At 37.6% G+C, this 144,179-nt stretch overlaps 1 protein-coding gene across 1 annotated transcript; it reads right to left on the bottom strand.

The window, feature by feature from the left end:
• Nucleotides 1–24,293: 24,293 nt before the first annotated feature.
• On the bottom strand, nt 24,294–67,997 carry KLHL4 (kelch like family member 4). The gene is made up of 11 exons (XM_051630489.1): nt 67,570–67,997; nt 45,203–45,376; nt 44,610–44,746; nt 40,794–40,990; nt 37,513–37,725; nt 36,282–36,468; nt 33,054–33,278; nt 31,025–31,187; nt 28,290–28,502; nt 26,610–26,781; nt 24,294–25,924 (listed from the first exon to the last, which is right to left on the bottom strand). The coding sequence occupies exons 1-11, from the start codon at nt 67,989–67,991 to the stop codon at nt 25,865–25,867; spliced, it is 2,163 nt and encodes a 720-aa protein (XP_051486449.1). The 5' UTR covers nt 67,992–67,997; the 3' UTR covers nt 24,294–25,864.
• Nucleotides 67,998–144,179: the final 76,182 nt, after the last annotated feature.

The raw sequence follows: 144,179 nt of genomic DNA on the forward strand, positions 1-144,179 counted from the left end.
TTGCAAACCTATTATAGGAAAAAAACCTTGCAGTTTTGATCTCTTGTAAGAATGACCTAAACTAACCCATCTACATTTTAAAAAATTATTTTAGAATAAACAGAAATTAAATCCCTTAATTATGCCATTATTCAGTAACTTGCTTTGAGGAAAACTCATTTCCTAAAGTTACAGAGTGAATAGCTGTGCTTTTTATTAGAGTCAAAAAAGTAATCAAACTTCAGGGACAACAAAAGATGATTACTGATAATAAGTGTCTAGTTCCCTGTCAACACTCAAGTATTTCATCAGAAACTTGCTAGAGTTTTGTTAGGTCTAACTTTAAATAACTCTATGCATTGTTCTCCCTTGTGGACTTTTGAGGAAGAAATCCACACTGTAGAAGTCTAACATACCCTTTTTGTCTAATGTCATTCAATACATGAACTATGGGCTATAAACATCTCCCAGCTTGAAAAGACTTTGAAACACTTGTGCTTTCTATTCCACTGTTTATTCATTGTTAGCTGAGCTTTTAAAATGAGGTCAGTACGATCTTTCCTGCTCTCTCACAATGTTTTTTTGCAGTTCTTCCCAGTGAATGTTTTTTTGCAAGTATGAGACTTAGTTATTTAAATACATAATACAGATTCCCTTAAAACTATTGAAAAAATAATTCCACCATCATAATTCTCTATAATATCAACATTATAATTATTTATTTCAGTGTTGTTAACCAGAACAGAAATGCAGACTTGCACTCAGTTACTGGTAAATATATACTAGTAAATACAGGTGTTTGAAAGAAATTTTAAATATTAATTCAATATCATTATTTGGTCCCTTGTAAATGGCCATTACCTTTCCTTTCATGCTTTTATTACATATATATATGTATAAACAATGCTTAGAACTCAGCCCTGAAAATAGATGCAATTTGGTGTAAGGATTTCTGTTACTAGTTTTACAAATAAAAATGAATAGACCTGTTTCTACTTGGTTGTCAGTTGTCTGTCAGATTAGCTCAGTGGTTTAGTACTGGTAGCACTGATGTTCTGTACCATTGAGATTCAGGGGACTTTGATTCTTCCCCTAGCCCATGTCTTGCTAATTTGTCTGTACCTTCTTTACCTGTTGTATTCATTAAAGGGGAATAACTTATTTTTACATGTGTTTGCTTAGATGAATTGTTACCCATATGGGATCTTAGTTTCCTCATTTCTGTTAACCCTTCTTGACTTAAATGCATTGTAGATGCTTGTTTGCTGCCTGTTGGATCCAGATGATGGAGGCTGTGAAATTTAACTTCTTAATCTAGACCATAAATCAGATTCTCTAATGGTGCAAGTAGCTGTTTAGAGACTATGAAAATGGGACTGCACCACAAGGGCAAACTTGAAATGTGGGTGCATCAGCTTCATAGCATGAACCATCTGAGAACAATCCCAGTGATAGTTTGTCTTCAGATTTTATAGCCTGAAAGTCATTATAAACTCTCCTGTGAGATTATTTTGTGGCATTTGAAAACAACCTTGCCTTCAGGGGTACTTCTTTATGTTTGTGAGCATGTGTCATATCTTAATTTGGGTATATAAACATAATTGAGTAAAGACTTTTGAATCAGAGTTTGAATAATTCTGCAGTCATCACCTTTATTGTGGAAGAGAATTCTGTACTCTAAGTCTGACTCTGGGAGTCTTCTTTCTTTGATGGTTTTAACTAATTTTTGTAGGTAAGTCTGTGAAAAGAGGAAGTGAACTACTTGAAACTTCAGAGATACTGGGTATTAAGAAATCTTGGACTAAATACTTTTAGAGTAAGCACCTCTTGTGCAGTTGCAGAGTGCCTTGCTGAAAGGACAAAGTTTTTCAGTACTTGTTCATTTTAGCTTTTTGCTGCAATGCTCTATATAGTTAAGCTTTCATGCAATCTTTGCTCTGAGAGAGAAAATGGATGCGTTTTGTTACTGTTCCTATTTGGCCACCAAGTAATAGGAGAGAGCACAAAAGGGCCCTCCAGTTATTAGATCATTCTGTTGCTTTCTGTTAGATACTCTGAGTGATGGTGGTAAGTTCTGAAAGCTCGTTTTATCTCTACTTTCATCTTGCCTTGATCCACCCAGGCAGCAGTTATTTAATTCAAAAGCCAATTTTGGCTTAATATTGGGGGAAACTTAAAGGATTATATGTGCTTTTTACCTAATAGAGAGCTGCTGGGCTGGGTGTTGAATGAGCATCGCTGTTGCTCCTGTCTCCCCAGATCTATCCGTTGCTTCCCCATTGCTAATAGTCTGAAAAGAAGAACAGGAAATTGCTTTTGTTTCTCTCACCATTTCTTGGTATTAGAACAGGAATGATTTATGAACTGCAGTGTATAACACTATGGAGCAAATACCTGCAGCCAAGTCCTTTTTTTGGTGTTGTTTCTGTGGTTTGTGCCAGGTCAATGGCCATGCTACTATAGGCAAAGGGTCTATCAGACCCTGTCCTGCTAATGCAGAGCTCTGAGTGAATCTAGCTGACAGTGGTTTTGCTCTTTTAAAAAATTATTGTTTCTGCATGAAATACTTTAATAAGAAACGGAATGATCAGGAGTGATAAAAGTGAAGGCCTTTTGATTTAGTCGAATTAAAAGATAATATCAAAGAGTATGAAAATTAAGCTTTGAATTAAGACTAAATACACCTTTTTCTCCAACCTTTTTAAAAAAACAAACGAAGATAACAATTGGAATAAGGAGAGCAAAGTAGAAAGAATCCTGTACCAGATTAAAAAAGTCTTAAGTCTTGTTAAAAACAAAAGCTGTCATTTTATCACTGTTGCTGTCGTTTTACTAAATATTTTAGTATTTTAGCTTATACCACCATCTACTGGACACCACATGGAAGTGTTCAGCTCGCTCTACTGCAGATTCACTACTAGAACTTAAAATCTTTTAAGAAATGCTGCAATGCCCATAAGATTTTTCACATCTGTTTTTGACCTTTGCTTTAGGAATAGATTTTTTTATATGTCTTACTGCATTTGCTTACAAGTGAAAATTCGATATCGTGGTAAAAATTCTTCCTTGGTCAAGGATATGCTTTTGAAAACTTCAGCTGCTACTGTTTCTGTATGTGCTCTGGAAACTGGCAATTGTTGCTAGAAACTTTGGAAATGTTGAAAGTTTTAATTAACGTCCCGAGTGTGTGGTGCAGGTTCCCTGTGGCACTCGCTCGGTTGAGAATTCATAGAATTATTATTCCTTGGCATGGATTCACATACTGCACATGCCACATCTGAAGAACAGTGTTCAAGTGTTAACAATCTATTTTGCCCTTACCTTCTGTTTTTTCAATACATTGAAATAGGGATGTGCCAAAATGTATATCTTAAAATGCCAATTGTTTAGACAAATTTCTGCAGAATTTACAACAGCTTACTACAAATTTGTGCTCTTGGCAAGCATGTTCACTCACTGCCTATGAGAAGCTGGATGATACAGTACTGAGTTCTGCATGATTGGAGAGGGAATTGGGTAATTCGGCTGATGTATGGGTGTACTTCTTGTGAGCTCTGAAGCTTACACACATAAACACACACACTCCCCTCCCCACAAAGCAAATATAAGTGCATGTCATGTGATGTCACTTCATTCTTTTGATCGGTTACTTAGAGAGACTTCCCCAGCTCCGGCTGTTACTGCTTTTCCTTTTCCTCCCCCTTCAGAGACCTTCCTTTCCAGAAGGAGAAGCAGAATGAAACCAGTAATCAGCCCTATGGAAAATCTCCACCACCAAAGCAGTTTGTCACTTTAAAATGTTGGCCAGAATAAGGGAGGAATTGTGGCAGGAATTGATCTGTAAAAACTGCCGTCCTGCCCTACCTCTTCATGGGTTCAGCATGATCAGAGGATGTTCATTCTCTAGGCACCAGTCCCGGGAACCATTTCTCTCTGTGCACAGCCTGGGACATTTTTCCTGTAGGCTCAGATATTCCTGAAGGCTCAGAGTTTAAGCACGAAGCTTGAGTTTGAAACAAATCCTTCCTTTCGCACGGGAGGATGTGAGCCACTTTGCAGTATTCATTTGAGTTCAAGAGTGGGTTAAATAGTCACCACAGACAGAACCACTCTGACTTCAGAAGACCGCCTTGAACTGAAGTCAGTAATTCATTAAGGGAAATGGAAGCCTTTATTACCAACTCTAGTATCCATATTGCTAAACCCACAAACGAGTATGTGAGAGTCCATTCACTACTATGCATGAGTAGCTCATTCACCTCTCTCGGCTTCATCCCTTGGCCTGTGCCCTGGCAATTCATAAAGCAATGGCAATGCACAAGCCTGTTAGCACTGTGGCAGACTCCCCATAATAGTTTCTATAGTGATAACTTCAGGGCTCCATGGTAATGGACACAGCCAATTAATTTCCTGTCTATCTTTTCTCCTTGCATAGCTTTACTAATGCCAAAACTAAATGTCAAGTAGGAAAATCTTCTCTTTTGTCCCTCTAGCCTAGAAACAGTAGATAAGCATAAAATCTAAGCCAAACATTATGTCTCTGGAGATTTCGTGTATCACTAATTACAGTTTAGAAACACATACGCTTTTAATTAAGCAACATTTTTTGACAGGCAGAAAATACCAAAGGCTGCAGTAGTGAGTACCCTTCAGATGTCAGGCTGTGAATTTGACTCCAGAAGTTGCTCTGATAAGAAAAGAAGGAGTATTTCCTGCATGCTGTCTTTTGCAGGCTTTGCTGGGCGAGAAAGTAATCTGCTGTCAGGTGTTTAAAGGACTGGAGGATATTCCTGCAGTCACACACCTCGCTAGCAATTTGTCCTATGGTGAATCACAAAGATTTGGCATGATAATGTCCTTTCCAGTGGCAATTTTGCGATTTTGCAGTGGGAAATCAAACCAGCCTGATGCTGAGTCGGTTTTGTAGCTAAATTGTTATTCCTTGTGATAACTGCTATTGCTTCCTATTTGTCATTGCACCCAGCTTGCACATGCATCACTCTGACAGGTGCTCTTTACGGCAGCGTTTCTGGAACTAGGTCAAGGAGGTTGATGGGTAATTTGTGCTTGGAAGACCAGAAAGCATGATAATGGGAAGGGAGGTGATTTTGAGTGGTTCTGTCCAACAGTTCAGTGATCTACTGGTGTGGATTATAATGCAGCATTTTCATAGGCATAAAGCTGCCAGCCCACATGCAGCATCTTTGTAAGAAAAAGGAAATAATAAAATTCCCTGATTCATGTCATTAAAATAATGTGGAGTTTTGGGGTCTTTTTTGTTTGGTTGGTTATTTTTTTTTTTAACTTTATTTCTAAAAAAACTGACATATAGAAGGTTGTGGGGTTTTTTCAAATACCAGCTTAAGTCCAAGGGTATTTTCTGGAAAAGTCATCAAGATATACTGAAAAAAAGTCTTGCTTCATTGCAATAAATGTAGGCATTCATTATGACTACAATAAAAATAGAGGTATCATGGAGTACATGGAAATAGCATTAATGACCCTTGACAGAAAACTGCACTGTAAAGTTGATCAGGATGTGTGGGTGATTTCTATATAAGTGATAGTCAATAATAAGATAATTGTTCACTAGCAATTTTGGAATTAAATCAGTAACATTCACACAAATCAAGCTGTATGTGTTCAGTTGATTAAGAAGGATCACTCTGCAAAGCCCACCTGTTTAAAAGGATCATGTTTGAAGAATGAGGGTTTTAATCAAGTGGTTAGTTGGCTCATTTGCCACGGCAGCACAGTTGACTGAAATTTGCAGTTAGAAGCAACAAAAGGTTTGAGAGGTGTGACAGCTGATGGGTACTCTTCAGACATTGCCTTGCCTGTAGGACTGCCCAGTGACCAGCTGTGCTGCCTTTGTTCACTTATTACCTTTGTTTGCTATCATCTTGGCCTTAAGGCCAATGAAGTCTTAAGTAAATACACACAGCTCTCCTAAAACTTCAGGAACTGATCTGCAGCCTTTAGGGAAGACAGTCAGGGCATCCTGTAGTTAAATGACACAGACCTAAAAGAAGCAAGTATTTACCTCCTATGCAGAAGCATAATCTGATCATGGTTATTCACAGAAGAGGCAATGAAACAGCAATTCAGGGCTGGGCGTCAACACAAACAGCAAGTTTAAGCGCTTTCAAAAAACTCCTGTCCTTTTCTATTTCTTTTTCCCTTTTCAGACCATAGAATAGGCTGTGAGTTAAAAATGTTAGAGGTCAGAAAATGGTCTTACATGTGGACAGCTATCTTGGAACGACTGTGATTAAAATTCAGAATGATTCTTGAAGATGAAAGTAGCAAATACTAATTTTGTGTCAACAGCTGGCTTTTTTATTTTGCTTTCTTTCATTGGCAGTTGCTGACATGAAGTGATTTACCAAGCAAGTTAGGCAAACAAACTTGAAATGTTGCTAACGAATTTCTAAATACATAAAGAGTGTCATCAAAGCTATGCTATAAATATAAAGAAACGTTCCATTGAGATTGTGTTTTGGTTTTTATACTGCATTTTTGCTCTTGGGGAAGCTCTAGACAGAAGAAAAGCACAAAATCCTCAGAATCCTCTGGGAGGCTCACAGCATGCAGCAGTAGATTGCTTAGCAGAGCAGAACCAGTATTTGTTTAGTTGTTGTCATGTGTCACCCCTCTGCTGGGAGCCTCAGAGTTCAGGCATGCTCCCCAACTCCATTGCAATGTGCCAAAAGGTGACAGCGTGCTTGCTAAAGAGGTTTATTCCTCTTTGGAGCCTTCTGATACATGTTGCCCAAATGGCCTTTGCAAACCTTCTGGAAGCATGTCTTGTTTTACCCAATATATGGCTTTTGAAAGTGTAAGCCTAGAAACCTGTTCGGCAATCCTATAGCCAAGTTCTAAGGATGCCCCCCTCTGTAGGACTCAGGGACCTTGGTGCATGCCAGAACCATTTGTGCTCATCTCTATCACCTGATAAGTTTTAAGATTGAAGGTATAGGTTTAAAATGGGAGTTTGTAATAATGAGACCGTCACAGAAGACAAAATGTGCTAACAGGCTGTACTTAACGAGACTCTGTGGCTGCTTTCACATCTGAGTTTATTTGCACTCACTGCAGGTTAAACTTAAATGTCCTTTCAGATTTCTGGTGTTCAAAGTAGCTGCTGCTTCTTTCTTCCACAGAAAAGCAAAGAGAGGTGTATGGAGCAAAAGTAATGACCCTTCTTTTAAGCTGCTCTGACCTGAAATGCACCAGTCTCTCTCACTTCCCAACTATAAAAGCTTCCTCTTGCCTCCAGATTTCCATCTCAGGAAGGAGTCATGTCCTTCCCCTGTCGTCTAGATCTTTGGTAACCAATCTCATGGCTTGCTTAGCATACCCAGCTTCTACAGAGGTTGGGGGTGTGTGCATGTGAATGTTTGGGTTTTTTTCTTCTCTTTAATGAGTTTTCAGAAATACATTAGAAGAACGTCATAGTTAGAAATAGTCAAGTGTTTAATTCTAAATATTAATATAAACTTTTCCCATTAATCAGCAGGAGCTCAAGATTCATGGCTGTCTGACCAACAGAGTCACCATTCCCCAGAAGGAAAGCTTCAGAAATTATTTTGAAGGAGATGAAGGACTTTTTCTGGGTAAGTGCAATGAATGGATCTCTCTCAAACTTTTGTGAACAGAAACCATTTTATTATATTTAAGACATTTAGTATAATGTGTGCCAGAATAGAACATAAATTCCTTTGACATAAAATTGAACTATTTAATGAAAACAAGCTACAGATGGATGGAAACCTCTACTGAATGCTCTGTCAATCCGTTGCCATTCTGAGAATAGTTGACAACAATAAATATGGAGAAACAGTGAAGATCTTTCTACTCAATTTTACACATCATTTACTGTACCTGTACTGATTTCCTTTTAAAAACGGACATTTTCCAATGTCACATACAGTATTTTGGAGGAAAACTTGCTTGTAAGCTGTTCAAAGTGAGCCACTTGGTCAATCTTGGTCCCATGGAATCAGTGGGCTACCTTCTCCGATAGTGTTTTATGCTTTTTTAATACTTTAATGATATTATTGATATCATCAACTATAATTTAGTTTCAACCACACATAGGAACTTTCTGTTTCATAAATAGCTACAACAGCAGAGTTTTATTTGTTCCCTGGAGAATGGTTCAGCAGCGAGGGAGAGCTTGTGCCTGATGTGGCTTATGTTGTGCTGTAAGAGGGAACCAGGAGGGCAAAATCAGTTTGCTGTGCTGAAATGCCAGGCAGCTTTTAAGTACATAAAGTACATTTTGTGTGTGTGTTAAATCCTGCGTTAATAGGCAAAATCTTAAGACACTCTCACTCTCTCTTATAGCTACTAGTATGGTAGCCACCTACTAGTTCTGAGAGTACGTGAGGTATATTCCTAAATAGAATTCCCTATTTATAGTATAGCTGATTCAATACTGTTATGTGGGAAGGAAAGACAAAAGTCTGACTTTATATGTCTGCATATTTTCAGAGCCATAAAACTGCATGTACAATATATTCTATTTTTCACAGAAGTGGGGTAGGCTAAGGACTCATAAAATCAATTTTATAAAGCAATTAAATACATTTCCTTACTTGTAAATGTGGACATTTTGATTATTTTAATATTAGAATCTTCACAATCTTTAACTGCTTTTATTTCTTACAGTCAAAATGTCAGAAAAAAATGAAGGTGTGTTTTAATCTGGACCCATGCAAGTCATGCTTATTGTCTATCTGTGCATGTTAGTTTTCATGAACCTGCTTGAAGCTTTTATGAAATGATGATTTTTGTCTTTCAAATCAATATAATTTTATACTTTTAACAATTCCAGCAATGGCAACTTTATATGCATGTCATGACATACTTTTTGAAACTATTGAGCCACCTTGTGATTCCAAACTTGAGAATCCTCTGCCTTGCCTGTCTTTGTGTAGAGACATGTGGGTCAATAATTAATGAAAACAAAATGAAACTACTTCTGACAGGTGGTGGTCTTTGAAAAGCAATCTTTGAGATAAATATAAACTTCAGTAGATATCTCACAATTGATTCCCAAGTCTTTGTTAACATCAAAAGAACATTTACTTGAAGCCCTAGAGAATTTCTTACACCTTGGCTTTGTCAGGTTGGAAAATATATTTACATATAACATTTACTTGAAGCTTTAGGAAGCTGAGAAAGATAAAACATTGTTGGATTTAGTTTACTTTGCCATTAGATTTCCATTTCTGTAGCATGTGTCTGGGGAGCAGGGAGAGAAAAGATGAAGGTTGTTTTAATAATTACTCATTTCTTCACATTTTCCTGTTAAAAATGATAGTCCAACTACAATTTATGCTTCTCAAAATAAATTATTATTGAATTATCTTTTAACGAGTAGAGTATGTTAATAGATCACAATCTAGGATTTCAGTCATGACAAAAGAAACTGAGCATTTTGAGAGGAGAACTGACTTTAGGTCCATTCTCTGTCCATCTCACTTGCTTTAGTAACCAATCCACTTGCTACAGACACAAATCTACTGTGGAAGTTTCTTGCATCTTATTCACTCTTAACATTCAGTTATTTCACCACTCAGCATTTTCTTATATTTTCTCCATCCGCTCTTTTTTGTCTTCTTTCTTCTGTGTAATTTGCAAGTAAATAACATTGAAAGCCAAGAAATATTTGTTTTCTTGCTTCAATAAGATTAATTTAGCATCACTGGGTTATTTCTGAAAAATCACAAGAATACATATGAAGATTCATTTCTATGAATGTTTGCAACATACTGAATGAATTAATGACAGATTTTAAGTCACATGTTACAGTTACATGTCATATTTACAGCACAAGACTCTTTAGTAGAAAATATTGCATGGGATTCATCTGGTTTTGTTCATGAATCTGTGTTTGTAATGCCTGTCAAAATCAAGATTTTTGCTAGATTTATATTCCTACGAAAGGACCAGTGTAGCTGGATCATGGGTTTGCCTTTCATGGCAACATCTACATGGATATTTAAAGCAGCTTATTCATTTTAACTAAAACAGCTTGTTCAGTTTCATTAAAGCAGGATTCTCCATGTGCAGTTCAACAGGGGACTGAAACAGAAATTTCAAAGCATGTTCATTTCTGTGACTTTACAAAAATCTGCCATGAACTAGGAAAGCATTAGCCAAGCACTCAAAATCTGACTGCATTGTAATTTATGCCAATAGAAGGTCTGCATTAGCATCAGTGAGCTACTGCTAAGTGCTAAGGTCAGTTGTGCATTTCATACTTCAGCTGCAGAGGAAGAATTTTATTGCTTTGCATAGTCATGGTGCAATGAAAAAGGTGCTTTATGATGCCACAGACAATTAATTGAGGTACATTACCTAGAAACTAAAAAGGTCACACGTGGAACATAATTGACACCTCATAACCCCTATTAATGATTACAGATATGCAAATTAGTGCTTTTCAGTTTTCAATGAGTAGCATAACTCACCTCCAGGTTTGTATTATAATGCCATTTGCTTACAATCTTTACTTTACAATGTTTATTTTACTTTTTTTAAAAAGTAACCTCAGTCTGCATTAAAAACTGTGCACTTTATAAATGGTACTATTCATAAAAAGTCTATTAAGCTGCAATTATATTTCTCTATAAGAGAACTGATATCACTATACGGATAACAATTAATGCTTCAGTAACCCCCCCTGCCTGTGCTAATACATTTTGTGCTTCTTGAGATTTCAGAACCTTATTTGCCCATCCTTGTAAAGTCAAACTTGAAAATATAAAAAAATTTCATGTACTGAAGAAAGCTGCTGTGATTTTGTTATTGTTAGGTACAAAAGGAGCAACCCCAATACAGAAGGATAGGGAGGCATTAATTAAGAGGTAGCTTCTGATCTTGTTCCAATCTTTCTGTACCCTTATATATGGCCACTTATAAGGTTAGCACATCAGAGGTCAGATCTTACTGATTTTACTATAACTGATGTCACAGCTTATTGGTACTTTCTGGTGCATGTATTAAAATACATAACATCACAACATGACATCATGATATGACATCACTGAACTGTGAGAGTGCCTTTCCTTTTAGACTGTAGCATTTTAATGCTGATCAAGACCAAAGAAACATTCGGTGGAATGTGAAGAATCTTTACAATATGTTGCTGGGTGTTTTTTAGTGTCTTGATATTGTTCCATCTGAATCTTCAGTCCTCTGCTCTTTTCTGAAGTCAAGACTCTGAAAGAGTGAGATTAGAGCACTTTGCTCTTACCTTTGTGCCACAAGCTCCTTGCCAGCCCCATGAAATTTCCAAGTATGGACAGAGACCACAAGTTTTGTAACACAAAACAAAACAAAAAAGCAACCAGTCAAGCAAACAAAAAAGCTTTCATGTCCAATGTAAGAATAATTCTAAAAAAACATTAATGCAATAACAGAACAGTTCTTGTCATAGACTCTCAAAGTAGATCTAACTTTGAAATTAGATTGAGTTGCTGAGGGACAACAGAGAAGTTTTTACATCTGTATTTCAGAGAGAATGGTCAAGCACTGCAGTGGGTTGCCCAGGGTGGCTGTGTCACCTCCATCCTTGCAAGCATTGAAAACCTGACTGGACACAGCAACCTGCTCTGGTTGCTTGTAGCAGGACAGCAAATGCCAACTCTTCCAGCCTCAGTGGCTCTGTGATTATCCACTATCTCTGTTCTTGCACAGCCTGCATAAGACACAACTATCACTTTTCTTAATGTTTGTTTCATTGATTATACAGACCTTTACCCATCACTCATTGGTGCTAGGTAATAAATTAAGGTTTCAGTGTACCTTTGGCCAGCTTTTGCTATCTTGGGTCTTAGTGTCTTCCACGAAGAGCACAGGTTTGGCTCCTTTTCTCCCACATTCCCACTGATGTCACTGGCTTGCAGCAGACCTCAGTGTAGTCCCCAGCCACCTCCACTATGGGCCTGTTGGTGCTGCAGAAATAGTAAAACAAATGTAAAGACCTATGTGGCCTTTCTTGAACTTTCTCAATTTTTCCCAAGAGCTCCTAAGAACTGACCATCCACATCCAGCTCTCCAACCTGATCTGCACTATCAGGAATTAAATGCTGTGTGTTACACGCTCCCCAAATTATTCACAACATTTAAAAAGACAAGCTAAAGTCTCTATATGGAAGCACATTTCAGAGCAGTGGTTTTCTGAACTCGCACATCATGTAGTCGTTGTTCTTCAGAGACTCATTGCACCCAGGCTTCAGCTGCTGTGAGCTGATATAGCTACACTCAGCCTGAATAACCAGCCATGCTGAGAAACTCCCTAATTGTGACTGTAAAGATAATCTTTAGCAGTATCTGACCTTTTCAAATTTTTACCTTGCAGAAGCATTTTAGAATGAGCCCATTGATTTATTTGCTTTTTCCCAGATGACTGGTATGTTGATATATAAAGTCATTTCATGGAAGAATTTTTTCTAGGGATGTCTAAAACACAGGGTTGTGCTACAAACTGTTGTTGTGAGCTTTAAAAACTGCATGTATATTTAACAATTTAAAGCAGGTAGCCTTCTTATAATAGAGCTTTTAGCTTTCCTGGGTAGCTATCTATCTTATGATGCAGGCTGAATGTGGAAGATGAATGGTGCAGAATCCTCACCTCGATTGTTGGTAAATAGTGCAGAACATCACCATGGCTCATTTCCCAATTGATTCATTGTGTTGTTTTTTACCCTCTTATTTAGAAGTTACAAAAAGATCTCCTTTTGTCCCTTCATTCTGTTTAAGACCCTAAGGACTGTAGGCTTGTACTGCACAACGTAAGAGCATGGTTGTGATGAAGACTAGGAAAGAATTTCCCTAAAAGAATTGGAGCTTTTTGAAGTCCTGAAGTTTCTAATATCTTGTGGCACTAATTTGTATTCTTTTTGCTTTTCAAAAAGTCTACTGAAGTCTGGTGGCCAATTCAGCTCTTAACAAGTAAATATATATATATATATAAATAAATAGCATGCTTAGAATCATAGTCCTGTGTCATAGTGACACTTTTCCTGATCAACAGGTAACTGAAAAGTAATTTCAGTTAATAAAAACATGACAAAGATTTCATGGCAGTTTGAATTTAGTCAATTCTATCATCTTTATCCAGTTACTGGAAGTCAGCTCAAATAAATTAATATGCAATAGAAAGAACCCTTTTTCTTAATATTGTTATGCGTTTCAGTATCCTAATTAGCATGTCAAGTTTTAATATGAGTTATCTTTCCAACCAAATCCCTTTCCTTGTTAGCATTTTGAGTAAATGGTCACCCCTTGCCTTCTCCAAAGAAATGAGTCCACTGTAAGATTACCATAGACATAGAATACTGCCCTTTTGTAAGCACTGCATGTATCTGGTTTTTTTTCCAGCAATATAATTTCCTGCTGTTAAAGCTGTTACTATTGAGACACATAATAAGCTTTTAAACTTTTAAAAAGCATAAAAGTAATGCATATGCAGTCAGGGATATGCTCTATCTATTGTTTCCTGAATTTAAAATGCTGCTCCAGGCCTATTTTGAATTTTCTGTATAATCCAAACCTCAGTTTCTCTTGTATTCAAATACAGTTCTTTTCTTCTCTCTTCCTCTGTGCTATCAGCCAAACAGTCTGTTGTTTGTGATGGGTTGTTTTTTTTTTCAAATCAAAATGAAATTACTGATACTGTAATTCAATACCATATTTTAAAATTGATTAGTTTTGTAAAAATAGCTTGGAGTGCCCTTCTAGATACACTGGCTAGACTGTGTGACTTTCTGAGGTCTCACCTGTAGGAAACTAAAAATAACATTTGTCTGTAGTGGATTACAAGACTATTGGGGATGCCACTAGACAGAGATGAAATGTCAGGAGTTTCACATTGTAGGGAGCATTAAAGATACCATGTTGAATGCAATACAAACTTTTCCTAAGCCTGAAATTCAGGCAGATCCCAAGGTCATTTGTTCAGAAGGATTACAGTGTATATTGAGTGTTTTCTTGCTCTTATTGAATGGCTTAGTCATAGAGTCATAGAGTTTGTCATCTCAGCTTGAATGATTGATTATTCTAGTATTGGTTAATAAAAGATTAGAAGTCAAAAGGCATATCTTTTTTCTGTGTTTGCTGATCTTTCTCAAATAATTTGTCATCTTATTTGTTCTTGTTTGATCCTTGTTAGTTCTCCACAGTGAACAAATCATTTTCACTTTTCTGTTCCTTTGGCAGTCAAAATTTCAGAGGCCTATAATCTTAATTTAGGAATTTACAGGTTTTTTTAAAGAAGTTTTATTCTCCCCACTTTTTTGGCTCTTGATATTGGTAAAAAAGCCAATGACTGATTGTGAGAAGTAATATACTTCTTTTAACCTCTAGTGATGTCTACTCATTTCCTATGACAACTTCAAAAGAGGAGAAATTGCTGCAATCAAACAGAATGTCTTAATCAGAAAACAAAGAAACTAACTTAAAATCAGGACACTGAACTACAGGATCTAATTATCAGTTTTTCAAGATGCAAAATATGTTTATATTTCTCTTCCATATCCATATGGAAACTATGACACTGTGTTTATCTCAAAAGAGTGTTTAAATTCCAATAGAGGAGGAGGAAATTATAGCAGAGCCGTGGACTCACTGATACATGCTGTAATATGTATAGGTATGCATATGCACATCATGCAGGGAATTTATCACCTCAAGAGCATTTGTTTCAGTTCATTAATTTTGTTTTATTGGTTCCTCCCTTTTTCTTCAACCTCATCTGACATACAGATCATTATTTCAATAATATCATTGCTGTTATGGGCTCTAAAGAGTAGGTCCTTTAATACTGTGTTGACTTAGTTTACCCTGTTGGAGAAGAGAGGCTGGCTAGGGGCAGAAAAGCTCATGTTGTTAACAGACACTCAGTTTCCATGGGGCAAACTCTAGGAAGTGCCCCCAGATATGTGCTGTTTGAGTGTGTACTTGGAATGTGACCATTTTAAAGAAAGATACTAAATTTGCATGTTTTCATTGGGTGGTAACAGAAATGAGACTAAAGAATTAGCCTGCACCCCACAGAGGACAGCAAAAGACCTCAGTCATCAGGACCTGGGGTCACAACCACGGAAACCAACCAATCTGCTTCTATTCTTATTAGCTAATCTATACAGAACAAGTTAGATAACTTTTTTTTTTTTTTTTTTACACAAACAAAGGTGACACATTCAGTAACACCTACAACCTACCCAAATCTCAAACCTGGAAACATGAGCCACGTATCTGCTTAGATATGGGAGCAGAGTTTTGGTCTGTAATTCCAGTCACAGTAATAACATGTTTCTCTTTTTAGTGGCTTAGGTTTTGAAAACCTGAAAAATAAACTAATTAAAGAAACAAATTCTTTATTTTCCTACTGCAGTGTCCAGAGATGCACTGGCAGTAGGCTGCACAAAATACAGAAATGTCACCTCATTAGAATACATGTCTGCCAGGTACTTCATTTTATAAGTACATTATTGCTTTTTGAAGTGCATCTGTACTTTTCATAGGTCAAGAAACTTAGAAAATAAAATCTGCTTACAACAAAAGGTAGGGCATGGTATGATTTATATAATATTTATTTCACCATTAATTGTAGAGCTTGAGTTTGTTTCACTTAACAGCGGTTCATAGTAAAGAGCAAATTAAGAAGTGGAAAAAGAGAAAAATTTAATTCACTGCACAGAGGGTGTATTTTAAGTTACAGACTCCTTAAGTCCTGATTTTAACAATTTGTAAGTTATAAAAAAGTGCTTTTAACTGTTACTTTTAAGGAGCTGTTTTCTATTTCCACTTGGAGGCAGTTCGTGTACAGCATTGCTCTGTAGCTCAGACATGGTGCTCACATGCAGTGTTTCATGTAGCTGATGTTGCACCAGGTGGCAGGAGGTTCTTTGGGGTTTGATTTTTGTTTGTTTGTTAACTTTTATTCTGATATACTCAAAAGTTTCCTTTGGAAGCCTGTAACTCCCCAGTCAGTCAGAAAAACAAGTTAGTTTCACACTCAAATCGACAGCTTGTTACTTGTAATTAGCAATCAATATCCAAGCACAATTCTGCAAAGTCCTGTGTTTATACTCTTACAAGTCTGTTCTCCAGCGAGGACTGGAGAATAAAGTGTGTAACTCTGCAGTACATTTAAAAGCAAATAGCCAATGGATTGATTCCTGGTTAACTTTTTAATCTTTCTTTAAAGCATGCTCCATTGGCTGAGGCTGGATGTGAGCTACTGTGAGGCTCCTAACAAGTTCTTTTGTGCGTCTGTTTAATGCCATTTTGCCAACCCTTCTGAGATGATATGAACGTGTACTAGGTGGAAAAAGTGGGGGAAAGTAAGTGTTGAGGCTGCAGAAAGACATTTCAAGGTTGTTTCCCAGGGAAGATATTTTTTAAAACAATAATTTTAAAAAGTTGTAGAAATAATTTATGAAACTATAAACCTTTCAAGATGGTGACAATTACTTAATCAGTTTCCACACAACATTCGTGAAAAAAAACTAGCAAAAGTTTGCTTTCGTCTCTACGAGACAACATACGTAGCAGATCTTGCATTGTCTCTGCCTCTTGTGGGCTGAACAAACTTGTCAGTCTTGAGAGAATTTTAAGGGCTTTGTGATGACAGCCTAATGAAGGGAAAAAAAGTAAAATAAAAAAAAATTGCTTGACTGGGAACAGAAGAGAACAACTACAAGGAGCTAATGGGCAAAGTATACGTAAAGTAAAACTCATAGAGGCTGAAGCTGATGTTTAAAACTGAAGAAAAGTCTATTACATTTTGGATTTTGATGTTTTTTAACCAAGAATCAGTTAATGCCCTGAAGTCCTCTTTTGCTAAACTAAATACTTACTGGCCTTTAATCCCTATGAATTTTAACTCCACAATGTCAGCAGGCCAGGTAACTGAAATAGGAAAAAAAAAATAATAATAATAAAAAAAATATATATATAATCATAGAATCATTAAGGTTGGAAGGAACCTTGAAGATCACCAAGTTCCTACCCCCCTGCCATGAGCAGAGAACCCTCCCACTAGACCAGATTGCACAAAACCTTGTCCAACCTGTTCTGATCTCACAAAATCATTTAGTTGGCAGGAAGAAAGCAGTAAAAAAGTCTGCAACAAATATTTTTTATACTCTTGTAGCTTCATTTATGGTTTATGGTCGTTTTACTTCAGTATAGTATATAATCAAATGATTTTTTTACTGTATTGGATTGTATTTAAAAGATGGAATGGAGTTTCAGAGGTTCTTCAGAGTTTTTCCAATCTATTCCCTCTAGTTTCATCTTTGGGTTTTTTCCTACTCTTTAGTGTCTGTTTTGGCTCCTGACCTATTCTCTCCAGTCTTTCTCATTTTAATAGAATATTGTTAATGAAGTGTGTACAATGTTGCTTGGGAAAAACATACCACAGTGATTTTTCTGCATTTTTGAAGTGTGTTTAATTCCATCTAGCAGCTGCTGGCCCCTTTTTTTCACAAAAGAATCTGATTACTGCATGTGATTACAATGAATTTCTCTTTATATGGCAAACTGTTTTTCCCAGTTGTGAATCTGACAAGCACATTTTTTTTTTAAATCAGTGTAATGCTTAAAGTTGTAAAGACACAATCATCACAAGACTTTTTATTTACTATTGTTCAATACAAACAGTGTAGAGTGAAAGAAACTAATGAGGTCTTTGATAATCCATTCTTATCAGAAATGTCTTGGGCAGAATGTGGTTTTTCAATTATCATCAGTTGTTCAGTAGCTGTACACATAGGCTGTATTTTTCATCTAGAAGTGATGATTTTATCTTTATTTTCAGAAAGATTAACTTACATTTGAATGCTTGAAATTAAAACTGTTCCTACTTGGACTGCTTTCTTGACAACTGGCATTATTTTAGCTTGCATGATTGCACATGTGAGCACTGCCACATAACTACTGAGCTAATCTTTAGAAGGAAAAACTGAAGGTAGGAAGGGTGGGTAATTGGCCTGTGGAGGTCTGGGGGATTTAAGGGCAGGATATTTCTTGTTAAGGAGTTTGTGAGAACAGAAGAGCAGGTAATGGGTAGAATAGCCTAGCCAGTCTCTGGGGAAATGATGCGTCAGAACTGGGGAAGAAATTGGAAGAAAACTCCTGGTTGGTGATGAGAAGGAGGAGGGGAAGGAGGTAAGGACAGTGACAGAGGCTGCTAATGTAAACAGCTGCATCCAGGTATTAGCCCTGGCTTTTAAAAGGGACCAGTTGGAGGCTGAGCAGTTTGGGGAGCTGAGACATTGAATCCAGGTGGACTTTTGGATCTTTTGCCATCTCTGCTACTGGTATCCCGGAAATAAAGACCTTTTGGTGTTTCTTTTCCCCTGCAGTTGTAATTTTTGAGGCATTCTTGCGGGGTGGGGGGTGTTCTAAAAAAGAAAAAGATAACTTTGCCATATAATACTGGGGGTTCATGATGGAGTATTAAGACATTCCTGGTGTTTTCACTTAGAGCACAGTCAAAAATCTCTGAGCTCAGACTTAACTTGAGTTAACCAGGCAAGTCAGTCCGTGATGAATAGTTATCCCTTTGACCAAAGTATGCCAGAGTAAAGGGTGGTTTTAATGTGGTTTTGTACTTCACTTTCCCCAAAATAATTTTTTTAAAATGCTTTTTTAGAACTCTCTTATAAACCCTATAAAGCTGATTGCAAACTGGTCTCTGTTTTCTGAAAGAAATAATGTATAAGCTGTAATTCATTTATTTTTTAACATTATCCTTTAGTATTCCAGAAAGAACCCTGACTCTCTAGGTGATAGGGAGAAATAATTTGTACATATAAAATCAAGTTGCAGCTCAGCAGTTTTCCAAAGAGGTGAGATGAGATAAGATGAGACTTTTGGAGAATCCCTCTCAGGGACTGCATCTTAAGTGTGTCTTGGTTAAGTCAGGGAAAGGTGTTGTGGTCCAGCTGGCTGGTTGATGTGGACTAGTGGGACAAGTGGAAAATACAGACTTCTTTGTGTCAGTCTATCCATATGTCATTGGCTTTTCATGTTGGGCAACTCTAGAAAAGATTTTAATGATTTGTGCTCTACGAAATGAAAAGCAACTTTTTCAATGTGCCAAAACCAAGGGACAGGCCCAGGGCCAGCAATACCAACTGTTGCACTGGGAATGTTTTTGAAAGCTGCTTTGCTGTAACTTTGATTCCAAAATTGGCATATTACCAGGGCATGTCTTTGTGCACATGGTGAAAGTGGAAGAATGGAAGACTGTTTCACTAAAAAACATGTAGTAGGTTTTTTGCGTGATGAAATAGGGAACAATTATTTATGTTTAAAGGATAAATATTACAGTGAGGTAGCTTCATATTCTTTCAGTGAAGAGCCAGGATTCTCTTAAAAGTTGTCACACAGCACCATCTTCTGCGTAAACTCTGTACTGCCAACTGTTAAGCCCAGGCTGAATCCATGAGCTGCAATGATCTCACTCACTGGACACTCAGTATTCAATACCTGACTTTTCAAGCACTAGATTATAAACAAACTTGTATCCAATTTGCTGAGGAAGAGGACTCAGATTATTAAGAACTGGGTCTGTGTTTAACAGGTTCATGTCTTCCCTGGCTGAGAAATCACTGACAAACATCAAGTGACCCTAAGGAAATTCTCAATGACAAAATCCTATGTAGGAAATGAAGTATTTGTGACCCTGTGGATAAAATATCTCACATTACTGCACAGTTTGACAAAATGCTGACAAAATTCCTATAGACTTTGAGTGTAGGCTAGTCAGTTGTTTGTTTCTGCAGTTGAAGACATCTAGCATTGATAAGTTGAGATCATGGTTTAGCCAACCTGTTTTATGCAATAAATGAAAATTTAGACTCTTTTTGCGTATTTTATTTTTCCTTCTATTTTCTGCATTAATTAATAATTCTGCTCTTAATACTTCAAACTGTTTGCTGGGCTAGGTAATTGGTGATAAATTACAGAGATATTGCAATATTTTGATAATAACATACTTTACAATAGAACATAGAAATGCTTATGGTGCTTTAAAGGTTGAAAATTGTGACCAAAGGGTAGCAGTTTTTTAAGTGCACAGAAACTGAAGGGTTGTAGAAAACCAAGAGCAAAAGAAGCTGAAAACTCATACAAGCAAATCAGCCTGAGTGGCCTCATAGATGTAAAAAACTGAAAACAATATGCATACAAAATTTGAAAGTTCAGAAGAAAGGTGTATTTCCAGAGGAAAAGATTCAACCTGGTTAGAGACAAAAGCCACATCAGTGTGTTGTGATAACAGATGCATGAATCAGTCATGCACTTCTTTAGAAGGATGCTTCCCTCTCAAAGGAAGGAGAACATAGGACATTTCAGTTTCAGATGACTGCAGTTAAAGTTGATTGTTGTGACTTTTACTGATTGTTGTATTTTATTAGAATGTATTCTTCTGTTGTGAAATTTATTCAGGGAAAGGGACAGTCTCCTTTTACCAGGCTTATCTATGGAACAGAAGATAAAGCAGTAATTTGGTAACAGAATGTCAGTGTGTCATCTGAAAGATTTATTTTGTCTGTGTACCAAGGTTGGTTTGTTTGATTTTTATTTTTTACCTGCTGGAGTAACATACAAACACTATAGTTTCACATAAAGGTTTTTTATTGTTAAGAAAAAATATTAATCTGTATTTAAAATGCCATAGTAAAAGTTCATTCCTGGACAGTCTTCCCCAAGGAGTTGTCCAAGCAATAAGTGGAGGATATGTTTTCTTCTTAGTCATTTATGGTTGGTGTGTGAAAAATGCTCATGATGTGAAGTTAGTGTCATCCTCTTCTGTGAGGTCTATAAATATGATTATTCATATACAAGAGAACTGAGTTCTTAATTCTTTTTGTGTATGTAGGATTGTGATGGAAAAATAATTACTCAGGGATGTGGGCATGAGGAAGGAAAGGTGTGTAACCTTAAATGACTCTATGTGCTCAGGGTGTAGTGGACCTTTATTGAAAAGCAGGAATGGTTGGATGTTGCATTTTGTTGTTGCGTTCCCTTAGCAAAAGACGAGGTCATCAGAGATCTCAAAGATAAGAGGAATGTAGTTTTACTGGGAGGGGGAAGCAGACTTTCATATTTCTGAGGGGAAGTGGCAGTGAAAGAATTTCTCTTCCAATAAAATCCCTCCCCTTCCCTTGTAGAAGAAAGGGAATAAGAGGTAGGCTCCAGTATCAAGTGTAGGTACTCTTAGCCTACAGCCTTTTAGAAATACTGTGTCAGTGGTGACTGTTACAGAAATTCAGTTTGATCTCTCCAGGAATTAATTCTAATCGATAGAATGAAGTTTCCCATGGGAAGGACCCAGACTGCAATGAAATATACATGTAGAAAGAGATAGGATTAACCTCAGATGATGTCTTCATTCATTCTTTTTGAGGAAATCACTCTGCCTCTTCCTTGCAAGCATGTGCAACCAATTGTCTCCTTTCACAGTAAAAGATTAATTTTCACTCTGAAACCAACTCAGCACATACGTAGAAAAGCTGTTGCAAGTTCCTCAACGAAAAAGGCAGAAAAAAGTGGTAGCATAAGCTAGTTGACTAGATAGCTTGAACAAGCTTCAGATTCCTAAGAATCTTGTTGGCTTAGTGGAGATACTGTTCCAAACAGACTAGCCTATGACCTAGCCTGGGCATTGAAATAATAGGACCTCAATCCTTTGCTTAATGCATTTTCCTACCATGGCATCAGGGAATTTTTTTTTTTTTTTTTCCTGTGGCAGCTGTAAGTAGTTCCAGCACTGCTTTCCTTCCTTGGCAGTGTGTTAGGGTGAGTCCTCCAGTAATGCAGCTACATTCCTGAAAGTAGCATGGCTGAAGCAACGGAGGGGATTTTTCTGGGCTAGTTAGTTCTTAAGTTCTCTGCCTGAGTGTGTCCCACTGGTAGACAGAGACATCATAATGGTTAAACTGAACCTTCAGTCTTTCCCAGGATTGATTTCATGGGGTAAGTGGCATCCCTGCTTCCCATACATTGCTGATCCAGTTAATGTAGACATTATAAGCCAGTCTGAAGAGGAAAAAGGTGATTCAAGGGCCAGTGCTTAGAAGGAAAATGCAATTGTTTGTACAAAAAAGAAATAGCACAAATAATAATCATTCAGCCAGTGAGAGTCAGGATAAGAAGCAGAGAGCAGTGGAAGGTCAGAGGTAAGGGATGGCTCCCTCTCACCCTGCAAGCCAGATCTGCGTGCAGCTGTCAGGGGACCTCAGAAGCAAAAATGCTACATAACTATTGCACCTACTCATGTTTGGAGATACAGAGGAAATGTGAAGGGATGGCACCTCATCAGAGAATATCTCTAGCATTTCCTCTCACCTAATAATGTCGAAATGTCTCCAAATTCTCTCCTGTTTGCTTTTCTTCTGTCTTCCTGTTAGGTGTCCAGTTTCCCTCTGCGAATAGCTGGTGTCTTTTCACATGATTTTTCACTGCTCTATAACTACTATGGAAGAAAAACACTTAGACTTTCAGTACTGAAAACATGGAGGAACTGCAACTAGAAAATTTGGTTGTGCCATTTTACTGCTTAAATTCAACTATCTGTTCACCTTTTATTTTGATGTTTTCTAGCACTTAAGCATTTAATATCATAATTTTTGTCAGAATTTCATCCTAAAATAGATTATTTTGAAATTAACTCACGATGTCAATGTTTAATACTGCTTTTGTTCTTAACAAATTGAAATTAACTTTCCATCAGCAGTTCCAAACAGGGTTGCCAGCCTATGCACAACCTGATTCCCAGCTGCACAGTTGCACATAAAAGTACTTGGTGCAAAGAAATGAGTGTTTCATCTCTCCTTCTCTCCATGGAACCTTAATAGCAGATCTCTCAGTACCACCTCTCTAGCTATAAAGGTTGAAGCTTTAGTTTTCACTCAAGGACAGGGAGATGCAGATGCAGAATTAGTTCCCTACATATGCTTTTAAATCTATTATTTCCCAAGCTGATATAATTTTAATAGAATTTGCAAGCTAGAGTAGGAACAAAGGAATTCTGTGTTGTCTCTGCAGTTGTAACATTTACAAGCCACGGGGTTCTTAAAGGCTGGTCCTTGTGTTGGTGTTAAGGTACTTACCCACAGTTTGTTCTTCCAAACTGACCTTTTCTAGGCACAAGTCTTCATTTCCTTGCCTTGCTGTAGACTTGATTAGGTTTTTGGATATGGTTTTATACTTTGTGAACCACTTTACTCGCTAAGGACCCATTCCTGCTTTCTCTGACTTAACTTCAACTGCAAGCAAAGTTCAAATTCCGTGCAAAGGCTCTGCAAGGGGGACCCATTGGTACTGCCAGCTTATCAGGGTCTGTTCTGATGTGCCTCTTGTCCATATCATGACACAAGTACACATCGTTTGTATAACTTGTATTTTAGAGTTTTAAAAATGGACATTTAATATCATTGCTTTCCAAACAAGGGTAGGATAAATGTGGTTATACTGGTTACTGGACACAGTGATGTCCTGGTAGAGAAGACCATGAGAAGAGCATGATTTAGAGTCTGAATGATGAGCACTAGTGACTCTCTCCCTCTGATCCACCCAAGCCTGAACTGATAGAGCACACGTGGCTGTTGCATGAGCAAAGCAGGGATGGCAATGAATAGGCCAAAACTGTTACTGGTTTTATTAGTAATGTTTTAAAGTTAATACTTGCTGCATGAAGATGTTCCAGGTAGGTGGTCAGACAGGTTCCCTAGGACAGGAGAGAGATATAAAATTACAACATTCAGAAATGGCTTAGTCTGCAGATTCACTTGGTGTCTAGCCCTCTTAGGGATTTGGTGGAAAATAAAAATACGTTCCTCGCCTAATATAACCCCTCTAACCCATGACCTACTAGCTAGTTTAGGGTTTGCTCCCCGTTTGCTTGTGTCTTTGAGTTGTTTTGGGTTGGTAGGAGTTTTTGTGATTGTTGTGGTTTTGTTTGTATTTTTTTTTTCCTCCACAAAAACAGACTGGGAGCTGTGAGCCCCTTTGCTAGTAGGGCATCCTGACATAACACTCCTGGTAACCATTTTTGACTCAGAGAGAGAAAAAAGCTGAATTCTATCTAAAAAGAAGTGCTAGAAGGAAGGAAAAGTTTAGCTTGTGTGGACTAGATGCAGTAAGGACACTAAGACAGGGTCTTTTGTTCTTTAAAATATGTGATTGATGCTTCTGTCTTTTCTATTATTGAAAAGATGAAAAAAAAAAAACAACAACCCACAAAGTTGTTAAAACACAGGCTGAATTTTCTTAGCAGAGAAAGTAAATTTTATTTGAATGTAACATGCTATATATAAACATAATTGATTTTTAAAGTTAAAAATGTTTACCTTTTATAAATATGCTTACGAGATTTCATCTTTAGAAGCACTCAATAGGATTAATACTACTTTTTTTTTTTTTTAAATAGCATATTGCTGAATTCTGAAAATACAGTATTCTATCAGGAATGTTCTTCTGCACATTCAGAATTTTCATCTCTGTCCTGAAGTTTTCTGATCTTGACAAAACAACAACATAACAAACACTAAAGAAGATACTGTCCAAATATTGTGCTTTACAGCATAGAATATCTTACATACATTCTTCTTTGTTTTCCTAAAATACATTTTCAGCATTTTAAATTATATTTTTTTAAAAAAGAAAAAAAATAATGCAAATCAAATCAAAACCTTCATTAGAAATTGGCACACAAAAAATATCATGCATGTGGAATATTATGTGCTGTTTTCAGGTGATTCTTTTCCTGTTTGCTCTTGATTCCTTAGCATTCCCTTAATTTCAAATAAACATTAACATGCTTATATAAATGGTATATAAAGTTACACAGTGGATGTGGGTTTTTCTTACCATATTTCTACTGCACATGAGAGAAAGCTGGTAATCTTCAGCTGAGGTCAAAGACTGTCATATCAATATGATATAAAAATGTCATTTTGTGAGTTATATTAAAGGAATGTTATTATATGATTGTTTCAAAATTTAATACAGGGTGATTATCCCAAGAATAGTCAAATTAGTTTAACATGTACTGACAGATGGTTAGTGGGCAAAGACATGAATAACCTGACACACAAATCAGCATTAAAATACATCTATGCACTGTGAAAATGATTGCAAATGATATTAGCATCGTGTTTTGACAAACGAGATTTCTTTCTCTTGACTTACTAACACAAAGTTACCTTAGTCCCACGACTTCTTCACTTGCACCATTCAATTGAATACACTGCTGAAAATGGGTAATCTGTCACAGTGTGCTGGAGGCTGAATAGCAATCAAATTCCATGCTTCTCTGATTTGATTTTAAAGTTAATTTAGTGATTTAATTTCTGGATGTAGGAATGAAGCTACTTCTGCAGATAATATTTAGTTGCCAACTATATTTATGGGCAAATACTTCCTTCTGTGCAGCTCTGTTGAAGGTGTTTCTCTCTTACTCATTTTCATTTACTTAAAAAAGCTCTTTTTTATAAACATTAGCATTACTGCCAAATAGAAAAGTTTATGAAATCTTATACACCCATTATCACTTTACTACTGCATTTTATAAATAACAGATAGACTTTGTAACAAACCTGATCCATTTAAACATATTATTGAGTTTTTATGTATTAGGCATAATAAAATAATTCACTTAGGCAAAGTTCTCTGATTTTTGTAATGATAAGATACTTTGTGCTCTAATAACATCATGACTCAGAGATAAGTGTTCTCTATATGGGGGGCTACTGAGATGTGTGTAGTCTGTGCTGCTTCCTGGAAATGTTTCTTATCTTCCTGACTCAGTCTTCATGGAACTCCACTCAGTTTAGTTTCACAGTATTTGTAGTCATCAGGGCAGCTTCACGACAACAACACAAGCTCCAGCCCTTCCAATATTGACTGGAACTTCCTAAAAAGAGAGAAAAAAAAGAGGGGGGGGAGTAGGGGGGTGTGTAGAATAAAAAGGAAAAATCATTTTTAGGAGACTACTCTGGATATGACTAGAAGAAATTACTTGCCGATTAAAGGGAAAGCAATTTGTTCCTTGAAACTAATGTTCTGCTAAAAAAATTATATTTAACTAGGGCTCTGAAAACACAGTTTTGGCTTCTTGGGAAAATACTTTAGCAGCTGCTGAGAGTTACAGGAGTGTAGGCTGGTGTTGTTGCTCTTAACTTTTGGAAGTCCAAGAATGTGGACTGTGTAACTGCAAATGGATTTTAAATATTTCCTCGTGATCTCAGGGATGGTGAGAACTATGGGAACTGGGTAGTTCCCAGCAGAAGACACTGCTGACCAAGGCACACCAGCCCCAACCCCAGCCCTTTCAAGTGCTTCAAGCCCAAACTGATTTGTGCAACCTGGTTTGCTTGCCACGTACTGCCTCTACCCTTTAGTCTGAAAAATGTTCCAGTTATTTCACAGGAGAGGCAAACAGCATTTTATACAAGCCCAACTGTAGTATTACTGCATTCTTCACAAAACCAGGGATAATTTTGCAATGTGCTCATTCTTAGTTTGTCCATTATTCAGGCAGAAATCCCCTTATGCACAGGAAGAATTCCTATTATTTATTAAATGGTTCTTCCTATTACCTCTGTCCACTCATTATTTTGAGCATCATAGGACTCCACGGTGTCCAGGTACGTGTGGCCATCATAGCCCCCAACAGCATATAGTCTGTCCCCCAAAGGACAAATTCCAACAGCATCCCGAGGCACACTCAAGGGGGCCACTGTTGTCCAGGCATCTGTTTTAGGATCATACCTAGGATATTTTATGATTAGAATTAGAAAATACATTGTAGAAACACAGTTGAAATTTAAATTATTGGTATTTGCTTCTTTTCTCCTGTATTTTAATTCCATTTATGCCATGAACCAGTATAGAGAATTGTGAGTAACACGACTGAATATTTAATTTAGCCACTAGAGGGGTCTTCAAGCACATGGAAGAATGCTTTTTGATTACAGTCTCTCCATTTTTTTCAGATTAAACAATCAATACATTTTGAGCATAAATGAGGCCTAAGGGAATAATACCACAGACATCAATTGACTCAGCAAAGTTCATTTCAATATATTATTTTCTCTTTCTTGTCAGAACTAATGTTTTCAGAAAATGTCACTGTAAAAGAAGATAAATATTGCATATAGTTGATAAAATCTGTAACACAAAATACATGGCAGCATTTTACATTTTACATCAGTGTTGGTTTTATTTCTGATATGTACTCAATTTCCAATATAAACTCAAGTGAATTCCAAGATAGTCCCAGCTTTACACCACATAACTGAGAACAAAACTTAATCAGGGAGCTGAATCCTTGCACAGTTTTCCTTTCTTGTCCCCAAATGACACTAGAGGGTCAATGAATACCCACGGCCCATCAGACAGCCAGAGGGGTTGTCCCCACTCGTTATGTTCCCTTCTAACCCAGGGCTCAGGTGTTCTCTTGTCCTCTTACATTGTGCCACATGCCACCACAGTGGCAAAGCAGCATTTGACACACAAGAGCTCTGTTTCTGAAAAAGAAATGTCCAGAATTTGCATTTTTCTTAAGAACTGTGCTCATCAATGGAGAACACAAAAATGGGATTAAATTAGAATCAGATGAACAGTGTTTTCCTTTCAAAAAAAGTACAATTTCACTGCCAACAGTTGTGTGCTACCAAAAGTAGGTTGCTTTGGTGCATGCTTGGTGGTTGGGGTTTTTGTGCTTGCAAAATCAGACCCTTAGCATGTGTTGTGGCCTGATCTCCTATAGCAACAGTTTCTTACAGAAACAAGGCTCTTTCCATCAGTCTCCTCCATCAGAAAATACCTGTGTAGTAACTACTGCCTGTGGGAGTATGTGAGATTTATTATCTTTTTAATCTTTTGGTCAATATCAGCCATATTATTGGAGGAAGATAACTGAAAAGTATTTAGTTCCTACAATATATGACCTAAGTAGCCCAAATCTGGGTTTTGGCACTTGGGAACTGAAACAGTCACATGTTAAATTTATCTAACTTAAGTTGCCTTTACCTGGCGCCTGGGCAGCTCAAATAGAAGGGGTGCTGGGGGCAGCTTGCTCTGAGGCTTAATTCTTTTGTTACCACAGGAGCATTGGAAATCAGTTATTCTGCTCAAATTATTATTTGAAAAAAAACACAATATGAATTACAAGAATAACATTCCAATTGTGAAGAGACTTCCCTTGCTGCTATAAATTATTTTATATTTCCTTCCTGGAATGTAAAATAAAACAAAGAGAAAAACAAATTCCTTACCTTTCTACACAGTCAGAAAGTCGAGAGCAGTGGTTGGAAGCAGGTGCATCGTGACCTCCCACAGCATATAAAAACCCATTGTAGGTTGCAACACCAACTCCACCTCTTCTCTTGGACATGGAAGCACATATACTCCACTTGTTCGTGTGTGGATCAAAGCATTCCATTGATTTTAAGCAGGAGCTGCCATCTCGTCCACCAACAGCATAGAGTCTGGGATAATTACCCACAAGAAGGCAAACCATTTCAGTCTTTACTTTCTCATTTTAAAAGGAACCTCCTTTGGTTAATTTAATTCAGATCACTTTAAACTTCTCATTATGCCCAGTATTTGCTATCTGACAGCTCTGCTCTAGAACTTTCTTTGCACAGAAGTTTTTGCATGCTATATGAAGTTCTATTCTTCACACGCAGTGTAAATGGTCAAGCAGTCGTGTTTCAGCTTTAGGCTTGAAAATGCATATGAACTTCTTTAAATAAGAACTATGCATGGAATTTAATTGAAAGATGCTACATATGTTTGAAACATATGGGTAGTGTTCCCTATGACAAGTTTCTGGAGTATTTGACATCTTTGTAGCACACTAAGCATTTTCCTAAACTGTTAATCACAGAATCACAGAAGGGTTTGGTTTGGAAGGGACCCTGAAGATCATCTAATTCCACCCTCTACATATGCAGGAACATCTTCCGCTAGACCAGGTTTCGTCAAGCGCCATCCAACCTGGCCTTGAACACTTTTAAGAATGGGGCAGCCACAGCTTCCCTGGACAAAACTGTTCCAGTGTCTCACCACCTTCACAAGGAAGAATTTCTTCCTAATGTCTAATCTAAACCTTCCCTCTTCCAGTTTAAAGCCATTACCCCTTGTCCTATTGCTACATGCCCTTATTCAAAGTCCCTCCTAGAAAATTAACTAGAAAATTCAGTTAGAATAATACAAAACTCCTGTTTTGCTCTTCTAGTGTTTGTGTATGGAAGACCCTTAGAAAACTTGATTATTTGATTTGTTTTCTTTTCACATCATGCCATTAGATACAGACTACTTGTTTACACAGCTTTCACAGAGAGAGGAAGTAACTGCATAGACAGATTGGTTGGGATTTTTTGCTTTCTGTAATGTCTAGAAACATGGTAGTGTTCCCCACGCTCTAAGGAAAAAAAAAAATGCCATTACTGACTGATGTTTTCAATAGACCATTGGTCAGAGAAATTTGAAGTCTTTTCTGGTGGTTGAGTAGAAAAAAAATATTGCGTGACTTAGGGAAACAGGAGAAGGAGAAGCTTTCTGCTTGGTTAGACAGCAGCAGTAGCACTGAATGGTGGATGTTTGATCCCAGCTTCTTCTGGTATGCCAGAAATTACATCACTAGGCTAACAGACATGATTTAAGCCAGGCCACAGACAGTTTGTGTCAGTGACTGAGAACAGAGGCAGGATCAGGCTGGATTTCCTCTTTGACAAAGTGGTTTCCTGCATGTCGCTGTGGAAGGTACCAACAAGAGTTTGTAGTTAAGTTTATGCTGAGAACATTTCCTCTGAGATACAACAGGGACCTAAGTAGGCTGTCCTGCCTCTCTTGGACTTTTGAGTTAAAGATTAAAATTATGTCATGTTTGAATGCAAAACACTGATTTGAATATGAAGTTTTGCATTTGCAAATATCTGTTTGCTGATATCCTTATTTGTGCTCTTTATCCTTCTCTTTTACTGGAATTTAAGAAGTGAACAGGGAAGCCAGTGATAAGTTTCAGGCTAAATGCAGATGTCTGCCTGCAAACTGTCATTGCTGACAGCTTTCCACAGATTTCAATAAGAAGGAAAGTTGGTTCAAGCCACGGGTCTTCAACATAATGTGGGGGCCTTTAGAAGGCTTTTGTGTTTGCAGCACCAGGCTATCTTGCTGAAGAAGGATAAAATAATTATCTTAATTGTTGATTTATGAGTAGTTCTTCCTGGTGCTGAAAAACACCTACTTTCAAACAGGAACATACAATAAGGTGTAACACGTTGTTCACTACAGGTTATAGAGTGGATTCATACAAGGGCTTGTTCCCATGTAAAAGTACATGAGTGGCTTTAGTGTCTTAGAGGATGTTTACCTAAGTTTTTGAAAATCTTGATGGGAAAACCAACGTGCAGTGAACAAGTTGTCTCTGTGTATTTGAGCAACAGGTGAAGGGCAGAATAATTCTGGGTAGGATAATACTTATGAAAGGCTGTTTATTCCATCCATAATCATTAAACTCATCTTCCTTTCATTGAACACCCCATATGCCTTTAACCTTTTAAAAAGTATTCTTGACTGTAAACTTGTATGTTAAAGTTATACAAGCAAGGTGTAAAATAACAGAGGAATGACTTTGTTTCTCCATGTTCTTTCAAATAGTGCTTCCTTAGACACAGTGCTTTTAGAATGTAAACATGATCTTGGGAGTATTTTTTTTTAAGTAGCTGATGTTATATACCCATAAGTTATATTCTAGGTAAACTTTTTATATGTTAGTAACATTTTCAAATTGCTTTAACTCGAAGTATGTTTAAAACTGCAAGTTTGAGAACAATTTACCACACAACAAAGGAAGTTTTCCTTTCTTATTGTTGTGCTTTATATTCTCTCTTTGTTTTCTTGAGGTGATTAATTACTATCACATTGAAAAGAAAATTTAAGGAGCTGTATTTTCAAGGAAGGAAGAAAATGAAAAACCAAAAGAGAGCTTTTCCTGTTGACATACTTGCTGTTCAGTGCTGCAACCCCCACGGTGCTCCGAGGGGTTGACATGCTCGCAACATAGTTCCACTGCCGGGCTTGTGGGTCCCATCTCTCTACAGTATTAAGGTAACTCCATCCATCATGGCCACCAACAGCATACATTGGTCCTTCAAGCATTGCTACCCCTTAGGAGACAGAATGAGGGACAAAATGCAGTATCTAGTAATTTCAGTGACCAATAATGTATTAACTTCATACTTTAATTCCCTGTATGCAGATAAACAATTTCAGCTGGTATGAAACTATCTAAAAGCTGCCATGTCATTTGGCAGAATAAACAGAGATAAGCAAAATACTTCATACACAGTGTTTTCCTGAACAAGTATTATCTTTTGCCAAAAGGTTAGAGGAAAGCTGCTTTAGTTCTGATGTGTCACTTCGTGGACATTTATCTCTTCCAATTCAGTTGACTGTATGCAGAACAAATCTAGCTCCTAAATGAGAAACAATGCAGTTCTTGTAAAGAAAGGCAAAGGTTGAGCTTTGCAATGAAAAATATACCCAAGCCAACCACCCATCCTTATTCTGAGCCAGCTGAAGTTCTGTAGACCTGCCAGTGTGAAGCCTGAGTGGGTGGGTAGCTGACTGCCCTTAACATTTTATTGCCTGTAAGGGGAACACACTTTTGGATAAGAGCAGGTTTGTATCTGTTGTTTTTGAGGCACAGGAGAGTGAACTTGGCTGTCTCTGTATGGATGTACCCTGTGTCATTGTCCTTCTCCAGAAAGAAGGGCTTTTCTGCTTCCGCTTTGGGCAGCTGCTGCTGTTTGATTCCTTTGTTAGGTAAGGTAAAAGGTTTGAATCTGTCTGCTTAGAAGTTTTCTAAATCTGTCTTTTCAGGCCTAAATATACATGGCCTGATTTTTTCAAAAGTGCTAACCCTCCACAAAATCACACAGAAGCTAATAGGAGCTGGAAGTGTAAGACAGCTCTGCCAGCCAGGCTGATGCACATGTAAAAACCTAACTTTGGGCAGTCAGATTTCCTGCTGACCTACTTGTTGGCTAGAATTATGTCCCTGCAGTTGATAATTATAAAGACTTCAATGATAATTATTTCATCTGTTTGGTTTTCTTTCCCTTTTCTACCTGCCAGTATTTTCTTTTATAAATTTGACAGACCAACTGGTAAGAACCCTACAATATACTTTGTCCACCAAGGGGTGGGGAAGGGGATAGAGGCCACAAAGGGTTATCAAATACTTCTGTTATAAATATTTTTCTATTATTCAGTAAAATACTCTAGGTCATTAGAACTTCCTGCTGATTTCAAGCAATACCTGTTTCTTTAACCTGAAGAGAATCCAGCTTTTTCGTTAGAACTGTGTTATATAAATCATTCAGAAATCATCATATTTGCTCCCTTCCAGTCTCCTTAACTGTAAACCTTTTTTTTTATAGCTCCAGAAATAAATTCTAGATTTCATATTCATATTATTCACTGTGAATAATATGAAGGATTATTGTGCAATAAAGACCCATAGATACTAAGCCATGGCAGAGCTCTGTAAATCTTCTTGTAATTACAACATTAAAATCAGTGAGGTTTTACTTATTTCTTTGCAATGTTTTCTTCAGTGTGAGTGATCACTGATCAGTGTGATCTGATTTTTAGAGGTGTTTGGTACCTCTGGGCTTAAGTCATAATTTAAAATAACCTGAAAATCAGATTGTTACTGTATTGCAAACATATCTCTTGACCAATTACAGTAGATGAAGATTGATTATTTGATTGATTATTTTAACTGTTGCTTATATTTTAGAATTTTCTAAAAGCATCAGGAACTCTGGAAGACCAGTATAAATTAGGTGAATACTAAGAAATATCACTGTCAAAATTATGGCAATAGGCAACTCTCTTTGAAAGATATCTTGTGCAAATATTGCTGCATGTTATTAAATGCTTTAAAAAGTTAGGTCAGCAGTGTTTGTGTCAATCGCAATTCATTTCTATGTGATCCAAGGTATTTACAAAGACAGAGCACCTCTTACCTAGGCCATGTCTGTGTGTTGACATAGGAGGCATTGTAGTCCAGACTTTTGTGATAGGGTTGAAACATTCAACAATGTTAGAAGTTTTCAGACCATCTCGTCCTCCCACAATGTAGAGCTTGTTGTCAATTACTGCAACTCCAAATTGTAATCTTCGACCATTCATGGTACCAATTTGTACCCAACTGTTAGTCCTGAGGTCATATTTTTCAATTGTAGTGGTACCTGTTAAAAATGTAAGTATTATGAGATAGTCAGGAAGTGATCAGTACCCAGCAGAAAATAGTCAGTACAAACCAAATCATTATTAAATTGTAACACACTGAAATTCTGTGTGTGAACTTTTACTGTGGCTCCCTGGGAGCTTCAGTTATGAAATGGGAACCTGGTAAGAAAGCTGCATTAAGTGCATGTGCGTATGTTTGTCATATTTATTAGACTAAACCAGGGACAAAAAGATCAGAACTAAACATCAGCACATTTTTTAATACTGAAAATTTTGGAGATAAGTTAAGTCTGTTACTCATTTGCATAAGGTAAGGTAGGGGTTTTGTGATTGTTGTTGTCATTGTTGGTGGTTGTTATTTTTAAATTCCTTATTAATATGGTATCTCATAACTTTGTACTCTTTAACCATGCTTGTGCTTAAACCACGAGTGGTATCAAAACCTGAAAACGTATCCATGTGTCTGCCTGGCTTAGGACTTGGGCATTCATCTTCATTAATAGTTTGGATATTTTTCTTTTTATGATGGAGACAGACAGAAGGCCAAGTGTTTTCTGAGTCCACAGGTATCTTTTCTGAGGTTCACCTTTGCAGCTGCCTTGCAATAACTGCTCATCTGCTGTAATAGATAAGCTGTATTTTCAATTTTTTCAGGTCGCTGAACTTCTAGTAATGTTTTTACTGTAACAAGTGGCTAGCTCTCTGCCATTGCAAGCTGACACTTGGCCGTGTGCTGGCTCCTGTCAGTCACTCAGCAGCTGTAATTGCTCCTTTGAGAGTTATTTAGTACAGTGAGGAGATGGCTGAGAAACAACCAAGGTAGAATAGGGGATTGGCAGTTGCACATGCATTGCACCCTGGAGCTCAGCTCTAGCTCAACTGAAAGGCAACCAGATAAGAAAAACAGCACTCATTTCCTGCCTCTGCCTTGACTGGGATTTTAGACCAGAGAAGTAGTATTTTGAGAATGACAACAGGCAGTCAGTGGCTGAGGAATTATTTACATCAGCAAAATGACCATGCAGTAAAGCAGAGGAGAAAGGTAGCATTTGGTTTAGAGATGTTTCACAAGTAGAATCTGCTAGAGATCATCTGCTATACTCAATAAATTTAGTGAAATAAGAGCTTCTCTCATGATACCTTTTCTCTCCTCTATGTGCTTTTCCAAATGCATAGACTGGAAAAGAAACTAGGAGATCCATCTGAAATAAAAGAAAGAAATTCTACTTTTTCCCCTTTCCTGTCTTCTTTTATTCTGAGTGACTGGCTTTCTTTGACTGTGCTTTCCATTTTGTTAAGTCTGTCTGCTCTGCTTTGATTCCTTCCTATTTGTTCTATGCTAATATGTGAATGCCCCAAAGTTCTCAGCTTCAAAAGAAGTATCTCGCATAGTAACTAAAAGCAGGAAAAACACATTAAAGTATCCAGTTTGTTCAGACACACCCTGTAGGCTGTGATTTTTACAGGGGCTTGAAGGCAGGTTTTCAAAGATAATGAATGGGGTTTAGGCACATTCAAATTTGTCAAAATACCAGCCCAAAAAATGGCTCTTTGATCTTCTTTTGATCATTTGTAGTTGAGATTTGAATTCATATACTACCTGAGATAAGCACAAAGCCCAACCTGGTGTTCCCTGAGTGTTTGTTTTATCACAGAAAGTGTATGATTGCCAGAGGCAGTAGCTACTCCTTTCTCAGAGCTTTCTTCCAGTGCATCATAGCCTCTTAGGTGCTGTTTCCTTTATCTTCCAGTCCAGCACAGGCTCAATTCATGCGTCAGAGGACAGCAGGGAGGAGAGGAAGTGCTGTTCTTCTTAACCATCAAAAGGCAAAAGTTCAAACAATTGGCTTTATTCCAAGGTAACAAGTAAAAGAGGCAGCAACAGGAAGTGCAGTTGTTGACTGAAATAGCCCTTGCTTTGCATAACCTTTACTGAGAAAAACCATTTAGAAAATTTTATTCTCATTTTAATTTAAAGATTAGCTTTAATTCTTGGTTGTTGTATATAATTGATAAATAATCGGTATCACTGACTATACTAATTGCTACAGTTTAACTTCATTTTGCTAAACTGCCCTATTTTCATGTGGTGATGGCGACAAATGTGTATTTTGTATTGGATTGCACAGAGACAGTAAGGGGGCCCTGCAAGATCTCTCATACAGGAAAAATCAGTCATCAGCAACTTTTTGCAAACCATGAAATGGATTAGCTTGTGCTATTCTGTTAACAGTGAACTCACACAGCTAAAAGTTACAATGTTCAGCAAGTTGCTGGACTTTAAACTAATTATAGTTCTTTGGCTCCAAGCTGTGAGTTTGAAGTTAAGGTTCCTGTAGAAAATGATTTAATATTCTGCCTACTAAATAGAATAGTGTAATGTGCAAAGCTGTGAGCTGATGGCAGTTGTAAAAACTCAAAAAATAGAATCTGGAATATAATTGTAAGATTTAACTTTCAACTACAAACCTGAAAAAAAAACCCTGTGTATGAAGTCCTGAAAAAAAGCTGCACATACCGTTGCATTAATGAATTTATAATGAATTGATAAGCTTTAGCTAAGAGATATCAATAGTTCTGTAATGCTTTTTTTGGTTTTATTTTCCTCCTCTAACCTTCTAGCTTGTCAAAACATGGAGCACAGGGTTCTAAAACAACATTAAAAGAATCTTGACGTATTTTGAAAATTAATTTTTTCTTCTGATTTGTAAAGTCAAACTCTATACATAAATTCTTGTAAAACTTAACCTTAAAATCACCACCTGAATCAATTTTTTCCAGTCTGTCCTTCAGGTAGGACAGTGTATCAGTGTATCTTTTACAAGCATATGATTCTTGCAAGAAGAAAGAACATCTGACAAGTAGGATTGTGTTCATTATTTTTTTCCCTCTTTTTCATCCCTAAATTGCTGTTTTTCCTAGCAGAAGTCTTTAAATCATTGCCATATATTTTCTGGATGTCTGTAATACAAATAATGAATACAGTTAATTTCTGAACTTACCTTTAGTGGCATCCATACCTCCTACAGCATAGAGTGCACCCACGGTAGATTTTCTAGGCTTAGTTCGAGGACTCTGCATCATGGACCGTCTTTCTGGTAGCAGATGGTACTTCATAGCCTCCATGAGAAGCTTCTGACACTCTAGGTCGTCTGCAAACATTGGGCTGTTTTCTAGGTCAGCTAGTAACTAAGAAATAGTAAATGAGGATCTTATGTACATCTAAATAAGGAAATTGTATATACTTTAATGATTAAATTGTTTGTAGCTACAAATACTCATTTTCCATTCACCTCTCTGTTGAGTTTTCTGAGAGTCTCTGCTTTAATGCCAGCAAAATGATATAAAGGTAGGAAAAAAGTCTTTATGTATGATGTCTTTGCTTTATTTTTTCCAAAAACTTCCTTCTACCCTGTAGAAAAGGTTAAATTGCAAATGTAGCACTGCACCTTCTGAATGCAACATTCCTTTTAATGTGAATTTAAGCAAATCTAACATACAGTACTGGACGTCTCTGTGAATATTAGAATATATTAAATGAGGCATATATTTAAAACAAAATGCCTATAGGATTTTCATACTTAATCCAGAGTTGAATATTTGCAGCTTCACTCATGGAGATCCGTAAAGTATCTGTAGTCCTGACATTCCTATAGGTTTTTCTGTTGAGATACATAGATTCTTCTATGACACAGATACAGCGGTGTCAGCTTGCTGTAAACTAGTCTGTCCATCTCTGGAACTTGTTCAATCAAGTGTCTCTTACAGTCTTAAAGGATAAATTCTGTCAATGCTCAGAATAGTCAGCAACAATCTAGACCCTTTTGGTTTTGTCTCCTTTCAGTGGCAATAAAGAATTAAGTATTGTGCCTTAATCTGTCCTGCAGTTCAGTAAATCTATATAAATATCTTTGCTTGGTATCTAAGGAAAACCACTACTTTTGGTACCCAACAAAGAAACACTGTACTTTTGTAATACTGTTAGACTGACATTTTTATAGTGGTAATTCTGAGCCTAGTAGTTATGCTGGCAGTGTGGGTTGTTGCTATTTTTTATCTGTGTTTACAAATAATGCATCTATCTACAATAGGGGAAAAAAAAAAGAAAAAAAAAGACCAAAACACCCCAGTCAAGACCAGAACCTTTCCACAGAATTATTTTCTGTGTCTAAATGGTGCTTGAGGCAAGCACTGCTGGTGGTCAAGCTCCCTGCTGGCCCTTCCCTTCCATACCTGGGGAGGAAGCAGGGGCAGCCTGATGTAGGAAAGCAGCATTCCTAGGTCTCGTTGCCGGTTTTGCAGATCATGCCTCACCCACATCATCAAGGCCTGGAATATGGCTTCTTCATCTGGAACGTTGATGTCATCGCTAGACAAGAGCTTTGCAATTTCATTAGCAGGGAGCAAAAGAAATTCCTGGTTTTTTATTACTTCTATGAAGTGTTCCTAGAAAGAAAAAAAGGTGTCAATGCACTGATGATTTTCACACCTTGAAATGATGTTTTCTTAGATAATGTAGGCATTGCATTTATTTCATTCCTGTCCTGCTCTATGGTGTAGGGAGCCACAATATATCTTCTAAAGATCACTGAATCTGCTGCTGCCACATTTGGGAGATTTTGTTTGCTCTTTGCTGCCTCACTCTTGCAGGACTGAAGGACAGTGCTCATCTTCACACTGCCATGCTTACAGATGGGTTTGGCAGGCTTCTTGTCAGGATGGGCCTGTCCTAGGGATTGGCCACTGGCAGGTTAGTCCATCAATGTGATCTTAACACTGAAAATAGAAAAGCTCTTTGAAGACATAATGTGTAGTTAAGAATGCCAAGAGAACATTCAAATAAAGTCGGTAACTTCTGTTGCAATCAGATTGAAGTTTTAAGCAAATTACATTGAAATCTTCAAGTCCTTTTGCAACAGCCTGCACCAGATGTTGACTCTATGTCTGTGCTCTTAGTAGCAGAAAATATAGCAAGGGAAATTAAACACACTTTTCTAGCAGTACCTTTTGGGCAATGGAAAATTGTAGAAGTTCCAACAAAGGGGTCTCAGTATTGAAGTTATTGCTGTGATAAAAAGCAGCAGCTCCAGAAATGGCCACAAATATTAAATCCCTAGAATCTTTCCAAGAATTATTTTTGATAAAAATAATATATTGTAGAGTCAAGTTAACAGAGTATTGGAATTGATATTAAAATATCAGTGCACTTGCTTACGCTAATTCCAAAGCAAAAAAATAAATTATGTTAAGAGAGATGAGGTTTTTGTGTTACTTGCAAAAGAGTGCATGTAGGAATTCCTGTCTGTATTTGAAACCTTAATTTCCACCTATGTACCTGGAAGTAATGTATCTTATTTGGGAACCAGTTTGAAATTGGGTTGATGAAGACATGTTAGTAACTGGTACTTGCATTATTTGTTTTCAGTAGTTTCTCAGCTTTCTGTAACTCTTTTCAAGAGTACCAAGGATGTAAATATAGAAGTATCATTAGTTACAGGAGATGTTAACTTTGCTCTGCTATGCATATCCTGCTTTAAAATTTGTGACATTCAGAGAATAGGAACAGGAAGGCCAGTCCACACTTCATTACAAATTTAGCACAAGATGTTTATCTGAACAAGCTCTATCTGCACAAAAAGATACTGGGCAGGAAACTGTTAATACTTTGCATCAATGGCTAAAATATTTGAAGGGGAAGGTCTCCATTGTGTCTGGTTTTATTGAATGGATGTGGTGTTTATAGCTGATTATCTTATGAAAATATTTAAGTACTACTAGGTCATTTGAATAGTTTCTCTATCTACAGTACCAATTTATAGACTTCCCTCTAAGGTGTGCAATTTCAAGTGTCTGAGGTTGGCATGAGACAAGAGAATGTTTTATTTATTCTCTTCCACAACACTTTTGTGTGTGTGTGCATTGTCTTTTTCTCCAAAGGTTTTTAAAAATCAGTTCAAGGGATTAAATTTTTTTTTTTTTAAGGTTATTTCAAATTGGTGCAGATTTCCTCTTCTGCCTTAAGTTTGTTAATAGCTGCAAACTTGATAGTTGTTTTATGACATGCAAGCTGCTCTTTCATGGCAGCATTCTCAATTTACGTCACACAGAAGATACGGGAGGTGCTTCTAGAGCTGGAAATGCTCCCAGTTATTTTCAGGAAGATAAAGAGCACATGTAAGAGAGAGTGTGCAGTACTGCTAAGTCTCAGAGATACACTGTGATCCTTCCCATTAGACAGTGCTCTTAAACTGTTATTTCTATGACATATTTTTAAAATACAGTAAAAGTCTAACTCCTGCGGAAGACTGGAGGATAGAAATGGTTAAAAAATTCTATTCAAAAAAGGCTCTGATTGTCTGACAATTTCAATTTTTGCAGAAACCTGCACCATGAATTTTAAATGGTTGAAGTTGTTGCCCATGTGCTAGGGGTGGTGGGAGAAAAGAGGAACAGCAGAGTGGGGAAGCTCCGAGTATAAATGGTGTGGAGCCATTTATAATAGCATTGGCCTAATGCTATTATATAGAGGTTGAGAGAACCTCTGTCTTAAATGCCCTTTCTCGAATGTGAAAATATAAAAGGAATCTAGATTGCTGCTAAACAAACCATTCATTAGTATGACACGAGGGAGCACAACCAGTGCTCTCAATCTGCACATGCCACACTCATTTATCTCAGGATGTGGAAGTGTACAATCTCTTGCTGGAATGCTCTCAGCATTAAGAAGCCTCTAAACTGGTTTTGACAAACTACGCCAATTTTTCAAGCATAAAGCTGCCATGTGTCTCCTAACAAGAAAATCTTTTTATATCTATTTAGCTGTAGCAGTTGCTATTCTTTTTGTGTGTAGAGTTGCTATAGCAGATTTTGTTGCTCTCAGTATTTTTTCCCTTGATTTGGTTTCACAGCAAGCTCTCTGGCTTCTCTGTTTGCCACACTCTGAATATTCATTTCTTGCTTTGAGCCAGAGGAGGATTATGCTCTAGTCAGGGATGTGCTGCTTTTTAGCATTCCAAATCTTTCCCATATGTTATTTTGGTTCTTTTTCTGTGTATCTAACCTTAAAATCAGCTCTAGCCTTTTCTTTGTATTGAATCAAAGCATAGAAACGGGCTGTTTCTGTTGCCTCTTGATGTTGGTCACGTTAAGGCCCTGTTACATATTTTGGAAGAAAATAATACAAACCATACTGCAAATTTAACCTCATTGAGTTTGTCCTACAAGGCAAAACAGAACTCAATTTTTTCTAAGTATGCTTTTGTCTCCCTTCAGTACTTCTGTAACAGTCACATTTCTTAAATTTCCCCTTGGAGTCTGAGCTAGGCAGAGATGGAGACTTAACAGAACTGGCCCTGCCAGCTTAGGAGGAGCAGAGCCACTGCAGCAGCCATGGAGGGAGCAGCAGCCCTGAGCCCACTCAGCTGGCTTTGCTTCACCACAGCCCATATGTTTTGCAGCTGAGTGTTCCCACTCACTGTTAAAATTATAATTACAAAGCAGTTTGTTCTCCTTACCATAGTGTATGTGTGGGCCACCTTCAGGAGCTCTGTGCAGCCCTGAGCATCTCCGAAAGAGCGAATCCCCAGGCAGTTGGAAGGATGGAGCTGCTTCATGAGGAAGTTGCAGCATACCTCAATAACCTGGGAGAGCTGGAGAAGACAAGCTGCAGCTAGCAAACTTTCTATAGTGTCTTCCTTTAACTCTAGAATACCTGTGCAGTTTGCATAGAGGGGGGAAAAAAAGTTGTCAGTCATCATCTTTTCCATTTTTATTTACTTGAAAGCTTCCCACTCCCATTTTTCTCCTCTTCTGAAAAGTTTTGAAGTGTCCTATGATGCACAAATCATCTTGAAGGATTCTTTAAACACATGTTTAAACAGTCATAAAGAAATTAGTGGATTTTTAATACGATTGGAACATTTTTATTGTAGCTTTCAGAGTATTAGATCTGATTTTGAATATTAAAAAAGCAAAATTTAAAAAAAAGAGGTGTGATTAGAGAAAAACTGTTCTTAAAATTAATATATTATAATATATAGAATCATAGAACTATTCAGGTTGGAGAAGCCCCTTGGGATCACCCAGTCCAACCATCATCCTTGCTCTACAAAGTTCTCCCCTAAACCAGATCCACCAACACCACATCCAAACGACCCTTCGGCACATCCAGGAATGGTGACTCCAGCACCTCCCTGGGCAGCCTGTTCCAGTGTCTGACCACTCTTGCTATGAAAAAATGTTTCCTAATGTCCAGTCTAAACCTGCCCTGTTGCAGCTTGAATCTATTCCCTCTTGTTCTGTTGCTAATTACCTGTGAGAAGAGACCAGAACCAACCTCTCTACAAGAGGTAGTTGTAGAGACTGACAAGGTCTCCCCTCAGCCTCCTCTTCCTCAAACTAAACATTCCCAGCTCCTTCAAGCCTTCTTCATCAGATTGATTCTCTAGGCCCTTCACCAGCTCTGTTGCCCTCCTCTGTCCTCGCTCCAGCACCTCGAGATCTCTCATGAATTGAGGTGCCCAAAACTGGACACAACACTCCAGGTGTGGCCTCACCAGTGCTGAGTACAGGGGGACAATCACCTCTCTGCTGCTGCTGGTCGCACTATTCCTAACACAAGCCAGGATGCCTTTGGCTTTCTTGGCCACCTGGGCACACTGCTGGCTCATATTCAGCCACTTGTCAATTAGAACCCCCAGGTCCTTTTCTGCCAGACACTTTCCAGCCACACTTCCCCAGGCCTGGAGGGTTGCCTGAGGTTGTTGTGGCCCAAGTGCAGGACCTGGCACTTGGCCTTGTTGAAGCCCAGACCATTAACATTAGCCCAACGACCTGATCTATCCAAGTCTCTCTGTAGAGCCTCCCTGTCCTCATGCAGATCAACACTCCTGCTTAGCTTGGTGTCATCTGCATTATTTTTATTAAGTTTATATAACACAAAAGAACTCCAGTATCAAAAGCTAGGAAATGCCAGCAATAGGTGCAGGAAACCTCATTTCTCAAATATCATCTACTTGTGCATTTAAATGTTTAACAATATTATTGCATGACACGCGCATTTTTTATGCTCCTAGATGGACTGAAAGTGTTAATTCTGTCCTGAAAATAGAACTGTGGGGGTTTTTTCTGACTGCATTTTTCATTTATCATTACAACCTCCAATTGCCTCAGAAACATTTAATTTCTCTTCCAGCTTCTTCTGTGAAAGGGTGATGCACACCATCTCCATCTAACACGTGTAGAAGGGTGGTGTATTGAGAGACTACGGTAAAAAATTAGCATCAAAGTAGAACTGTGAAAGGTTTCTTGTCCCAAGTCCACTGATTTATTTCAATAAAATATGTAAACACATCAGAAATTGATAGCCATTCATATCTCATTGCCTAGGGAAAAAGTCACACTCAGTTTAGAGGGTGGGTTATCATCACATGAAAACCTATGAAAGTTCAGTTTTCCATAGCAGTCTTCAGCAGTCTTACCTTAGCACAATTCCATCTCTTCCTGATGTCCCTTGCTTTGTAATTTAAATAATATCTTCCCACTTCTGTGGGAAATGAGGCAGGGCTGGCAGGGTGCAGAATGGGGCAATGTTTGGGTTTGTACTGTACAGCTCAGAATAGTTAATGCACCAGCCTGTGATCTGTACTTATTCTTGTAAATCGAGATTGCTAGCTAAAGCCTCGAAGCAAAAAGCACATCCTGATTTCAGAAGTAAACTCGCCCTGTTTCATAGCCTGCCGTTTGTTTTTGTAGTCCTAATTATGTTCTTTCCTATGGTTTTGCATTCAGTAAACTGACAGAGCTGAAGTTTGCTCAAGTGGGATGATTTTGAGATACATGTGGATAATGAGCAGACCACCACCCAGTTTCTTTGTGCTTGTACTAATCTATTTCCTTGGGTAATGTATGCTAATTCAGTGCCACAACAGCACTGAATTATACATGCTGTGCAGCATTCCCTCTGGCTCTCCATATTTATTCCTTGTTTGTACCCACAAACAGGGTCTATTTTGTATATAGAAACTTATTTGATCTGGGTTGCAAATTGCTGAACCTTGTCTTTATGGAACAGTCCAGATTTATGAAGTGCCTGACCTAGCAAGTGAAGAAGTCTCCTATTTTTAACGTTGATGCTAATGCAAATATGGTGAATATATTGGGGTCTTCGTTTTGCTTTTATCTTTTAAGAAAATAATCTATTTTAAGCCCTTGCAAGGAACTATAAAAATGGCAATACATATCTGTGATACATCTTCCAGCTTCCCCATCTCTGTATTAAAATGGTGTTATTTCATTCAAAAACATAAAAAGTAATGTCCTGTGTGGGACACCAGGTGACAAAGATCTAGTTGCTGATAATAGCTCTTAGCTGAAGGGATGGATCAGTTTACATGCAAATGTTTGTGAATTCAGAATGTTGTTGTTCTGCTGAGTTCAGTTGTTACTTCCTGGGGGATTAATATTCTCCTTTTGAGATCTGGGGAATTTTTTCTCACAGAACTGCACAGCTTGGTAGGGCAAAAAGGGTTTCTCTTTACTTCTCTGGCTGGAGTAGCTGCCATCTGCATTGAGAGGCTCGCCAAAGAGCAGAAAGTTCAAACTTCCAGACCCTTTGGAGGTCTGAATGATCTGGAAGTTTCCAGTTGCGATATACACTAACACAGTGGTCATATTCTGTAGACTTTCTCTCTTCCCTGTAGAGCAAATGAAAGGGATTTCACAGTTCTTTGGCTTAGTCTTTTTGGCTATATATTTATGCAGCATTCTGTTATTAAAAGATTTAATTTCATTACGATAAAATCTCTGTAATTTTTCAAGAGAACATAAGCAAACCTTTTTCAGAATGTGGTAGCACTTTCTCGTGGTAAAAGTTGCTGTGCTCGTGGGTGTGATTATATTCCTGTTTTTTCTGTGATTATCCCTACTCAAGAGCCTTGAGTGACCCAAACAACCACCACCCCAGCAGAGCGTTTCTGTAGCTCCTGATGTGTGGAAGGTTCATAGTACACCCCTTTGTGTCACTACATGGAGTGGGCAACAGGCAAAACATGTTGTTCTCACATTAAAATTCCTAAAATAATTAGTATCTAGTTAGAGACAGATGTCCAATATGAATGTATATGTTAACTTTCCTGTGTATTTTCCAGAATAAGTTGTTATATAAACCAGTAATATTTATTCATGCTCTCTAGGGAAAGGTTTACATCACATATGCATGATATATACATGTATTTCTGTACTAATGGGAAGTGGAAAATGTGACAATTCTGTTTGCACTGAATAGATTTTCTCTTCCTGTACAACAGAGAGGGCAGTGGAGGGAGAATTACCTGTGTAGGCGTAGCGCACCAAGGCTTTCAGAGCATCAGGGTCCACTCCCTCCATCTTGATCTCCTCTTGTTTGGCTTCACGCACATCGTTAGTAAACATTGCAGCAAAATAATCAGATGCTGCACTGAGAACCAACCTTGAGATAAAAGCATTTTAAGAGAACTGCAAATTACTTGATAATCTCAATAGTAAGCATGAAATGCAGTATTATTATATACTATGTTGTGTGTGCAAGAGAAACATTCTCTTTAACATGGGACTCAAGTCTCATAGCAGTGAACAGTAGTTAAAAGGGTAATTAGTCGTCTGATTTTCTCCCATCATGCTTGTTTGGGCAGATTGTTTTCACTGAACTCACTATAATTTTACAGCAGCACGAAGGGAAGAGGGACAATACCAATGCCTCATATTTGAATTTCTTTCTGTTTGAAATAATAAATATGAAACATCGATCACATTATTTTATGCCATTGTTAGTTGATGACCTAATTTGGGGACTGTTCATTCCTAAGTAAACAGGGTAGGCATAAATTGACCTAGCATTTGGAAACTTCAGGCTTTGAAGGCATGTAACCAGTACTGGGAAATGTACCTGTGAGCTGGAATCTTTTGGTCTCCAACTATGAGAAGAACGTCACACAGCTGCTTCTGCTGCAGGTAGTTCTCCATCTTGCGGAAAGTTTGCTCTGCGTGGTTTGTAGACTGGAAATACTCATCTGAGCCATTGGCGTTCATTCCAAGCAGGGAGCTGCTGGTCGTTGACAGTCTGCAAGGGCAAGAGGTTGTGTGAGGGGTGTAGCATGATAAACCCTGGTTGCCTTCTTCATACAGTTTTTGTTCAGATGGCGTTGCAGAAAAGTTTAAATTACAGAGCTCTAATGATTCTGGTCTTATTCAGTTTCCTTCTGTTTGTTTTTTTCTGTTTGGCATCTGCAAGTTTTCATTTATAAGGCTTCTTGCTGACTGTATTTTACAACAGTTACATGTAGTAAGTGCTACTGAGTTTTCTACTTACAAGTTTTGTGTTAGCGATCCACTGTTTGCACAGCATTGAGATGTGATAAATGCAGCCTCCTAATCACTGACAAAGACAATACACAAAAACCTATTTCCCAGTGATACTACTATCTAAAATATCTTGGGGTATGAAATATTGGATATTAGATGTCTTTAGATCTTATTTCTGTTTCTCTCCATACTTTGTACATTCCATTCCATTGCTTCATGGCAGTGAATCAGAAGACAATTTTAAAAGGACCATATAATTGTAGACAAATCACCAAACCAAAAGCTGATGAAATCAGTACATTATGTAGCCTTTAGAACCTGAATGCAAATAATAATGACAACAATTAATTTTCTGCCTTTTCATGGAAATGTGCATTAAAAGATTATTTCTCTCCCTCCAGAATAAATACTCCACTTATAGGTACCCTTAAAAACTATTAAAAAATCATCTTTATCTCAGCATTTTTTAAACAGACCTTTGCATATTGATTATTTTCCAGACTGAAACATCTTTTTTTTGTGTTATCTTAGAAAAATCTTTATATTCATCTGTTTTTAGTAAAATAGTAATGCATTTGTTGATATACATGTCTGTCACACATCTCAAAATACTGCAGTCTTCACCACCATTTCAGTTAAAGGTTTTTTTAGAAAAGTGTTTTCTTAGTTTAATGTCATTTTTTAATTTTTTTTAAAAAGGGCAACTCAAGTTCACCTGTAATGTTTCCTTTGTAGTTTACAGCTTACAAAAATTAATTTGTGAGTTTGATGACCATACTTTTTTATTTGTTTTCCTTCAATGTTACATGGAAAATGAAGAAGCTGCAAAATTGGATTATATGCTCATTAGTTTTGCATGAGCTACTTGATGCCAAATTCATACTCCATAAGATTCATTCATTCATAAGATTCATGTTTTGCTCCTTACCTCTTCAGCTTACTGTAACATTTATTAGAAAATTATTTTTTCAAAAGTATTTCAGATCCATCATATGTGCTCTAAGTAATTAAGTATGCAATACATTGCACTTACTCTTGATGTTTGCAGAACTAACATAAAACTCAACCATGCCCACTGCAAATGCACAGAACGAGTTTGTTGAGATAAGTAATTTCCCATAGTGTGTATATATTTGTGTGTGGAGTGACCTTTACCTACAGCAGAAATAACACTACATTAATTATTTCAAAGACTCAAGTCTTCAGAGACTGAAAAATACTGGAAGCAAAAAACCCTGCTCCATTAACTTTGGTAATATTAATATTATAATTGCTGGCTTACCTGTAGCAGCTGATTCAAAATGGTATAGTAGATTTTGGAAGAGCAAAACTAAATTCAAAGATAAATATTTATATTTTTCATTAGCTTATGACTGTTACTGCAGAGAACAAAAAACCTGACCTTTAGAATACAGTGCTGGGGATGAGTGAACTAAAGAAGACAGAGATTAAAGTATGTGGAAGAAAGAAGTCAGTAAAAATCCTTGAGTCTGATGCCTCTATGTTGAATTGTAATAGGGGATGCTGTAGTTCAAAGGTAGGGAAGCTGGCTGCAAGTGTGCTCTCAGGAATGTGTCTGCCTGTCACACCTTGTTCTGTGTGGTTAATGTGTTGAGAACAGCACAGAGAGAAAATTGAGGGCTCATCTGAACTAGCTCAGGAAGCACGTAGAAGATGGAGAAATACATTTCCTATAAAATGAGCACAAGTTTGGACAAACAAAAACTGAATATTGAGTAATAAAAGTTTCCAAAAGTGCATTAACCCTGTGATGACCAAGGAGTTAGTTTGCTGCTCAGACAGGAGGGAAAATCATGAGTGAACTGGTCTGAAGAATCAGAAACCCAAATTGCTTCATGCTTTTTATTACTATTCACTAGGATGGTGAGTTGTGTTAACACCACTAAAATTAGTGATAATGGCTTAAGAACATGGATTAGCTTAGAGAGAGAAGAGATAAATCTGTATTTAAGTGATTCCAAAGTAGCTGAGCTCTGTGAATTTCATCTTAGGTAGAGAGGCAAGTGAAATAATGTCAGAATTTTCCTGTAAATACTGGTGAAGGATAGGGAAAACATGGTGTAATTTTCAAAAAGAAGCAACATGAAATTTTGAAACAGACAATCTAAACTGAAATTATCAGGAAGCATTAAGCGTCGAGATATTAACAAGGAGACAAAAACCAGCCAGCACTGCAGTTCAGAATGAATCATGTCATAACAGTATTATTTTTTTCTTTTCGACACAGTAACAAGGCTTCGTGGGAGAAAAACATTAGTTGTCAGAAGTCATCTTGACTTTTGGATTACTTCTGACATTATTTCACATGACGTTTTCAAAATCGAGCTAGGATAGCATTTTTCAAGTGTAATAAATATAAGAGATATGAACAACTTGTATAACTACTCCTGAAAATCCATCAGGGATTCACTTTCAAAGGCAGACAATGTCCTGAATGCATCCCAGGCAAATGCTGCTTCTGCTCCATATTTTTATTACAGACAAGCAGAAACTAGAAATACAGTTTGATTGTTACATGGACATATGATAGCAAGACACAAACATTTGAACGGAATTTCAAGTCAGAGAGCCATCCTTGCCCTTGTCCTTACTGAACTTCAGGCAAATATTTACTTTTCAAGGACCTGCTCACACTTGGATGGAAATAGTTCCCCAAATGAAAGAGAGGATAAGAAATGACAGTTGAGGTAGCAGCTTGATTATACTGGACCCAAACAAGCTGTCACTCAACACTGGTCTTGGGGAGGTCAAACTTCATATTGTCTTTGGTCAAGAGAAGGGATTTGAGAAGTTTTGTGATTGATTCCAGGCTTGCAATTCTTTACATTTCTGAATTATGTTTGAATTCTTTTCTGTTTTCATAAAGTACTCTTCGTTAATCAGCACAGCACTCTTAATCAGTATATAAAAGCTAAATTCAATTTTCCTCATTATTTCAGTGGAACATAATAAAACGTAAAAGCCAGTTATTTGCCATATCCTTTTTAAAATTCAGTATGTTCTTAAAGTGTCTCATTAAGTGTACCTATGGCCAAAAACCAGAAAGAAAATCAGATGCCAAGGAAGCTTAGAAGCATGAAAACCAGGTGATGAAATGCAGGATTTAATTGTTTTTCTTCTTAATAAGGCTATTATTTATATTTTTGTGGTGACCACTTTCCCTGTAGATATTTGTTGAATGTGCCTCACTAGCATGCTCTAATACTTGTGTAATTTAGTTTCAGCAAGTACCAGTTCAGTTAGGAAGTGTCACTTCCACATTTCTCTGGATCATCTCACGTCTGCCCTGTAAATCATACCAGCCATCAGCAGCCACCTGGATCCCAGTTAGAGACATTAGACATCCTAAAGACCTTATCTGAGCTGAAACCACCAGTGTGACGTCAGCTCTGTGGTGCACTGGATGTGCTTTAGTGGTGACAAGGCATGAGGCAAAACTGCAGCTTCATCAATTCGGGTTGTTAGTGCAGCAATATTTACAATGCAACTCATCACTTTTTTTTTTTTCTGCTTGTTGAAGAAAACTGCAGCCAGCCCCCACAGAGGCAGACTGTCCTCTGCAGCTGTGTGAGCTCTGACCCTCTGTTGGGCAAATTCATGGGGCTGTAGACTGAGAAGTGCTGCTTTCCTGCATGAAATAATCTAGCATCTGTTGGAGATAAACCACATCACTTAGTTGGCTGAGAAATAAGAAACCATTTCACAGCACAGATAAGATAATGATAAAGTCGTGCATCTTTACTAATTCCTCACTGATATAATGATGCCACATCAGTCCCTGCTTCAAACTTTCTACTGCAATTGCCTCCTTTATTTTTCATTCTTTGTAAATATAACAGCTAATGATTGAGTTGAAGTTTTTAGGGCATGGGTAAAAAACTGATCCAAAAGAGTATAGAAAACTGTACTGTGTGTTGATAACTGCTGAGGTAGTAACAATAACAGAAAATTATGTAGGAAATGAAGAAATAAGCAACTGAAATGTATTTATTTAATTACATTTAATTATTTAAGCTAATGGAGTGACTGCTGACTTCTAACCCATCTAAACTCTTAAGTTCATATTGACAGTTCCTTTAGAACTTGGAGCTCTTGAAACTGCCTGGTTTTAATAGTTCTTATTGCTAGTATTAACATAAACCTGTCAGTACTCTCAGTTGGCATTCGTTAAAATAGCTTGTTTGCATTTGGGAGTACAAGTCTAAGTGTGCATCTCATCAAACACAGGAGCTTCAGCTGGAAGTGCTGTTTTCAGTTTTGTTCTTCCCCCCAGACATGATAATCTACAGATGAGTACCACTATGATTAATATCAGGATGAATTTGGATTAGGATATTTTGAATTCTCTTATGAGTAGAAAGCACATATTCCAGGGGTAATACCCTTGGAAAAAAGAGGCTCGAACCAAACAGCAGAGCCCCCTGAGCACTTGACAGTCTGCTGGTGTCAGCTGTGGACACATCATGATTTCATGTTTCAGAGAGGGTAGATCTAAACACTCTGCCCAGTAAGCTGTTCTCCTTTGGAAATTATGTATTTATTTTTTTAACAGAGGAGGTTAATTATAAAATTTTCTCAGGCTTACTGCAGTGCAGATTGTTCTTATTAGCATGTGTACTCCCTCAGCTGTTGATATTTTGCTACTGGGAGAGGCACTGCTTTGAAAGCTTCATGCATTCCTTTCTTGGCATCTTGTGTCTAGAGTAGAGTTTTATGCCTTCAATTGGCTTTACATGGGTAATTAAGAAATGGGATATTCCTATGTACATAGAAAGTAGTTTCTGTAATTTATGACAGTGTAAAAGCACAGTGAGATCTGGTCCAGTTTTAGTTCAGTTGAACTAGGTGAGTTATTTTTGTTTAACTGATGAAGATTTTAAAATTTCACTGTTATATAAATACCTATCCAAGAGTTACTGTCTTTTGGATTGTGTTCCTGGGTCCTGGGGCTCAGTATTGAAAATTTATTGCAGACCCATCAACAAATTTCAAAAGATGTTATAACAGAGTCTACTGGTCTTCACTTCTGTGAAGTCAGGATGATAGGCTGGGAAATGCCCTGGAGTGATGAGTCCTGTTGGGCTCTGTGTTTGCATGCCAGGCCCCACACTGCTTCCCACAAGGGCTCGTGGTGACAGTGCAGCTCCACTAGGAGCAGAACCCACAAGTCTGGGGTGGATGCCCAAACTACAGCATTCCCTAGCTGAGCAACAAGGTTTCTTGTGAGCTGGTTTGAACTGTTGGATTCACAACAAGGACTGTAGGAGCAACAATCAACAAATCTTTCTTCTGATATTTGAAGGCTGATGGATTACCAAGTGTAACTAGGGACCTTGTCACAGCAATCTGTCAGTGTTAAAATTTGTAATATATTAGGATTTAATGATTTTTTTCCTGATTCAGACTAATCTGACTATGAAACTTTACTATAAACATTATAGTGGTATGACTTAAGAACACTTATTTTCATAGTATGACATACTTCCTTAAAAATTGGAGCTCCAAAAATATCTAATCAGTCTGGAGAGCACATTGCCTGTATGTCCATGAGTAGTTTATTAGAATAGATATATGTCTATATTCCATGATGAAGTGGGTGTCTCAGATGAATAATTTAAATTAATGCTATCTTAAAACCATTCAAGAACATTATCCTCCAGAAGAATTAAGTCTGTATTCATTTACGTTATGTAATAGAGAATAGTAACTAAGTGAAAGATTTCCATTAAAAAGATAGGAGTTTATATATCCATCTTAAAATTAACTTTTGTTCTGATAATGCCAAATATTGTGGGGGCTACTTATCTCAAATAGTCATGTTTCTTTTTTTCTCAAAACAAACAATGCTGGAGTCACTTTCTACTGTGTTTGCATGTACATTAAAGCTATCACCTTACTAGTCACTGAAAGGAAGATTTAAAGTAGATATTTTGAGATACAACTGCTAAATATTAGTTTGGAATGAATCAGATATAATGTCTGCATGCCATTCCTAAGAAGAACATCAATACTAAGGTCTTGTACATTGAAATTTACCATGCAAGACATGATGTAATGTAAATTATGAGAAATATTTAATTGTCTTGATTACCACAGATTCCAAAGCTACAAGAAGCATTCTGCAGTTGTCACTGCAATGATTTCTAATCCAATGTTTATATTTTATGATTGCACTGGAAGGAAATTAAAAGTCACTACGTAGGAATTCAGTGGGACTGACTACTTCTTGCTCAACTTCCTTGTAACTAGTGATAACATTGTTAGATAATGTAATAGCATCTTTCTAATGAACAGAGAGTGACGTGACCAGAAGGCATAATAGTCCTACCACAAGCTGTCAAGCTGTACAAAATGAGAAGTAATTACTAAATGCTGGCCATGAGCTTGTGGCATTTTTATTTAGAGGACACAAAAAAATAAAAACAGAATCCAATGGCAAAAAAAAAAAATTGTTTTAAATCCAAGCATGAGTATTGCCAGATGAAACAACTTAAGTCCATGTTTCTTATTTATTTAAGTACCTTTCAGAAAGGCTTCTCATGGGAGAGGGAGTTTTGGGAAGAAGACCTGCTTTTGCTCTCCCATGTCACTGTTGTTAGCAAAACTGGAACAAACAAAGGGGAGCCTGGGAGATATAAGACAAAACTGAATGTGAAGTGGTTCTGCCTCCAGTGAACAAAACTTTGACAAGCCAGAGAGTAACCCCCTCATTGCAACATTCCTTGCCCTGGGGTTTTGATCCTTGCAGCTAATCAGGTAAGGATAGTTCTGGGAGTGTTTTTTAAGATCTTGATTTATGAAAACTCAAACCACTACCATAATCCCTTGATACATGCTTCTCACTTCTATTTTTTGTCCTCAGCAAAGGGACTCTGCCGTTGTGCTTGCCACAGCCATTTTGAATGTTTGCATCTTTTTCTCTCTACTTTTATCTGTTTAGTTTGTACATTTCACTTAAATGGGAAAACGTCATAAACTCCACGTTAGCTGAAGGCACTACTTTAAATTTTACTTCACTTTATGTGACATTTTCCCAGTAACATAAAATTCTATGGGCCTGTTCTAAAATAGCTCCTCACCTGATTCAGCGGCTCTGTTGGATACATCAGTCAAGGCTGAACACGTCTGCAATAGAAAGAATCTGGCTTGTTCTTAACCTGTTTAGCCAGTGTGTGCTGTTAGATGGGTGGGCTGTAAGAGTATGTTACAGATCAGCCTCAAAGCTACTGCTGATTTTTCTTTCTCTCCAAAGTAAGGGGAAAAGGAATGTTTGTTACTCTCTTAATTTATAGTTCAGGATTAACGGAGGATAGGAAAAGGAAGTGATTAAAATCAAAATCACCTACTTATTTGGTGAGGCTCTTCTTACTGCTGACCTGAGGTTGTTTCACATAGGGATCCTCAGACTTTCTGGTTTTGTACTTCTCCTTTTAGCCTATCATGATGACAGATTTGTTAGGAAAGAGTGAGTGAGAATGTGTATGAGGGAATGGGCAGCTTCACAGAGAGAAACACCTGGAGAGGTAGACTGAAGTTTTCTATTCTGTAAGGTTTTGTTAGCTATGTTATTTCTGTGGTCAGTTCCTCCCCCTTCTTTATTGTGTAATTATACCCTGAGAGTGTTTCCCTCTGTTACAGCCCAATATTTGTGTGTTCATAGGTATAGATGTCCTGATACCAAAGTTTTCTCCAGCTAGTAGTTATCTTCTGTTTTTCTGTATCAGAAAATAGAACTCCAACCTAGGTCTAAAAAAGGCATTAAACTAACTCAGCCTGCTGCATTCATATCTGGTGCCATGGAATGGAGTTGCTTCAAAGTCAGTACAAAAAACCAGCATACACTGAATACCCTCCCATATTTGCTGGAAGGAATGGTTAATATTCTAAATTATGTAGACTGTTGTGCTTTGTCTCCTGCTCTTATCCTTGGTGACTAACTTTCACTTCTGTAATATCTGAGAAATATCTTAGTATGCATTATTAGATGCATTTTTACTAATGTCAGATACTAATGTCTGCTAACCATCTAGCATGCTTCTTCAGACAAGTAGATTTTTGAAACAGCAACTTACAGGAATTGCTTATTGAGGAAACCTCTATTCACGAGTCCATCACATCTTAGTAAGACAGAATGAAAATTGTCTTGACAACCTTTACAGATAGGCTATTAGGTCTACTTTTATTTGACAGTGTTTAGTGTATTTAACCTTTTTTTCTGACAACAAATCTTAAGAAAACTTGTACTGTTGCTGCCATTGGTGGCTTGGCATTTATTCTGACAGATAGGATCTGTGTCAACATCAGCTCATTGTAACTGAATTGTTAGAAAAACATGAAATGTAAGTAAAAATAGTATATGAAATCAGAAGAAAAATAAAGGCTGAAAAGTACAAGTGGAACTGATATGAACTGTGGAAAATAATGTTTATAGTATTATTGTGACAGATTTTTTGCCTGGAGTGCCTGTACAATTCACTATTCTAGGCTGAAGGGAGGCAAAATCGCATTTCAATGTGATCTTACAGCAAATAACAGCAATTTTATGACCTTTATTCAATAAAATATGTATTAAAACTTTTGCTGAGGATGCAACATCAAATAACTAAATGAAGCATGTGATAGTATGCTATCATAGATAACCTTGGTAGAAAAGCCAAATCTTCCCTTAGATTTGTTTTCTGCCTCCTGAAGAAAGAGTTGATTATGCAGGTTGCTTGCAGTCTGCTTTGTTTCATGCAGATATGCTGTGAGATGTGACCTGGTCACCTGGTCCTGCAGCCTCCGGCCTGAGAGCCTCTCAAGGCCCAACTGGGTAAAGCCCAGAACAGCATCTCACAGCTTACCCTGGTGTGAGCAGGGATTGGGCTAGAAACCTCCTGAGATCCTTTCCAACCCACATTAGCCTGTGGTCTGATGGTCCTAGGACTCCTGGTGATTTGGAAAACTGGAAAGAGGTAATAATATAGTTAATGAGGATTTCAATTGAAGAGTAAAAGGGTGAGAGGTAGACTTATGTAAACTCTTAACTGTTACCATCTAAATGCTTTAAGGTTGTCCTGAAAATATTGATGCTCCCCTCTCTGGAAATGATCTATGTTCTCTCTTGGGAAGTTCAGTTTCTCACAGAGTTTTCTCTATAGAAAACTGCTAATAGTTGTTTAATTTTTCTCGAATATTATAACATCTGGTGTTCCTGCTGACCATTCTTCCACCAGCAGGAAGATCAAATGAGAGTTAATGAAATGTTTTAAGGGCAGGGCAGCCTTTCCTGCTCACCTTTTGCTAGACACAGTCTGCCAAACACCTTTTTATTTAATAAAATTGATGTTCCCCCCCAAATTCCATGTGAAAAAATGATGTATTAAATTGAACAGGCAAAGCAGAAGCTGTGTTTATGTTGCTTCTTTTTGCTGGGGTCTTGCCCTTCTATCTTGCCATAAGTATACAGATCCCCTTAACATATTGTAAGTCTGTCCTCCAAATAATCTACATTAGAAATTGGTCTTGCATTTGAGAGAGAGTATTTGGGCTACAGAAAACCAAAAATACCTCAGCAACAGTTTATAGAATAAAAGAAGTAACAGATGAGAAAGTTAGGAGTCTAGAAATTAGAGATTACACATTTCAGCTCTGTTACTCTCCCAAATTATTTAAAAATATGGTTATGATTGAAAGCTACTTACTAGAAAAGGTAATATTTTTTTATTATTTTTACTGTCAATTGGTTTATGAAATGTCACAGCAGTAGCCAGTAAAAGGGAAATAACAGCCTTCTCACTTAATGGCATGACATATGGGGAACAACAAAGGATTTTTTAGGAACTGTAGAGACTTGAAAGAAAACAACTGTGAAAATTCAAAGATGAGGTATCAGCCTGATGTATTGTTTAAATTGTATAAGGAAAGAATTCCAGATGAAGAACAAAAGCCAGCTCAGTAACTTGCTAGGAAACATATCAGAGCTTTTTTTGCTCCACTTAACAGACCAAACTGTCCTTGCAGTCCTGACTTTGTTATTTTACTAATTGGATAAAGTTCAGGTTCGAATGCACTGTAACAAGTGAAAAAGTATAAAGAAAGTTTAAACAGCTAACTAGTACTTGAGCTACATATTGAATGAGGAAGTAAGAGGCACAAATGAGCTCTGCTGCTTTGTGGTATCCCGTAAGAGCCTCATGCTGAGCAACTTTATCAGCATATTGTAACACCAAGCCATTCCAAATTTCTTTTATAGATGAATTGGGGATAATTTAAATGAATGAAAAAAACCCAACAAATTAAGACAAAAAAATCAGTCCCAATGTACAACCTTGTTTCTTTCTGTGCTTTTCACACTGCTCCATTGAACAGTCTGGCTCCTGCACAATCCCAATGCTGTCACTTCCCAGGATGCTGCCTTACCCTGCTTGCAAACCCACTAGCACAAGATGTATGGAGAGACTGAGCTGGCTGGATGCTGGATGATTTTACTGGGTCCAGCAGCTCAGACAGAAAGATGAGGAGTCCGTCCTAAGCCACAGTACTAGCGTGGGGGAGCAGGAGGTGGGAGTGTAATGATGGCGTAGGAGGGGATTTCTGGCTTTCCATGGAGTTTTCTGTAAACTGAATGACAAGCTGTAGATGTTTGGTTTAAAATTCTTTATACAAGTTCAGTGTTTACATGTGTTTTAAATTATACTTCATGACTCTGAAAATAAACACAAACTTTTGTATTGGACAAAACAGGGAACTTTCTGCAAAAAGCTGTAGTTGTGATGTCCAAAATAACTGATGGTTTTAATTACTCTAATTAGTTTACCTTGTATCAAGAATCAGTTTCTGTTTCTTTCCTACCTAGCTTAAACCTATTTTGGTGGCCCTAAGACCCTACAATGTCTAACCCACTGTCTCTTTCTTTTTCACACATTACCTGCTGATAGGTAAATAACAATATGGTTCAGAAGTATGCAATGCTGACGTGTTTGGATTCTGCAATTATTACTGTTTAGTTAAATCAATGTATATACCTTATAAATTACTGATTATTAACCTGATCTCTTTCTATGACAACGTGACCTGCTTAGTGGATGAGGGGAAGGCTGTGGATGTTGTCTACCTAGACTTTAGTCAAGGCTTTAGCGCATGTTCCCACATCACTCACTTGGAGGAAGGATGTGTGTACACTTCGCTGGGTAAAAAACTGGCTGGATGGCCAGGCCCAAAGAGTTGTGCTGAATGGAGATAGATCAGCTGGCAGCCAGTCACAAGTAGTGTTCCCCAGGGCTCGGCGTTGGGGCCAGTTGTGTTTAATGTCTTTACCAATGATCTGGCGAGGGGATTGAGTGCCCCCTCAGTCACTAGGTTGAGTGGGAGCATTGATCTGCCTCAGGGTAGGAAGGCTCTGCAGAGGGACCTGGACAGGCTGGATTGATGGGCTGAGGCCCATGAGGTTTAACTTGGCACTGGTGATTTCAGTCGTTTATTTTTTTATAGGAGGATTCAAACTAGAAATCACTGTTAAGGTGCAAGTAAAGCTTTCAAGACCTTAGAAGCTTAGTACAAGGAAAGCATTCAAGTCTCTGAGACTACACACCAGCCCTAGGTCACTAGAAGAACAGTAGCCCAGACCTCAACACAGGAATAGAAAAGTCAGAAGGGAAACCCATAACTAGGGATTTTTATCTTTGAGCTCTCACCTGCCAAAGCCCCATTCCATTTTCCCTTATTATTGACGCCCAGGATCACCTCCCTGTCTGACCACCTGGGAAGAAGGGGAAAGAAAACATTTGTCTGAATCCTGGGCATGAATCCAAGTGCTTTTCCTTTGCTGGGGGCTCCAGGGCAGGCTGCAGCCACCCTCCAGGTCAGCTACCTGGGCACGGCAGAGGTGAAGACAGCACACTGGCAGTGGAGCCTGCATGCACCAGCTTATACCAGGCATTTTGGCAAGTCACATCTGCCCTAGGGTCAAAAGGGTGGCCCAGAAATGCTACCCTTTGGCAAAGGCTTTTTTTTTTTTTTTTCCTTTCTCTAAAGAGATGACTAACTAAAATGTGAACCCAAATAGATCAAAACTGAAGGTAGTGTTTGAGTCTGGACATACAGGTTTTGAATTTTGAAGCTTTTCATTTATCACCATGGTCATGGCAGAAATGGAAAGAACTAACTTCCACCAAAGCCATAGGACGTAACTAAAATAAAATGTCAGAGATATTTTTGTCTGCATGTGTGTATATGTGCATCTCTGTTTCTTCACTTCCTGAGGCATTCTGAAATGGTATGACATGGAGTCAGAGAGCTTTCCCAAGCATCTGTGCTAAGTGAACACTGTAGAAGAGGTTTCCCTAGCAACACAAAGCATATGTAATAGCTGAAAATAGCTTTTCTCCAACTCCTAGGATTTCTTGGTGGTTTGCTCACAATTTCCATTTAAATCAAGGTATATTTGCCTAGTTCAAAAAGGTTCTTCATTTTCTTACCTTCTATTAAAATGAACAAGCTTTGAAAATGCTCATTTTTTGCAAGAATGCCTCCCTTCCTCTTGGCTTCTAGTTTATCAGGTAAACTGAAGCATAACAAAGTGACAGTGCCTGTCCACTTTATCAAACATATTCCCTCTATGTTTGCTGTTCAAAACATTTTGTGATAAGTATACTGGTGGTCTCTACTGCTCACAGTAACAGAAAACTTAAAGTAGTAGGCTTGAATTTTTGTGATAGTATTATCATGAGAAGATAAATTGTGCAACTTTATAGTATAATTCATCAGTCATAATGTACATGCATTCCTCTTTGTTTTTTAGTAGCTGTTTACAAGTAAATTCTGGTATCTGAAAACACTGATCAGTTCTTACTGTGTTCCTAGGAAAATAAGTGTCAAATGCTACAGAGCGAACTGCGATGCCAAGTGATTTCTTTGAGTTTATATAAGAAACAAGAAAGAAACCTGAGACATAATCCATGGATATTGATTTTTCAAATCCTAATGCAGCTAGTCAGAAAGTCATACATTTGAAAAGTTAGAAACTGGCTGAGAGTCAATCATTGAATTGATTGACTCAGATGTTAATACACAGGTAAGATACCTAGATTCTTATCCAGAGATTTTCAAAATATATATAACAAAACTGAAGAAAGAACCAGGTATCAGACATTGCTTTCTTTTCCAGTATGTTTATTTAGCATAACTGGCTTTTAGTTGAGAAAACAATGAAGCAAACATTTGACTAAGCCCTCTTCATGTGCTGCTCATTTCTAAGGAAGGCAACCTCATGTACCTGTAGACCACGGCATGTGAACACAAGGCCTATTTCCAGAAATCACATTTTAACCTGTAGTCATTTAGACACCATATCATATTAATGGTCACAAGGTAAGTTGTTCCTTGAAATACCTGTAGTTATCCTTCTTGTTACCTGTGAGCAGCAGGCAGACTTCTAGTGAAATACCCTGACACAGCATAAAATGGGAGGAGTTACTAGAATGAAGTGAAAGCTTTTTTATGCTGATAATTATTGCATAGGCAGAGTTGTTGGAAAGAGCCAGGCTCTAAGGTTTGGTTCTGTCTGTTTTATTTAGCTTTGAATTGAGTTTTGGCTATTAAGTATTTGCTTGGAAAAAGAGGAAGGAGAGTAGACTGGGAGAAGATTTGTTGTCAGAACTGTGTGGGAAGTTCTTATGCCAGCAAATCTGAGATAGAGTCATTGAGGTGGAGTCTGATTTCACAGAGGTGGAAATTTTGTTATAGCTTTGTTTTAGAGACTATTTTAAAAGCTTATTTCCTGTATTTACCTTATGCTCTGACAGTACTTCAGCTTCATTTTTGTATCCATTGAGCCTGCATACCTACAGGTGTGCCATACACAAGCCCTGTTTTGTACCTCATCACCTGATGCAGTCATTCACTAAAGTTCATTATTTTACTCTAGTAGCATGAAAGGAGCTAAACAGAATTGGTATATATTAGGCTAACTTTGCTCTTTGGCTTTTATTTCTTTAAATGTGAAACATTTTAGTAATGTTTGTCATTACAGTATTTCAAATAGTATTCAAGTTAGTATTTCAAAGTAAACAAAACAACAGCAAAAACAGCATTCTGAAAGAAACTAGTCATTTATCTAGCTATTACTTTCAAATCAAGCAAACTCTCTCCCCCTTTTCCAAGAATACCCCAACAACCATAAGATTTCCTGTTGATTTTACAATTGTGTATGTTCATTTTGTCTGTAAAAAATGCTCTGCATTGGTCACACGTGTTTAATCATCTCCTTAACTTTTTCTGGAGACATTAAGAAGTGATTTTAAGAACAGTAATAACTCTTTAAAAGTAATTTAACAGCTGTCTTTGCTGAGAGCAAAGACACTGTATGAAGTGGAAATGAGACGATCATTGAATCATAAAGAAATAGTTTTGAAATGAATAGAATTGTCCTACTTTATTACATTATTATTAAATGTGGTGTTTTTTTCTCTTGCCTGTAATCATTCATCTTTGAAAGCTGTGTGTGTTAAGTGCAGGCCTGTGAAATCTTGTGTGTTTTTAGGAAGTGATGTTAATTCTCACTATAGCCTTCTTGGGGAGATGGGGTTAGATTTTATGACATCCAGAGGTCCTTTTCAGCATAATTTATTCTATTATTCTATTTATGTAGCTATGAAAAAAAGCCAAAACAGTTTTGAATAAAAATCCACTCTTTCTGCAGGCTAAATATAAAATTAATTTAAAAATACAAACCTACTTCTTCCTTTACTTTTTAGTAACTGTTTCAGCTCACTTTAATTTCACATACTTTTTACCTTTTCAAGTTCCCCTTAAGATCATAGAATCCCAGACTGGTTTGGGTTGGAAGGGACCTTAATTATCATCTAGTTCAGCCCCCCTGCTTGGGCAGGGACACCTCCCACTAGATCAGGTTGCTCAGACCCCTGCCCTGTCATAAGATGTCATAATAGAAGGAAAAAGTAGGAATAAAATCTGCAGAGGATGCCTTTCAGACACATTGTTTCTAACTTCTGTACTGAAAACTCTTGTATGAGGCAAGAGCATTGTTTGGGCAGAATGACTTCATGGGTTACTGGGCATTATGTTCACACATTGCCTGAAAAGTCCCATCCCTCATTGTGAATTACCAGCTTCTGGAACAGAGGTAAATCTGCCCCTAGATTTTAATCCTGAATCAGCTGCCACTTACTGTAACTTCACAAGTTTTCTACACTTAGCAAACAGCAGATATCAAAGGAAGATTTTCTCAATGACTCTCCCTTAGCTTTTTTCAACCAGCAGTGAGTGGATTTCAGTATAATGCCATTAAAATTCAGCTTAATGCCACTGGGTGCTACGTGTGCCCTTTTTCTTAAGTAAAACTACAGTAATCTCTGGCACTGGCATCTCAGTGATGCCAACGGAGTGTCCATCACCCATTGTGGCCTGGAATGTCACCCTCAGTCCCCTGCTGCAGGCTGCTCTTCCCCTGTACTAGAGCACTGAAAGGCCACATGAGCTGTTCAGGCATCACTTCTGAGACATCAGCTACAGTGTCTTCAATAACCCATTTCAAAGGTCTTCAGTCTCAAATTTGTATTCTGACCTTTAGTCAAAGGCCATCTCTAGAAGACAATTAGTTTTAGCTTGTCCCTGAGATAGCAATGGAGCATTTTGGTTATCCATAGCAGACTGGCATAAAATAATTTTTAAAATACACTGCTGAAGTATAGATTAAATTGCTGTAAGTATTAAAGAAACTGTGAAATTTTCCACAGGACACAAATATGATTTCTTTTCCTAGCTCTATTTCTTGTCAAATTCTGCAGTGTAAACATCATATAATAATTATTTCTAAGCACTTGGAAGACTACCAGTCAGCAAGGATTTGGCAAGAGTAACATGGCAAAATAAACTGAAGTCCATGAATAGGTTGTAGCAGGCATTGTGGAGAACAGAAAAAAGTTCTTGTCCTTTTTATCTTGGACATGAGAATATTGTTTGACACTGTCTCATGAGATAGACAGTATTAAGTTCATCCTGAAGAATTATGGAATATGTGCAAAACTGCTTCAAAACCATACTTTTAAAGTAGTTATCAATGGTTCCCTGATAAATAGAAAGCTAAATCCTAAGGAACTTTCTACTGAAGTTCCACTTCGACTTTTCATGAATTTCCGAAATTACTTAAAGGGCGAAGAAAATAAAGGGAAAGCTTTGATAGGAGCTTTATTATAATTGAAGACCATGCCAAGCTGAGAAAAGCTGCAAGTGTATTGGAGCATAGGGTCAGAATTTAATATTAAAGCAGTAAATTGGAGAAATTAAATACGATCAGAACTGAGTATTAACTCATCAAATTGGTGACATCTGATAACCATAAGGTGGAATTTATTTGTGCAAAGGGCTATATTTAGGAACAAAGAACTGCAAAAATGTACAGATGGTTAGGGAACAGGTCTTTGGTACAGGGTGAGGAGGCTCATATGAGTCACAAGCCAGGCATAAGCAATAACACCATGTTGTTGACAGAAAATCCACTGAGCAGCACATTCAAACAGATTTCTAGTTAGAGTAACATGTGAGTAATCCTGCCCTCTACACTTGAATTGTCAGGCTTTAACCAGAAAATGTCCAGATCTGACCACAGGACTGCACGTGCAGGCAGAGCTGCATAAGTCTTCTGAAAAAAGAGTGCAAGGATTGCAGCTCTTTAGACTTACAGCAATTTCCAAATATATATATATTTATACAAATGCTGTAAAGAATAGTGGGGGAACAATAACTGGAGGAGGGAGGAAGGGAATGAGTTTAAATTGTACTACGCAAATTGAAGCACCTAAACATAGTCAATCCAACCTTGACATAGGATGGACATGCCATCTGACTATATATCAAAATTAAGGTTTTTTAAATCTGGGTTTTTTCTTTCCCAAAACATTGGAAGTTCAGTGAAAATAAAATTGGAGCAGTTCTGTGAGACTGGGAATAATAACTTCCAAATTTTTGTATTGGGCATCGGAGATGGTTCATGAGACTGAATTCTTACTAATGAGGAGAAAACAGTGTCATGATGTCCTAGTCTGAGTGAAGTGCTTCATCATCTTCTCTGCACAGGATGCACTGCAGGCTCTTCCACCTACTACCTGCGTTGTCATTCATTACCACTCCTTCTTGCGAATCACTGGTAGGACTCTGCTTACTGGATACCCAAAACTATTCTCTGAATACAAAAAATCCTCTCAGTCTGGTTTGACCTGTAGTTTCATACCATAATTCTTATGTTCCACTCTCACCAGAAAAATTATCACCTGTTTTCTTTTTTGGAAATAGTCTTTTGTATTGAAAACTTAGGCAGACATTTCCGTGAGTAGCTGTGACAAACTTTAGAGGACACGATGAATGTGTAGTGTGATGGCTCTCCCCAGAAAAGTGTTCAGCAGAAGGAAACTTGACAGCATGTGTCCTTCATCTGTGCCATGTAAGCTCACAAAAAAAAAATGGCATCATATGGGCAAGAAATTGGGGTCAGGCACTGCACATTGATTTATGCATTTCCACCTGTTCAGTATGTTCTCGGATACTGCAACAATTAAAGGGGCATTTTAGGTACCTTTATTTCAGACTGGAATTTGAGCCAAGGATATTATCTGCTTCTGGAAATACAAGCAGAACTCCAGGGGAAACCCTCATGTAGGAGATAATATCCAAAATAGCCATGTATATATATATATATATATGTGTGTGTGTGTGTGTGTGTATGTGTATCTGTCAGAGACAGTAAGGGAAATGGCCTGTTATTGCCATATGGCTGACAAGGAAAAAAAACACCGAAAAAACCCCGACAATTATGAGTTCTCATGTATTAAGATGAACTATCAAAACAAATGAACATCAGAAATAGTCACTACAGAAAACGCATGGCCTCAGTTAAGAGGTTGCTCCTCCTGAATATCTTCTTCCATGTACATCAGTACCAACTGCTTGGATTATGACATCAAAAGATTGTTAAAATTAATTAGAAGTATATTTTGCTTCACATGAAGTTAGAAAGCCTATGCCTTTAACAGCACTAGGGATTGTCAACCAAACGCAGGGTTGTCAGTGATTTATCAGCTGCAAAATAAGAAAAAAATACACGTAAGAGAAAAATGATGAATGGTTGCTGCTTTCATCAGTGAAATCAAACTGCCTGTGGGCAGCTGGGAATAGAGTCCACACGTACTTTACCAGCAGACGTGGTCTTCAGTAGTGAGCACACAGAGTGATCAAGTATCCCCCAGCAAGCATGCAGAAATCGATGTGGCAATGTAGCATAATATTAATAAATACTGGGCATAGTGCTCATATTGAAAGGTCAATGCAGTCATGTTTGCTAGTCCAAACTTTATCAAAAGAAGTAATCACTTATTTCAATATGCTGGATTCTTCTTACTAGGAGATATCCATGCTTTTTTTCAGTTTGTCAACCAGCAAACAAAATCTAGCTATCAAGTCCTCTGAGTTCTTGCTGATTTCTCTGGACCATGGCCAGATCACGTTCATTGACTGAACAGAACTGCTTCAGGGTTTCCCTGACACAGGAGCCTGAATCTCAACAGATTCCAGACAGAGGAAATCAGAGATGGTCTTCAACCAGCTAAACTGCACAAAAACCCTCAACCATGCTTTCTGAAACACAAGCAATTCACAGTTAATTTACTATGCATTGTTTCAGACCTTACTTAAGCTCTTACTTACTTTGTCAAACCTGAAACCATTGAAGGTTTTTACTCTTCATTTGCATGGCCATATTCTGTGGATTTAGCTGGCTGACCATCCCAGTAATACCATAATTTTTTATAGTGGGAAATACAGTGTACAAATAACCAAAAGATCATGGTATCTATTCAGGTTTTAGCTAGTTTCTCTGTTTTTCACCTGTGAAAAGGTCCCAGTCCTCATTCAAGTAGTAGATGGGTGAGAATCAGACTAGGTCAATGAAATGTGCCTCTTCCACAGTTCAGCTGTTCTCGAAGCTATAGGTGCAGTTTCCATAAGGATCTTGCAATATAGGTCAAGGCCTGCCATTTTAGATGCTTCAGAAGACTGTTCAGCACCTTTTGAGTATCTTCCCGTAGCAACACTGGGCAAGACAGTCCCCAGGCACTCTGAGAGGCTTTACTGAACCTTGCTCCATTAAGCAATGTGTGTATTTCTCATGCTCCTAGCACTCAAGGGTGGGTCACAGCTGGCCACTGTGGCTGCAGAACTAATGTAATGCCTTTTGGTCCTTCAGCTCCCCCCATGTACTTTGTCATTTGGCATGGGATACCATTCAGGATCAAGCCTGTAGGTCAACAGGGATCCTTTAGGTGCTCTTTAATTGGGGTACAGGAGTACCAAAAAAGACTGAAGAAAGCAGAAACAAGTGTAGTGATGATGGTATATTGGAACTATTGTTTGGAGCTTTCTTATTCCCCTTTCTCAAGAAACAAGCCTTATTCCATCAAACCCTAGGGTGCTATGTCTGTGTCACTCAAAGTCTCCTCAGGTTTCTACAGAAAGACACCTCATGTTTTTCTGAAGAAACTGAGAATATTGTTTTCATGTTTCCAAAGCTTTCTGGTAGAAAACAATAAGCAGCTTGCAGAAATTGCTTTCATAATCTGTTCAAGATTGAGGTGTTGGCCTGATTTTATATCCTTTTCTACTGTTTTCAGTGTCTGAGTCACATGTAGCAGAGACCTGCTTTAGTCCAGCTGGAAATGGGTAAACTCGTTGGATTAGAGACTATGACTTTGAAGATATGATTCCTTTTATGGAACAAAATGCAAATTTTTATGAGATTGTCCTTGGTGTCCTCAGGTATGAATGTGAAAGAGCATATGGCTGCAACAATTGTAGAGGCTTTAATAGTGTAAGAGATGGAGCCAGGGGATCCTGCAAATGCCTCATTTTTCAGATGGGTTAATTACTAGCAGATTCCATTGATTGATCAGTTGTGACTATTTGGAATTTTTAAAGAAAAAGGAGGCCCAAAATGAATGAAAAGAATGATTTCAGAGGTGTAAGATGAGGCATTGTTCTGAAAAGATCAAAATACATTCAGCAACTACACGTAGATAGCTACAGATGTTAGACTGCTTCTCTTAGTTTCTTGTTCTCAGCATTGCATTTCTACCCAATCAGTTAGCATATGAATGTGTGTGTGTGGCCTGTGCTGGATGCTATAGGGGAAGAGAATGATGATTTGCTTGATGATTTCTGTTGGTACATAGTTAAGAAATCTGAGCTATGTTGAGGTGTCTTTAATGATCTATTTTATTTTCTTGAAATAAAATTTTAAGTATAGAGAAACTCATAGTCATGAATCACTTTCTAAACCATTTCTTACACATTCAGCCTTCTAAGGTGTATGTCAAGATAGTTTTTAACCTACCACATGCATAAAAACCTTTTACTGATATCTTTACAGAAAATACAGTTTGAATATGGCAACCCTTTATAAGATAGGTACATTTCCAAAACTTATTTGAAATCTGCAAATTTATATAGCTCAAGAAAAGAACTTAAATTTGAATGAACATGAAGGCACAAAATTTCATGAGGTCTTAGTAGAAAGTTTATGTATAGCTGGAGAAAATGTCACATCTTGTTTTAGAAGACAGTGGCCTTTTTCCTTCCAAACTGAAATCTTTATGCTTTTTTTACCACCTTCTTCATCTGATACAGAATCTTGTTTTGATTATTCAGTGTTCCTTATTTTGCTTCAAATTAAATTGACTGTCTTTCTAAAGTGTGCCTGAAATTACTTTGTTTTTCACCAAATTTGTACTGTCATTTGAAACAAGTTATGTGGAATCTGCTTCTTACACACTTACAAACTAGTACACCAGTAAACATACAGAACTACCACATTCCTACCTCACTGATTTTATTCTGTAATGATTTTATGTAGCACACACTGACTACCAGCACTGGTTTCAAAATGACAGTTTGAAATGCATTTTTTTCTGTTCACTCTGCAGATGTTCTCTGTACCAGATGGTACAACTTGAAAAATAACTTCTAAAAATACACAAACTCTTAGCTTGCTTCCTCCTGAAACTATAGCTTTAAGTAAGATTTGTATTTAAATACAATTTAAGAAACCTAAGTTATTCCCAAAGACTGATGGCAGTCTCATCACATGGTACAAATAATCACATTATAAATGCATAATTAGAGTCCAAGGTAGGTTAAAGGTGGGGTAAAATCATTGCTGTATAAGCTAATAATACTGACATCAATTTTGAAATAAATCATAAACAATTAAAAGGTGTAATTAATCAAACAATTTCTATTATTATTTTCTGTATTGACATATTAAAAATAGTTCTTCCTCTGTGCTTACACCTTTAAGGTCTCATAGCTGTAATGTTTTTTCACCTGACCTTGCAGAAAATATCTGTCTCTTAGTATACTAAACAAGCTGCAAAAAGTAATGTGATTTCAAATAAACCTTTAAAAAAGCAAGGAATGGTGCTTCCTTCCCACTTAGTTCAAGGTTCATGATACTTGTCAAGAAAGCAGTAAAAGAAAAGGCAGTGAGAAATTTGACAGGGCGAAGGCAGCCCCACTGACTGCACCTCCAGCAGTTCCTGGTTGTCAGAGGTGCACCCCCTGAGAAAGTCAGAACAAGGACAGTATTTCAAAAGGCTCGTTTGTTCATTACACTTAAACACAGTAAATGGAGACAAAAAATAAAGATGCTGTGAACTGCAATAGAGAAAATCTGACAAACTGGCAGGTTTTATTTTTATGGAGTAGTTACGAAATGATGTATCTGAAGCAAAGATCAACATTTCATGACAATGGGAATGTGTTCCTGTCGATGTGAGTGTGGGTGAGACGAATGCAGCGAGGAGCTCTGGTTAAAAACAAAGACAGTGTTAGGGAACAACTTGGATAGAAGTATGGCTTTCTAAGTGCAGACTTTAGAACTCCTACCTCTCTGCAGATTCATCTGAATTCTCTTCTGTGATCATCTGCAACTCCTGTGTGGTTTTAATAGAATCTTCTTTGACACAGTTTTCCTCTGTGCTTCTTTTGGGAATATCCTCATTTGATCGAAGCTGTTCTATGAGATTCTGTTGATGCCAGGTTTGAATTGATCGGTGGTGCGCCGGGGTTGGACCCGGCACGGGTGCCAGTATATTGTGGTGGACAGGACTGCTGTTTTTCTTCAGCCCATTTCTGTCCCGAGAGTGGTTCTTCAACCTGTTCTGAACCGGAGTCCCTCTGTGCTCATATCCTTCCTGCTGGTGGCAGCCCCCCGTGCCTGTGGAGCCTTGCGAGGGGTGGCTGAACCACCTCCAGCGGAGCCTCAGGATCTGCTTCACATCAAACTCTTTCTTTCCAGATACTGACATTTTGTTCAGGAAAAAAAAAAAAAAAAAAAAAAGACAAAAAAAAAAAAAAAAGGCAAAGCCTTTTCTTTTAGAAAGGAAATGGATTCTTTGTTATCTCTTGTGTTTCAACTCCTCTTCTTAAGAAAAGACAACAAAAGAACAAATACCGGTAGCTCTCTCCCTCTCTTCTGATTAATGCACTGCGAGCTCTTGGAGCCGATGCTGAGCTGCTGCTAACTGTATAGGTGGGAATCCATACTGACAGGATGATGAGGTCAGACCTTAAACAAGTAAATCAGCTTAGCACAGGAAAGCAGCAACCATAACACTACCCAGCTGCCAGGCTTACACACTCACAGCACTATAGCACGGCTCGCTCATATATAACCCAGCCTCACATGATCCTGAGGGATCCTAAGCTGCAACTTAAGATGCAGGAAAGCACATACAAATAAAGTGACAAGACTTTCTATCTCACGAGGTTTTTCATCAAGCCTTCTGATAAGCAAAGCTGCATTTCACAGATTTGTAGAGAATCCTTTTATAGCCTCTTTACACATCTTTTCTTTTGGAAACGATTTGCTGTGAAACTATCCTGTAGTTCATGTGTTTCCTTAAGGGGTTTGCATTTGTTTATCTTGCTGAGTAAAATTCCTACAAATGGCCTCAGTGTGGTAGCACTTCCCTAAAGGAAAGAGGCAGCATTTCAATCCATTGTGCAGAACTGGATGTATTTTCTCACCTACAGATAGATTTCTCGATACAATTACAGGGGTGTGAGAACAGAGAGAGGGAGCTCGTGAAAAGCAGGGATGTGCTCCCTGAATGACTGTATCTGTGGAAAACACAGTTTCCTGGCTAAGTGCCTGTGTAAACACCCTTTGCCATCCTGCTCGGAATTTCTCACGGACAGTGAAGAGTGTGATTATTTATTTTTTTAGAAGACACCTTTCTTTTGTCAGTGTACACAGCAACATGTTTTCAGCAAACTGAACAGATGATAGACAGTCATTCCCATCCGTTCTTTTTAATGGACAGGGCTGTGAGAACTGATCTCTTTGTGTTTTGAAATATTTGAATATTTTGAATATTTTCAGATGCACATTGAAAATCATTAAATGGACTGGATTGTTTTTCCTGTGTAATATTCTCCACAGTTTGCTCCTGATGATGTAGACAAATGTGAGCAGTGTGCAGAAATATATAAAAAAAGCTATAACACAGCTGGAACAAACCATTGCAGCTCCCCTATAAAAGTAATACTCCATTTAACAACACTTCAGTAAGACAAACTGTCTTCTGTAATATTTACTTGAGAATGCAATGAAAGAAGGATTTCTGTGTTGGATTATCAGGCTATAAGTGTCCTTAAAGGAACATATTTTTAAAATGTTTCATTTTATGTGCTATAGGAATCAACAGAAACTAGAAAACTTGTTCAACTTCTAAGAAGTTGTCTTAAGGAAAAGGTATATGATGGCCTGTTTGTGACTTGAATTGAGGGCTTCAGTTTAAGCTTGTTGAGAATACAAGCTAATAAAGAAGCTGTTCCCAAACTTCAGGGATTTCAAAGAATTTTTAGGGAGGGAAATGGAAAATGAAAATGTTGGCAATGGAGTAAGAGAGATTATTATGTGTTCAGAAGTCGGTGTAAGATGTTTTCACACTTTATGAATGGTCTTTGTAACAATCTAAAATTTTCTGGAGATGCAAATGTTTCTGGAGGGTTTTCTTGCATTACAACAACTGTATCATATTTAATTTAATGTTTCTTAACTTTTCAGTTTCAGCCTACACACCTATAGATATTGGTCTTTTCAGTTTCATAAAAGTAATGAGAATCAGTGGTAGCTATGTATATTCCCCAGTATTGCCTACCTGGCAACCTGAGATCTATTTTAAGGAGGGAGCCTCTATATACCAAGCTAGTAAAATTATTTATGATAAACTCTTGTAGAGGTGGACAGAGGACACGGTTTCTCTCTGCTGTCTTAATCAGGTCACTGAGCGATCTCAGCAGCTCTGTCAGTTCCTCTTCACAACAGCTGATACATTGAATCCATATTTTCTAACCACGTCACAAAGCTTCTGTTGGTTTCCTTTCCTTAAATCCCTTTTGCAGAAGTCATCTGTTACTCCAAGTTATCATCAAAAGCATATTCCTTGAATTTCACTTGTACAAACAGCCCTTGTTTGTGAATTACTCAGTTTCCTACCAACACAGTACACCTTTTGGCAGATGTAAAGTGGATCTAGCTAAAATGAAAACAGTAAGTCCAGACATTTGCTGAAGAGACTGTCTTGTCAAAAAGTCAGCCTGAGTCAGCACAGAATATGTTTCAGGTAGGGCATAAGCAGAGGATTTTTCAGTTTGTTACCATTCTGGATAAAATGTCAAGGGGCTGTGCTAGGTCAGTATAAGTGATTTGATAATCTAAAACTTCAGGTCTGAAATTCTAAGAAGCAGGTATGTGTCATAAAGCTGCACTGTATGCATACATATGTATGCCACATACCTGCTTTTAATCATTTAGACCTATCTTCTGATGAGAAGACAAAGGTCCCTAGAAAATGAATACAGTGTGAGTGTTTACTTCTTGATGATTTCTTTATAAATCCCTACTGTATTTGAAGGTACATCTCTCACTGGGTTCAAATAAGATACAAGATTTTTCTGTTATTACTATTCTTAATTGAATTTATTTGGTCTCATTTAGATAAATATCCACCATATTTTGTTTTCCCCTCACAATCACAAATCTCCAAATAACAGGATTTTCTAGAGGCTACAGCAAGTCTAGCCAGGGCCACCAAGAGGGTCAGGCAGCTGGAGGGTATGATGGATGATGGGAGGCTAGATTATTATTGGTTCAAGCTTCTGAAGAAAAGGCTCAGGAGCATCTTGTTGCTGCCTGCAGGTCGCTAAAGGGCAGATACAGGGAAGACAGAGCCAGGCTAATTTAGAGGTGCCCAGTGATAGGACTGGAGGCCAGAGGCACATATGGAGACATGGGAAAATCTGGTTAGAGGTAAGAAAAACTTTCTCCCCATGTGAGTGACCAAGCAGGTGGAAAGAGGTTGCCAAGGGAGGCTGTGAAAAAGATCCCAAATGGACTTGGTCCTGTATAACTGCTCTAACTGGACTTGTTTTGAGCAGGTGATCAGAGCAGACAAGCTCCAGAGGTCCCTTCCAACCTGTTATTCTGTGACTGTGTGACATGGCAGGGGGTGTTTGAGATGCTTATCTGATGGCTACAGCAGAGCCAAGTGGAAGTAATGCAGTTGTCAGTTGTAAAAGAGATACGTTTCTAGAAATCTCCACGTAGCAAAACAGCTAAGTATCACCCCCTGGGTTTGCAGAGGATTTCTACTCATTCATCCCACAGGAGGCCTGCCAGTAGGTTGAGGAAAAAGAAGTCCTTATTATCTGAAAAGCCTCCATTTGATGCAAGGGGTATAAGCTCCTGAGGAAATCTTTGATCAGGTGAGGGAATCACATGATAGCAGACTGGGATCTGGCAGGAAACTGGGCATCATTTTAAAAGGTTTGTATAAACAGAGTGAACTTCCAGATAATTTGAAAGATGTGTATGAATAGTAAGAGTCTAGATAGTTGTTTATAATAATTTGAAGTGTAAATAGCTAATATGACATTTGAATCAGCAAATCACTTTTATCATAAACCACCTATGAGAAGAAACTGAGAATTTTCTTTCTGTTACATACTATGTGTTAAATAGGTTTCACAAATCACTTTTAGCTACAGCTGCTTCCCATGTTCATCTGCCACCAAAACACCTTCAGGAAAGGAGTTTTCTAATGCATTTCAAAATGTCCAGATTTTATGGTTAATAACTTAGTTAAATTTTTCTTTGAGAATTTGAGCAAGTGGAATATATTCATGCAGTTATGTAATTCTCCTTTCAAAAGGGACATAGCAAATGATTTCTTATTATTCTTCTGTTGGCCCTGAGCTGGTAAGTCCAGTGCATGCATGAAAAGCCTATTAGAAAAAAATCTATCTCTGTTCCCACAAGTCTAGCAGGGAATAATAAAAACGAATCATTTTTCTTGTAGAATAATTCAAGAAAGATACCATCTGCAGCCTCTGAAGGCAGAGTATTGCAAGGACTAGGTTAGTAGCAAGAGCTAATGAAGTAGAGCTTGGCTGGGTGTGAGGCAGAGCAGAAAAGATTATGATTTTTTTATTAGATAAAAAGTCAAGGATAGCTTTCAACCAGAGGTCACCAGTGCCAAGCTCCCTGACCCAAATAGGAAAATCTGCATATGCTGAATGAGACAACCAGAATAACAAGCTAAGCAGAGAAAGTTAAGAATGTTTTCTCAGCATTTTCAGGATATTTGTTGTCTATTCTGTCATGATTTTTAGGAAGTCAAGTTAATGACATGAGTCTATGATCACAGTGCTTGCATTTGGGGAAAACATCACAATGAGATCTACATATGTACGGCTTGTTGATAACTAAAGTCCTGTGTGAAAAAGCTGTACCCAAACACTGTTTTCTACAAGGTCATCACAGATTGTGTACTCAGCCTCTGTACTTACACTGCACATGGGGCCAGATAAATAGAACAAGAGGTTGAGTATTTTTATTACTTTGTTTTGAAAATAGTGCTTCAAGAGCACTCCCACTGGTCCATCCTTTGTGGAAGAGATATTCCAGGAAACATCTGCATAGCACAGCACCAGCATTAACAGAAGTCAAAGTCAAAGTCAAATGGAAAGGAACATGACAAAAACAAACAGCTGTATTTAAAATCTGCAGGAAAGTTCAACTTTGTTTTAAAAGAAAACTTTGAATCCCAGCAAATGCAAATCAGTTCAAGACAATCAGTTACTTTAGGTACTTCCTACTAAAGGAAACAGTAGAGATGATCCACTTAAAGAAAAGTGTTGACACATGTAAATGCAATTGCTTCCTCAAGTAACTGGAAACTGAACTGCAGACTGTAATCCACCTACAAAGCCCAAATTGGAAAAAAAAAAACCCACAGCTTTCTACAAGATCCAAGGAAAACGAATGTGAGAAGCAAACCTGGTATGAGTAAAGCAATTGATTAAGATCTTGCTAAACAGGAAAGACATTGTCATCCTCAAATCGAAACCAGAATATTAGAGTGAAGGAAGAAATAGCAAATATCCACTTTACAGCTGACTGGGAAGGACCTCCCATGAACAAGGACTTGAAAGTGATGACATGAGTGCAGCAAAAGTAAGCTCAAACACTTGAAAAGAAACTCCTCTCACAGTTCAAGAACACGATAGAGAAGAATGGAAAAAATGTAAATAGGTGCAGAGGAGTATAAATGTATTTCATAGTGATTTTTATATATTTTGTAAATTTTGATTTTTTTTTTTTAACTGTTGTGCTCAAAAAAAGGCAATTGTTACATTAATTATTTTATTACCTGCAGGAAACATCCCTTTTCCCCTGTTTACTCCAAGTAGCACATAAACATCACACCCCCTAGAAATAAGTGCAAAATTGAGTCCTAATGTCTCTGCTGTCAAGTTGGGGAGGGTCTGTCAGATTTGGGGCCCTTAATTGTCTTCAGCAAGAGTATTTCTATAGAGGTTGAAGTAAAATAAGCCTTTCTATTGCAAGAAAATAGAACTGAACAGGTCATTAGCAAGATGCATGCATGAATGAACTTGTTAATCGAATATTGCAATAACCTTGAACACTAGGTACACAGCTATGATCTAAATATAGTTTGTCTTCATTACTGCTCATATAAAATGTTGTTTCTCAGAAAAAAAAAATATACTAATGAAGCAATTGAAATGTAGTTACATACTGTGAAATACAAACTGTTGTATGTTTTAATTCCATTCTGCTGAGAGATTACACTCTCATTTTTGATAGGAGTGTTTCCAATTTACCAAAGTGCTTACAATTTACAAACAGAAGCTGAAGCATCTACAAGTATGGCTGCATTGTTTCTTTATAAGAAGCCATCAGCTTAACTCTGCACTGCTTCCTGTGTGAACTGACAGATAGCTTTTTATTTTACTAATAAACTGAATCAAAAAATTATGTACACGATGTGATTGCGAAGATGTGGTGTTGAGAGCTATGGAGATATTGAAAATAACACTAGTTCTAGTTTCTGTGTGCATCTGTAATAGGCTGTATCACAGAAAAACATGCCTTTTTCTGCTATAGTGTCAGAATAATTCTGGTTGCAAGGGACTGCAGGAACTCCCTAGCCCAAACTCCTGATCAACACTGGGCCAGGTATGAGGCTAGAACAGGGTACTCTATGTTTTATCTACTTTTGTCTTGAAAAACCTTTAGGATGGAGATGTCAGAACACTTCTGGGAAACCTGTTCCCATGCTTGATTGTAGGAAGAATCAAAAAAAGTTTTTTTTATAACTGGTCTGAAACTCCTTGGTTTTAATTTATACCCACTGGCCAATATTTTTCCTCCTCCTACCATGCTCTTTGAAGAGTCTAGCTCAGTCTTCCTGATGACCTTCCTGTGGCACTGGGGGGCTGCTGAAACTGACTCTTCTCCAGGCTGAGCAATCCCTGTTCCCTCAGCCTTTACTCTTTGGGCAGGTGCTTCAGCCCCCAACCATCTTGGTGACCCTCTGCTGAACTCACTTCAGTTTATTGATGTTTTCTTGTGTGCAAACCTGGCAGTATTCTGTATGTGGTGTAAAGAGTGCTGAGTAAAAGATGACTACTGCTTACCTAGTAAGTAGCAGGATGGTAGATGCAGCTTGCATTTATTACTTGTAACAGCAGTATCAAAACAAGCATTTATTCTTAGCCAATGAGGACACGCATTCCATAACTGTAAAAGGATCATTATAGTGATGTTCATGTAGAAAATACTTGAGTTTTCTGCTTATTCACTGATAATAGCAACCCTTATTTATCCACCGATTATTATCATTGGATATTAAAGAGTATGAAAAGGATCTGGCATGCCCTCAACACAAGCTAGAATTTAGATTTGACACTTGTCAGTATAGGTCTGTATCATATGCCATCTCAAAGCCTTGACAGAATAAGGACTTGTGCCCAAGGTCAGTCTTCTCTAGTAAGTTTTTGAATGTGACTCTTGTTCATTATCTCTTAGAAAGTAATAAATGCTGTGTTTAATTTCAACAGAGGGAGGCCCTTGAGGCAGTTGTGTTTCTGTGCACTGTGGAATGTAATGATATATTTAGTTTTTTATCCCACAAATATCTTCTGAGGCCCATGAAAGGTGCTGTACATGTCAATAAAAAGTCCTTAGAACATGTAGCTGTGAATCTCCTCTGAGTCATTGACATCAGAGGTTACAGAGCAATGTGAATATTCATGGAAACACAACCTGCTTTGGACAAGTGATGGAGGGGTTTGAAGCAGTCGCTTCGTCTTTCTCCTTAATGACTTCTCTAACTTCCAACACACCACTGACTGGATCACAGACACACAGTCAAGTCCACACAGGCTGGCCTGTTGTATCCACAGTGTGGAAGCAGGCAGTCTGGTACATCAGCTGGTTCACCTCTACTTCAACACAGGGAAGCAGGCAATTTTTTTACAAGTGAGGCTGCACCTCGAGCACAGTTTTGGGCACCACAGGATAGGAAGGACATTGAGGTGCTGGAGAGGGTGCACAGAAGGGCAGCTGGGCTGATTAGGAGTCTGGAGAACAGGTCTTATGAGGAGAGGCTGAGGGAGTTGGGGCTGTTCAGCCTGGAGGTGAGGAGACTGAGGGGAGACCTCATTGCTCTCGACAACTACCTGAAAGGAGGCTGTAGTGAGGAAGGTGTTGGCCTCTTCTCCCTAGTGACCAGTGGTAGGACAAGAGGAAACGGGGTCAAGCTGCACCAGGGGAGGTTCAGATTGGGTATTAGGAAGAATTTCTTCACAGAAAGAGTGGTGAGGCCTTGGAACAGGCTGCCCAGGGAGGTGGTGGAGGCACCTGTAAAACCACACAATAAGTTAATTTTTCCTTGGACAAAAAGCCATACAGATCCCCATCACAATATTGCTGTTGTTCACACTGGCTGTAGCTGTTGTCAGCTGCCAAAATGTCTTGAGGGTGCACTTTTTACTCTGCTGCTAGCCCAGAATATAAAATCACAAAAACAAGTGTAAACCATTCAAGTCTTGTCCTTCTCATGCAAAAACCTTTGGTTCTGTCAGAAGACAGAAATACAGCCTCCTGAAACAGAAACAGAAGAGCAGAACCTAACATATTAAATCTGTTTATTTAGCATAAAATGCTTGAAAAATCAGTTAGAGACTAGGACACAGGTGTGATGAAGAACAGCATCTCTTGTTTCAGTGTTTTCAAAACTTCATCAGTGGTCTTATTTGATCCAGTCCCATATATTTTAATCTTGAACACAAACTGTGGTGTGGCTTGTACCATCCCAAACTTCAGGGAAACCAGAGTTTCTATGTTAAAAGCTGTAGACAAACAGTCCTTAAAGCAAAAAATGCATTTTTAAGTTTCCAGTTTGGTTTTGAGTGTTTGAGTGAGATGCAGACAGACTGTCCTGCATGTCAGGGAGACAAGCAACTCTGCAGCACTGTATTGGGCATCAGGAACTTGTGGTACTCCTGTGATAATGTCAGGTAGCACCATGTCCTGAAAGGTCCACTGAGGAGCTGTAGAAATAGATGCAGAACAGAAGCACCCATCTTTGATGCATAAATGTGTACTGATGAGACTGGCAGCAGAAGGTAGCCCTGCTCTACTTGATTAAGGAAAATACCATAATACATTAACTGTAGCAATTCTTGAGATAGCAAAAAGAGCACTGTTGTAATAAATTAAATCAACCTGCAGATACTCTAGCAGAGAGCTGTTCTAGAAGAAATTAAGCCTAGCAAGCCTCCTGAAATTAAACTTCTGCTGAAATAAATAGGTAATACCTGACTAATATGGTTTAGCATAGCTTACAAACAGGAGAGAGGCTCTTGGTCGATTATGTCAATTTGAAAGGCTGTTACATCAAAGTTTTTTGAGGTCTCAACTTCAACATCAGGGCTCATAATGTACTTTCACTTTGCTTTAGAAGACATGTTAAGGTGCTTGATACAGTTGGAGTGACCTTTCCTTTTTGGCCTACTGAGTTTCCTAAATGAAATTTCATGATAGTACCTCTTGTCAGTGAGTAGCTGATGGTTTTACACTTTCTTGTTACAGTGAGCAATACTAGATGCTATCAACATGTTAATGTAAAAGACAATTGACTTTAAAGAACAATGTCTGTAATTGTGGTGGTGTGAATGTGGAATTAATAATCACAGGGGGAAAAAATCTACCAATTTCCACTGCTTTAAAATACAGGATTCAGCTAACCATTGAAACATATAGAACACGTTGATATGTGATTTGCCTCTTAATTACTGTTTGTTGTTGGTTTGTTTTGTTGGGTTTTTTGCTGCTTTATTCATAATTTTATCTTTCATGGTAATGAAAACGTTACGGGAGAAGCCACTGGGAAAAGAAAAGCTACTTGCTTCTCCTTACTTAATAACTCCTTGGTGATCCATTTAGGTATTTTTTCCCTCTGAAATTGCTTTCTGCACACTGGAACACAGCTCATTGTTTTTCTGCCTGACACAGTCTAATCATTCTGGCTTGCAGACCTCTCCCAGAACAACAAGTACATGCCACAGAAAAGGCATTACTGTATCACCAGGACATATCGTCCTCTTGCGAATAGCACAGTGTGTCCTCTGATGGAAACAATACAGAAATTCTAAAAATCTGTTGTGTGATTCACATCATTCATATATTAGGATCTCGAATCCACATTCTTTTCACAGACTTGGTAGAGTCCCAGAAGATTTAATGAAAAGGTCACAATTATTCTACCTATTTTTTAATACCACTCTAAGTATTATTTTCTTTCTGCAACAACCTGCAAAATTAGATTTGACTTTTCACCTGGCTCCTAATTGGAGAATTTGCCTAAGTATCTTATTTTGCATAAGTCTCCTTTTTTGTCAGTATTTTGATTAACACTGCATAAAACTTTTTCTATAACTCTTTGTTTGTTTTTTTTTTCAATTTTTCATTTACTTTTTAGGTTTTCTATATAATTATATACCTATAATATGTTTGTATGAAGTATTAAATGTTAAAGAAACTTGTTAGTTCCACCTTGTTAGTTAGTTAGTTTGTTTGTTTGTTTTCCAGGAGTATCGAGGCCTAGTGAAGAAAACTTTGCTTTAAAAAGGCAAAATAAAATATACAGCTAATAATCAAATTGATGACCAGAGCATATTTTGGATTCTTTGGCTGTATTCTTATAATCAGTACTGAACTGAGGTGGTTCCAAGATCTTCAGCCTTTCTGGAAGTAAAGTTCAACTCACGTAAGTCTCATTCTTAAAATAGTTTACATCTAAAAGTGGAAAGAAATTGACTTGCAGAGGGAGACTTCTAATTTACATTTAACATTGTAACTGTATACAGTCTACACTGGTTAGTTTACATTAATGTATCTATTGCACTAACTCAAAAGTTTTCTACAAAAAGCTGAAAAGGAAGAGGTGCATTTTATAACAAGCTGTACTGATATCTTTTCATAGCTAAAGCTTCTTATGCCATCAGTTGAGTACCTCTAAATGATATGATGTACCATGTTGTGTATCATCTCTCCATTCTGAACAACTTTCTTTGCTTGAGAACCAAAGGAGGTTTTTCTCCCCAATATCTCACCAAGTAGTTTCTTTCAGACAGTAAAGCTGTTTTAAGTACATCCTGCTTCTTGCCTTTTACTTCTGCTGTGCTGTGTGACAGTGGATTCTCTGATGTTCTGTTCAACTGCATCAAAATTGCAGACTTTATATAACACATTTTCTGATCTAGTCCAGTTTTAGATATTTAAAATTCTATTTTTTTTGGCACAGATCTTTGGATTGTAGTTGGACTTGATGATATTGTCTTCTCAACTCAATGATTCTATGGTTAATTGAATGAATTAATTTGATAGTTTTGTATTTTGTGTACTTTGCACACATTCTGCGATTAATAATGTATCATAAACATCTGGACAATGTTTTTCCTCCTCCTTCTGTAAAGACAGTATAAAGTCAAAACCACCTCTTGAGGCTTGTGTCCTTCAGGAAGAATTGCAGCTTCCTGATACTTTCTGGTTCCCCCTTGCTAAGATTCTTCAGATTGTATCTGACTTGTTCTCACCATACATTATAAACTAGGCTGACTCTAGCTTGACTCTGGAGCTTTCAGCTTTTATTAGGTATCTTGAGTTCAACATCAGCCAACTCTCCTGTCCTCTCCACACCTTGAGACCTCGCTGCTGGAGTCGGCCAGACCCCTGCAGCTTGGAGCAGCTGCCCGGACAAAGGCAGGGCTGGGAGCTGCTGGCTGGCAGAGGCCTCTGCTGCCGTTGTCTGCATGTTTTTGAGTCTGTTGGAGAGTCGGAGCAGCTGCAGATCGCCTGCCTGGGGACAGGCCGTGGGGACAGGCCCCAGCCCCGGAGCACCCGTGACAGGAGGGCCCTGCACAGCCCTGATGGCACTGGGGAGGGGGGAGCTGAGCAGAGAGCTCAGGAGAGGAGACAGAGAAACCTGGCGTGGAGAGTGAAAGGGATAATTGAGATTTTTTTTGTTTTCTGAAATGACTACAATGGTTGGAGCACAAAGCGAGGCAGGAGGGAAGGCCCTGCAGAGAAGTGACTGCAGCGTTCAGGTCAGTGTGGGCTCCTGAGACAGGAGCTGTTCAGAGGCACACGGTCAGAAAGGATCTTAGGCTCTCGACCTTGAAGAGCGTTCATTATCAAGAGCCCAAATGAGGTAGAAACACAGCAGCCTTGCTGGATTTTTGCCCTTTGCAGCAGATACGGAACAGCCTTGCTCTCCCACCACAGGGAGTGAGGAAAAGAGGCTTTTCCAATACCACTAAATCTCTTACCTATACCAAGCATCATGCAATGCCAGCGTGTATTTAACTCATTAAGCTAGATGCACCAATCAGCTTGTGCAAGGCTGAGAGCTAAGCTCTGCAAAAGAGCTGCATTCAGAGGCATACATGTCATGGAAGCTCCATGAAGGCTTTATCATAGGAAACAAAGCCTCGCAAAAACCCTATTGCAAGCTCATTGCCTGCCTGTATTTGAGCAGGACAAAGAAGTATATATTTAGTACAAATACAGTATCTGAATTCTCAAAATGTAGAATCTAATATTTTTACTTAATGCTACTCTGATATTTAAAGATTGGCTTTACTTTGTGTCACCTTTTTTATAGCTGTTTGTGAAACTGTTTGGAGACATGTAAGTTACTGAAATACAGCTGCAAAGTATAAAAGTAAAGAGGGAATGAGGCAAAACTAATAGGTCTGCCCTAGTCTTAACAAACTTTAATTAGTGTTCATCAACTGCAGCTGATACTTCAGCCCAGCTCAGGTTTTGTGAGTTAGCAAATAACACCCATGGAGAGCTTTGCAGTGCAGGACACATTCCAGCCCAGTTTCTCAGAAGGAGGGATGTGGATTTAAAGGACAGAATTCAGAGACTTTTTAAAGCATTGGACACCATTTGTGTGTACCTGAAGCCATCACCGTGCAAGCAGACTCTGCCTAGTGGGAGGGAGACACAGAAATGCTCCGTGGGCCCTCCTAGGGGGCTGCAAAACACAGATCTCAGCCATCCAGTCCAGGTCAGTGCAAAATTGTCCTTACAGTATGTTCTCTTTAGCAAGCTTTAAAGTAATTGAAATAGACCAACCTTTTCTCTGGTAAAGAGACTGAAGCTACATTTTCTGTCCACAGAGTAGCTTTCTTTAACTGCAAACTGAACTTTTTTTGTTTCCTTTGTGCACTGTTGTCTTGTCATTCCTAGAGAATTCAGTGCTGAATTCTGTAGTGTGATTAAAGCCTCTCTTCACTTTTTTTTTTCCTAGCTCAAGGGAGTTTATTTTGTTCTTTGTTTTCTCTATCCTTTTTATTTTCCTCAAAGCTGGTTCTGATCTTTTTTCCTATATTGCTTGCCCTGAGGCTGAACACACATTTTCCCCCCAGTGCATTTTAGCAGAGGAATATGGACACAACTAGGTGGAAATTTCTGTGTTATGAATTGTAATCCCCACAGTTCCATTAATAGCCTGACTAATATAAATAGTTCCATTTTGAGTTTGATACAGTCTCCTGAAGGGCTTGTTTTTAAAGTAAATAAACGTAATATTAAAACTCTATCCTTAGTCAGGAAATGATATGGTCCAGTAGTATAGTCATTATGTTTGGTCTATTCTTTTTCAGTCCTGTCAAAAACCTGTTAGGTTTCCGTGGGTTCCCCCCAGCCCATAAATCTTGTCAGACATCTCTTATTTCTTAATTACACAGCATGGACTGTCAGTTTGCAGATGTTGTACAGTTTCAAGGGAGTATTTGTGGTACTGAAGATGTGTTACAAAGCTGTAAGTCTCTGACTTGCTTTCTTGGCTAGTTTATGGTACAGCTCTCATCACTTACAGTTGTGAAAACATTTTGGGTACAGAGAAGTAAGATTATTATTATTTATTCAACAACTAGAGACTGTATTTCACTCTGTTTTATCAGCCATAAAAATAAAGGTATCGGGACACTTCCTGTATTTGCCATTATTTTTAAGTATTTGCAATAGATTTCATTTTCTCATGTATGTCATTGTACAGGCACAAAATCAGGTCTGTGAGTCTGTGCAACTTGAGAGAAGAAATAATTCCTCATAAGCAATAGCAATCTGTCTAAAAAATGAGGATTTTTCTGACAAAAATGTCACAGCATAGCTCTAAAAGTTACAATGATAAAATGTACTGGGTATTCTTTTATTGTCTTCAATCTAAGGCTCTAAGAACCTCTTTAGAAAGCTTGTAATGATTTCTTAGGAAAGTAGCCTGCTGTTACCTGTCCTTTACAATATATAAATTACCTTTATGCTCCCCGTGACCCTTCTCTCATTAGAGCAGGGACCAGAGAGTGTGTTGCCTCAGTAATGAATTTGACCCAACCACTTTCTGTGCCCATACATGTGGATCATCAAGGAAAGTACTTTGGGACACATAACATATTGACCATACCAAGAAATGTCTGTGCTCCCAGTCCACGTTTCCATGCCAAAGCTGATCCTTTTCCATTCTGTTTCACCAAGTATCAGTCTCTAGCAAGCACACATCCCTGAGCAGAAGGGCATCTCATAAGAAGGTAATGCATTCTTGCTGTCTGATCAGTATGCTTTCCTCATGGCACTGGGTAGGGTGACTTAAGTGGAAGGTTTTTTAGGCAGAAGATACTTGATTTGCTGAAAAATAATGCAGACCAGACTACTGAACTGTTAAGCTCCTTACATTTTGCTCTTAAAATAAGATACCCAGGTAATTTGACATAGCTTTTCTTTGACGAGTGTATATTTGCCTCATACACTTTTGTATTTCAGAAAAACCTGTTGCCAATTGATTTAGCTGAGTAGAGACCTCCCCTTATAAAAACATATGTGTAGTCATTTTTTAGTCAGCTTAAGAATGTCGTGCAGGCTTGTCAGGCTCTGTGTGCTTTCATAGGTGGCTTTCATGTTGCCAGGAGAAAATACCATTCTGTAAACACCCTCATTTAAAGTCAGGCTTAGCTGTGAGAGCAGGAGCTCAAAAGTTTGGGGGGGTTTCATCAGCTACTCAAGTGATTCTGGTAAATAACTACATTTAGGATGATAGTGGTTTTGAGGTGTATTTTCACTGTTTTATCAAGACCATCTAACATGAACCATTCTGTGATTCTGTAAAATAGCTATTATTTTGTGCTTGTATTTAAAAAAAAAATCTGCTTTCTTGTTGAACTTGTACCAGAACATCTCGAAAGGTAGAAGATACTTGTTTTCTTTAGCGTGGGCAGTACTAATACACTGTATGCAATTCATGTGCACATTTATGTGTATATGTTAAAATAAATCGTTTACATACAAAAGGTCAGTGAGACTTTGGCAACTGATTGCATCAGTAATGAGAGAATTTTCTAAAATGCCACAATTCTAGTTCTGTTATAGAATAGGATGGAGTTTATTTTGCTTTGAAAAGCTGTGCAGGAAACTGCTGCAATTTCTACTGATCTTTTTTCTGGAAGTAATTTTGAAAATTACACAGTAAGGACTTTTTTGATTGAACTCCAAGATATATTTTTGGAGATTATAAGTAATTTCTTCTCTGATCTGAATCTATAAATCCCTTACATGCTCTCAAACTTGCTGGAACCAGTGAAACCTGTGGACACGGCTGTGTCGTTAGAATTTACGAGCATCTAATATTTTTTAATAAGGTATTAAAGACAGGATAATTTCTTAAAATTGCTGCAGAGGAAATAATATGAGTCTTAAAAATGCTTCTTTCTTATTGCTTGTGTGTGGGGGACGTTATCCTTGAACTTTCCTCTAAAGATTCAAATGTGTTGCCATAATCTGTTAGCAATAAACAGATTTGCAGATGTGCAGATGTATAATTATCGGAAGTACAAATAAGACCCCTGTGTAAAGCCTAGCACAGCAGAGAATCAGGGAGCTTTGTGGTTTCAGTAATTTAAAAGTGTAGCTTATGAAGGAGATTCGGTTTGCTTTAGGAAAGTACATACAATAATAATGCATTCACTCAGAGCAGGAAGAGATTAAACAAAGCAATTATTCTGCTATTAGTCGATGTTATTTCTGTAACAACTCACTTAGAATAAGAGAATTCACCAGAATATTTATTTTTAAATATTTTTTGAAGCAATATGATTTATATTTTATGCTGAATCAGCCAGACTTGTTGTGCTTTATGCTTTTTGTCCCTGTTACATTGCTGCTGCTGCAGCAAACAGATCTCGATGATCTAAAATGTTTGGAGAAAGCTTTCCATACCTCCCTGTGAAACTGCTGAAGGCAACGTGCTCATGCTGTGTATGATTTCACCATTCATGTGGAGACTAAATAGAACTTACTTGTAGTCCACTGCATAACTTTGTATAGTGATGGTATCTGCAGAGAAACACTGTAGTGATACAGAACCATTGTGTTCTGAAAAAACAGGCAGGACCAAATGCTGGTTTTAGAATCCATATGCTTTTGCTTTTGAGAAGCCTCCTGAATGAAGTGGAGCACACTTTTTGAAGCCTTGTCATCAGATTCAGTTTGATTTGTGCTCCTCTTCCCAGAGAGCACAAACTGCCTCCTTTATTTAGGCAGCTAAGACGTGACTGGTCTGTGCTGCAGGATTTTCCAACTGCTGAACAGTGCAAAGGTGCTACACAGGCTTCTCATTTCTAGCATGAAAAAGCAAGATGTGCAGGGCAGACCGTGTGTATTGAAATTCTGGTCTGCTGATGCCTTGCCAGTTGATGTAGGGATTATTGCATTTGCTTGACAGTGAACAGTTGGAGAAAATCCATAGGCATATCCATCACGAAGAGGGATTTTGAAGATGATGAAGATCTTTCTTATCCAAAGTGCCAGTGATTGTTAAACTGCATCTCTTATTTTAGCTGATTCCAAGTGTGGGCCCTTTTTGAAAACCCAGTGGAAAGAGAGCTACATTCTTAAGAAAAAGCCCTTTATGTGCTGTATTTCCTGTCATTCTTTCTCTGTACAGGGCATTCGGGTTGTTGCAGTTTTTTCCTTTAGTTTTTTTGGTGGTTGGTTGTTTGTTTGTTTTTAGATGGTATGATGCAGTTTAAGTATGTATTATCTGTTTGAGAACTTAAGAGCTGGGAGATAGAAACCCAAATTCAGATGCTCTGGAAGTTGGATTATGATGCCAGAATCATGCCATTGCTGCAGTTTGTGCATGACATTCAAGCTCTGTTGTAAATTTCACTCATTACTGCATTACCTTCTGTATTAATAAAACCTATTTGATAGGTCTAGAGTTTTATTAATACTGCCCTAAATTCCATAAAATTAAGGCAAACGTTTCTGCTGCTTTTTCAGAACTTTCAGGAAACTGAAAAATTAGTTATTTGGAAATTCCTGTTTTGAGTTGTGCTAAGGTTGCAGATGACTGCACAGGGCAGTGAATGAAGGTGCTTTGAAAAGTGTCAGTAAAAGAACTGCCTTTTAAACTCTGTTGTTTGCCTAAGAAATATCACTCGTATCTTACGTGTGCTTGAATATAAGTATATAAATGTTGCGTGCTTGGGTGTAAGTCTGGCAAATTCATAGTGGAAATACAGCCTTTTAGTAAAAGACAAGCCAATGCTGTGGTCAGAAGAGCTCGAGTAACAGCACTGGAAGGAAAGGACTGCCTTCTTTGATGTGGGATGGGGTTTTTTGGAAAGGAATATGGCTGTGTGTTTGCTTTTTTGTTTGTTTTTAATAAGAGCTTAGAAATTTTCTGGAAGAGACCTCAGTTTGAGATCAGCTTTTAAACCTGAGCTCCAAAATTTGGCAGAAGGCAGAAGTGTTGCCATGGTAACCCATTATCTAACGCTGTGTTAATGAACCTCCTGCCAGTTCATCCACAGTTGAATGCTGAAGGCAACCTTAGAGGGTATTGTATGTCCTGTGCTGAAGGAGTTCAACAGGCCCAAAAATAGACTGACTTGACACTATGAACACCTATCTGGAAATTAATAATAGCAATAATTTAAACAAAAAAAACCACACAGGAAAAAAAAACAAAAAAAAAACAAAAAAACCCAAAACTAAACAAAAATACAGAAAATAAATTTCCCTTTATCAATGTGAATTAATCCACTCTCTTGATAGTGAATTATCAGCATCTCAGCTAAACTCCTGGTTGTTTTTTAGGGGGTGGATGTGGTTCACAGACATTCTAAGTTAGAAGGATGATCATGCATTTTGTTCTAGAAAAGCCTCCAAATTTAGGGTGCTGTCATCTTCTTTTCTCCTACACTGAAAGTAGTGATCTGGGTGAGGCTGGGAAGTGCCGTCCTTAAGGAAGTGCTGTTAGGATGGGAATCCTTTTACAGTCCAGTTATCCTTAGACCAAGTACTGCAGCCTCCAGCTCAGAATAAAAGGAGGCCTTTAGGTTCATTCAGAGGAAGCAGGCTCATCTACAGCCTGCCTTCCCAAGGCTTCCTCTGGCTATGACCAACACCATCTTACTGCTCAAGTGGAGGGGATAATTTGCTCAGCTAGAGAGAATAGCAGAAGTAGTTCCCCTGTAGTATAGAAGTAGCACAGGCTCCCGGGCAAGGCAGCAGTTGTGGCCCCAGCAGCCTGCGCTGACTGAGTGTCCTCTGGCAGCAGGAGATGCAGATTGCCCAGCAGAGCAGGCTCAGAGCTGCACCCTGTGCTGGGATGGAAGGGCACTGGGAGTTTTGTGTGCCTAGAGGGTTGCCCATTGCACACCCCTTTACTGCTGCTGCTGAGTTATGTTTATGAAGCCTGGCCAGCTGATTCTAGTGAAGACTCCCCGGTCCAGACAATTTCTAACATCTGCAGTCCTCAGTGTGATCTTTCTTACATTTTTTTTCACAGATAAGCACAGTGCTGGTCACCAAAAAACCCTACAAAATATAGAATTAACGATATGACTCGTGCTTATATCCTCAGGTTTCCAAATCTCAAGGACTGTTGTCTGTATGAATGTTTGTCATTGCTCTGGAAATACCAGTTTTAGTGTTCTGCTTTCCAGGCTTCTTATGTGAAGTGGTTATTAGCCCAAATGCTGTACTGCTCTGCATCTCTCTGTAATCACTTCCTAAACTGTTTCTCTGTTTTGAAATACTTGTACTGTGATACCCTTGTCAAAATGTGCACAGAAAATAAGCCCCAACTAGAAATGCATGTCAAATAATGCAAAACTGACAGTTTTGTTGAAATTAATGATGACTGATAGGATTTGCCACAAGCATCAAAGCTTCCAATACCATTTCCTTACTGGAAGCAAGAAAAACAATTTATTTTTTGTTTAGCTTGGCTGTGGGTGGGGGTTTCTGCTCAGTGGTATGAAATGAACAAATAACAAGGTTTTATTCATATTTACACAAATTCTTTTGTTACTTATCTCCTGATCTAGTTAATATTGGCACCATTCAATAAAATACCACACCTCTCATGACATTAAGCTTTTCATGGTTCATCTGTAATGTTCTGTAATACTAGGTTTAAAAAGGAGTAGATTTAGCAGTAAGATTCTACCTTTTTTTTTTTACTTTTCTGCTCTATATCTAACAAGCTGAAATATTTATATATGTATCATGTTTATTTTATAACGTATATATACATTAATGTATCATCTACATTACATAACATATGCTTTTAAATATATAGTTTTATGTCTATAAATTTCAGCATTTTAAAGTAACTTTGTGCGTGATCGAAGGAAAACAGTGACTTGATGCAAAGGTACTGCAGTAGTAGGAGGAACAGGAAATTTCATTGGATTTCACCCTTCTAAACAGTTTTAAAGAAATTTAATGTTAAAAAAAAATAAATAAAAAATTACTCCCACCTGAATTTCATTCTCAATTTATTTTGACTACTTGGAACCCAAAAACCTTAGTGATGAGCACTTGTTAGAATTGGAATATTTTATCTGAGGAATTAACGAGCAGATGTGTTTAATGTCATCTTAGTTTTATATCCTTCATTCTGCAGGAAACACAAAATCTGGGGAAAAAAAAAGTAATTTGTTCTCTGAAATCGTGTTCTGGAAGATAATGAAAATATAATTTTATATACAGCTAAGGTGTGGAGCTCTACCTGAGCTTTCCTTAAACTGTGCTAAGCAGAGCAGTTAAGTCACCTTTATCACAGCAGGATTTTGAGCCTGCTGAAAGCTCAAGTAGCCTGAAAGCTGCTCAGGATTTGGCAAGTCCCTGTGGTCCAAGGAGCTCTGCTACCGTGCTGCAGCAGTCATATTGGCAGTGAGGAGCTCAACAGCAGCAGGTTCAGAGCTGCTTACCTAATATCAAGGGAAGCTGACCCAGTAAGGCTGCTTACACTAAATAAAAGCAGCCAAAATAGAAGCCAAGGGCCAGCACATTATAAATCACATTGCTTTGATCAGCCTTCATTCCATTTTTTTTTCCTTTTAAAAACTGTTTACTACATAACTGAAATTGCTTGCCCACTAAGCATAAGCTGCCCTATCATAAATTGTTTGTGCTGGTTAGGAAACTGGATGTATGGGTCTTCATTGCCCTGTTGTGCAGCTGGGGATTCAAGGGAGCACAACAATCCATACTAAGCTTGTCCTCTCTTAACGGAGAGGTCTTTTGTATTAGTGAGGATTAAGATATAGAATAATACAAAGGAAAATTAGTGGGCTTACTGCCTCATGGGACCCAATGCAAGCTTGCCAAATTCTGCAGCTTTCATAATAAATTGAATGCATGTGTATGAAAGTATGATTTAAAACACATCAGCTGTTCTTATTCTTTAAAATATGCTATTTAAGATGCTGTAGCATTTTCAGTAGCTCTCATCCTATACCCAGTGCACAGCTTGTGCTGTTTTATCTGGGAGATGCATAGCTGTGCAGATTGAAGGACATGTCAGTAAAAGACAACGAGCCAAGATCTTGCTTTCTCTGCTTTGGGGATATGCAAAACAACTTTCAAATGCTGTCTCCTGTGTCAGATGGTGTCCTCCAGACAGTCAGTGCTTGGTGCCATGTAATCATGAAAGCAGTGCTGAGTTGTGGTGTTCTGTGGGCATGGGCAGATTTAGGCTCAGGAGAAGTCATCAGTTGCACAGAGGCTGAGGTTGCTTGGGACAGCAGAGTAACCATGTGAGGGATGACCCAAGAGGGCTCTGGGAAGGGCTGTAGCTGCTGCCTTTGTGTGCGGTTTTGTTGGTGATGCCAGGAGCTCGGGAAGCTTTCTGGAATGCAGACACTGCTTCTGACTTTGCAGTGGGACTATCTGTGTCTTGCTTTTGGCTCCAAACTCAGCCTCCTGTACATCCCTCACTGTACATGCCCCTGCTCCTCAGCTTTGGAGAAACAATTTGAATTTACCTGTTTTGCTGCTGAGGGGTTCACCTGGCTCTGACACAAGTGGTTTCTGGAGGAGAGCAAGGCTAAGAAAAACTTTCCTCTTGCACTCTGAGGCAAGATGGAATGTGTCTGTGTGGATGTGGTGTAATCTTTCCATTTTGTTGTTTAAAAAAGTTCATGTTTTAAACAAATGCCCCAAGATACTTCCATTCTTTTTACAATTCTCACGTGTTCAGTATCTATAAGGAAAGCTCCTGCTAAACATGAGGCAATCTGGGTTTAAAACCAACAATCTATAATTGTTGCACTTGTAATAAATTTTATTATTTAATATTTGATAATTCAATTTGCCAGACTTTGAATGATGCTACTACTAGTTAGGATGTTTTCCTGTCTTCTTTAATTAAAAACGTTGCCATATTTAAAATAACTGTACTGTTCATTTTAAGGCATATGTTAACAGCATATGTTTGTAGTTCTGCTTTTCTGAATGTGTAAGATGTTTTTGCATGTATTGGTATTTCATTCGGAACCTGGGGGAATTAATGTTTATAGTCAATGTTTGAATTAATTTTAGCTCTGATTGTTTAGCCTTCTCCTCTGGGAGTAAGGGAAGGAATCCCAAGGAGGCATAAATGGAAACAAAAGCAAGAGAAGAAAGAAAGGAAGGTGGTAGCAACAACAGCACATGTTTTTTTAGATCATTAGTTCAGTACAGTGAAGACTGTGTGTTATAAATTCTTTATATACTTGTACTCGTTTTAAGTGATAGAAAATAACATGTTTCCCACTTATAAAATTAATTTTGAGCCATTAAATTTAGCCAATAAAAAACCTGAATTATTTACTCTAGTTGAAATTATGTTGTCAGAATGTTAAAAGATTGAGTAGCTCTCCAACTCCATCAGTCTTCAAAAACCAAGTTTGTCTACACCAGTGGAAAAACTGGTGGTGCCTTTGAGAGTTCTTAGGGTTTTGGGTTTTGTTTTGTTTGGTTTTTTTCAGAATTTTCCATTTCTGTGACTTGCTATTAAAATTGCTTATATTCATGTGTTTGAAAGGTATGGGTTTTCTCTTCCTAAATGGACAATATTTAACAAGCTCAGAGGTGAAAAATAAGCTTCCCTAATGGTAAACTGGTAAACACTGAATTAACTGGATTTTATTTCCCCCTGGCCTCCAATATTTTGCCAGCTGTTAGGCTCTGGCCAGCAGTAGTAAGTCGTATGTTAATGGTGTCATATTTGACAGTGAGGTTGTTCTACAGCCAAATCATGAGTACACTTAGCAGTTTGTGCAATACATATTTCCACCATATTTTCCGAGTAAGTTGACATGGGATCGCTGCTCTAAAGAGAAAGTGCTCTGTATTTAATTCAGTAGGGAATTCTCCCTTCTCATATCCTTCTAGAACAGAATTAAAATTTAAAACATGCATTTAGCAAAAATATTTTGATGTAAACATGTCACTCAACGTTCCTTGCCTATTAACCATGAAATATTTTTTCCAAATCAAACCACTAGATAAAAAGGAAAATCTAATAGATGCCTTTAGCATTCGAAAACAGATTTCGGTTTTATTTTTGCAAGCCATTTAAAATGAATAAGTTACATTTTTCAGCAACTACATTTATATTCTGACAGGCAGAAAAGCTGTAGCTTTATAGGGTAATTTTTTTTTTTTTTTTTTTGCAAGTGCTGCTTGTTCAATCAAAGGAACTCATTACTGAAGTTGATATAGAGTGGGTATTAATACTAAGCATGTCCATTTCGTATTAAACCTATTATTCTGGCAAAAGAATATTTACATCTCCAGATCACAGCAGAAGTAATTAGAATTCAAGGCATTAATTATACTTTAATTAAACCAAACCATATTTCATAGGATAGTTTTGGCAGTATGAGGAAGAAGTCTGTCTCCTCTAGAGCTAGTGAAGTGCTTATGACAAATAATAAAATCACTGAAGCCAAGTAGAATTGTTCCAGTCAATTAAGTCCGTCTGTGAAGGAATATGTACAGTATGTAAGCAGAGGGGAAAATATAGGAGTATTTTGAAGTTTTTCAGACATACACAGCCATTGTTTAAAGTCACAAATAACCACATCTGTCCCTTTTTCTCTTCATGCAGCCTTAGGATGTCCATTGGTTTTGGCTGGACCAGTGATTCTACGTTACATGTTAGACACTAATTGTACATCCATTGGTGAGTTAATTTAGATTTCTCTAAACATGGCTCAAAGCACTGCTCCTCTGTATGAGAAAATGTGTTTTAAAGCAGAGAACGTTATAAAACTTAAAGCACACAGTGCTTTGAAATTTAATGGCAATGTATGTTGTTACTCTTTGTGGGTTTATTTTTAGACATTTTTTTCCAGAATGTAAGCATGTGTTAATCTGCAAAGCTTTCTTACTGCTGTAGGCCAGGTGACACTGCAGGCAGACACCAGTGTTCCTCAGTAGATTACCATGACATGGAAGACTGGAACAGAGTGACTGGTACATGATGCAAATAGGTGTCAGATACTGCAGCTTAGTGCTTCCTGAGTTGCTTTCCCATCTCCGTGTTTTAAAGTCTGCACTTCAGTGAGCAAGAGATATAAATGTATGTGGTGACTGTTGGGATTTGTAGTCTGGTTTATTAGTTTTGGTCTTTAAAAGAAAACACAAAACAAAAAAAACCCAACCTGTAAACAAGCAAAAAAAAAGGCCTAGGCAATAAAAGGTTTATTAGTTCTATCTGAAGTTCTTGCCTTTCTCAGTGATGGTGGTTGGTGTACAAGTTCCAGTGAGCAGCGTGAGCATACGTGGTTACAGGCTATTTGGAATATTTAGCCCGTAGTGCAGCATTTAACATCTCTTCCACAGGCTTAATTAATTGCAGACAAGACCTGGGATCTGGTAAAAATCTGACTAGTATCTTTACTGAAACCAATTAAGCGAATAATTCATACTTGTGGGAGTATCCAAAGGGAATGTCTTTCTCTTGCATAGTGAAGAACTTAGATGATACGAAGGCAGATGTAAAAATGGGCAGATTATACCAAAATGTGGAAAGTGCTGAGGTACCCACGGTGTTGGCAAGGCACTGGGTCAGTCTGAGTTGGGAGAATGTTTGTATTTAGCTTTGGTCAATAGGAATAAGTCCCTGTTTGAGTTAGCAGGGGGTTGTCAGGGGTATATCCAGCATACTGCTTTGTTAGCAGCCTTGCTCTGTGGTGACACTGAAATGACTGAGCTCACTTTGTCTTAAATTACCTTGTTAGTCATGTGGATGATGCTTCCTGTAAGGGAAGTGGAACTGAAGTACTGCCAAAGGAGATTGATACGGATTTTTGGAAATATGTATCAATGTTAAGGTGTTTCAGCCACATGTACAGCCTAATATAACTGCTTGTAACAGTTTTTACATCTGAACTTCAGTCTTTGCTGTGTGAGCAGGTGGTCCAAATTTGATCCATATCAGAGATGCTCCTGCTGTTGCATTTGAATAGATATTGTCAGTGAGTCATGCTAGGAAAAGGACATGTGGCTTAGCAGAATGTTTGTCAGAGCTCACTAAACACTTCCTGTTCTTAGAACTTCCAAGAAATTTCCACTTAACATGTGTTTACAAGTTCATTACAATGCTTGCATAATGTCTGCAGTCCCTGCAGAGGGATTTGAACACTGATGCTCAGTAATATGAAAGATTCCATATTCTTTCTTTGTGAGACTCTTATGAAAAACTACTAATTTCCCAAGTTTATCATACTTGAAGGTACTTAACGAGTTAGTCTTACTCAGCTCAATGAAACAGAGCTCTTTTTATGTGGAAATTGCACAAAAGATGCAAATTGAAGTTAAGCTTTGGAATCTGACCTGGGATTTGTGTGATACTTGCTTGAACCTACCGTGTTAGAACTGTGATTCAGTCCTTTTGTGTGATACATTGATTGTCAGTTTAAAAATAATCTGTTTTTGTTTTGGAAAAGGAACTGATTCGCTGAGAAAGGTCAACATGTTTTTGTAGATTGATCAGTTGTTTAAACTGTTATATTTAAGATTTTCTGAAGCTGCACAGCCTGCAAACATCATTTTGTTTGAGGAAAAAAAAACAAACACCACCTAACTGCCATTCGATCCCTTGGTTATTGAGAGAGCAGTTTTAAAACATTTCTTGCTCTTTTGTCTCATTTTTCTATGAAGAATCTTTTATCAGCTGCATTTCAGATGAAGTCTACTCCTATTAAATATTACTTGGCTTCAAAGTGTGCCTTTTGAACAGATGGTTCTCTGGTTTGGTTTTTGGAGAGACAGTTTTACGAGGTGAACTCTTTCCTCGTGCTCGCTAACATGTTAAACTGTTTTCATGGATACATCGTGTAAGACTGTAAGTAATTAGTCACAGCCTTGAGTTGGTAATCAACTGGAATTTTTAATTTCTCCTCGCCTACAAAATACCGTATCCCTGTGATGAGATTTGGCCTCAGCTTTCAATTCAAACAGCTCCACTACTGAATATCTGAAAACTGTAGTTCTCTGATTCAGTGGATAGGAAACTTGTCCTTGAAGTGCTATTTAGGTTCCTATCCACTTTCCAAGTCAAGTGCACAAAAGGTCCATCTGCTCTCCAGGATAAGCACCATGATTGCAGTAAGCCTTGCTTCTTTCTTTGTCCATTTCATGTCCCTGCTTGTGCATTTCTCTCCCTGCAGGAAGGTTAGTGGCATTTCCCACAGGCCAGAGCAGTTTGTGACCTCATGATGGTGACAACTGATGATGGTACACAGCCCTTCTGAGGAAGATGGCTTTATGTTAGCTGAGAACAGCATAGAACAGGTCAGCCCAGCTTTGGGGGAATACTTGAACCACTTAGTTTTGTATGAAAAGTAGGTACCAATAGTACCTTTTCTGTTCTGGGCTGGTTTTTACTGAAATGCTTCTGAGCACTGTACCTACAAACACAGCTGCTCTTGTTGGTGTGTTCTGAGTACCATTCTTCCTTCCTGGATGGCAGATAAAAAACCACCCAGTTTGAAAGTCCTGGTCTCTTTAATATACAATGAAAGCTACTGAGCCATTCCAAAATAACATTGTGTACAAAGCAGTATTTAAATTTGCAGGGAGCTTCAGTTTTAAAACAGTACACAGGCTAACTGAATAATTAGATTTTAACAGGTTCAGGCAAAGCTTTTCAATCATGAAGAGTAGTTACAGGGCTGAACATTTAAGTGTAATATGTTGTGGCTTAGTCTATTACTTGTTACTGCTATTTTTTCATATACTGTTTATCTGATTGAGATAGCTCCTTTTAACAAACATTTTCTTTAATACTGCCCCTTACACAATGGATACAGACATTTTGGATTCATTTAGCTGTAGATTTTTTTTTTGTCAAGTCTTTTTTTTTTCCTTGAAAGTCTTAACTCCTCTTAAGTCATACACAGATTACAAAACTTTCAGTAAAAAAAAATGTTCAAGGTTACTCTTGGAGGCTGTATGAAATACTGAACTAAGGGTTAAAGGGGAATGATCAAAATCTAAGAAACGCAGACAGAGATGAGAGATGTTTAGCCATGTGAGAAGAGATGAAAGGCTGTTTCAGAGAGAAAGCCTTTCCAGCATGTGCACATGTGAGAGTGTATTAACAGGACTGCAGTGGCTCTTTGGGTATGACTCAGAAAGCTGGTTCTATTTAACTAGACAGGAAAATAGTGACACAGTCATGCAATGTGCCTTAGAATAACAAGGCTGTTGAGCTAATTGCCCTGAATGTTAGAGCTGTTGCAGAAGGAAAAGTGAAATGTAACCTAAAAAATATTTATTTAATTTTACAAAATAGCTTTGCTTTTATTTCTTTTTCTAATGTGTTCATTTTTACTATTTCTTGTATCACTTTTTCAGTCTTTTTCTTCCTTCTGGAACTAGTTGACTTATGTCCAAAGATAAAACTGCTTGTGAAGTTAGCAAACTTGTTAAATAAGTTGTCAAAGCGTGAACTGTTTCATACCTTAAAGCTCAGTAAGAAAGACAATTTTATACAACTTAAATTCTTTCAGTGTCACCTTGTTGGACAGCCTGGAGATAGATTGTATATAGCTGCTGTTCATTATGATGCATCTGTAGGCTATTCAATTTCAATAATAAATGGTGAAAGAAACATCACAGTCCTAGCAAAACCGGCATGATGAAAGGGAGGGTTTTTTTCTGCAGGAATATGTTTTAAATTTAAATGAAAAGATTATAAATGGGGTTTGTAGTGTCATGGTAGGGTTTGGGTAGATACGTGTCAGGCATCTTTCTGTGTGACAGAGAATCCTGAGTTTCAGAGAGGTGAGAAAATAACACTTTGAGTGAGAACTTCATGTACTTCAGAGCAAGTATTCATCATTCTGTCTGTGCATTTGTACCAAAGGCTCTCCTCTGAAGTCTGAATGAGAATTTTGTGCAAAGTCAATTACATATGTAAGCTGCCTTTCATTTGCACACGTGGTAGAGTGAGAATTGGCTTAAAGGTTCAAAAATTAAATGCTGGCTGTAACTAGAAGAAGCAGGTCTTATATTTCAGTAGGAATAGTTCTATCTTAATCAAGCTAGCAGCTCTGACCATCAGTTTTTTCTTTAAAATTCAGCTATTAGAACATAACCCTGTTCACATGAAAGTCAAAGGAAAAACTGAGAATGTGGTTGGTCGTCCCGAGTTCTTATTTACATATTTGGTTTGAGCAAGTAAGCTTCAATGCCTCTAAGCCAGAGAATATTAATGTAACAAGTGTATTGATCTCTTCAAAAAAATAACAATATCGTATTCTACATAATTAAACATAATTTGAAAAGAAATAAAGAAAACAATGAGTGAATTAATGATTTACTTCTTAGAACCATAGGGTCATACTGCAGCTTGCGTTGGAAAAGACCTTTGAAGGTCACCGAGTCCGACCCCCCTGCCATGGGCAGGGACATCTTCAACTAGATCAGGTTGCTCAGAGCCCAGTCCAACCTGGCCATGAGCATTATCAAGGATGGGGCTTCTACCACTTCTCTGGACGACCTGTTCAGTGCTTCAGTACTCTCGTCGTAAAAAAGTTTCTTCCTTGTACCTAATCTAAATCTACCCTCTTTTATTTTAAAACCATTACCCCTTGCCCTGTCACAACAGACCCTCCTAAAATGTTTATCTCCGTCTTTCTTATGAGCCCCATTTAAGTACTGAAATGCCACGTTGTCTCCTGAAGCCTTTGCCAGGCTGAACAACCCCAACTCTCTCAGCCTTTCTTCACAGGAGAGGTGCTCTATCTCTCTGATCATTTTTATGGCCCTCTGGAATACTATGTGCTGCTCTGATTCACAGCTAGGGAAGTGAGCTTTTATATGAGAAGGACTTAGACTGCAGTACTCCTACCAGAGGGCGTTGGGGATGCTAAAATTTAACATGGGCTTAAAGAGAGATCAGGCAAGTTTACAGAGAGAGAATTGATAGAGTTGCTAAATACAAGAAGGCATGCCTAGCTCTGGGGACACTCAGCTCTATGTTTGCTCTGCTGTTGCACGCTTTCCTGAGCCCTGCTTTTGGTCACTGTGAGAGGAAACCTTTGGTTGCACCCCCAGTGACCATCCCTGTGTTCTCCCAGTGGTAGAACCTGCTGTAGAGTTTCTCACTAGTTTGAAGATTGACTTGAATAAAACAAGAGCTCTGAAGCAGACCAATATAAGACAAACCAAAAATAGCAAAAGAACAGAAGTAAGGTAGAAAATCTTCCATTTCTGTAACTTCAGACTGAAGTGTATGGAGTGAAAAGAGGAACTTCAGGCAGATGTCACTGTGCAGAGTTTAACAACCAAAAAAAACCCCAAAACATGTGTGGAATTCTTGTATGAAAAGGAACTTGTAATTCTTCTGAGATCCCGGGGTGTGAGCCATGTACATCTTATAAATGCATACTCTGGCAAAAAAATACTTAGATCAAGCATAAAGATCTGTGCACCACTGGATAATACATACTAAAGCAACCAGTGTGTCATATTTCAGTTAAAAAAAAAAAAAACCACAACACAACAAACAACAAAACAAAAAACAAAAAAAAAAAACACCACCACAACAAAAACAAACACGAAAAAACATGCAATAGAAAATATTAGAAAAAGAAAATATCAGGAAATAAAAAAATCCTTCCCTACTTGAATTCACAAATGTTCCTTATAATTAATTTTCTAGTTACATTGACATTCTTCAAGTCAGCAAAACCAAATGAAATATAAGGATGGAAAAAAAATTGTTGGACATACTAATGCAAGATTGCCTGTTAAGTTTTGACTTTCAGCTGAGTCCAAAGATTACTGCTGTAAGCACTGTTAAAATGTATCAGCAGGTAGAAAACTAATTATAAATCTACTTTTAGTGGAGAATATGAAACTTGAGCAGTCTTTCATATGGAACAAACAGTATTGAAAATTGTCATTGTGGATGCCAACAAAAGCAGACATTTAAAGGACCTGGAAATGGTACATGACTGTCAAGGGTTCTGTGGGTTTGCCTAAGACAATTAGGCTTTTTTTGCTTTTCAGGAGTGGAAAGCCTTTAATCCTCCATAGAGCTTAAAGCAGATAGAATTTTAGAGGCAGTATTTTTACCATGAGAGTTTTTTATTTAGTTTTTCATACTACACTGGTTTTGGTTCTTAGCATCATCTGTAGTTTATCTGCCAATCAGGCTTGGTCAAGCCCCTTAGGGTTAAAACCTTGATCTTCCTGAGGGATCCTACACTACAGGGTGAATTGCTGTTTAAACAATAAATACTTTTTAACATACATTCCCTACAGTGAGGGAAGAGTGTTTGAGACTAAAAACGCTGCAGCTATTGTTGGAATTTGCAAGCAGTTGTTGCTATGGCTGTAATTAAAATCCTGAATGTTGATCAAGCTTTTAGGCCAACTCCTGCCATCCATGAAAAAAATAATACCAATTTATTCCAAAAACATTGTCTTCTGCACATTTTGTTGTTGTTCTAAACAAATGCTGATGTAAATACTGTGTTGATTTTGTTAATTTTATTTCCACTGATACACAAGACAACATTCTTTCAGAATATTTATTGCTTTGTGTTAATTAGAGAAGGGATTTAGAAATAACTTTACTGCTGCAAACCATTAATCTGTTCTGTGGTGTAAAGAGAACCAATTTAAACTGATTTCAGAATGGTAATCCTAGTTACTTTAGTCATGACTAGATCCTTCAGAAGGGAAGAAGTTTAAAACTTCCTTTTAAACTGGAAGAAGGGAGATTTAGGTGAGACATTAGGAGGCAGTTCTTTGCTATGAGGGTGGTGAGACCCTGGCCCAGGTTGGCCAGGGAAGCTGTGGCTGCCCCATCCCTGGCAGTGTTGAAGGGCAGGTTGGATGGAGCTTGGAGCAGCCTGGGCTGGTGGGAGTGTCCCTGCCCATGCAGGAGGTTGGAACCTGATGATCTTTAAGGTCCCTTCCAACCCAAACCCTCCTGTGATACTATGAAGTTTTGTAACTCATGACTTGCAACACTTATATTTTCATATAGACCTCATTCAAGAAATACTAAAGTTTCCAACCTATTCCCCTTCTTGCTTTAAGGCTTTTGGCAGTCCTGTATCCACATGACTCATTCTGTCTTGCTTGTCACACTATTTCCCCTTCACCAATATATTTTTTTTTCCATGCCAAGATGGACAAGTGGAAAAAAAACTAGTCCATGGAACATTTAATTTGCTGTCTGATAATATTTTGTATTCAATCACTGGGGCTTTCTGCAGGCAATCATCTAGTAGGTTTATGTCCTGACATTCATTTAGCCCATCAAATTCCTAATGGTGATGGGAGATTTTGATGGTTCCACTGCCATGTCTGTGCCCAAGTAGCTTTGTTAAAGTTAGACATTAGCAAAAAATGTCAGGTTTTCTGTCTTAAACAGGTTATTTTCTGGGATTATTTTTGGGATATTCCTGGCTGAGTAAAAGTAATTTTGCCCTTACTACCATTCCTTCAATCCTGAGTGCAGTGAAGACCAGGAGGAAGCATTACTGACCTTGAAAGCAGCACTATCAACACTAGTAATCCTGGAAATCCTGAAACCATTGCTGTTTGGGTATTTATCTGTCAATTAAGGCCTTTCTTTTAAAGGATCTCTTGAGCTGGAGGTCTCTGGAGCTCCTTCACATCAATGCTCACCACCTGGCATGGGAGCTGGATCTTCTCTAAGGTTGAAGCTGACTGACATAGTGGGCAAAAGTCCTACAGGGTATATAATGTCTGAATAGCCAGAGGTGGACGTGCCATTTTCAGACGGATACAAAAGAGATAAAATGGGGGAAAAAGTACATCCCTCTACCTGTTTGTCAGAATTTACAACAAGGAGACAGAATCTTGGTTTCATTCCAGCGACAGTTCAAGCAAACAGATTTTAGCTGTATTGTGCAGTTCATTGGAATCTCTGCAGGGGCTTTGTCTCAACACCTGTAACCTTGTTTATAAACACCAGTTCTTGAGGTTTCTGTGATCCTCTGAATAGGAAACACTGGGAGATCAACTTGTTTTTTTTAAAAAAAAGGACATAAAAATTGTAATCTAGCTGTTAATGGTTTTTTGTTGTTGTTTTTGTTTTGTTTTTAAATAATGCAACTGCCTTTGGAACAAATACAAAGGCTTATCTTAGTTTCTAGAATTAACTTCATATAGGTAAAATATCTATATATAGCATATTGAAAACATGTTTTTCCCCAAGCTATTACAGTTATATTGCAAAAATATAATTGAGCAGTCTGTTCTAGCAGATTTTAGGTTCATAATTCCAAGTTCAGAAGACTACAGTGCTAGATCAATAATAAATTGTAGGTGGGTTGTTGTTTTTTGGCACAGTCATAATGTTAGTTGTGTAAGATTTGGTGGAAATTAAACCGTTCTAATGAAACTTTTTTTTAAGTGTCTATATTACATAGTAAAGGAAGCAGTTAAGAATTAAATCTACCAAGATGCTGAGAAAAAATTGGAGGAAGTAGAAAGTTCTTGAAAACAAGCTGTCAGGAAGCTGTTGTATGGCCTTACAGAGATAGTAAGCTTGTGCAACAATGATTTTAAAACCCAAAAGAGGCTTTTGAATCATGAGACACAGACTTCCATTTGGCCTTTAAAAATAGGCCAGGTTGGAGGAGGTACAGGAACTCTGACACACTTTAGGGAAAAAGATCTCCACAGAGCAGGATGAGGTTTAGAAGTTATTGTTGCATTGATGCTTAACCTCCTCTGTCAAAGCAAGGACAAGGGGACAGTTGGGTTGTGTACACCGTAAACACTGGAACAGTTGAAAGGCTGGATTTATTAGCTCAGCCATGAGCTGTTGACAGAGCTTTGTGTTCAGCATATTGTGTTGTGAGTTCAGCAGAACAGAGCATGTTAATTGTGTGATGATAATGAACTCTCAGAGCAGGGCACCGATGAGATGAGGAGAACCATGGGACACACAGTAATGGTTTCATAAGCATGCTGCCATTTCCTGGGTCTGCATTATGCTTCACAGAGACATTAAATAGCTTGTTTCCAAACAATGACTTTTCTAAACTGAACAATTCCATTTAAAGGGAAGCCAGCTCTCTTGCCATTATGACATAATCGTAATAACAACCTTATTGGTCTCTCTTAAAATACAGTTGTAACAATTATAAATCTGTTGTGACTTAACACTTCCCACAGCATGGAAAGTACTGACAGTCAATTAAAATGCTGAAGGAGAAATGAACTATAGGAGGAGATGAACCAAACAAACAAAAGGCGTGTCATTATTTTTTCTTATATATGAAATACTGCTTGAAACAAAATATATTTAAAAGAAGCCTCACTGAGAAGTTTACAGGGGAGGGTAAATTTACAGATTACTGCAATGACTGATTTTTTATTTCTCATAATTTCAAGTAAGACCTTCAACATCTTGATTCCTCTTGGAAGCTAGTTTTCTATTAACAATTCAGCAACGTTAGCAGCAAAAGAATTTTCACTATCTACTTAAACAGTATAGCACTTACATACGTCCTTTCTTCATTAAGTTGTTTCCAAACTCTAAATTGTGATGAAGTAAAATTAATACAAAATAGATTCTTTCTACTTCTGTCTTCTGTTGAATAAGGAAACACAGCTACACTGTCATCTTTTCTCAGTTGCTATTGTTTTGATCTGACTTTGGGGGTGCACAGAGCCAAGTTCCTAAGGCTGGTAAAGGATTGTGCACATTACTTCCCAGAGTATGAGCACATAGTAAGACAAATTGTCAGAATTCTGAGATGAGGCACTTTCTTGGTCAAACTGTATCAACATGATTACCTGATTTTTGAAACACCAGCTAAATTTTCAGTGGAAACAACCTTTATGTAAAGAAGTTTGAGTATAAATTAATTGCAGACAGTGGAAGATCAATTTAACTCTGCATGCTCTTACAATAGGGAAAAAGTGATAGAACACCGTTTTTTTAAAAACTACAATTTGCCATTTATTAACTGGAGCATCTAAAAAGACAAAAGTGAAAGTTTGAACAGAAATTCCTGGAGTAGTTGGCATGAAATCTTGTATTGAATGGATAGATTAGAAGCTTGTTTCTCTTCCATATTTTAGGCTTGATTTTTAGTTTTTTAGTGGCGTACTCACTGAACAGGAGACAGTGTTTACCAAAATATGGCTTGTAAGAATGGCATTAGTACTAGAGGCCTAATTAAATACATTTTTTACTACAAATATCCTTAGTCCTACTAAAAAGTTCTTAAAAAAAAAAAAAAAATTAGGATGAGAGTAAGTATCCAAGAGCCAATTGTTTGTATGTTGCTGTTGAAATATTTAGTGTCTCTAGTAGGTTACATCATGGCATAACTCACTTCTTGCAGAAGTTTTTATGCTAAAAGGAATAGAAATGGTAGAAAAATGTAGTTTAATTTCATACTGGTTTCAGTTATAATGTCTTCCTGTGCAAGTCTTGAAAAGGTTTCAGACCAAATAACAGCTCTTTCACTGTGAGTAGTTGGAGATCTCAATTTGTGTACACTTTTTCTAGTGCAGTAGAGTCACAGTTCACAAATGAATTATTTAAAGTCAGTATATGAAACAAAAAGTATCTGCCATCGATCTGTGTCAGCAATACTGCTCTCATTCTCATGGCCCTTTTTTCTGACTATCTCAAATAATACTCCATAATGCATTAGGATTTAAAGGAACTGAGTTTTAAGCTTTTTATGGTCACATATTTGGTATTTTTAGACAAATACTGAAGTTAGACTTTATTACTTAATTGCTGACAGAACTTATTTGAAGCATGACCTGAGTTTACTTCCATATATGAATTTTTTATGAAAGGATTAAAACTGGCCTTTGGAAAGCAATCCCAGTTCCCTTATTAATACACCATTCCTTTTCATGGGCAGCTTTGATCTGCTGTGCTCTAAAACCATGCAGCTTTTTCTTACTTAATAGAGTTTTTGTACTGGATATGTACTTAGAAAACTAAGTGATATATCCAAATTCTTACTTAATGTCTAGTGAAAGACTAATCCGTACAAGATGAATAAATAACCAAATATTAATAACTTAGAATAACTCATAATAATAATAACTATAACTCAGAATAACTGAGGAAAATATTAATAATAAATGTTGTGCTCCAAATGGTAAAAATATGGCTGTCAGCAAGGAACAAAATTTCTGAAAAAGCACTGAAAACTGTTTTAAAAAAAACAAACCTGCAGGCATTTTCTAGGGTTATGTAGAATTACTTCTTATGGGTTTTCTATCTCTGCTCAACTTTATAGTGTTTCTTCTTCCTAACACTGTCAGATACAAACTCATGACCAATCACTCTCATCATCTCCATTCACTTCAACCATACCAAATATTTTGCCATGATCAGGAGTTTGTAAAACTGTGAAGTGAACAGAAAATGCAGGTTTCTGTTCTGACTCCCTACTCCTCTACTTCTCTGCAAGCTGCTTGTTCCTACTGAGGAGTGGCTAGAAAGGAGGAAAGATTCTGCAAAAATACAGAGAATGAGGCAGGCAGTGAACTGCTGAAAGGTGTTACAGCACTACAGTGTGTTGAGGGAAGTGATGTCCAGAGTGGTTTGGAATGACAGGGTTTTGAATCAGTGGGGAGGAAAGGATGTTTGTAGAGTCTGAATGAAAAACAGTTCATGGAATGCTGAGAAAAATGAACTACTTTAACTAAATAGTTACAGAAAAGGAAAGAAATTGATGTATCGTGATTTTCACCTCACAAAGCATTCAGATGTGTTTAACCTGAAGTCCCACCAAATAGCTGTGTACCTGCAAAAAGCACCATTAACTTGCTGGCATGTGGTTTAAGTTAACATTCACAAGTGGAAAGTGGGCAAATGTCTTTAAAAAAATAAGATGCTCTTTCATTATGCCTTCCAGAAGAAGAATGGAAACTAAAATCAGATCTTGTATTTCCAATGACTTGAATAGGATATCCACACAAGTACAAAAGTTCTCAGCCACTGTAGATTATATATCAGCTATGAGTTATCTCACATGCTCTAAACCATTTTCTTTGGCTATCACCAGCTCCCTGTTTCATGAACAATAGCATGATTTTCTGCTTGTATTGCATGAGTAGCTTCATTATGCTCTGGTATCTCTAGAGACTTAATGTGTGCTCTGTCAGCTACTGCAAGCTGATAACCAGGTTTGCTGCTGATTTCATGTGTCTTTCTAGATCTTATTTTATTTGAATTTTGTTCTAGCTATTACTTCATAGCTGACCCGGCTTTGACAGGAAGGTTGGGCTAGGTGGACTAGGACTTCCAGAGGAAGGATTCTAGCCTAAACTATTCTGTGATTCTAAATTGTTACACACATAATGCAAAGATTAGTGAAATACACTGTGATAACCCAGGGTTGCCGTAAGGAACAGGGCCTGTGGGATTGCTGGAGTTAATGGGGTTTATTCCTTCCTCAGTGACTTTTGAATCAACTCATTTATAAATATTGTTATTGTTTACTAAGAGCTTTTACAATGCTGGAACCTTTAATCACCCTTTGTCTGTTTGTTTTATTGGTACTGGCCCAGCACTGGCAGTGTTTCACCTGAGTTGCAGAGTAACATCAGCCCACTGCTCAGTTCAGGCCTCAAGTCATATTTAAGAATTCCTAAAGTTTCTTCAAAACTGAGCAAACTGCTGCCTTAAGATACTGAAAAAAAAAAAATAAATTTATGCATATTTTTTCAGTTTGTTTGTCATACAGAGTTATTTGTATTTGAGAGAAGGTGCTATGTTGGATTTGCATATAGGAGAAAAATGAGACTGTTGGCCAGTCTATCTGCTGTAACAGATGCACATGCATATTCTTTGGTAAGAAAGAGGGAGAGGAATGCCAGTTCTTCCATCCCATTGACCTTGTTCAGTAAGCCTGCTCTAGATTATGTTACACCAATCATCATACACTTGCATCTGGTTGTAAATATAATATGACATACAGACTTTGATGGAGCTGATTTCCCCTTCTGGGTATTTATGCTTCAGTCTGTGGGCTAAATTTAGGGACCTTTCTGTCTAAAAATTCTCTACACTGAATGTGCAGTGTAGAGAGGAAGAAAACCCAAAACTCCTCCAAGGGATGGTGTTACTAGATGTTATTATTCCTTGGACAGTTTCCATGTAATTTGTAGTATCCTCAGCTAACGGAACACACCCAATACTGTCTTATTATTGACACGATAATTTTCCAGCATGTAATAAACAAGGGTTTATGTAAAGACTTCGTATTTTCTTAAGAGAAACAGAAGTAGACAGTTCTGTTCCCTTTCTAAGCCAAATATTCAAATGTTGCATGCTTCAGATTGTCAAATTTCATTTCTTGATATTGAAGTAAAATAATTAAATCTTGCCTCAGCTGGTTTTTGGGGTTTTTTGAAGACTCATGGAATCAAACTTTTAAATATAGATGCTGAGGAAATTGTTACCCTAAGGGTTAACTTACCCTTGTAGAGTCTGTGGCCAAGTAGGTACTGCTGAACTGAGGAAGATAGTTGTTGCACACTTTAGTCTGGCATAAAGTAGTTGCACAATTTAGTCCAACATAAAGTAGTAGGACGCCATGACAATTTAGCTCCACCTAATCTTTTAAAAATATTTCGGATGTATCATTATATGGCAACTATAGGATGATGGGTTTTTAGGGTAGTTTATTTATTAACAGTATAGGATAGCACCACATTGTAAAAGAAGTTTAACTGGGAATTTTGTAATAGTAAAGGTGATACTTTCTTGTTACAGTCTGAAATTGTTCATGTTTTAACAAAAATCATTAAATATCTTTCTTAATTTCAGGATTAAAAAGCAAGAAATAAATTGGCTGGTTTTCGGTAAGGGTCACAACATTTCTACCAACAATTAACAGTAAAAATAAACATCCAGTGGGGTGGTGCTTACAAATGAACCTAAACCTTGTAGTTAACCATGCAGTATTTATAGGAAGAGGATTACAAACTTCCTTCTCCCCTTGAAATTCCCAAACTTGTTCCCCAAACCCGATCCAATGGGGATCAGCTCTACTGCAAAATAGAACTAGGCAAGAATAGTGCTTTTCATTAACACTGCCAGCAAGGTGGTAGGGTTTTTTTAAGTTACTCTCCTGGAGAGTCTCCTCTGAATCTGATCTCTGTTTACTTAGTCATGTGCTGTCATCACTACCTACATGGCTTTGAGACACCCAGCACTTTTAAATACGACAGCTATCTAATTATATATAAATGTCATGAAAGTTGGAAGTAACTGGATTATATTCTTCATGTATATAGCTTCTCCCTTTTTTAACTCTCTCCTCCCCCCCAAGCCATTAATACAAAGTGCAATATGGAGATCAGCATCCTATTCCTGTATTGGTGTGGCTGAGCTGTGATCTGTGCTGGCAGCACAGGCTGAGTCCATGCTTCAGCACAGCTCTTGAGGCGCTTCCCATGCTGCTCTCCAGGCGTGCTTTGCTGCATCCTGCTTCCACATGGGAGGAAACTATGCCGTGCCCTGCTCTATTGTGCTCTCAGGTTTCCTTACAAAGGAATAGCTGGAAAATAAGGCAGGACTATGATACTCCAGTCAGTCCCCTCGTGTGTGCAGTGGGCAGCCTCAGGGCTTCAGAGCTCTCCGTTCCACTTTTGTGAAGCCACCAGGATGTGCGTCCTGGAGCCAGGGCTGCTGAGCTCACTGCAGAGCATCTGGGCCCTGAAAAACTGGTACAAACACCAGATCCAGCCCTGCAACTCAGGGAACCCTTCACAGTCCTCCCAGTATTGCCAAGTGAAGCACGATGACTTATAGAAATTAAAGCAAAGCTACAGAGAATATCTTTAATGCTTTCTGATACGATCGTATCACCCAACTCATTTGTGTTACTTCTTTGTCCTTTTCTCCTTCCTCAAAACCAAGCTTAAATTAATTCTGTACTTCTGCCCTGCTCTTCAGTTCTGTTGCATTCTCACTATTTTACTGTCACATTTATCTGCATCAGCCATGGTCATTTTAGCATTCTTGATGTTACCAAGCTTTATGAATGAGATACTTCTAAGCTGGTTTTTCCTTACTGGGGAGACACTATAAAGATCCACTTCCTCTGTTCATGTACAATAAATTACAGCCTGCTTCAGAAATGTTGTAAACATTTAGGCATGTGACTACACTATCTAGTTGAATCCTTCTTGATTAAGTCATTTATTTATCTATGTTATAAAGTAAGGAAATGGTGAGGAACACATGGTAGTGTAGTTTAAATCAGAAAGTAGCATGAGGGAAAAGATACGATCAGTGAACAATGGAGACAGGAGAGCAGGTATACAGAGACAGGCACCCAGTTTAGTGCAAGACAGCAATCATGCTGATTGTTTTCCTAGCATAGTGCTTCTTCCTGGCTTGCAATTTTTTGCGTATTTGTGATACCAGTCTTTGTGGGACATACTCACTTTGCCTATCTTCGTGAGCCTTTCAAGGGCAATTCAGAACAGCAGCTTCATGTAGTTGCCCTAAATCACCCTCTGGAGGAAGTGTCTCTCTGCTGAGGTATCTAGACAGTTTTGTTTCATATTATTGGTATCTGGAATTAAACAGTGTGAGTATGGCATATCATGTACTTCTCTCTCCTGCTGTGTATTCAGATAAGCCTGGAAAGCATCTGTCAGGCTGAGGACATTATTACAATTCCAGTAATACTTTCTTGAATAAGAACTGAAGGATACTGGAGTCCAAAAGACAATGCAACTTTAATTGCAGCAGCTATGAATTTAACATTCATTTTTACCTTTGAGAATGTTGTGGAGGTTTTTTTCATCAAAGTGGAGAATAAAAGCCATGGCTGAAGAAAGGGTTGTTAGCATATTCCCCTCTCTAAGGACTTGCTGTTCTGATCATTTCAGCAATAATATGATTAAAATATCAATAGGAAAATGTTAATAAGCATATATTTCATCTTCACTTATACAAGCAGCTTTATTATCTTTATTATGTAGTTTAAATCATCAATAAAGTTGAATTTCTTTGGAAGTTAACTGTAATCTGCATGTTCTAAAATACATAACTGTAATTAACTAATTGTAATTAACTTGCTGTTTAGTGCCTGTATAGCGAAGTATTTCAAGGTTAAAAATGCAGTGTTCAAAGCACCATTGTTTAGCTCCCCACGTACAAGTTGAGTGTTGCAGATGAGGAGTATGTTTCCTCTTCTCTGCATCGGCTCTCAAAAGGGCTGCTCCACCCCTGGTGCCAGCCCTGGCAGGCTGGGGGTGCCTCCCTTCACAGGGGTGTTCCCTGCCCTTTCCTCTAGGCACTCAACGCTTTTGACGGAATCATTGGTGTTTCTCTGCAGGCTGGAAAAGGCAGCAGAGTCAACTGTTACAACGTTTCTAAGATGTATTGCTTCCTTGATAAGCTCATGGTTTTCCTATGAGTTATTCCAAAGGCTCAAATAATAAACATGCAAATGATAAGTCAAGGTGGGAACCAAACAAAGCTTTTTATCCTACCTTTAAGGAGTTTGAGTTGGAAGTAGTCAGCGTTCAGATAATGGCACAATGCTGCAAAGGATCTTGAGTGTGGAAGGCTTTAAAATAAAAGCATTGCTGACACGTGAGTATGTTTTCTCACATTTCAGTGACAGATTATTTCAGAGAACTCTCTAGCCCATTTCCTGTTTCCTTTGCCCTTGGTCTGCTGAGTAATATTTGCATTTTTCCCTAAAGCAGCATATCTCCACTCTGGGAGGAAATTTCTGATAAATGTTTTCCGTTTAACTTCCTTCAGCATCTACATTAAACAAGGACTTTGCCAAGGATCATTTCCTGAGGTCTCTGCTTTCTGAACAACATGCAGCCTCAAGATTGTGTAGTGCCTGTCCACTACCACTGTGTGGTACTTATGACTGCAGGAGATTTTCCAGTCTCCAAGTATAATTATTTTAGCAATCGCTCCAGAAATTGTTACCTTACTAGTCTGTGGGGGCTAACTAATTTTAACTTTAATTTAATTTTAATTCAATTTTAATTTAATCTTTTAACTAATCCTATAATACTGAATGAAAAATCTGTGGCAATTTTGGAACAATGGAGATACTTGAACTGAAAAGTGCAGCAACAGAATCATAGAACCATTCAGGTTGGAGAAGCCCCTTGGGATCACCCAGTCCAACCATCATCCTTGCTCTACAAAGTTCTCCCCTAAACCATCTCCACCAACACTGCATCCAAACAACCCTTCAGCACATCCAGGGATGGTGACTCCAGCACCTCCCTGGGCAGCCTGTTCCAGTGTCTGACCACTCTTGCTGTGAAAAAAGCTGTTCCTAATGTCCAGTCTAAACCTGCCCTGTTGCAGCTTGAATCCATTCCCTCTTGTTCTGTCACTAATTACCTGTGAGAAGAGAACAGCACCAACCTCTCTAGAATGACCTTCCAGGTAGTTGCAGAGACTGATGAGGTCTCCCCTCAGCCTCCTCTTGCTCAAACGAAACATTCCCAGCTCCTTCAGGCATTCTTCTCTAGGCCCTAACCCAGCTTCGTTGCCCTCCTCTGTAAATACTTCAGAAATACAATTTTTAATAACATGTTACACTAGAGAAGAATGAAGAATTTGCCAGACTCTTAGATTCTTTATCTTGTCTTGCTTGTGCATCAAAAATCAGTAACATAAATCCCTTCTTATTTTTTCTGTTGAATTCCATAAATTATTGAGTTTTGAGACTGAGATTTAGATTTCTAAATTATGTTGATTTTTATTTTCTAGTAAGCTGAAATTTTTGTTCCAATTTCCTTAACTTGCTAACATCTTTGTTTTATATTTAAGTCTCAAAGCAGAACAGACTTTTATTAAACTCTCACCTTTGGAGGGTGTAATTTCTGCCTATTTTTTAGTATAGTCTTCATGTAGGAGGAAGTGAGTAAGCTTTTAGATTTTGACTTCAGGAATCCTTATCTGGATTGAACCCACATTCACTGTTGAGAGAGAACCTTGAAGAAATGTTAAAATCTTGGTAGAAATAAAGCTTTGTGTCAGAGAAGCATTTGCACATTACATTGCAGTTCAGAATCTTACCATGACATGTGTCTGGGAGAGTTAGTCTGCAGTTAGCTGAAGTGGAAAATTTCATTGCGTAGCTACATTCTGCTTTTATGGACACTCTTGGTGTGCACTGGTGAGCTTTGTAAAAGGTCACACAGTCTCTCTGGAAGTCGTTCCTTGTAGTTGGTGTGTCCATTGAGCTGTGAGAAGAATCAGTGTAAAGTCAGAACTACTGTGCTGAGCTCTGTTGGCTTCCTGCAGGCAAGTGTGGGTCTGCACCTTGCTGAGACAATCTCGCTGCCTGAGCTGGGCACTCAGGTCATGAGCATGCCAGTCTCAGTGCCATCTAGCGTGGCATCTCTCTTGACTGCTGTGGTACTGGTTTCAGTCCTGAGGTCAGTGCTTGAATAAAATGGTAATGTGCTCCAAATTCATTGGCAGCACTACTCTCAGACAACTTAGGAAGAAAAGTTACCTGACCTCCAAGTTCATGGAGTAATTAGCATTAAAACTGTGGGCCAGGTTTTGCCACCATCACAGTACTTTATCCAGGAAAAAATGTATTTAGCCATGCAAAGTAAAACACTGCCCTGTGTGAATGGAAGAATCTGTTTTTCAAGTAAAGTTACTAAATATCTTAGCCCTCCATGAAATGGTAGAAAGATTTCCTACAAGATAGTTGCAAAGCTAAGTAGTAATAATTGTTGAGAGTTACAGCTGGACTTAGTGTTTTTGTAAACTGAGAATGTCCTTTGAGGATCAAGGTAAAGCACTTGGCATAATGCTACATATTTAACGTGGTTTTGATGGGCAATTTGTGTTTAGGAGACCAGCAAACGCATTAAAGATGAACTACAGTGAGGTTGTTTGAAAATGGTTTTATTTCTTTTAAAGACTAATACTCAACAATATACCACCTTCCAGTCTGCTAAAACCATTTTAGCCACCTTCAGCCTCATTGTCCTCTGAGTCAAACTGTTTAATAACTTCATATTTACAACATTTAAAATTTTGCTTTTTATGTGAACATTTCGTTGGCGTCTGTTTCATTAGAGATTTACTGTGAGAAGAAAATTGGTCGATGAGCTACGTTCCTGTTGGAATGAACTTTAAATTTAAAAATCTGTTTAAGCAATCTTTTCAAGGCAACATATACAAGGTTGATAAAAAATGTTTTGTTTAAATTTCTCTCCAAAGCATACTTTATAAATAACACTAAGGTGGATCTTGACTGTGCTGTAATATTCATGAAGAAGGCGTATCTTGAAAAGTTGTTTTTTCTAAAACAGAAGTAATGCCTTCTGAATAACCTTTTTTCCTTTTTCCTAAGTTTCTCTTCTGCTAATAACCATTATTTGACTCCAGATGAATCCTAATCTGTGCTGTTAGATACAACGCTTCATACATTGCACAAGTATTGGATGGTCATCAAGGAATTTTATCATGAAACTTGCATTATTTTCCCCTACAGAAAAAAAAAAGGAAACATAATCAGTTTTGCATATGGTCTGTGAGTATATTTTACACTCAAGAGGTTTACAAATAATTACACCAAGTGTAATGTAGTTTAGCTCCTATACTGATGTGTGTATTCCCCCAAAATGCTGTGGAATGATAAACCTGTGGGGCTGGCTTACCAGGATTTATTTTTAAATCAGTAATTTATCTTGAAAGACTCTGTGATCAATACTATATAGCTCTGTGAGTCTGCTGCTTTATTACCCTTTTTATTCAAGTGTAGAAAGATAAAGTATTGATTTTTGTTGGGTTTGTGTGCTGTAAAAACAAAGGAGAAATGTCATTTTTTAATATCAAGGGCATGTGGCCATTGTTTTATTGATTTTAAATTAAAGTTATGTAAGCAATACTTCAAATTGCTTTGGGGAAAAGTAAGTGCTATTTAAAAAAAAAAATCAAGCAAAACCTTTGGAAATAATTGATAGCAAGTTCATCTCTCCATCCAAGCTTTCAAAAAATTGTTGTCTTTAGATTCAAAGTAGTGTAGTGTAGATAATACTGCATAGACTTTAACATGAGTACAGATTTAGCCTACAAAAAAGAACAGTACAGTTCTCTGTGTTGGTGGTTCACCGTTTTTGGGTTGTTGGGGTTTTTTTTAATGCTTTTGGTTCCTTATTTCTTCTGGATGTTGAGTTTGGGGATAGCCACCAGCTTAGACATTAACAGTAAAAACAGCAAAGGTGCTCCTGTATTTAGCTTTATTTTTTCTAAAAGTCTTCATAATGTCTTTGATCCTGAAAATAGCAAGAAGCATTGCTGTAATGTGATGATGGTATCACTGTCTTCTGGCTTATTTCACGACTAAGAAAATTTCTAGCAGTCACCAGGGCTGGCAGCCAAATCAGTAGAAGATCCAATATGCAGGCATGAGAGGGTACTATGTAGGAGCTAAATCTAGATTGTAATAAAATATATATATTCAGAGATTTCAAAAAAAGGTGGTGGGGGAGGGAGGAGAAAAAGAAATATCAGTATCCTTTTCATAGATAGCTCATCGGACGTTGGATTTCATTATCTTGATTTGAAAGCACAAAATTAAGTATTTATCATTTCCTGGTTCCCTTTGGTGAATTCATGGTCTCCTGATTCTGTATTTCTTTCTTTGTTTACTTATTGCAGTGTTTTGGATGTGTATTGTTAACTGAGGTAAATTATGAGAAAGATTACATCTGGAGAACATACAAAGTTTTTGGTTTGCTGAGCAAGCACAATTGTGTACATAGTTTTAAATTCTTACTGAGTTGGGAATGCAGTGATGTTTGTCTTGTTTACATGAAGGAGCCATTTACTTACTTTAAGAAGTCCCATTAAAAGGCACCTCAGATGGTTAGCTAGGTGGAATACCAAGGAGGGGTCAAACACTGTAGTTACTGATAGATTATGTCTGATTTGTTCTCAGAATCTTCTTCCAGTGGAGACTCCACAGGCTCTTCCAATTACAGTTCTGTCCTTCTTTAACAATAAATTATTTTCTAATGGGCTACATAAATCCCTTCTTGTTGTAATTTAAGCTTATTATTTATTGGTCATCCTCTATGTATTTGTAGATTTTTCCCTTTTACTTCATGGAAGTATTTGAGACTGAAAGGTATCTTCTCTATTTCAGCCTAGAGCAAACCAGATGCTTGCAGTGGCTTTTTGCACATTTTCTGCACTTAGAGATCCCACAGCCCTAACCAGTCTCTCTCCTGTTTCTCCTGAAATGCGGTATCCAAAATCATTCCTTCAAAAGCTTTCCTGACCTTTTCCAGTTGGTGGAATTACATTGTGTGTTGATTCTGTAGTGATGCTTATCTGCCTGATTATACTGTTTATCCATCTTACACCAATAAGCTTGATAAAACCTCCAGAGAAGGAACTGGAACTGCATTTTAGATTCTTGAGTTGTTGAGAACACAGTACACAGCTGACTTCTCTAAGAAATGAACTCCAGTTTCATAGTTCCTCTACTCCTGTTTTTCCCAGTATTCATAATTTATTTTAACATTTTTTATGTTGGCTAAAACAATTTTTAGTTGTTCATAAAGGCCATTTATCTGAATGCTTGGTGTCTTGTAGGACTAAGCTCTTGAACTTGTTACAGAGGAGAAAGGAAGCCACCTTCTGCTGAGAGACAGAAAATAGTGTTCTGGTACAAATGGTTTATAGTAGGGGCAGGTTTATAGTAGAGATAATGTGCAGGAAGATATTCCATATTTAAGTGCATTTGGAAGTAAATTTGTTTTACCTGTGCTACAGGAACCACAGTTTTTGATACGGTCTTTAAGCACATTGATGTACTGTGAGCTCAGCATTTAGTAAATGAGGTGGGGCTTGTATTTTCTGTGCAGCACAGCTGAGCACCACAGCCTATCTGAAGTGTTCAGCAATGAAGTGCAGTCAGAACATAACCTTTAAAAATGATAAATACTTCTATAGTCCTGTAGTTTGGCATTTATATTCTCCTCCCTTTCTCTTTAACTATGTGCTTCAGAAATGTAGCATTTTTAAATGACTAGTAAGGAGTTTCTGTAATCCCAAGATGCTAAGAATTTAGCCACTAATATTAGAAATGTGGGTGGAGGTTCTACTAATATATGTAGTTACGTAGATATTGATGTGCATATAATATTTAGGGTTCCTTGACTTAACAGTTACTTACATATATATACACATGTCTGAGCTTAGAAACCTCTGTAGAAATATTCAAATAGGCAGGTTTGTGAAAAGAAAGAAAAGTAATCACAAACCTTTTAATATCTTTCTAGTTTTGCTGACCACATGCTTTCTGCCCAGCAAATTCAGGTCATCTAATGAGGCTTTCAAACTAACTTACAAGTTGCATTCTTTCCCTACATGGTGATCAAAACTTGATGTGTCAACTGGGTAGAAATTAGCATCTGCCATCTGTCTTCAGTGTGGCAGTGATCATCACATTGCTTATCTGAGGGAAAAATGCTGTAAATGTATAGGGAGATAGAATTGGATTTCATTTCTTGCTAGCAGTGCCTTGGGAAAAGAAGAACCCCAAAAGTATTAAGGGCATGAAAATTAGAGATTGAGATATCCTGTGTGTAGAGAAGAGCATTTATTTTTAATGTTTAAGTTGTCACTTCTGTTGAAACACTAAATGAAAATTTTATCATGCAAAATTATCAGTACTATGCTGTCATAAAATAATTATCTGCCAAATGTTTTCTGTTATTTCCCATGTTGCTATTCTGATACATTTATAAACTTCTCCATCATCTTGGCATACTTAATTAAATTTTTTTTCCCCAGATTTTTTTAACTCTAGGTGATTTTTTACCTGTCCATCATAACTGATGAAAAACTGAAAAAAATATAATCACTTTATGCTGACATCTTGACAATCACTTTATGCTGGAAGGCCATGCAAGGGTAAGAATGTTTGAAGGAGGACTTGAGTTATTAAGATAACGTAAGGGAATGGGTGAGAACTGCAGTGAGAAGGAAGGAAGCTTCGAGACAGGAATGAAGTGAATTTTTAGACAAAGGGTACAGTGAAAGTGTATGTTGTGTGCAGGGAAATGTCTTCCTTGTCTCTTGCTACCATTATAATATTACTGTACATTCAGAAAAATGTGTCTTTTAATATCATAATTCATAAATAGTTTCAAAGATAAGTCTGCCATCAGTTTCCTGTCTAATTCACAGTAAGTTGCTGGATTGTGAGTTTTGACTATAATGAAAGAGACATGCCCTTAAAGGTATGGGGTTTACAGATTCTGGACTACCTATATCTGTTAATAACCTAATTTCTAAAACAGTGGTAGTGCTAATACAACAACATGCTTTCTCCCACAGCTGTTCTGTATCTCAAAACCATATCTGAATGCTATTGGTACATATCAAAGAAATACAACCTAGTTAAATTTGGAGTGGGTGGAACCTGATTTCTTTTTCAGTCTTGATGTAGTAGCATAGCTGTGTTATGGGCCATGTTGTAAAGCAGCATTTTATATGTAATAAATATCTTAGAACACTGTAAAGCACTGTGAGATAGCACAATGAGCTATCCTTTCTGAATTTGCTTTTGCAGAATTTCATAGCTTACAATTTTTTTTTCTGGAATAAGTGTTCTAGAAGCATGAGGTTTTGTCATATTGCAGTGTGAATAAGCATTGGTTAAAAGGCTTTAGCCACTTGTAAATAATATTCTGGGAGCTCACAGAATCTAAGAATAAAAAGCAGAAAGTTATAAAATAGCAAGCTCCTGTAATGTGAAAATTTAATTGTTTCTACAGTGGCATGACTGGATAAGCTGCCATGGCAACTATTGCAAAAGACACATTCCCTGATAAAATTTCCCCTCAAAGTAAAGATTAATTTAGAAAGTGTTTGCTTCAGAACAGTACTTTCTAAATATATGCATTTCAGTACCAGTCATCAACGTGCTTCAGTTCCAACATTATAGGATGCTTTATGAATTCAGACATTTTTTTGGTGCTGCTTCAGTTTGAGATTGTTTTCATCTGGTCAAATTCCAGTGGACATCCTGTTTGATTCTAAGGAAGGCACTGGTTTAAGTAAGGGTCATTTTTGTATGTTAATTTCTGCTCCTGCCATAGCACCGTTTCCTATTTTACTCTCAGGTAACAACATACAATCTGTCTAGCTACCTTTCTTACCTCTAATCAAAATAATATGTAATTGAATGAGAGTTTTAAAATATCAAATAGCAAAGTAACCTTATACCATTTTTTTAAATTGGAAATGTATGAACACAGAGAATATTATTATTATGCTTTTGACCTTTTTGTCCTTTATTGGAAATGTTGTTACACTTTGTGTGATCTTACTAATTTAGTCACTATGATGGGACTCTGTGCCTAAATAAAACCCTGGTGGGTTTTGAGTCAAAATATCATTCGTGTATGATATTTAATTTTTAACTGAAGGGGTCCCTCTGCTGGATCATTTCATAAGGCACTGTACAGGTGGGGGGGGGATTGTTATGTTTGAAATGTAAGTGCACCATTAGCAATACAGACCATTTTCATATTGATGCAAATAAATATTCATTACATAGCAAATGCAGCTGTCTTCACAGGATTTTTGGAAATCTGTTCTCTGAAGATATATCATAGAAAAAGATTATTTGTTTTTTCTAATGACACTTTAATGAGAAATTAAATACAATATAGAAAGAAAATTATAAGGAGGTTAATCTCTCTTTCAAGTGCTTACGCTTCTTTGGCCTTTAAAAAAAAATAAATCTGTATTGGAAGCAGAACACTAAGATAAAATATTTACCTGAATGAAGTAATGTCTCTGAGTTTGATTAGAGACTAATTCCATTAATGAGTTAAATTGCCTATTAATCTGTCAAAGGTATTTAGAAGAGTTTTAATTTTAATGTTTATCAATATTATTTATATTTTAATGAATGTGAGAGGTCTGTTCTAAATATGATTATCAGCACTGGGTTGGGATTTTGAAGATGTAGGTTTGGTTTTAGGTGGTTTTGATCAGTATTTCTGTAAAAGGCACTGAAACACCAATAATAATGCTTGAAATATATTGATAATTAGATAGACAATGCTTCATTAGCACAAGGATTTCTGTTGGCTTCTTTAACTGTTACACAGTTTCTCATTACCATATTAAGAACTTGAGTGCCACTCCTTTTAATGGAAACTCTTACCTTTAAAGAATTGCTTTTATTGGAAAATAAGATTGCAAAATTTTGAACTAATCTCATTGCTATTTCATATTGTGTATGAGAAATGTTCAAGTAAAAAACTGCTTGGATTTTGTGTTGTTTTACTTAGCTCAGCAAACTGAGCCCTAATAGCTGTTACTCAAACACTTCATACATTTTGACCTAGTAAGAAAAGTGCTACATTTCTAAAAAATCATTACCTGTTCTGGTTCAGTCCACAGAGTTAAAATCATGTGCTGTCCTTCTGAGTAATGACTTACCCTGCTCTAAGAAGGTCCTCTACTCCCCTTCTATTCAACATGACAGCCTTTGACGTTATAAACCTCCTAGTCTCTGATGGAGCATATGGAGCTGTGTGTATTCATGACACCTAATGCCTGGCTTCAGTTCTGGGTCTGCAGCTGTGGCTTTATGCAGTTCACCTGTCAGAAGGACTGTCACTTTCCCAGCAAATGATCGCTCCCCCACTATCATTCTTTTCTTTGGAGATTTGATGTAGAGTATCAGGTGTCAGATGTAAAATGATACCCTCTCCCACTGATGAAAATACTCACAGTGAACACATTCATCAGAGCTTGGGAGTCTCTTCAGAGACAAGCAGTTAGCTCAGGTCAGAGGTTTTTTGAGTAGTGGTTCCTTCACATATGGATGTTTAGACTTTGTTACGTCCACAGTGTATGTGAAATTCTCCTGAATAACCGTGTAGAGATGATCACAGATGTTTCCACCATCACATATTACCAAACTAATAAGGGAAAGCAAGTTCCTTTAGTCTGCTGAGACACAACAAAGCTGTGAATGTAAAATGTCACCAGTGAAGCCCACTTCTCACCAATTCACACGCTTACCTCTTCCAACACTCTTGTGAGGAGTTTCAACAGGAATCCTTGTCCATGTGAGCAGACAGCTCCCACAAATGGAGCCCCTTGGCAGTAAGTTTGTTTGCTCATAGGGCCAAAAGACAGTGTAACAGGTCTTGCTAAGAAGAACAGGGTCAGGGATCTCTATCAGATGCCATTATGGTTGAAAAGTTTTGAAAGATTTCTGTATGCTTTTCCCTTGCTTGTCCCTGTTTTGCAGGGAAAGTGTATGTAGAAGTCGAGGGTGCATGTGACTGTTAATAGGTTTTGCTTCTCATTGTCATTTTTATTTTCCAGATCTGTGAGGATCTTGACTTCAAGCATCAAAGTGTGCAGTCACATTACACAACTCTGATGCATAAAGTCATTTTTCTCCCCATCATAGATGACTGGTATCTAAAATCCCACTCATAAAAAGATTCTTTCATCAGAAGTTGTCAGGTTTTGTTTTCTTTTTTTGTCAGGTATGGCATATACAGCATTGTAGCTCTGTCCTTTATTCTTCCTGACCTTATTGTCCCAATTATTATTGACTTTAATCCAGATTCCGATGTACAAAAGCCAAGAATTTGAAATAGGCTATAGAACATCTCAACATCTGTCCTCTTTACCAGACAGTTTTGTGTGCTTACAGATAGCACCACAGTTGAATTTTATGCTGTCAGATGTTTTGCAGTTCTATTTCTATAAAAATACTGGCTGTAGAGGGCCAAAATTTAACTCTGTTTGTTAGCTCTTCACATTGCAAGAAAGGTGGAAGGAAAAAAAGGATTAACTCAGCAGTAGATTATAGGGGCTGTTTGAATGGTTTGGATGAATCTGTTATCTAGATCTTACTGCATAGAGTAAATAACCTGCCAGAGAGCAGGAAGATGCTGAAACCCCCTCTCCCACCCCACCCTCAAATCAGCAGCTTTCTGCTGGGTGAAAGCCGTCACCTCTATATGTTTCTGTTCTGTCTTTCCTAGAGGACTAAATGCCAAAAAGAGGTTTAGGTTGGATGGAATTACCATTATACTGATCAGTATGTGCCATTATCTTAGCTGTGTGCATCACTGGTCAGTTTTTTACTATTTCCAGACCTTTTACCTTGACAGCAAAAGAGGGTTCTGCATCCCAGCCTAGAAATACTGCAGTATAACGTAGGAAATGATCTGTTGGTTACTGTAGACCATATGTTTCAAGATACCATTTTGCATAGATGATCTCTGCTCTGAAATTACTCATTATATTTGGTATCATAAATATGTAATAGGAACCAAAATGTAGTATTTTTACTGCTTGTTGTTCAGTTGGTTACGATTTCAATCAGGAGAGATGCTTTGAAGTCAATTAAAAACCTAATTGTCAAAAAGAAATCAGTAGGCATCTAGAGTAAACACTAATTACTACTCGTAGGCTATAATTTTCCTCCAAAACACCATAGCATTTAGGAAACAAAACCTACTTTGCCTCAGAATTTCCAGAAGGAAAGTGCTGATCTCTGTTTAATCTCCATTCTAAGAATTTGGTTCCTGCTGTTTGACGTGCTTGTACTTGGAATTACTGGGAGGGCAGGAACATGGCAGAAGGAAACAGCAATTGGTGGCACAGCAGAAGCTGAATGTCATTCTGTTAAGTGTCCTGTGAGTTTACATTTAGAGCTGGATCATGAAAACTGGTTGACACTCATTAAAACATTCCTTTGAGACATTCAGCAAGGCAACATATACATAAAGATTCCTCAGCACTTCTCCTTTCTCCTCATAACGTCTCTGTGCCAGAGCTCCTGTGAGGAAATCTCCACCTGCCCTGGCATGAGGGCCATCTCCTTCCCTGGCCCTGATGTTCCTAGCACCTTTCCTCACACTCTTCCCCTCACTCCCATCAGCGTTGGCCCTTCCCCAGCTGCGCTTTCCCACAGGCAGCAGGTGCTGAGGAGCTCAGCTGGGCTGGAACCGCCTGGAACCGGCTGGAACGCGCCGGGGCAGCCTCGCCCCAACACCTGCGCCCAATAAAGGTGCTACCTGATCCAGGCTCCTCGGGCTTTGCTGCTTGCAGCCGTGAGGGGTGTTCTTTGTGATCCTGCCCCAGCCATGAGGGGTGTTCTTTGTGATCCTGCCCCAGCCACGAGGCTACCACTTCTTCAGCTCTGCTGGGGGCTTCGGGGCAGCCGCTGGGCTGAGGGGCAGGGGCGGGCTGCGCGTTGGGCCCGGGCTGAGGCGATTCCCGCTCCGGAGTGCAGCAGGGTTGCGTTCGGTAGTGACTGCTCTGGGAAGGAGGCTTGCTGGTGAGTATCAGTTCTAGTTAGAATACTAGTTTCCTCAAGTTTACTCTCTCCTCTGTCTGTCTGCTGCTGAAGTTCTTAATGTTTCAGGTTGTGGTAAGGTTTGGTTTGTCTGTGGGCTTCAGGAAAGTAGCTGTTACTGTTTCAAATTTTGGTAACATTTGGTTTGTCTGTGGGCTTCAAAAAAGTACTTTTCTGGGGCTTCTGAAAACCTCTGACGTTTTTAAGGCAATTGTTAGACCCTTTTCCATCACTGTTTCTGTAGCCAAGAGTGTAGTGTAGCAAAGGCATCAGAAGGGGGGTGAAGGGAGAGAGAAACTGTCATTTTAGAGACTTATAATTTTAATCAGAACTTGCAAACCAGAAGATTACTTGAGGAATGGAAATAAATAACTAAGAAATGTGAACCTCATTGTGTGGGTTTGTCTTTGGTGCAAAAACTCTTGTCCATTTGATGGAAATTAGAGAGGGCCTCTGAGAAGCCTCAATACAACTAAGAACTCGTTTAACTTCTAGCATTTTCTTAAGTCCCTGTACTGTTTGTGTATGTCAAAGTGCTGTTTTGTATTGGAGTTTTAGCATCTGTTTTCAGACTCCAGCATTATGTACAGTATAAAGATGGTGTGGTATGCATTGAAGTGCCATAGGCATTGCATACCACAAAAACTGGAAAAAAAAACCCAACCCCCCAAAAAAACCCCACAAAACAACAACAACAAGCAACCCCCAAGCTTCTGTCATCTACTAGTGAAGCTGGACACTTGAGGCATACTCTTTCTGTTATCCAAACCCACTGCTGTTGTCTTTACCTTAATGACCAGTTACTTACAAAAGAAGAACAAACTCTGACCCAGAAAGGTGAATAGGTTTATATGTGTAAATCAGTAAACCTAAGTATAAATATTTGCATTTAGATTTAGTAAGTAATTCATACAAAGTTTAGACTCAAGCTTTGAGTAATCTGGAATGAGTTGATATTTATCTTCTGCTCTTGCAATTGAAAGTAGTAACATTTTTGTTTTCCTTAAGCACATCTATATTAGCCAGGTGGAACTGATAGCTGTCATTTCCATGAGAACAAATTAAGCAGAAAAAAGTGGTAGAAAAATTGTACAGAATGAAAGTTTTATCTGTTCTATAGACTACAATAGGAATGAGATCACAAAGGATTGAATACTTCTGAGATCTGGAAATTGCTGTGGTCTCTCATTTCTGCTAGCAGCTGCATCTTACAGATAGCTAAAGGTGCAAAAGAACTATTTGAAAACGTACAGTACTTTGCTTGCATCAGGATGTGTGTGATATGATTTGGATTGCAGTAATGCATGGGATTTGATAAAGGAACTCTAGCAATTGCTGCACCTAAGTTAATTATTATAGAGGATGGAATCAGCCCAAAAGGTACATTTCAATTTAAATATAATTGGTTCAGAAACTGCTTGAAAAGACAGCTTTCTGTTAAAGCTGCATGTAGTATGAACACTAGGAAATTTCTGGGAACTTGAGAAAATTAAAGACTGCAGGTAGCTAATTAGTACCATATTCCATAAATGTATTGGAAATTGATTGAAGGTGTGCACTCTTTAAGTTCCCTACAATCTTGTTAGCAGGGAGTATATATATAGTTATTTAGATTTCCGATACAATGTCTTATGTTAAAGACTGAAACTTCCAAAAAGGGAGAACAAGAGCACCATAACAAGGTAAGGAAGCACAACATAAAAATATAAGATTTCTCTAATTATAAATTTGAAGTTGGAATGAGACTGTAATGCTGTAGGTGATAAGAGTGGTGATGAGGTGACTCAGCTGTGAATAGTTGGTCAGTGAGGAACTGTGATGGTCAGGAACAACAGCAGGTACCTGCAAGTGAGTGGTGGCCCAGTCACACATGTTAAAGACCTATTGGAGAAACAGCAGAACAAAGGTGGAAAATGAGAAATTGTCCTTTTTTTCCAGAGTGGTCAAGTCCAGGGAGCTTCAGAGGAGTCCAGGCTCTGAAGAGCTGACGTTGCCAACTCCTTACAGGTATGTCCTGATAGCTGACGTGCTCCTCGGTACAGATGTTCAGCTATTTGTAAATGCAGGTACTAATGGAAACAAGATCATAGTGATTTGTTTGGTTTGGTTAATTTTCCATTTTAAATAAGGCAAGAAAACTTGATACAAAATACAATTTGATACAAAATATACAATAAACTGCTGTGAGAAAATGAGCATCTAACAGACATTATTTCCTGTGATTTCCTGAGAGGAAACATTTATCTGCTTGTGAGAAAAGCAGGTTTGTAGTCATATGTCTTGACAGAAGGAGAGCAATAATGGAATATCCCCTGAAGCAGGGGCATGGGAGCATTTTGAGGAAAGGAAGAGAAATTAAGACACTTGCTGGGTGCACTGGTTTGGTTAATTTACATCGGTATAGCCCCCTGTTCTGAGCTTTCATGTTAGATAAAAATATGTTTTTGAGGCTCCCATCTATCCATATATATATAAAGAAACAGTAGGAGGAAAAAAAAACCCCACAACTGATTAAGTATCTCCAGATCACGCTAAAGGTTGATATCCTAGCAGACTTGCTAGGAATCCATTGCCTGAACTAGGGGTGAAATGGCAAGATTTGCAGACATTCAGTGAGGTTTCTATGTCTATATACTTGTTGTATTTCTTTACACATAGATAGATGTATTTTATTTTTTAATCTTGAACATATTTTAATTTTCTAAGGTCTGAAGTATTTTAGGGTGTATTGAAATCAGTGGGACGTGTAAAACTGGTAAAAATGAACTTAACTGAACTGTGTTGCTCCTTAAGCAAGATATAAAGGTGGTGCTCAGTTAAGTATAAAATAGGATTTAAATATTTTGGTTAGTTTCATTGATTAATATTAAATAATTAAAAAAAATCTTCAATAATCCCATTGTTCATTGATGTCTCAAACAAATTTTCTTAAGTATCTCAAACTCATGGTAAAAAGCATTCTGCACTAGTAGCTGTAATAATTTAATCAGTGCGAGTTTTGCCTTCATATTATGTCTTTCACTATCTAATTTATTCAGCAGATAAAAAATAAAAGTTTTTTTAAACGTTCTTCTTGATAGCTGCAGGAATGTGTGTACTCACCTTAAACGGTTTTCGGTTCTTGTCCATCTCACATTCTGCCACTAGAGGGTAGTAAAATATTTTTAAGATTTCCTTTTTCCGTTTTATTTTCCTTCTTCCTTTTATCCTTTCGTTTTAATGTTTGAACTCCTGTTGAACACGTACTGATTTCTGAAAAGGCGATTGGCACAGTACCGTACCCTCCATCTCCGGAATGTATAATTCATAAGAATTTTTCCCCTTTGGTTAACAGATCTCACTTTCCTGCTTTTGTCTGCGTGAAATTGTGTATGTTGGGTAATTTGAAAGGTTTTGATTGGGAGTTTATTCATGTGAGCACCTCAGGCTCTCATACCGTCGTGACTTGTTGGATTGGCACTGACTTGTGCTTCCATTGCAAAAGGTGTGTGGAGTGCTTCTGGCTTAAATATAGATCAGCTCTGTCAGCAGTTTCCATTCTCCCCTGGAAAGGTAAACCAGATTTTCAGAGCAGTAAAGACACAAGATGAAATAATGGTGAGGGTTTTCCTGAGTGTTGAATGCATGGTGAAGCGGCAGCAAGCCTTATCCACAGCAGACTACAGTCCAGGACCTGCTGCTAGTCCTGTCCACAGGCAGAAAGAAGACACTTTCCTGCCTTGAGGCAAGGACTTCCATTTCCTGAAGATAGAACATCTTGCCCTATTAAGTCTTGTGTGAATGATGAAGTTTACAAGTCCCCTGGTGATCCACACAAATGGCAGCAGCATAGTTCCCACTGCAGTTTGCTTTGGCAGAATGTGTGTGCCTCTACACAAGCCAGGGAAAGGGCCACAGGTGTGTTCAGCTGCTTTGCAGCCAGGCAAGCAGCAGTCTGCAAACTCAGGTAGGAAATGCCTGCAGTGATCATGGTAGAGGGCAGAAAAGAGGCCATGTCTTATGGACATAAATGTTTATTAAGATTTCAGTGATGGAAAGTCTTTGGTGCTGGCACGAGGGCATTGAAAGTGATGCATTGGCATAGATAAGCATCAGCTCCCAGGACATGATTTTAAAATAAAATCTCTACATACCATGTTTCTGTTGATGTTTTTTTTTTTTCTAAATATAATCTCTCTTCCTCAGTCACACTATTCCTTGAACAGGAAGGGGAAACAAGTGCTGACCATGACACAATCTGCTAAGGACTGCATGAATTAGTGGGTCCCTTTCAGATAGGGATGTGGTTCTCTTATTGTGTATGTATGCCACCAAAACCAGAGAGCACAGTAGCCTTTGATGGTGGGTGCTCAGCAGTTTAGAGGATCATTTCCAGGAAACCAAGCCCAATTAGGGTGTCTCAAGGTAGACATAGAAAAAGGCAGATGTTGAAAATTGCATCAATAGTCTCTTCCAAAAATCTATGTTTCATCTAAATTTAGGTTCTTTTGTGTGACTATGCCTATTGATTTTCATTAAGTATCAGAGAATTGATTTGGGAGTGTATCTTTAGATAGGGATGTTCAATTTCCCTGCCTATTACTGCAGTGCTACCCAAGCTGCATGTTGCCAAGCTTAATGGGCTGCTTTCAACTATTTTATAGAGGCAAATGAGAGTTTTCTATGATTATTACTATATTGGAAATGCATATATGTGACTCTTGAAATATAAATATCAATCATATTCTGTGGAAATGTGACTCTACATCACGTGACTGTACATGGAACAGATCACCTGGTATTTTCACGTTACTGCAAACTCCACAGTACACCTGGTACACGAGACTTGGCCACACTTTTGCAAACATACTTTCTACTGTTTGGTGTACAATGTGTGCAACTTGCATATACACACATAAATCTGCCTCATGCTGTGTACACCCAAAAATACTCTTTTGTAGGTATCATACTTCAAGTGTAATTCATTACTGGCGGGCTACTGCCAATTTACAGTAGTGTATTGTCAGATTTTGTTTGAACAATACACAATGTTTATATATTGTTGCACTGCCTTTAGGATGGGGTTTTTTTTCTTTTAGCTTAATCAACTATTCTGAGAAGTAAAGGAAATAGTAATTTTAGGATCCTGTGATGAAAAATTCTTACTGGGGAGTGTTCCCCAGTATAAGAGTGGGGATAATGGTCAGCTCTGACTTTAGTGGTCATGTCCTTTCCCCTGAACATTGTGTTGACAGTGCTTTGGTCATTCTTTTATTTATTGTGTTTTCAGTAACTCAGAGTAAAATTAAATAATAATGTTGTTAAAAACAGGATATACTGCAAACTGTATGGTACTAACATTTTACTTTAGATGAAAAAATATAGATGTATGACATACTTACTAGGCAGTTTGAGCTCCAGTAATAGCAAGCTGTAAGGTACTGTTGGATTTTTATTCTTCTTGAATCTTCTGTATTCACATTTCATGCCAATTATTTAAAGAAGGGAACACGTCTACTTCTGCAAGGATTAGAATTCTTGAATTGCACACACTGCTGACCAGTATTTTGACTGTTGTAGTAAGTGCACATTGAAACAGTCTTGGATGTGAATGTTAACTGCAGAAAAGGCTTTTGAAAGGGACTCCCAGCTAAGAAAAAAACATTCTAGCATAGAGGTGTGATCAGCCTGCCTTGCAGTAAGTAGGAAGAAGCACCCTCTAGTTCTTGGGCATGATTTTCTTGGTTTTTCTTTGGCTTTTGGTAACTGGATACAGAAGCAGAATATTCTTCCATTGTAAATTAAGTTACCCTTCCTTAACCTTCAGCTGCCAGAGTTAGTTGTTTGGCTTTGCTTTTTTGTTTGTTGACTGACCAAATTCCCTGTTCTCAATGACTGCTGAATTATTTTGCAAAGCTTTTTTGACTGTTTTATCTCCTATTTCATTTCCTTTAATATCTACACAGGCTGGAATCCATACAAAAATGACATTGTTGCTGTGACATATTGCCTTATTATAGACATCAATAATTTCTAAAGATATTCCTACTCTAGTGATTGAAATTTCTAGGATGATATCAATGGCACTTAAAAGATCTGGAAAAGTGACAGATTGTAAAGGTTGTACTTTAGCAATCTAATTCAGTGCCATCAGGATAGCAAATAACTCAGCAATATAACCAGATAACTAATCTAACTGGCTTCTTCAACCCAAACTCACATATATGAGGCTACTAAATCCTATCCCACTATGATCTCTAGAATGAAAATGGAAAACAAAATGGCGAAGGTTAATAGGAAAAGAAAGCATTAACTACAATTAAATTATTGCAGTGAAATTTTTAGCCAAGTAAGGTATTGCTGAGAAGGCAAAACTGCAGCAAAACTTCAGAGTAAAATGAAACTCAAATGTTTGGATGCCTGGTTGTGCTGGCATAGTGTTCTTGCATCAGCAGTGCTAAGAACCCCCAGGAGTTGGCTGAATGATGTTTTCACTGTTTCAGCATGAAAAAAATGCTGTAGGAACTGTTACTTTATATTACTCAGAAATTTAAACCTTAGGTGTTGTTAAAAGTAGTGATTCATCACACTCTGCCCAACTCAAAATCTGTGGTCTTACCTAGTAATTGCTAAGGATTCAAGCAGTTACCTATCTTAGACAAGAAATTTAAAGCCTTTAACTCTCCCTCCACCCCCATGTTAATTGCAGCACACCAGATTAAGCATGATATGGCTACTTTCTCCAGAATTGTTCCAAATTCAACCAAATTGTTAAACAGTCCATCATCTCTTCCCATTTTTTCACTGCAGTCTCTGAATCTTTGAACTATCAAAAATGAAATTTCTTCCTCATAAGCATCAAACCCACAGCTACCAAGACCACTATATTTGCCCACTTCACTGTACCTGCAAATATGTTTTTAATCCTTTATCTGATTTTCTACCATGTGAGGTTCACAACTTTTTATACTACTATGAGGAGCTTCCTAATATAGTCACTGTGCCTTATCCATCTCTCCCTGGGGTGTCAGTCTTTCTGGCTCTGGATTGTTCACTCCTACAGGGAAAGTCTCTGTTCAGTGAGGAAAATGTCTTTCTATTCATGGCACATCTATAAACCCCTGCCCAGTATCTGTATCACTGCAAATATTAAACAGACTGCTCGTGACAGCTACTGAGGAATCATTTGGTTTAATACTTGCAGCTATTCTTTAGTAGCCAACCTGTAGTCAAGACATGATAATAGGGTGTCATGTCCAAACCATTAAGATCAACAAAGATCAGCTTGCAGGGCTAAACATTTGGCACAAACATCAAATAATTTAAGTCTGAATTTGAGGTTTTAGAAAGTGATTTCTTTCTATGATTCCCAGAAACCTCTTGATGTACTTCTAGTTCTTATTCTTTCAGTGTTCAATTTCACAACCGAATTTGATGACCAGAAGATAAGTCATTATTTGGTCATTCCTTTAAATATTTAAAGTTCTGCAGTAAATGTCATTTTTCCTTATTATTGGAGATACGGAGGTAATGAATTTTCTTTAACTTGAAAGAATTCATAGATAATTTAAATTGCCCACTTCTGTGAAGGCTTGACCTGAAAATTACCCTAAGCTTGTGCCGAAGTTAAACCAGGCAACGTTGTGTGTTCTTCAGCTCTGACATTTCATTATGTTGTCACGTTATGATATATATAACAGAAGAAGAAGCAGTTTTAAAACAAGATTTAACTGTGTATGCTGTTGCACATTAACCCTCTCTTTTTCCTTGTAATCTAAAAGCCAGTCTTTTGAATATATAGGAATCCTAATATTCCAAGTGAAATACCTTAATTTGTTTGATGTCCATGACTCATACAGCCTGCACTTTCAGTTGACTGTTTTCATCCTAACTTGATCCTGTGAGAAAACATTTTAGCAAACTGCTCTCTTATATAGTCATAAGTTTCTAAATTCTCCAGCATATATTGTATGTATGTGTTAAACTTTATTTTCAAACAGTTTCATAGGCAAGATTGTCCCTTTTTGAACAAGATATTACAGTATTTCTGTGTCTATAAATACAGCACATAAAGCTCCTTATTACCAAATGCTTTATTAACATCAGAAGACAGTCTTATGACATGATCTATGCTTGATTGATTTGCCTGAAAGCCACTTTAATACTGAGGAAGAAGATTATTCATCTCCAGAAAGAATGACAGTCAACAATAAATCATTTCCTCCATCTTCTTACATAGCAATGAAGTTAAGGCTATGAGAGAAGAGCCTAACTCAAAGCATGATCCTTTTCTTTTCTTTTTTAATAGGAAATGGATAGGATTGCTTTCTGTTTTTTTTTTTCATCAACATAATGCTACAAACATAATCATTGTAGATATGATGAGCTATCAGAAATTTAAACACACCAGGAAAGTGGGCTTTCCTTCAAGTTTGACTTTAAGGATAATTTTAACTTGGTTTATAACCTAATACACTTCTGAAATTAACCAAATAGAAGACTTCTTCTATAACATCAAGGTTGAAAGGGTGGATTGGGTTTTTTATCAGAGTTAGTGCGTGGTTCCAGCCAGTCATTTAATCAATTTATTATACTTGCATTTTCCTTTCATTCTGGATGTGCAGTTTCATCTGTTAAGGTAGGGGTTTTTTTCAGTACTTAGAACTGAAATCCTTGGGAGCTGTGTCTGAGCAGACAGCACCTTATAGTATTAATTACTGAAAAATTTGAACACTCGTGCTAACCAGAAAATCAAGATTAGCTGATATTTTTGCTCCCAATCCTTTTTATTGCATTTTATTATTTAATAATGGCAAGAACAACACCTCATAACAAGCAAGGTTTTTGAAAAAATAGAAGCAGCATTTGTGAAGCACAGAAGTACCATAGTAATGACTATGATTGAAAGCACTTGAGTAAATTAATAGCTCTATCTGCAGAGCAAACTTTAAATAGTGTGCAGCAAGCATAAGGTCTCAATTGTATTTGGAAGGACAGAATAATGTATTTCATTGTTGTTTATAAGTTTGACATCATCCAGTCTGTGTTATTATTGCTGCAAGAGTCCTGGGGCAGGCAAAAAGAAAGGAGTATTTAGTCACACAATAAATACCCATAGGTTTTTAGGAGTAAAATCAAAACAGTCAAGCAGGCAGTCCATCACTACCTCCAATTTTTAGAAAATACACGTAACAAATTTTTTTATGTGATTTTATTGAGTCAAAGCTGAATATAGTGAATGCTTAAAAAGTTTGTGTGCATTTTATTGGTATGTAATACTTCTTGTTTGCCTGTGCAGCTGCATAGTACTTTTCCTAAAATAAAACCAATATATAGACTAAGCACAACAAAGTTCTTTTCAATAAAAATACTGCTATTCGTGTCAACTTGGAAGTATTAATTTGCAACATTTAGAGCTTTTTTTTTGGCATCTAGGCAGATGTTTAAATAATTTCACTAACCATGATACTAAGAATAGCTTCATTTTCCAAACCACTTCCTGTGGGTCTCTGTAAGACCATTTTGGATGAGTACTTGTCTTTCTCTGTATCATTGAGGACAGACATGACTGTCACATTTTGTTCTATTCCTGAGAAATGTGAAAAATTCTCAAATAAGATTCCTGACAAGCGCAGTTAAGTCCCCCTGTTCAGCTGTACAGCTTTTCATAAGTCCTTCAATCCACCACTAAGTAGTTCTTACTTCAATGCAGAAGAATTTGCTGGGGAGAGGAGAGAAACCAGTGCTGTTCGTGTCTTAGATTGTAAGAAAGATACGCTCAGCTGGGAGGAGACCCAAGAAGGGATCTTGGCACAAAATAAGAAAAAATGCATTAAGTCACCTCTTTAGTATTACTAATCTCTTAAGTCACAAATAGATCATGAGTACCTTCATCTATATGTTGTTAAAAAGTAGGTAAATTTGTGTTGCATTTACTGCTGACTCCATAGTTTGAATTTTCTGCCCTTGCAGGTTGTGTTGTGGTGTTTGTTTGGGTTTGTTGGGGTTTTTTGTTTCTTTTGGGTTTTTATTTGTTTTGGTTTGTTTGTTTTGGGTTTTTTGGGGGGATGTTTGTGGGTTTGCTTGTTTGTTTTAAAGGTATAGATATTTCTGGAAAATTTGTGCCTTCGTTATTTCCATTTCTGCTGCTTGTGTTAAGTCATCACTACTTCTCAGTAGTATTATTGCTTTGGGTTTTTTTGGTTTTTTAAAAAAATCTTTATTGGCTTTAGCACTCTGAAGGCTTTATTGAGGTTTTGATTTTTCTTACTTGACTGTTGTAAACCCACTTATCATTGCCTTATCAAGTGCAACTAATTAACATCAAAGGGATATTGTTATTCATTATCATTCTATGATCAGCCATGTATACCATAAATGCTGAATTGGCTCTTTTGAATCTCATTCAGTATGCTTACTTTAAGTTTCTTATAGATTGCCTTCTTCATTTGCACAGAACTACATAAGTTAATATGCATATGCATTTAAGTGGAAAATTACATCTTCCTGAAGAACCATCAGACCTGTCTATTGGCATTTTCTATAAAATACATACATAAATATTTCACTAACAGGCAGAGCTTGTCCAGGCATCTTTATTTCCCTGTTGCCTCTTGATGTACTAGGTTCATGATCAAAACCCAAACTGCAAATTTCTGCTAGATTTAATTTAGTCTCCTAGGGATCTGGTTTCCTTACATGTGTCATTATTGCTTATTGAGAACCCAGAGACAGACAAAAGGCTACATAGATATCCTGGCCACTTGCTATTGCTCTGCCATCACAAACACTCTTCCGCTTCCACTCTGTCTGTGCAGTGTGTACTTTCCAGTTCCTGAAAGGAGGGGATTCTGTCAACATTGCAGAAAATTCCTTGTCTCTGAAACAAAACCCTGAAATTGTAACTCTGCATACTCAGTTTCTGTCAGTATGTCGAAATAGTCTATTCCCAATATTCTAGATGTTGGGAGATAATTTTGATTCTCGTAATTGAGAAGAGAATATAAATTACACAGAAATGCAATGTAGTAATTCTCAAAAGTTAATGTAAAATTTTAGGTTGAAAATAGCTTTCCTGCCATTTCATAGAATGGCCCCTATGCATGTCTCCTGGTGTGTACAGTGAGCATCTACAACCAGAGAAGTCAGGTTGGCTTTTAGTTAGATGTGATGTTAATATAGATGTACCTTTTCCCTGAATTTCCAGCTAGGTATATGCCTATATTAGCTTTATATTTTTATGCCTCTTTAATATCTGATAGTTTGTTGGAAGTGTGTTTGTCTTCTAGGTACATTTATGGTTATGTGAGGTGGTGTGTGTGTGTTTGTTTTTTTTAAATCCAAAGTGTCTGACATACAGGGAGGTCTGTGTTGCAGTCCATAAAAATGGCACTTTTTTTGTTCTCAACTTCATAGGCATTGTTCATTGCTGCAAAATCTGACCATGGTGTCATTTGTACTAGGATGCAGATTTTGGGGAGTATCTGCTTCCTATGAAAAACTGAAATTTATTTTTTTCTTACAATTAATTTGGTATAAAATCAGGCAGAAACCACACAAAATAATAATAAGACATTAACAGCTAAAAGAGCTTTCTAATTTAGCCTTAAAAAAAATTAGAAACTGCTTTAAAAAGTAAGAATAATTGTGGCATGCTTTACTGTCAGATAGATGTGATAGAGGCAGGTGCTGAAAATACCTATCTTTGATTTTAATTTCGGTAAATGCTATCTAGAATTCCAGTGGCTTCTGTGTTCTGGAAATCTACTGTTGAAACATTTGACAACTTGTAAATACTAAATAAAAAATAGGTATGTGTTTATTTTGAAAATATTTAGAATCAGTTAATGAATAAAGCTAAATTAAGTGTTGGACAGCTAGTGAGCTTCTTGATTCTAAGCAGTTTTCAAAGAGAATTAAAAGAAAGGAGATTTTATAAGTTTTTTATTTAAAATTCTAAGAAATCCAAGTGTTTTAAAGCATTATGTCTAATGCCTAAACTGTGTGTCCAGCCACTGAAGGTAGCAGAGGTGCAGGCCAGACACTACATGCATAAATACATCAGAACTGTTGTAATTCTGTGAACAAATTAATCTCTCTAGTACTGCTCAGTTAGTTATGGGAGTTTTGAATATCATTAACTCCAGTATCCTTTTTTGACTCATCCTGCTTCTCACTCTTTTTTTCTTGTGGTCTTACCATATTTTGTCACATTAGAATGAACTGACTGTTCTTGATGTTTGCCACCTCCTCCTCTCATCCAGTCTCTGGAGTTGGGTGACTTAACCTGATTTCGCTGATGTCTGTTAATCATATGAAAAATAGTAGAGTGTGAGCATCTTGATCCTCCCTTTTCGCATTTGGAGTTAGGAGATCTTTCTCTACAGTTTCCTTTTGCTGTCTGAAGGGGGGTTATGGCATCAGGCTGGTGAGTTCCTCTGAGAGTTACAGCTTCCCTTAGGCATTGCTTCCATGGCTTCCACTGCATCCCATTGAAACTGAACTTGTAAACTTCACCCAACTCAAGTTAGGGGAAGGCATGGGGTGTTTCTCTAGTGTGCTCTCAGCAGGGTGCTGAGAACCATAGAGACACTTGTTCACTCCCCTGCAGTGAGATGGGATTGAGAACTGAAAGGGTACAAGTGAGAATACTTGTGTGGTGAGATAGAATTTGAAGCAAGATAAGGACTACTGCGTTGGCAGGGCTTCATCACATGTAACAGTTACTTGGGAAGGCAAGTGCTGTAATTCTGAGCATCATCCCTCCCCCTGCCACCTTCCTTGTTTTTCTTCTCCCAGCTTTTATTGCTGAACAGGATGTCATATGGCATGGAATATCCCTTTGGTCAGTTGGTGTCAGCTGTCCCAGCTGTGTCCCCTCCCAGCTTCTTAGCCATCCCCAGCCTACTCACTGGCATGTCATTATGAGAAACAGAGAAGTCTTTTTTCCAGTTCTACAGACTGGATGAAACTGAATTTTCTGATCTTTTTCTTCTGCTTGTTTGTTATAACACACAGTGTACCCTGATAACCTGTCGTTAACATTTACATAAAGTAGTCTCTGAGTATTCCTAGTGACACTTATATCCCTGATATCTCCTCACCTCTGAGTGTAGCAGGTATATTGAAAGCTCAACTAATTTTAAATTCCAAGGATTGAATGTGCTATCAGTTCAAGATTGGGAGAAAGCAGTGATGTCTATTTGTGCAACTCACCCCTGAAACATATTCACTTACTCTCCATTTTGACTGACAGTGACTTCTCTTATACTCTGTTATCTTTTTCTGTTAAAAAAAAAAAAAAGCAACAACCGAAAACTTGCAAACTAAGTTTTCATTCATGCATTCTAGTGTTGCTTAAGTGGGCTTCAGTATGTAATGTCAATCTAAATAGTCTATATGTTGTGTAAATCATATATTTAACACCCTATATGTATGAATAGTAAATCAGGATGTCTGTCAAAAATCCCACCATGAAATAAGTTCACAATTAATGCCAAGTAATGATTAAGATTTAAATACATCTTCTTTCATAACAAATCATCTTCTTGCAAGTTGATCATATGTGCAAACAGGATCACACCTGCTCTAGGAAAACAGGTAAACTCAAAACAATTATGACTGACACCTGTATGCCTGGTTCTTAACCAAGTATTCATGTGTCAAAAATAAAAAAAAAAAACCTGTAAGGAAAAGAAATTCACAACAAATGTAATACTTAGCTTTAGAATGACCATCAAAGTTGGATGATCAGCTGTATTTGAATCTATAAAGTTGTATAAAAGTCTGCAAGTGGCTTTTGTGACATATTTGTAGCTCTTCAGGAAGTGCACGGATGTAAGGACCGGAGTATCTATGAGAAATTGTAGAGTTTGCATGAATTTTATATCATTGTACTTCAAAATGTTCCCTATTGATACATAAAGGTCAGGATATAAGAGACATTCCCGTAAAGGCTGGTGTGATGTTAGAAAGGCTCACAGAAAGAATGAACAAATGTGCTCCCATCTGAAGGTTTAGTCATCATTTCATCACACTGAATGGTTTGTACCAATTTAGATGATAAAAATGAGCGAGTCCCGTGCTGACCTGGCAGTGTGTGAGGAGAGGTACAGTGACTACAGCTGTGTGCACAGTACCTGAGGGATTGGACTGAAACCACATGAAGGTGCTTTTATTGGACTTCTGGTAGTAACATCTGAAGAAACTCAATAGACTGTAGCTCTTATTCAGATACTTACACGTAACCAGACTTTCAGAGGACTAAGTTTCTACTCAGACATCTGGATGCAATGGCAGATTTTCCATTGTTTCCCTATTTTCTCGTCTTTTAACCAGCTGTAATCAAAGGTCTGGGCTTTGATATATACAAACCTTTTGAGACCGTTTTTTGCTAGAGCTGATCAAGTTTGCCAAGCTTCATCCATTGGTCATTGAAACTTAAATCAGCTTAGACTAAAATTAACAGAAATGCTGATTAACATGAATATAATGTTGCTCTCTGGCTAATATATACTTTTGCAAGAAGGTAGCATCTACTATTAAAATTTAAAGGTAGTGGAAAACTTGCTTGTCTATATTGGTGTTTAAAAAACAATAACCCAAAACTCTGAATAGTGAGTATTACTGTCCTACTGTAAGTCAGGTCACATAATAGCATCTGGGGCTGGACCTAAAGATGCATGAAGAGAAAAAAAGATATTCAGTTCTAATTAATTATAATTGTTTATATATATAAATTTGGCTCATCAGAACCTGTTTGAATTTTAATAGTTTAAAGGTAAGAGTTTACATGAAATAAGCATATCTGGCAACAGTCATGCATTTATGTATCCTTTTGCATGTCATGTAGACATGTTTGCATTTAAGACAAAAATGGTATCATTACTACTAAATTAGTAATGCTTTCACTTCCACCATATAGAATTTGCTAGTAATTTTGATGAAATGGTAAATTTAAAATATTTTTAATATATCACCAAAAATGCATACATGCCAACACTATAAACACAAGTACCTTTGTACTCAGTCAATTCACTGATGGTGCAGGGAGTACTGCTTCTTAGTGTGGGGAAAAAAAACATAATCAGTTCTCAAGTTTTAATTGTCATAAAAATCCTGTAGTAAACTTGATGCCCATTTAGTCTTTTTTGGTTTTCTGTATGTTTGGAATAAGTCATATTGTGTTTTGCACTGACTGAAAAATGTAATTTGACATTTTTTAAATTAAAACCGTCATGGTATTTAAAGATGAACTTAAGCTCTACTAATTCTATTAAACTGCAGGCTGCCAATGAGTTATAAAGTCTAATTAATCATTTTGTCAGCTTTGCCTTCTGAAGCTAGTCAATATAAATTTGAATAAATAGGGAGCTGTTGACCCAGGCACCTCTGGATGTTCTGAATAAAGATGTGCCAGTCATAAAATACTGTATTACCTGTTTTAACTGCACAAAGTATGCACAAATATGGCAGGGAGTTAGTGCTGACATGCAGGCATGGTGGTAAAATCTTAATTTAAATTATTTCTTTGTGGTGATAAATAAAGGAATATATGTAGCAATTTCTTATGTGTTTCCTCTAGACAGTGGTTTTGAGGATAAAAACTTCTTAGTTCAAGTTTGTCGCTGACACTGCAGTGTGACATGTCACATCAGGTTGCATCAATAGAGCCATGTTATGTAAAAGTAATGAAATGTGACTGATAGAACCCAAGATACTGTAACCTACTGTAACATAATGTGTCAGCATTTCTTTAATGGAGCCTTTCAGGAATGCTTTTTGGTAAAATACCTTAAAAAATCAGTTACAAAAAGTGATGAGGAGATACAAAATATCTGCACTTAGTTGCTGCAAGGAACACATGAAATAATCTGAATCATAGAATCCCAGACTGGTTTGGGTTAGAAGGGACCTTAAAGATCATCTAGTTTCAATCCCCCTGCATGGGCAGCAACAACTCCCACTAGACCAGCTTGCTCCAAGCCCCATCCAACCTGGCCCTGAACACTTACAGGGAGGGGGCAGCCACAACTGGGCAATTTGTTAATAAAAATTATTTCCTGTAACTTGGTAAGACATATATATATGATCTGTAGCATCACAACAATTAAGTATATGCATAATCCCAGATAATTCTGTAGGAATATTTTATTAAATTGATTTCCTGATCCTTCACAGGAATAAGAATTTCTCTGTTTGATACAAGATTAAACTGTCATGCCCATGTTATTGGAAGTTCTCTCTATCTAGTAGCAAAACCCAGTGTTTCCCTTATAGATTTTGGAAACCTCATTTGCCTTTACAAAAAAAAAAAAAAAAAAAAAAAATCCATGTTCCTAGAAACAAAATTATTTACTTTTGTGTTTTGTAGAGGTCAGATTCCATTTTTTTCTTAATATCTCTCTAAGCTTTTGAACCTGAAAGCAGAAGTGCATTGTGTGAAGGATGTGACATATAAAACACCATTGCCACTGACATCCTTCTTCTGGGGATGAAAGACAGTGAACTGTTTGTCTTCAGCAGATTAACAGGGAAGGTTGTTTTTGTTTGTCTGACTGGTCAAGGACAATTTACAGTTCAGTTACTCTGAAGGAAGGACTTGTTGATTTGAGAGCACTCCTATTATAGCTCCAGGTAGAGGATGATAGATTCAGCCGTCATTGTGATAAACTGCAGCCTATACACTTGCAATGCACAAAATAAATAAAACACTAGTAGATCTGTTTGGTTCAGCTACTTAACTGCGAGTGCTGGCATGTAGGTGTAGGCTTCTGTAGTGAAAGTACTGAGGATTTAAATGTTCCCTTTAGCCCAAACATATCTGGGGCTTGCTTTCTCTGGAAAAATGACTTTTGAATCCCGGTAGGTCAACAGTAAATTTACACTTCTTACAAAATACTCCTACTTTTCTTTACAGAGTTAAACACTTATTTTCTCTCATTTTTTTTTTTACCTTTGAATTTCAGAGTCAAGGGTTTTTAAAAATCTAATTCATCCCCTGCCAATGGAAGACTATTCTCTGTAGAGTATCCTCTCTTGGAAGAACCACTGGGACAGAGTGCACAATTTTTCCTATAGGTGTAATTGATCTGTTACTTCAGTTACTTATTATCTGGTTGGATATTACCCTTGATAGCAATTATCCTTCCATTAGAGCAGTCTAGTCAATTTTTAATTGCTTATCATTTCTTTTAAGATGTATTAAAATATATAGATATAGCAACTCCTGTTTTATTTAATAATGGTAATTGTTTGCTATGCCACTAAGCTTTAACTAATAGGAATTTTTTGCTGTGTAATGTTCATTTTTATTATTTTTCTCTTGGTGAGATGAGAGAAGCCATGGTTAACAGTACTATTTTCACCATATTCGTGTCAGTTCTAACACTAAAAATTTAAATTTTAGATTAAAATTCATACATCTAAGAACAATTAAAACAGTAGAAATAGATTTATTAAGAATTATATTTACCCTGTACTTTACATGCATATCTAATTCTATGCTGTCCTGTGCAGGGAAGCTCTATAGGCTGAATCTTCCAATATGTTGTGGTGCAAAGAACACTAATTCTAGCATGTACATTGTACCTGCATCCCTGCTGCTTTTAATTCAGTGTGATCAGTAATTGAAAACAGGGAAAAATGTATGTCCTAAACTCAAAACTTTCACCTCAATTTTTCATTTAGATGTGGTGTTTAAAAAAGAAGCTGTCTGAGTAAGAACAAAGCAATAAAGCAAGTGTTTGTTTGTATGTAAGCCATGAATAATAGAAGCTATAGAAAATGCCATCTGGAGCAAAGGGGGAAGCCCAGGGACAGTTGTGGGTCTGTGGTGCTGAGTGCTGCCCGCAGCAGCCAGGGGCTGCTTTGTTCTGTCCAGTGGGCAGGCCAAGAGTGGAGGAGAAATCAATCCTTCATTATTTTCAGCTTGCACTTCAAGCAGCAAAGATGAGATCTCAATTGAGAGATCATCTGTGCAGCTTCAGTACACTTTACTCCCAAAAGCAGTGACATAGTTTTCTGCTTTTCAAGGTAGGTTTGGCTTTTTTTAAAAACACTCAGATTTGCAAAAGTCTAAACCTGAAACACTAGTTACCTTATGTGTAAAAACTGTACGGATCTTGTGTTCTTTTCTGTCCTTCCCATAGTGTGATTACTCTCCTTGAGATGTGTTTTTACCTATTTAAATACTATGAAATCACCTCCTGATTGAGGAAACAATAGGACCTTTGAAATCCAGGGAACTGGCAGTTCTAGGTGAAGTGATTTAGCACACAGAAGGTATGCAGAGGTCACCTCTTCTGCCCTGCAGAAAGAGGATGAGAGCAGAAAATGAACTTTCCGCTTTATTCATATCTGAGCCCTGAACTGGACAAGTAATGTTATTAAAGGAAATGGTAGAGGGATGTTGGACTGTTCTTTCCCCAAGGATGGACTCTTTGTTGTTTCTCTGATACCATTCTGTGCTTTAGATCGATAATTGATAGTAATTAAATACTATTTTATTAATCTTTTTCTTTAGTATTGTGTGGATTCACAGAGAAAATTACCTGTAATTTGTAAATCTCATACGGAAAAGGATGAGGGATGATATTGCAAGTAAAATGCAGTTTGACAGTGAAGAGCAAAAATAGTGGTACTGTTGATGGTTTTGTTGGTTTTGTTTGTAAAGAAGCATTTATATATTGAAGGACAAATTAGGAAAGCACTGAGTCTATATAACAAAATAGTAATTAATAATCTGATAAAATATAACAGTAGTAGATAATGTTAGAGGAGATGTAGATGTTATCAATAGAACTTCAGTGCAGATAAGCTTGGTTCTGGAGGACAAAAGTGTGGCTGTGGATGTTTTCAGCAATGGCCTGTGTCTTTTATCTGGTAGGCTACTTACAGGGAGAGAAATGAAGACCTAACATGGATTCATTCTTTATCAGCTAATCACTACTCTTCCAAATAAAAATTGTGTAGAGAACACTTAAAGCTTTGATACTGGAAAACTTAATCTATTCTTGGCTTTTTTTAGTAAGTTTTACACATCTATATTCCTCTTGTACAGGTTGATAATTTTTTTAACCTTTCCCTTATGTGTTACAACTATTTCTCCCTGGATTTCTTTTGTTTAGCTGATTCTTAAATAAGTTTCACATATCTATGCTCACAGTAAGCTTAATTTGTTACATGTGCACTTGTTCTGCACAACAGTATAGTAACTACTGAAACTGCCAGTGGAAAAACAAACTTTTGAATGAAATGTGTGCTATAATAAAACAGCATACTCTAAAAGTTGCTCAAGAGTCCAGTAATAAACAAGGTTGGATGGTCTTATTTGAAGATTTTGTGTCTTGACAGATCTGTGGAGGAAAAGTCACAAATTTCTTTGGTGAAATGAGATGAAATTTTAAGCTTGCATGTTCTTAAATACTTTCTTGTTCAAAGAGTATTACAAGGGAAAAATAATGGAGAGTGCAAAATGGGCTAATTCTTGTCTATTGCCTTATGGAATGCATGCAGAGGAATTCTTAGCTAAATTAGACAGTTCACACTTCAGCCAATGCCTGTCAGATACTATTGGTGGCTTCCTTGATCGGTACAGCAAGCTATACAAACAGCTTTGAAGGATGGAAGTAGGGAATACTTTTGAGGTATCTGTGAGTAGGACTTGAAGGGGACTAAGCCTCCCAGTCTCTCAGCAGCATTCAGCTGCCAAACACGTATTTAAGTGTCTGCCTCCTAAAATAAATGTTCTGAGCAGTCTTGAGTGTCAGTTCCAAATTTTTCAGGTCTGTTTATCCACTGTGAATTTTCTTTCACTTAATTTAGAAGCATTCTGAAAAGCAGATGGGCCAAATACCATTTAAAATGGGCAAATTCTATATGCTCAAGAATCATCCCTCAAAGTGTAACTTAATAGCAAGTCATTGTGTATTGGTGAAAATCTAGGAGGCTTCTCACAGTTCAATTGGTGTTTAGAGAACTGCCAGTTTATAGTGAGACATTTTGGTTGAATCTTCAAAAGCAAAACCTGCACAAATGATATAATTTGAAAATAAGGTGACTTGGCAATATTGATATGATTTTAATGGAAAAATTAGTTATAATGCCCATGCTGTACCAATTGCACGAAGAGATTGTCAATGCATTCTGGTTGTGTATAATTTATTGCTTTTTCCTCTGTAATTAGAGAAAGCAAACAAGTCCATCTCTGCACTCAAGGAAATTAGGGAATCAATTTCATGGAAGGAACAATAACAAACAAATAGCCTCTCTGCTAATACAGGAATATTCACATTTACAAAGTTGTGCAGGTTAAGCAAAAAAAGTTTCTTCTTTCTGTATTGTGATTTTTCATTTTACACTACAGGCTTTTAGGTTTATTAAATGTCTGGATTTTAAAGTGTATTTCATCAACTGAAGCAGTACACAGGAGCCAAATTCTGGGTTTTGGTACGCAAGCATCACTCCCACTGGATTTCATTATGAACTTTGCATTTATATTCAAGAGAGCCGTATTTGACTCTGCAGTCAAGATAGAACAGCCATAGCCAAACATTCCAAGTGTTCCAGAATAATTTTAAACTGAAAAACTCTTCCTAAGGACAAAATAAAGTAAAATTAAATATTAGCTAACCAAGACAAACTATGCAGTTCAAAAAAGGGATCTAAAAGTCTCCACAGGGCACAACAGTTTCCAAATTAAATCTGCAAACTGTACAGAGAAAATGGAACTTAAAGCAAACCTCTGACATCTGTGAAACACGTTTGTGCTTTCCCTGGATCAGCCATGACTAACTTGCAGTGTGTGTGCTGAAGTGGGCCATCCACAGCTATGGAGTTCCCCTCACCTTCAGGGCTGAGTTTTAAATAAACATGGGAACATACTTTTAGTAATACTAATTTTTTTTCCTCAGAAACATATGACACTGAAATGAAAACTTTCTTCTCAGTAACCGAGTTTTCTTTGTAGTCCAAAGTTTACAAACAATTTGTCTTAGGCTCTCTTTTCCTTTTTTTTTTTTTTCTTAACTTTGAAATGTTTTTTCTCCACTAGAGAGCAGCAAATGACATTAAAATGATCACGTTGCTCGATCTCTAATCCAACTGCAAGTAACAGCATAGAAACTGGATTAAGATTTCTTGTATTCAGTAAACTGGCAGGTTTCATATTGCGCTCACTTTCCGTTTCTGTTTGAACTGTTGTTTTCGAAAACTGCTTGATAGCCTTATCTCTTTCTTTTCGTTATCTTCCTTTTAGTTCCTGCTGTAGAAATTGACTTTCAATGGATAAAACCGGTTTTCTTTCAAGTCCATGCTGCTGTACAAGGGTTAATGATGGGCCTGAATGTTTAAATTTGCCTCAGATGAAGGCTCAGTACCATTGCTCTTTTACTATAGTTTAAAACTGTATCTTTGGTACAAAACCACCTTGAATTCAGGAATATAGCAATGTATTGTGAGTATTTTAAATTTTATACATTATTTGGTTCTTTATCTCCCAATTTATATTTGCACCCAGAAGAAGAAAAAGATTATTTGTTAGAGATTACACTAGAAACAAATCATATTCATCATTTTTGGTCTGGTTAAAGCCTAAACACCTGCAGAAAGTATAAGGAGAGTGTGTACTTGCAGAGGAAAGGAGCAAGCAGCTGGGATGGTGCAGAGTTTCTTCTGGACTAAGTGGCTAAAATGTAGGGAAAAATGAAACCTTTTTTTTTGTGGCTGGCAGCTGCTAAACTAAAGAATCATTTTCCAATAAAAGTGATAGGTGCTCTTTTCTTGGAGTTATTTAAGAGTGGTCAGAGAAAAGCTCTAAACAATATACTGCAGAAAATAATCTTGCAGTGACAGCAGGAGAGGCTCAATCACCATAATTCTTGCTCTGATCTCTTCCTTCTTCAGTCACTTAACTGGAACATGTAAATGATAGATATTTTTAAAAGGAAATTAATTTCTGGCCTGTGAGAAAGATGGGTGTGATGGTCTTTGGTTTTGTTTGGGACTGTCAGCATGTTTTGTGGGTGTCTGAAAGAGACACTTGCTCCTGTATTGGGAAGTGCACTGTGGCTCCAATCCCCACGGAGTGAGTGCAGGGTACTGGTCTAGGGACAGCAGCACCCTGCACACAACCACCATCACCCCAGTTTCCTGCAGAAACAAGGGAAGATGATGCTGAATTTACTGAAAACACAGTGTACTCCTTGCTACCTGGTGATTCTGAGTGGTTCTGCATATGTCTGAATAGTGCTCTTAATACTTGTATGTTCTGAAACATAGGGATTTGGCTTAAGTCTTCAGGTGGTTTTTTGGGTTGAGAAAGACATAACTTTGTAGAAGTAACAATGACATGTTTCTTTTATGCATTTACAATTGTAATGGACATTCCTGGGTGTTAAAATACACCTCTAAAAACTACCTACCTCCCAGCAAAGCATGAAAGGGTATTGTTGAAAGATACACATTTGATAAAAGTAAAAAAAATTCTAAGGAAAAAAAAAATCTACCCTGCAATAACTTTGGAAACCGGTTCCTTTTAATTCTTTGTGTACTGCAAAAATGCTGTGGAAAGCATGTTTTGAGTATCAGCACTTCAAAGGTGTCGTACCTAGTCCATGAGGCAGCACTGATGGCATATTTTGTTCTGTCTCTGGTACATTAGGCAGCCCTAAGGCCATTGAAAGGCCTGTTGGATCTCATCCACCTAACCTTCCCATTTCTGCTTCTTTCTCATGTCTGTCATACACACAGGAAATTCAGATCTTTTGAATGTGTCCAAAGCAATTAAACATCTCAGTTTTATCACTTTTTACCTAGCTTATATGCTTGACTGCTTTGTCTTAACTAGTGTCCATGTGTTTAAGATAGTTGAACATATGGCAAGAGATACACATAGATACATATTTTGTCTCTGAGTTACATGCTGCCCACCAAACTGAAACTGATGGAGTAGTGAATATGCACCCAGTTATAAAAAGTGTGCAGACAGGGATCATGCCTGGATACTATCAGCTGAAGTCCACTGGGAATCAGCCAGATTGAATCCAGCCCATAGCATCATACCCCCTAATGGCATAACTCCTTCAGCCTTAGCAGCTGTGCACTTTGCTCCCTCCTTCACAGAGCTGTATACAGCAGCCATGAACCCACAAGTGATAACTTCAGAGATTTGGCTCCGTGCAATCCGTATCATACAATGTACATTTCCTCTACCTCCACCTTGCAGATTATATGGCTTTTGTGTGGAAAGAGAGCATGTGCTGCAGAGTTTCTGCTTCAGCTATTGTGACAGTGTTTCTTGCTGTATAGACTGGGGAAAGGGAGAGCTTAATGGAAACTGAGTGCTGTGGATGAACAAATAACTAATGAGAAGTTACCAAAAGCATTATCAGTTGATGCTTTCCTCTACCAAAATGAAAAGTAGAAATTCAAATTTATCAGTTTTCATATGCCATGCATGAAAGTGATTGGGATAATTTACATTCACACTTATTTTGATAGACAGTGACTAGAGGGATAGTGAATTCAACTTTTATCTCTAGCCATCTGTGTCCAAAAGCAGGAGCATTAGGAGCATGGCAAATTACTCTCTTTTAGAATGCAGTAATATTTCAATAGAAAGGTAAATACATGGAAAACACCTGAAAGCTGCCTAGAAGTTTGTGGATGTATTAGGATTGTAACTAATATAAACTATTAAATTCCATTGAATTATTTATGGAGTTCCAGGATATAAGATTTCTGTCATTCTGTTGACTGCGTTGTAATTAGAATGTATCTGGCATCAACTTCAACTTTCATGCAAACCAAAAATAAATTAGATAAATCATAAGATCATGATACTTAGTGGAAGAGCTGAAGTATGATGAGTTCCTAATATATGAAAAAAAAAAGGTTCAGCTGCTCTGTTAAGACAGAATGTTGAAGGTGTTGGAAGTTTTCAAATTTTTCATTGACACAATGGTACAGATTTCATAAAATATTTAAATGTTTCATGTGTCTTCCTTCTTAATCTAACATGGAATCAAGAGTGAGTATTCTGGACACATTTACACATTTGTCAGTGCCTCTGAGTAACTGTACTAACTAAGCTGCTACCCCTGACCATCAGCAGCAGTCTGTGTTCCCAGATGCCTCTTCATAACCTGTAGTAATCTGTTGTATCCAGTGGACCATCCTCTGTAACTAAGGGCAACATTTTTATAGTAAAATTGTGCTTCCATTATGTATTTTTTTTAATGATGTTTCTAACTTTCTTTAAGTGTAGAAAATAATCTTGGAGAAAGTTTTGTTAATGCATACCTCTGGCCTTGAGAATTTGGATGGATTTTTCATCCCACTTAAGCAGTCAGCAGTTTTCCTACCACTGTTGTCTGTGTTTTTCAGGATTACTTAGTGTCAGCAGACTTCCATTCTTTTGATTTGCTTTCCTAAGTAGAACTTCTAGTAGA

Source organism: Apus apus, chromosome 12, assembly GCF_020740795.1.
Source record: "Apus apus isolate bApuApu2 chromosome 12, bApuApu2.pri.cur, whole genome shotgun sequence".
Lineage (NCBI taxonomy): Eukaryota > Metazoa > Chordata > Aves > Apodiformes > Apodidae > Apus > Apus apus.

Excerpts from the sequence above, each read along its gene's own strand:
- KLHL4 (XM_051630489.1), bottom strand. The coding sequence starts at position 67,991 with ATGTCAGTATCTGGAAAGAAAGAGTTTGATGTGAAGCAGATCCTGAGG. Across the intron at positions 40,991-44,609 it reads GGTGCGCTACGCCTACACAG|GTATTCTAGAGTTAAAGGAA; the intron begins GTAATTCTCCCT and ends CAAACTGCACAG. Across the intron at positions 36,469-37,512 it reads TGCCCCTGCTTCCTCCCCAG|TTACTAGCTGACCTAGAAAA; the intron begins GTATGGAAGGGA and ends ACTATTTCTTAG.